A 144,179-nucleotide genomic window follows, 5' to 3' on the forward strand; every position below is an offset into this window, starting at 1 on the left:
ATGCAATACGAAAATGTGATAATAAAACATAACTTTAAAATAGGCAACCTCCATCAAAAAAGTAACATTCAGCAATCATTAGAACAGTATAAAATAAGAATAACATATAAAAGTTAAACAGAAATCCACTCAACAGTTACAATAATATCTAAACTATAATCAATAAAACAACGGCAAGCCACAGTAGATAAAACAATACAATACTCATTGAGAAGCAGAGGGTGGAGGAAGGCAGGTGGAAGGAGGCCTTGCCTGATGGAGTCTCTCCCCTCCAGGGGACATTCCTAGCCCTACGAGATGCCAGCAGCCATTGAAGCTGGGTACCGTTCACATTTCATATTGTGACCTCCAATCTACTGTGGCCTTTATGCCGTAATGTCAGGGACTGGACTGAGGGGGAATGTTGGGGGTCGCCCCCCCTCCCAACCTTCCAAAGAAGCGGAGGACAGTATTGATATAGCTCAGAGGCGGCAGAGGGGAGAATCTGGGGGATATTGGGAGAGGAGCAGGAGGGAGAAAAAACACAAGGGAGAAACAGCTGACAGACTCAGTGTCTCTAGAAAGCATTCTTGACCCCACCCCTCTCCCAGGACCAGGCGTGCATTGAGGGTAGGAGAACAGAAAGCTCAGAGGCAGAAAGCTCAAATCAGCCAACGCAGGGATGGCGTAGAATAGGAGGGAAGGAGGAGGTGGGACTTGGAGCAATGCCATTATCTGTGATGGCCTGGGAATCGGATTCAGAGGCTGAACCCGAGGAATCCCAGCCTGCACAGAGTTCCCCGCCTCCAGAACCAGCTGAGCCGGGGCTGGGGCTTGAGCCTGAAGGGTCCTCACCTGTGCTGGGTCCTCAGGTGCAGGCACCAGCTGAGTCTGCTCTGGCCCCTGAGGGGATGGAGGACCCATTGCCTGCAGGTGCTCCACTCTCAGCCCCGTCAGGGGAAAGTGAGGTTGCCTCTGGGTCCAGTAACCCTCCAGCCTCTCCTGAGCTGCAGAGGCTCAGGGCAGAGAGGCAGAGGGAACCAATTTCCCGCAGGAGGAGTGCTCACCTCCAGGCCTGTGGACCGGGGCCGCCCTATGCCTCGGGGCAGATAAAAGCCGGCCAGCCCCAGTCCCAGGTTGCAGGAGCAACATTGTTGGTAACCTGTTCCTGCTGGCACCCTGGCCTGCTCTTCTGCCAGAGTTCTTGACCTCGCCTGACTCCTTGCCTTGGACCCCGCTTCAGCCTTGACGGACAGCCTCCATACCACACCCTCGACCTCAGACTGGACTTGGACCACGCCGCATGGTAACCCCCCAGGACCAGCACATTATTTAAGAGAGACGGCTCTCTCTGTGAATACTGAATAAAAGGCTTGGTAAGAATGCTTCTTGTTTATTGAAATACTTTGTCACTTGTACAACTTTTATACAGTGAGATTACATGAGCACCCCCCACTCAGCTCTCTTAGTCTTAATTCCCCTCCACCCAGACCCACCAAACCCAAAAGTCAGTTGCCCTGTTGTTATCTTTTCATTCAGCAGCCTAACAGCCCACGGATAGAAGCCGTTCTTTACCCTGTTGGCGCGACTAATCAAGCTTCTATATCTTCTGCCTGAGGGCAGGAGATCAAGAAAGTGCCGGCCAGGGTGTGAATCATCCCTGAGAATTTCCCTCACTCTCCTGAGGCAACGTTCTTCCCCAATGTCATCCAGCGGACTCACGGGACAGCCCATAATATCTCATGCTGTATTCACCACCCTCTGTAGGCACTTCCTATCGGTTGATGTCAAACCAGCGTCCCACACCGTGTTGCAGTATGAAAGGACACTTTCTGTTGTGGACCGGTAGAAGGAGGTCATCAAATGTTGGTTGACATCGTTCTTCTGCAATACTCTGAGGAGATGGAGTCTCTGTTGGGCTTTCTTAACCACCTGGGTTGTATTGATTTTCCAAGTAAGGTCTTCTGCTTCTTGGTTGCCACTGTGGGAGGGATTGGATTCCCTGAAGCACAACACGTAAAAACATCAGAAGATGTCCTGCATCTTCTGTTCTCTTCTCCAATCTTCTTTTATAGCCATCCAAGTTGGTGGCCGGCTCCGTAATTTATGCACACGCTGCGTGAACTCTCCCAAATCTTCCAAAATTCAACTTCCCCGGATATCCAAGACTTCTAGCGTCACAAGAGAGGGAAAACATCTTTGCTCCATCCATGTCGAACCCAGGCAAGGCCCTAAACGCACCTCAAGAGAATTCCTCAGCCGCTGCGTTAAAGACAAGTCTTTTTACCTCCTTAACTGTCATTGATCTGGATTTTGAAGGACGCCGGAGTGTCCTTTATTATAGAATTACGAAGTGCAAGGAAGCCACGCTCCCCGCCATTCAGTCTGGATGTGGGTAGAACGCTTGCTTTGATTTCAGAGCAAATATGCCCTGGGTGGGCTTGCTTCACAGTAGCAGCCGGCCACGGCAGCTCACGCAGGGGACCGCCTTTCGAATCTGAGGGCAACCCCATACTGCGGTTAAATCAAAGCCTTGGGAGGTTGACCTCAGCTTTATCCCTGCCAGGCCCCCGTCACTGTCAACTACAATCAGCCTCGCAGCCTCGCCATCGAGTAATCTGTTCCCTGGGGGTGGTCCTGAGCAAAGCAGCGCTTGTGTGGCTGGAAATGGGCAGCGGGAGGTCCATCGTTTTTGGAAGTTGTTGCCATGACAAAACGGTGGGGGGGGGGCGCCTCTCATCTTGTTCGAGAGGGAGGGGCTCCCTGCACCCAGACGACACACATGGAGGTTCCAGAAGCCTCGTTGCCCCTCCTCTGCAATCGAAGGTTTTGTGAGCGTTCAAACTATAGGGCCGTGCCAGAAATTTATCCCACGTCTTGCCCCTGACGATGCTCTGTGAATGAATGAGGGGGGAAAGAGGCTGCGTTTGAAAACCAAAGGGCAGAGGAAATGCCGGTGAAATTCTCACAGGCAGCAGTGAAGGGCAGGCATAGGCAAACTCGGCCCTCCAGATGTTTTGAGACTACAATTCCCATCATCCCTGACTACTGGTCCTGTTAGCTAGGAATGATGGGAGTTGTAGTCCCCAAACAGTTGGAGGGCCAAGTTTGCCTATGCCTGGTGTAGTGTTTTTAGGTGGACTCTCCTTCCTTGGAGGTTGCTGTTGTTTTTTTCAGATCAGGAAGTGCGGGCAGCCAGGGAGGCTGCGGCAGGCTGGGAAAGTGTTGCACCTTGCTGCTACGTTTTCCTCCGCTACAAATGAAGCGAGATTCCAGTCCAAATAAAGGGCTGGTTTAAATCGGGACGTAGGTACCACAATACTGGAGCCAGTGTGGTGTAGCGGTTAAGAGCAGTGGACTCGTAATCTGGTGAACTAGGTTCGCTTCCCCGCTCCTCCACCTGCAGCTGCTGGGTGACCTTGGGCCAGTCACACTTCTCTGAAGTCTCTCAGCCCCACTCACCTCACAGAGTGTTTGTTGTGGGGGAGGAAGGGAAAGGAGAATGTTAGCCGCTTTGAGACTCCTTCGGGTGGGATATCAAATCCAATACTGTCTACACTGATAATATTGACGGGGCTTCAGACAGGGGGCATTTACAGTCCTACCTGGAGACACTGGGGATTTGAACCTGCATGCAAAGCAGATTGTCTAACCCATGGGTAGGCAAACTAAGGCCTGGGGGCCGGATCCAGCCCAATCGCCTTCTAAATCTGACCTGTGGATGGTCCGGGAATCAGTGTGTTTTTACATGAGTAGAATGTGTCCTTTTATTTAAAATGCATCTCTGGGTTATTTGTGGGCCATAGGAATTCATTCATTTTTCTTTTCTTTTTTCAAAATATAGTCCGCCCCCCCCCCACAAGGTCTGAGGGACAGTGGACTGGCCCTCTGCTGAAAAGGTTTGCTGACCCCTGCCTAACCTCTGTGCCATGACCCTTTCCCCTTTGGAAACAGAAGGCAGAAGCACATCATGCATCGTAAACACATTCAGCGCACATTTAATGCACATGACTCCCCACCCCCAAAAAATCCTGTGAACTATACATTCCTGAGGGTGCTGGGAATTCTAGCTCTGTGAGAGTGAAACAAGGATTATTGGGAGGAAGTTTGTTGTTGTTGTTGTTTAGTCGTTTAGTCGCGTCCACCTCTTCGTGACCCGCTGGACCAGAGCACGCCAGACACTCCTGTCTTCCACTGCCTCCTGCAGTTGGGTCAAACTCATGCTGGTAGCTTCGAGAACACTGTCCCACCATCTCGTCCTCTGTCGCCCCCTTCTCCTTGCGCCCTCCATCTTTCCCAACATCAGGGTCTTTTCCAGGGAGTCTTCTCTTCTCATGAGGTGGCCAAAGTCTTGGAGCCTCAGCTTCAGGATCTGTCCTTCCCGTGAGCACTCAGGGCTGATTTCCTTCAGAATGGAGAGGTTTGATCTTCTTGCAGTCCATGGGACTCTCAAGAGTCTCCTCCAACACCAGAATTCAAAAGCATCCATTCTTCTGCGATCAGCCTTCTTTACGGCCCAGCTCTTACTTCCATACATCACTACTGGGAAAACCATAGCTTTTACTATATGGACCTTTGTTGGCAAGGTGATGTCTCTACTTTTTAAGATGCTGTCTAGATTTGTCATGGGTTTTCTCCCAAGAAGCAGGCGTCTTTTAATTTCGTGACTGCTGTCACCATCTGCAGTGATCATGGAGCCCAAGAAAGTGAAACCTCTCGCTGCCTCCATTTCTTCCCCTTCTATTTGCCAGGAGGTGATGGGACCAGTGGCCATGATCTTCTTCTTTTTGATGTTGAGCTTCAGACCATATTTTGCGCTCTCCTCTTTCACCCTCATTAAAATGTTCTTTAGTTCCTCCTCACTTTCTGCCATCAAGGTTGTTATGTGCTTTCAAAGTGCTTTAAATTATGGTTGGGTTCCGCCCAGAAAGGGAACGGATTGAGCAGACGTCCTTCTTGCACCTCTAGCTCAGCTTACCTTGCCTGCTGCATCCCATAAAACACCTCTCTCTTAGCAAACTTGGAGGCTGCACCTGGAGCCTTGAAATATTTGCCTGCATGCAACCCACTCGAGGTGAAAGGCTCCACGCATACCAAGCTGTTGGCTGTCTGTCGTTACACAGGTTGAATTAAGCATTTACATTTAACACCTTGCCGTAGGATCTAGCGAGATGCCTATTTTTATCTCCTGCGCCCACTCAGGTGTGTGGTGAATAATACAACGGTTCCCGGCATGGATACAAAGGCTACCTCTGAGGAATCCTCCCCCACCCAACTCTGCATTTTGTCTTTAGCCCCCTTCCGAAAATAAATCTGCAAAAGACAATTTATCCTTTGTTGTTGCCGCGTTCCAGCGAAGGCAAGAGAAATCTCGCTGCGTCGGGAAGCACAACACACAGCAACAGCTTGCAGAAGTTAGGCAGCAATATGAGATGGAGGCTTGGGGAGGGGGGTTTTAAGCAGCGAGTGGAGGGTGTTTTCTGACCATGAGACACAGGCCCTCTAAGTGTCCCAATTTTCCAGGGACGGTCCAGGAATTACAAAAGCTTTCCCAGCTTTTGATCGGATCCCAGAATGTCCCAATTTCCTCTGCCAGTGCTGCCACTACTGAGCATGGGATGAGCTGGTGTTTGCGTGGCGAGTCTCCCCGCCCCCAAGTGGAAATAAAGACACATGACACAATTATTAATGGGTTAATAAGGCCATAACTTCACTGGTTACAGGTGATGAGCGGTATTAGCTTAAGCATTGGTTCTAACTGAATATATCTGGCTTCAGCCCGTCCGCTTGAAGTCCGGGAAGGGTTAACCACCAGTAGGGGGAGTCCTGCTGATGCACATCAACTAGAAACTCCCCCAGGGTCTCCGATAGGGGGCGTGCCTTAGGCCCTCACCTCCCTAGACTTTGGACAGGGCCACGCCCCCCTGGAATCCTTTATCAGACTACACTTCAATATGTGGGGCAGGTGATGGCGCTACCTCCCCTCTTCCATCTACAGAACAATACCAATGCCTAACCGCCAATAGCCAGAAAGTTGTGACGATTTGCTATGAGGTAGGCGAAAACCAAGTGGCTGGTGCCAATTTGCCAAGTGGAAAAATTCCTACCAGGCCCCTCGACGGCGACCGACCAAGGTCCATAGCAAGGTCAAGAAATGAAAACCTTATAGGGCGGGAGGGTGGGAAACAGGAACTTCTGGTAGGTGGCAAAAGAGGGAGATCCCCGGCCGCGCCTTCCTTAAATAGGGCAGGCCACATCCCCAGAGCCAGCCGATTGGCTGGCCAGGGGGTGATGCGGCCGGGGATTCCCCCAATCATGCAGGGGCTGGGGCCGTGACACCAGCAACTCCACCTCCTCTGCAGGGGGGAAGTGGCTTTGTCCCAGCCGATGGCAGAGAGGGAGAATCCTGTGTCCTCTCCATGGCCACTGCTGCTGGCCTCCCCCCTTAAAAAGGTAAAGGGAGCCCTGACCATTAGGTCCAGTCATGACCGACTCTGGGGTTGCGGCGCTCATCTCACTTTACTGGCCGAGGGAGCCGGAGTACAGCTTCTGAGTCATGTGGCCAGCAGGACTAAGCCGCTTCTGGCAAACCAGAGCAGCACACAGAAATGCCGTTTACCTTCCCACCGGAGCGGTACCTGTTTATCTACTTGCACTTTGACGTGCTTTCGAATTGCTACGTTGGCAGAAGCAGGGACCGAGCAAGGGGAGCTCACCCCATCGCGGGGATTAGAACCGCCGACCTTCTGACTGGCAAGTCCTAGGCTCTGTGGTTTAACCCACAGCGCCACCCACGTCCCGGGTCCCGCCACCCGCCTCCCCCCTTAGGCAACTTGTATTCATAGACTCATAGAGTTGGAAGAGACCACAAGGGCCATTGAGTCCAACCCCCTGCCAAGCAGGAAACACCATCAGAGCACTCCTGACATATGGTTGTCAAGCCTCTGCTTAAAGACCTCCAAAGCAGGAGACTCCACCACACTCCTTGGCAGCAAATTCCACTGTCAAACAGCTCTTACTGTCAGGAAGTTCTTCCTAATGTTTAGGTGGAATCTTCTTTCTTGTAGTTTGGATCCATTGCTCCGTGTCCGCTTCTCTGGAGCAGCAGAAAACAACCTTTCTCCCTCCTCTATGTGACATCCTTTTATATATTTGAACATGGCTATCATATCACCCCTTAACCTCCTCTTCCCCAGGCTAAACATGCCCAGCTCCCTTAGCCGTTCCTCATAAGGCATTGTTTCCAGGCCTTGGACCATTTTGGTTGCCCTCCTCTGGACACGTTCCAGTTTGTCAGTGTCCTTCTTGAACTGTGGTGCCCAGAACTGGACACAGTACTCCAGGTGTGGTCTGACCAGAGCAGAATACAGTGGCACTATTACTTCCCTTGATCTAGATATTGGCTGCTGGAGAGCAGGAAAGAGGAGAGGCTGCAGCCACTGAGGTCCAGCCCTGTGTGACATGCAGTTGCCCTGGGCAGGAAGAAGGGGGGAGCAGAAGGAGTCTTGTGCATCCGTGTCTCACCTTGCCCCTTTCTCATCATGATGGATGAGTGCTGAAACAGGGTATCATCCTGTCCTGATATGACACAGACCCTGATAGAGTGTAAAGTCCGAGGGGCTGACCTGGAACCGAGAAGACCGACGTGTGCTAGGAAAGGAGCAGAGAAGAGATTTGGGTGGCAAGTAAAAAAGGTAAAGGGACCCCTGACCGTTAGGTCCAGTCATGGCCGACTCTGGGGTTGTGGCGCTCATCTCGCTTTATTGGCTGAGGGAGCCGGCGTACAGCTTCCGGGTCATGTGGCCAGCAGGACTAAGCCGCTTCTGGTGAACCAGAGCAGTGCACGGAAATGCCGTTTACCTTCCCGCTGGAGTGGTACCTATTTATCTACTTGCACTTTGACATGCTTTCGAACTGCTAGGTTGGCAGGATCAGGGACTGACCAACGGGAGCTCACCCCGTCGCAGGGATTCGAACCACCGACCTTCTGATTGGCAAGTCCTAGGCTCTGTGGTTTAACCCACAGCGCCACCCACATCCCTTAGGTGGCAGGTAAAGGTAAAGGTAAAGGTACCCCTGCCCGAACGGGCCAGTCTTGCCAGACTCTGGGGTTTGTGCGCCCATCTCACATCTATAGGCCGGGGGCCAGCGCTGTCCGGAGACACTTCCGGGTCACGTGGCCAGCGTGACAACGCTGCTCTGGCGAGCCAGAGCCGCACACGGAACGCCGTTTACCTTCCCGCTGGTAAGCGGTACCTATTTATCTACTTGCACCCGGGGGTGCTTTCGAACTGCTAGGTTGGCAGGCGCTGGGACCGAGCAGCGGGAGCGCACCCCGCCGCGGGGATTCGAACCGCCGACCTTTCGATCGGCAAGCCCTAGGCGCTGAGGCTTTAGCCCACAGCGCCACCCGCGTCCCTGCCTAGGTGGCAGGTAGGCAGTTTCAAAAACTGATCTGAAGGAAAGAGAGTTGATCCAAATAATCTCTTCTCCTGGAAAAGAAAAAAGAAAAAAAGAATTGAACTGGGGAATTAGAATGAAGCAAAACAGTCATGAAAACTTCCTCCAAGTTGGCCCGGTTACATGCAAGTTACAAGCCCCAATTTATTTGCTCTAACAACCTGTTAATTAAGCCCTTGGTTTTAATTAGTTCCATTATTTGCTTATTTCGCCTCTTATTTTATTTAGGCAAAATGGTCCCACAGCTGCCTTTTAATGGGATTCCCCCCCCCCCGCCCCCAGATTCAGCTGTTGCACTTCTAGGGCAAACCTCCCTCGTCGTCTTTTGTAGATGAGGAACAATCTCGACCGTTACCTGCAAAGGGAGAGTGGGGGGGTGACCTCATCCGAAGGCCATAAAATTGCAGAGATGGGACCTTATGACGTCAACAAGTCCAGTTCCCTGCTCAGGGCAGGGATCTTGCAACCGATAAATGACCATCCAGTAGCTGGGGAAGGAGAGTCCACCACCTACTAACACAGTTTGTTCCACCGTTAAACCAATAATAATAATAATAATTAATAAAAAATGCCACTCTGGGCAGCTCCAAACAGAATATAAAAACATGATAGAACATCAAACATTAAAAACTTCCCTAAACAGGGCTGCCTTCAGATGTCTTCTAAAAGACAGATAGAGTTCTTTATTTCCTTGACATCTGATGGGAGGACGTTCCACAGGGCGGGCGCCACCACCGAGAAGGCCCTCTGGGCAGCTCCCAAAAGAATAATAAAAACACAATAATACATTCAAAAAAACCTTCCCTAAATAGGGCTGCCTTCAGATGTCTTCTAAAAGTCAGATACTTGTTTATCTCCTTGACATCTGATGGGAGGGTGTTCCACAGGGCGGGTGCCACTACCAAGAAGGCCCTCTGCCTGGGACCCTGTAATCTCACTTCTCGCAATGCGGGAACTGCCAGAAGACCCTCATAAGGTCCCATCTCTGCAATTTTATGGCCTTCGGATGAGGTCATTTTTGGGTGTGTGTGTGTGTGTGTTCCGCTTCAGCCCTGGCACCTTTAAAAATTAAAACAAGCATCTTTCTCTTTCCAACTTTACAGAAAGAGGAGGGACACCCCCCACTCTCCCTGTGCAGGTACCGGTCGAGATTGTTCCTCACAGACACTCTGTCAGGGTCTGTGTCATATCAGGACAGGATGATACCCTGTTTCAGCACTCATCCATCATGATGAGAAAGGGGCAAGGTGAGACACGGATGCACAAGACTCCTTCTGCTCCCCCCTTCTTCCTGCCCAGGGCAACTCTGCCCTCTGCCTGCTCCTCAGAGCCAGCATGTCACACAGGGCTGGACCTCAGTGGCTGCAGCCTCTCCTCTTTCCTGCTCTCCAGCAGCCAATACAGGTTGCCTAAGGGGGGAGGCGGGTTCGAATCCCCGCGATGGGGTGAGCTCCCGTTGCTCGGTCCCTGCTCCTGCCCACCTAGCAGTTTGAAAGCAAGCCAGTGCAAGTAGATAAATAGGTACTGCTCCAGCGGGAAGGTAAACGGCGTTCCCGTGCGCTGCTCTGATTTGCCATGCTGGCAGGACCCGGGACGTGGGTGGCGCTGTGGGTTAAACCACAGAGCCTAAGACTTGCTGATCAGAAGGTTGGCGGTTCGAATCCCCGCAACGGGGTGAGCTCCCGTTGCTCGGTCCCTGCTCCTGCCAACCTAGCAGTTCAAAAGCAAGCCAGTGCAAGTAGATAAATAGGTACTGCTCCAGCGGGAAGGTGAACGGCGTTCCCGTGCGCTGCTCTGGTTTCCCATGCTGGCCACATGGAAGCTGTACGCCGGCTCCCTCGGCTAATAAAGCAAGATGAGCGCCGCAACCCCAGAGTCGGCCATGACTGGACCTAATGGTCAGGGGGTCCCTTTACCTTTACTGCCATTAATTATTATTGCTTGTGTGTTCCCCTCTTTATTTGGAATTCAGGATTTTTTTTGCAAAAGAACAAGAAGCAAAACGTGTGTCACGCGTTCTTCAAAATGGCTTTTGCAACTGGTGACGCTTGTGGCGAAGGAGGTGTGTGGAAAGCAGGAAATGTGGGAGAAAACTTAGTGTTGCTATTTACTATTTTGCTAAAAAAAAAATCTGCTATCAAAACAAAAGCAAAAGAACACAAGGGTTGGGCAGGGCTACAATGGCGTGAAACCAACTGTTGTTTTATTGTGTTGTAAAGGGCATGTAAAATGCAGGCTTAAAGGAGAAGAGAGATGAGGACTCCGCTCCTCCTGTCATAGCCCCCTTTGGAAAAGAGGCATCTCTCACTCCTGCCCCCTCCTCACACCCCCACTTCGCACCCAACAAACAACCTGCTTCTCCCACCCTCAGCTTGATTTGTCCTTTGACACTCAAGCCGGCTCCGAAGATGAAAAACAAATTAATAAGGACGCAAAGCTGCTCAGATTCCATCCTGCCCCTCTCCCCCCTTTAAAAAACAAACAAGGAAAATATAGCAAAGTGTCAGGTTCACCGTGCAAATGCAGCAAAGCTAATGTCCCGATGCTCTTCAGATTGAGTGTAAAACAGGGGCAGGCAACCTAAGTCCCAGGGGCTGGATGCGGCCCAATCGCCGCCTCAATGCGACCTGCGGACGGTCCGGGAATCAGCGTGTTTTTACATGAGTAGAATGTGTGCTTTTATTTAACACGCATCTCTGGGTTATTTGTGGGGCTTACCTGGTGTTTTTACATGAATAGAATATGTGCTTTTACAGTGGTACATCGGGTTAAGTACTTAATTCGTTCCGGAGGTCCGTACTTAACCTGAAACTGTTCTTAACCTGAAGCACCACTTTAGCTAATGGGGCCTCCTGCTGCTTCCCACGCCGCCGGAGCACGATTTCTGCTCTCAACCTGAAGCAAAGTTCTTAACCTGAAGCACTGTTTCTGCGTTAGCGGAGTCTGTAACCTGAAGCGTATGTAACCCGAGGTACCACTGTATTTAAAATGCATCTCTGGGTTATTTGTGGGGCCTGCCTGGTGTTTTCACATAAGTAGAATGTGTGCTTTTATTTAAAATGCATCTCTGGGTTATTTGTGGGGCATAGAAATTTGTACATTTTTTTCCCTTCCAAAATGTAGTCCGGCCCCCCACAAGGTCTGAGGGACAGTGGACCGGCCCCCTGCTGAAAAAGGTTGCTGACCCCTGGCATAAATGCTTCATGGAGATGTGTTTGTGACTCTAAAGGAGGGCGCAAGCGTGGCGAGGTGCTTAGAGCACTGGACTAGAACCTGGGAAAGCACAGGGTTCGAATCCCCACTCCTCCATGAAGCTCAGTGGAGGTGACCCTGTGCCAGTCTCTGCCTCTCAACCTGTGCCAACTCACGGGGAGTTAGGAACAACTTTGTGCCCCATCATTAACTCACTGAAGAATTGTCAACAATTTCCATTGATTCCAGCAGATGAAAGTGATGGAGTACATGGACATAGGTGCCGACTCCATGGGGCTTGAGGGGGCCCGAGCCCCCTCAAAAATTCGTTTGGGGGGGCTCAGCCCCCCCAATAATCTCGGGCGGCGGTGGGCGCGTCCGCGGCTTTTATAGGGCGCCCGGCGCGCACCAGCTCGATAACGGGCACCGGCGCGGCGGGGGGCGCCGGGCCGGGGGAGGGGGGTGGCCGGCCTGTCTCCTTGGCAACCCCATTGAGCAGCGCCGGCTCCCCCGGGAGGGCCATCCCCCCGCGCCGCCGATCGCCAACACCGCCGACGCTGTGGCTGCCCGAGCCCGAGCCTGAGCCTGAGCCCGAGCCGAAGCCCGAGCCTGAGCCGAAGCCCGAACCCGAGCCCGTCAGGAAGGAAGGAAGGAAGGAAGGAGAAATGGGGAGGGAGACGAGGGAGGAAAATTGCGCGCAGGGTGAAGAAAGGAGAAGGGCGAACGAGACGAGCTTCCAACCCAAAAAAGGGCTGGAAGACTGGGAGGATGAAGGATCTGGAAAGAAAGCGACGCCTTCCCCGCTTGTCATTGGCAGCGCAGCGGGCGCCCAGAGGAGCTGGGCACTGGTGCAGGGCTGCTCCGCAGCCGCGGAGGACAGCTGCGCGGCTAGCAAGGTGCGCCGCGTAGAGCGCGGCCCTTGTGTGGCCCGGTGGCCAGGCAAGCTCGGGCGGGGACCCCCATGCGAATCTAAGACGGGAGAAGAGGGCAGAGCAAAGGGGGTCCCTTCCCCAACCTCCGGCTCTGAGACTTCCCTGCGCCCCAGAAAAGCGAAAGGATTTTCTCTTCTTCTTTTTTTATAAATATTTTATTAAGTTTTCAAATACAAAGTTAGAAACATACACTGAAGAAAAAAGTAAAAGAACAAGAAAAAGAAAAAAAGAAAAAGAAGAAAAGAAAACCAACCATTCAACACATTTTTTATATAACTAACTGGACTTCCTCGCATCTCCCTTACCCTGCATTCTTTATAATAAAGATATCAGCAAATTATTACCTTGTTTCGTACCTTATTTTGTACTTTTCAAATACTATACCTCTAAATTTAACATACTTTTCATCAGTTACTTATATCTTAAATTAAACATAGTATTACCTTAGATTTTGACCTTTTCTTACTTAAAATATAATTTCCTGTTTCCCAAATCTAATTGCTGAAGCTATAGTTTCCGAATCGTGTAAATTTTTAACATTCATACAACTTATATTGTTTTTGTAAATAGTCCTTAAATTTTTTCCAGTCCTCTTCCGTTGTTTCTTCTCCCAAATCTCGGATTCTGCCAGTCATTTCAGCCAGTTCCATGTAGTTCATCAATTGCGTCTGCCACTCTTCCAGTGTGGGCAAATCTTGTGTCTTTCAATATTTTGCGATAAGTATTCTTGCTGCTGTAGTTGCATACATAAAGAAAGTTCTATCCTTCTTTAACACTTTCTGGCCAACAATGCCCAAGAGGAAGGCCTCTGGTTTCTTGGGAAAGGTATACTTAAATACCTTTTTTAACTCATTATAGATCATTTCCCAGAAGGCCTTCACTTTTGGAAAAGTCCACCAGAGGTGAAAGAATGTCCCTTCAGCCTCCTTACATTTCCAACATTTATTATCAGACAGGTGATATATTTTTGCAAGCTTGACTGGGGTCATGTACCACCTATTAATCATTTTCATAATATTTTCCTTCAAGGCATTACATGCCGTGAATTTCATACCGATGGTCCATAACCTTTCCCAGTCCTCAAACATGATGTTATACCCAATATCCTGAGCCCATTTTATCATGGCTGATTTGACTGTCTCATCCTGAGTGATTTTCTCTTCAACCTGCCCTCCATCCTCTTGCAGAAAACTCTTTGCCTGCCCTGCCCGTATCTCGTTTTTGCTTTTTAATTCCACACACGCACCCTTCGGACTTCGTGGCAATCGGGCGCGCGGGTGCGTTTCCTAAGAGAGTGAGGACCCCCGCCTCCTCCCCACCTGCTCCCTCGCCAGCCAGCCAGCCGCGCGCCCTAGCCGGAGAGCCCCGGCCGTCCCCGTCGCGCAATCGGCTGGATCTCCCTTCAGCAGGCCGTGCTCACAACTCGGCCCAGGGACCCCCAGCAGCGGATCTCCGGCTCAGCTGAAGAATCCGGCAACAAGCCCCCTCCTCCCCAATCGCTCCGCCGAAATACGCTCCAAAACCCCCCAGATAGGCCGCCGGCCGCCAAGTCTAGTGGCGCCCTGAGCGAGGGTCTCTCCCCAACACCGCCACCTCGAACTGCGTTCTCCCGGCTACCCGAGCGAACCAGCGGCAGGACCCCGGTATGGGCCCCCCCAATATTTTTTATAAGTCGGCGCCCCTGTACATGGAATTGGCGGAAATGACTGGTAGAATCTGAGACCAGGGAGAAGAGTCGGTGGAAGAAGATTGGAAGAAATTTAAAGACTACTTACAGAAGTATTGTAAAATTAATGAATGTTAGAAGGATGTTTGAATGAAGTTAAGCGGTTTCTAGCTGTAATGATATAAAGGAATATGGAAAATTGGGTTTTAAAATAGGTAAAAAGTTAATGTTATAATATATTAAGATCAAAGATTAGGATAATAAGGAGGGAAAGAAATTGCTGAATTAATTAATTGAATTGGAATACAAAAAAGGGAGGTATGAGGAGGTCAGGGAAACAAGGATATGAATGTATACTATGGAAAGGTTGATCTTTTATTTTTATTTTTTTATCTGTGTACTTATTTTGTATTTTTCTTGTATTTTTATTTTTGTTTTTTTATTCTTGTATTTTATTCTTGTATTTTTTGTTTTTATGCAATTCTTTTTTCTGAAACTTCAATAAATATATATATATAAAACAACAACAATTTCCATTGATTCCTATGGAGAAATAGCAGCTGGTTCCATCTTCTCTGTGACAGCCCTTCCGATATTTGAAGGTGGTAGTCATTAAAATCATTAGTTAAGGAAGTCAAGAGACCTGACTGTTCTTGCTATTCGTCACTGCTTGTTAGTGACTTGTTATGTGCCTTTATGTGGATAGTTAGCCTTGGTGAAGACTTGACGTTTTCATCCCCCAAAAAGTTTGAGTTTCTGCTGAAATGAGGCTGCATTTTAATGTTGTATTTTAATCTTGTTTTTAAGTTGTATTTCAATCAATTTGTTTTATATTTGGTGTTAGCCAGTCTTGGCTGGGGAGGGCGGGGTATAAATATTTTATTGTTATTATTATAATTATAATTTTATTTTAAAGAGGTTTTTTAATGGATTCTTATCTGTTTGCTTTGCTGCGACGCTGTCGTGTTGCGCAGAGGGCTGTATATAAATCACCCCTAGCTAAATTGTAATAAACGGGGGGTTAGTTCTAGCTCCTTTTAGATTCAGACATCGTTCAGCTCGGACACTGAGATCCAGCGCCGAGGGCCTTCTGGTGGTTCCCTCACTGCGAGAAGTGAGGTTACAGGGAACCAGGCAGAGGGCCTTCTTGGTGGTGGCGCCCGCCCTGTGGAACGCTCTCCCTTCAGATGTGAAGGCAATAAGCAGCTATCTTCTCTTTAAAAGACATCTGAAGGCAGCCCTGTTTAGGGAGGTTTTTTAATATTTAACGCTGTATTGTTTTTCATACTTGACTGGGAGCCGCCCAGGGAAACTCAGCCAGATGGGCGGGGTATAAATAATACTAAATTATTATTATTATTATTATTATTATTATTATTATTATTATTATTGAATCATCGAGTTGGAAGAGACCACAAGGGCCATCGAGTCCAACCCCCTGCCAAGCAGGAAACACCATCAGAGCACTCCTGACATATGGTTGTCAAGCCTCTGCTTAAAGACCTCCAAAGGAGGAGACTCCACCACACTCCTTGGCAGCAAATTCCACTGTCAAACAGCTCTTACTGTCAGGAAGTTCTTCCTAATGTTTAGGTGGAATCTTCTTTCTTGTAGTTTGGATCCATTGCTCCGTGTCCGCTTCTCTGGAGCAGCAGAAAACAACCTTTCTCCCTCCTCTATGTGACCTCCTTTTATATATTTGAACATGGCTATCATATCACCCCTTAACCTCCTCTTCTCCAGGCTAAACATGCCCAGCTCCCTTAGCCGTTCCTCATAAGGCATCGTTTCCAGGCCTTTGACCATTTTGGTTGCCCTCCTCTGGACACGTTCCAGTTTGTCAGTGTCCTTCTTGAACTGTGGTGCCCAGAACTGGACACAGTACTCCAGGTGAGGTCCGACCAGAGCAGAATACAGTGGCACTATTACTTCCCTTGATCTAGATGCTACACTCCTATTGATGCAGCCCAGAATTGCATTGGCTTTTTTAGCTGCAGCGTCACACTGTTGGCTCATGTCAAGTTTGTGGTCAACCAAGACTCCTAGATCCTTTTCACATGTACTGCTCTCAAGCCAGGTGTCACCCATCTTGTATTTGTGCCTCTTGGTTTTTTTGCCCAAGTGCAATACTTTACATTTCTCCCTGTTAAAATTCATCTTGTTTATTTGTTTTTTATTATTATTATTATCATAGATTCCACGTTATGGTGAATGAGGAACACAGAGCTTCCTTTCTTACATCTCAGACCCAGAATCACAGATCAAAGTGACACAGGGTGTCTCAGAAATAGATCCGATATATTTATTTTTTAAATGCACGTTTACAAGGCAAACTCTGGGGCTTGTGTACACTCCTACAAAGTAAAGGTTCTTGAATATCATTCTGTCTTCCTTTGGGCATGAAATTGCTTAAGATGTGATGTGTACATCGATGCATGAGAGTGTGGCAGCGAATTTTGTTTTCAGGGATGACTTCCCCACCTACCCCAGTGTGCAGGCTTGGGGAAATTGCTCCCTCCAGTGCTAAACCTCAGGTTCCCTTCCAACTCTACAATTCTATGATTCTATAAACATGGGTGGATTGCGCTGATAGAAAGGAATAATAGAACAGCAAAGTTGGAAGGGGAACGTGAGGGTCATCTAGCCCAGGGGTCAGCAAACTTTTTCAGCAGGGGGCCAGTCTACTGTCCCTCAGACCTTATGGGGGGCCAGACTATATTTTTTTGGGGGAAAATATGAACGAATTCCTATGCCCCACAAATAACCCAGAGATGCATTTTAAATAAAAGCACACATTCTACTCATGTAAAAACACCAGGCAGAATTCTGGTGCTGGAGGAGACTCTTGAGAGTCCCATGGACTGCAAGAAGATCAAACCTCTCCATTCTGAAGGAAATCAGCCCTGAGTGCTGACTGGAAGGACAGATCCTGAAGCTGAGGCTCCAAGACTTTGGCCACCTCAGGAGAAGAGAAGACTCCCTGGAAAAGACCCTGATGTTGGGAAAGATGGAGGGCACAAGGAGAAGGGGATGGTGGAGGATGAAATGGTGGGACAGTGTTCTCGAAGTTACCAGCATGAGTTTGACCCAACTGTGGGAGGCAGTGGAAGACAGGAGTGCCTGGCCTGCTTTGGTCCAGGGGGTCACGAAGAGTCAGACACGACTAAACAACTAAATGGGTCGCCAAGAAGTAGGAGGCAGAGCAAGCGATTAGAGCAGAGATGGGCCAGCAGGAGGCAGGGGAGGACGTGGCGTATATCTGGCCTTGGGCAGGGTCAGAAGCCAGTCGAGTCAACTGACTCAGACAGCGAAGGATGAGTTGTGGAAGCTTGGACTGCTGTAAGCCTGTTGTTGAGAAATAAACCTCAGCTATTTAAACTGCCAGGGGGACGTGGGTGGTGCTGTGGTCTAAACCACAGAGCCTAGGGCTTGCTGATCAGAATGTTGGCGGTTCAAATCCCCGCGATGGGGTGAGCTCCCATTGCTCGGTCCCTGCTCCTGCCAACCTAGCAGTTCGAAAGCACCTCAAAGTGCAAGTAGATAAATAGGTATCACTCCGGTGGGAAGGTAAACGGCGTTTCTGTGCACTGCTCTGGTTCGCCAGAAGCAGCTTAGTCCTGCTGGCCACATGACTCAGAAGCTGCACGCCAGCTCCCTCGGCCAATAAGGAGAGATGGTCACCGCAACCCCAGAGTCGTCCGCGACTGAACCTAATGGTCAGGGGTCTCTTTACCTTTACTTAAACTGCCAGTCTTGTGTGGGAGAAGCACTAAACCCGATATTCCATGTGGCATCTCTTGAAAGAAAGAAGTTGAGAGACTTGCCCATACCTAACTGCAAAGCAAGGATGCAGTCAATCTGTCCTTGGATTACCATAATGTCCAATGTTCGAGTTTAACAAAAGTGTACCATAATAACCCTCTGATAAACAAACCCCCCAAAAAATCCTGTGAATTACTTCCATTGGTTCCAAAACCAATCAGTCAAAGAGATGCAGGAACAAAAGAATCTTTTATAAAACCATATTTAAATGACATTATTTAAACATTATTTAAATGACAAATGAAGGCTGGGAGCAGCGTCCCTCCCCCGTCGCCTCTGCCCCCTCCCCCCCAAAAAAACCCACCTCGTCACAACAACCTTGTTTTCTATCAATCTCATCAGCTAGTCTGAAAAGTAAACATCCAAATTACAATATAGCTCTTGACTTCTGTTAATTAAAAGGCTTTTTTTCTGTGTGTGTGTTGGTGCGTGTGTGATGAGAGGCTTGATTAAGACGAGATCATCCATTCAGAATGAGCATTTCGGACGGGTGGGGAGGAGGGAGTGGAAATAGCTTTTGTTGCACCGATTACTCTATTTTAAAACTCCTGGCTGCGATCACGCTAATAAAAAGCTGTCACTTCCCCTGTCATGTAATTTAGAGTGCCAGCTACTTTGCATAGCTGTGCGACTCCTGTTTATTTCGGTAATTACAAATGGATTTGGTGCCTACATAATGCAGCCCCCCTCCTACCCCCCCCCCAAATCTGGATAGTGACAAGGCCGCTAAGGGATGTGCAAAACTCGGGGAAACTTGGATGATCTTCCCAAAACTGGGGCTGAGCCGAAATAAGTGAGGAAGAGTTGAGGAAATTGGGCATGTTTAGCCTGGAGAGGAGAAGACTGAGAGGTGATAGAATTTTGAGGTCTTAGATATATGTTAAATGTGCATAAGTGTACCAACCAAGCATGTACATAGATCAGCACAGGAAGACCGACCTGGAACCATCTTGATTCCCAAACTGAGCAAATTATTTCTCTGCAAGGTCAAAGTGGGAAACCTCCCCATTGTCTCTTTCCTCACAAATCCTGTCTTAAGGGCACATTTAAGATATGAATGGGACGCGGGTGGCGCTGTGGGTTAAACCACAGAGCCTAGGGCTTGCCGACCCGAAGGTCGGCGGTTCGAATTCCCACGATGCGATCAGCGTCTGTTGCTTGGTCCCTGCTCCTGCCAACCTAGCAGTTCGAAAGCACGTCAAAGTGCAAGTAGATAAATAGGTACCACTCCGGCGGGAAGGTAAACGGCGTTTCCGTGCGCTGCTCTGGTTCGCCAGAAGCGGCTTAGTCATGCTGGCCACATGACCCGGAAGCTGTACGTCGGCTCCCTCAGCCAGTAAAGCAAGATGAGCGCCGCAACCCGAAAGTCATCCGCGACTGGACCTAACGGTCAGGGGTCCCTTTACCTTTACCTTTACCTTAAGATATGAACAGGGTGTGAGGCTGTGACCTGGCCCAGTATTTATCATTACAAAAGACTGGCCAGGCTCCCCAGGCAATCCAATTAAGTAACCATTAAACAGGTAACCTGGCAGACAGCAGGTAAACAAAGCACTCAGATTTCAGCCCTTCTGTGATGTAGGTATTGTGTATCTACAGGGTGGCAAATTCAAAAGTCAAAAAAGGCCTTGCGCGCCGTTGTTCTGGGTTCCTCCTTTCCTGCAGGTGAGGGGAGCACCCTGTTGCAACAGATCAATAAAGATCAAGCTTACTAGCTGCTTTGCTTCTCAATATTCTCTGCTTGGCCTCTGCTATTCTCTCCTACCAATAGGGAACCCATGTAAGGACTCTATATGGGCACTTGGATACCCCATAAGGGAAAAAGGGCAGATTTTGTTTACAACATATGAGAGCCATCTTCAAATATCTCAAGGGCTGCCCCATGGATGATGGAGCAAGCTTGTTTTCTGCTGCTCCAGAAAGCAGGACCTGAAGCAATTTCACAAATACCAAAACCTGTGTATGGTTGTAGCACCCTGCTTGTGGTTAACGCTTAGCTGGAATGAAATATTCAACGCAGCAATAGAGAAATTAAAATAATAATTTATTTGTCAGACAAATAAATGAGAGACACAGTGGTATATGGTTACCAAAGCTCTGCCCACTCCAGCCCTGATGGCCAGCACTTATATTTCCTCAGCCCAGCCCCCTTGCTCCTCCTTTGGCTGCCTCTGTCCAATCAGCCTGGTTGAAATTCCTATTGGCTGTTTGCTAGAACCAATCATAAAAGATACACCCATTTCCTATTACCTTTTATGGGAGACAAAGAGCTATATTTCCTTCTATCCATAAATGGCAAACAAGTAGCCATATATCTTACATTTGCTTTCGTAGATTTTCACGGGTACAGGAATGCAGGTTTTGGTGTCTTCGGGTGTCTTCCCGTGTAAGAGTCGGGGTGTCTGTGCGACGTTTCGACGAGGTCTCACTCGTCATCTTCAGGCTGGTGCTTTCGGCTTCTTGTTACTGGAACAGAGCTCTGTTCCAGTAACAAGAAGCCGAAAGCACCATATCTTACATTTGCCTCCACCAGGCACCTTAATTACCAGATAACCTTTGGCCCCTGTTGCCCTATTCACTGCAAAACAGATGGCTAAAGCAGATGGTGCATGGTTTTTAATTTTTATCTTAAACAGAGATCTTGGGTTCACCTTCTCACACACCATCTATGAAATAAGAATCTAACATAAGAATCTAACATTTCTTACTTTCTAAATCTTTTGCATAATTACATTTAAGCTAATATATTTCATACATAACATAGATAGATTTTTAGAAGGAAAGACCTTTTCAAAGAGAAGCCTCTTCAGTTTTCCCATTCTATGATTCTATGATTCTATATTTGTGATCTGATAAAAAGCAGCCATTCAGGAGATGCAGACCTGGTCCACTCCTATTGAATAACAGGATCGTGGAAATGTAGACGTGGAAGGGACCCCAGGGTCATCTAGTCCAACCCCCTGCAATGCAGGGATCTCAGGTAGATCACACATGACAGGTGGCCTTCCCACCTTTGCTTAAAAACCTTCAAGGAAGAACAGTCCACCACCAGTCACGGGAGTCGGACAGGAAAAACCGAAACTGATTCCACAAACACCCCTGCCTCAAAAAAAGCCATTTAATTGAGAGCCTCAAGAACTGGGGTTTAAAAAAATACCATTCTGTGTCAATTCCTGATTGGCGAGGATCACCTATGCGTTGCTATTCTAGGAAAGAAAGGAGAAGCTGTAATTGGGAGAGGCAGAGAAGATGTTGGCATAAATAGCAATGGAAAAGGTGTGTATTGCCACAATGTAAGGGAATCAGGGAGATATATATATGCCCCCACCCACCCCAGGAACAGCCTCAACCTGAAAATTGGAGATCATTCTTCACAGACCTTTTTTCTCAAACACCTCCAATCACAGGGCAGAGACCTGGTGTGGCAGCGGCAGTTTCCTCTGCAAACTTTTGCCCCTTCCTACATTCATCTGTATCCGCCACGTCAGCCCAGGGTCTTCTCAGGTGTTTGCATAAATTTGAATTCTGCTCCACGGCAATTATCTTGTCTGCGGAGAGGGGAGGAGAGAAGAAAGGAAGGAAAAAAACCTGCACGCTTCTTCTTGTGTTATTTTTAGAAGAGGGGAACTGAAAACAGTCGCGAGGGCCAAGGCATTGGAAGAAAACGGCAGCATCGATTTTTCTCTGGCAGGAGATAAGTAATCGGAGGAGGAGGAGACATTGCAGAGCTGGAAAGGGGGAAGAAAGGGGCATCAGGAGTTGGGACAAAAGGGCAAAACTCTGGGTGGTTTTAGGTTAGCAGTTGTCAGGGGTTCAGGAGCAGAGGCGAGGGCAAGGGAGGAAACAGAGAGCGAGGGGGAGGAGGCAGAAGAAAGGATGAGTGACGACGACGACCCGAGATCTCCGAGTCTGTCCAGTGAATCAGAAGATTCACAAAGAGGAGCACCAGTGGCAAGGGCAAGGAGGGAGACTAGGGGGACACCCCAGGAAGAAAGAGCCAGAGGGGACTCAGAGGGGAGCAGTTGGAGATCGGGACCTACGTCACCGCCAGAGAGTAGGGAAGAGGAAGAGCGCCTGGGAACTAGCGCTGGCAGCTCACAACAGGAGGGAGGGCACGAGTCAGGAGTGGCCACACCTTCATCGGGGAGCGAAGTGACGGTTAGACGGAAAGTGGAAGGTTGGGCGCGCGCGCCAAGTTCAAATGCACAGGAAGGTGGCGCAGTAGGCAGCCCGGAAAGAGAGCCAGGTCCTAAAGCCCGGCGCAAGGAGACAGGGGAGTCAGGGGGGTCAGCGTCAGAAGAATCCCGGAAGGGAGAGACCCAGGGGGGCAGAGGGACCCAGAGGAGAACTGTCAGGCGGAAAAGGTGGAGCAGGGCTAGGATATTAAGTTGGTGCGCAAGGGGCGGAGACTCAGAAGGAGCTTCGCCGACCTAAGCATAAGGCGTAGGGTTGCACGCAGCAGCTCAAGAATGGAGACTGTAACTCAATAAAGACTTTTAATCAACAACCGCTGGCTAGCGTGATCCTCTGTGAGCTAGGATCTGGAAGTAACCCTGACAGTAAGCTCCTTCTCTTCAAATTGTGGACATCCACGACCTCGCGGAGAGGAGGGAAAGCGGGTGCCTACAAGAAAGCTCACGAACGGTAGACAATATGACGGCCGAACAGCAAATAACGGAACTCAGAGACGCGGTTTCACGACTGACTGCCGAGGCGGTGGCGTCCAGGAAGAGAGAGGAGGACGCAGCGGCCGCCTACAGGGATCTCCAGGTCAGGTTGGACGTGCTTACGAAGCAGGGGCAACAGACACCCAAATCAGAGGGGATTGGGTTGGGGAGACGCACAGGCAGTCTGGTCTCGCACTTCGATGGGAATTTGCAACAGTACCCCAATTTTAGAGCAGACGTAATGTGTGCACTACAACTACTGCACAAAGATTTTAGAGATGAACAAGAGAAAGTGGGGTTCATCATGTCCCATTTGCATGGAGACGCTAAAGCATGGCTGCGCAATTTGTGGAGGGATAAGGATCCTGCGCTCCAAAATGCGGACGCCTTTATTAAAGCGATGGATGGCTGTTTTTTATCAAGCATTGACGTGGATCTTGCCCGAAGGGAGGTGCACGGACTAAGACAAGGGAGGGCCAGCGTACGGCAATATCATGCCCGCTTTTTCGCTTTGGTCAGTGCCCTGGAATGGGACAGAGATTCGGCTCCCGTCAGAGACCTTTTTTGGGAGGGCTTGAACAGCTCGGTGAAAGATGAGATTGCGAGGGGGGAGAGACCCCGGACCACGCAGGAGATCGTTCAGAGGGCGCTGGCGGTGGGAGTGCGGCTGGAAGAACGTCCGTGGAGCAGGGACGAAGGGCGCAGCGGGCGCGAACCAGCCAGGGGCTCCTCCTTCCTTCCCAGAGAAGCAGCGCGTGCGCAATCCACGCCCCCAACAGGGGGAGGGGTGGAACCGATGGAGGTTGGGAGTGCAAGGGCTCAGTCAGCAGCCAGAGCCCTAGCACCGGCAGCAGTGAAAGCGAAGCCTCCTAGAGGGAACAGGAAGTGTTACATCTGCGAGGATCCAGGCCATTTGGCGAAAGAGTGTCCCCGGAGGCTCCACAAGCACACTGCAGCCTCAGCAATGGTGACTGCAGCAACGCAGCAAGGAGAACCACAGCAGGGAAACGACGATGTCTGGCTGGAAGAGGAGGCACTGGGGCCCAGCCAGACGTGTCAGTGAAGCAGTCCCCAGAGATTTTACCGCCCATGGACCCCCTCCCGCCCAAGCCAGTAGTGAGGCTCACCGCATCGCTCCAGCTACCCAATGGAATCACCATGGACGTGCCAATCACCGTCGACTCGGGAAGCAATGCAGACTTCATAGGGCAGGACTTTGTCGACCGGCACGCTATACAGTTGCTGCCTGCCGCGCTGCCACTGCAGGTTGTCACGGTGGATGGCAGGGAGCTGTTAGGGGGGCAAGTGGTGAAGCAGACGCCACCTATGGTGCTGCGGCTTGGAAATCACAAGGAGATTATCAGCTTCAACGTCACTCAACTCTCAGACACGCCTATCGTATTGGGCATGAGTTGGCTGGACAGGCACAGCCCGACGCTGGCTTGGTACCAGAGGCAGCTGACCTTCGGTTCTTCCTTTTGTGCTGAACACTGCATCATGCCCCAGCAAGAAGGGGAGCAAGAGGAGTCACAGCTGCTGCTCGGCACGCTGCAAGCGATTCCCCACAAGTACGCAGAATTTTTGGAGGTTTTCTGCGAGAAGGAGGCAGACAAGCTACCCCCCCACAGACCATATGACTGCAAGATTGACCTGCTGCCGGGGGCGGCGCTGCCCAAAGGGAAGCTGTATTCCATGTCTGAAGACGAACTGCAGGAACTCAAGGAGTTCATTGATCATAATTTGAAACGCGGTTTCATCCGAGAGTCCCAGGCAGCGGGGGGCAGTCCTGTATTCTTTGTGAAGAAGCGAGACACGCCCCAGAAAAGGCTCGTGGTGGACTACCGCATTTTGAACAGTGTCACCAAGCCGTCGGACTTCCCCATGCCCCGAATCGACGACCTCCTCGCGAAAGTACGCAAGGGCAGCGTGTTCACCAAGTTGGACCTGCGAGGGGCGTACAACCTGATTCGCATGCGGGAAGGAGATGAGTGGAAGACAGCCATGTTCACACCCCTGGGCACCTACGAATATAGAGTTATGCCTTTTGGATTGCAAAATGGCTCCCACGTTTTTCAAGCTTTCATGCATCACGTGTTGGCGGGGCTCCTCTACAAGACGTGCGTCTGTTTCTTGGATGACATCCTGATCTTTTCGGAATCGCAGCAGGAGCATGACAGACACGTCAGGGAAGTGCTGAGCAGGCTCCAGCAACATAGGCTTTACGCCAAGCTGGAGAAGTGCCAATTCGACGTGACGGAGGTGGATTTCCTGGGATACAGGTTGTCTGACAAGGGGCTCGCCATGGACAGCGCCAAGGTTCGAGCGGTGTTGGATTGGAAAAGCCCACGCAACCGGAAGGAGGTCCAACGATTTGTCGGCTTCGCGAACTTCTATCGCAAGTTCATCAAAGGCTTCGCTATGCAGACTGCAGCCATTACAGACACGCTCAGTTCCAAGAAAAAGAAGTTCATCTGGACAGCGCAGGCGGAGCAGTCCTTTCAGGCACTCAAGCGTCTTTTCGCCTCGGAGGAACAGCTGCTTCATGTCGATCCTAGCAGGCCGATGAGAGTTGAAACAGACACCTCGGACAGGGCCGTCGGAGCAGTCCTGCTGCAGAAGGACCCGCAGGGGGTTTGGAGGCCCGGAGCGTTTTACTCCAGGAAGCTCAGCAAGTCCGAACAGAATTACACCATCTGGGACAGGGAGTTGCTGGCTATTCATGCAGCGTTCAAAGCATGGAGGCACTTCCTGATTGGAGCCAAGCACACGGTGCAGGTCTGCACGGACCACAAGAATCTGGAGCACTGGCGCACGGCACAGTTCCTGAACCAGAGGCAGATACGTTGGGCTGAGTTCTTTGCGAATTTCGACTTCCGAATAGAGTATGTCCCGGGGGACACCAACATCATGGCGGACGCGCTATCCCGTAAGCCACAGTATCTGGAGGACGCCACACCAGCGGCCGCCATGCACATCTTCGCGCCAACAGTGTGGGCGTGCGCTGCGGCGACAGTGGACCTGGAGGCGGTGCGACAAGCGTTGCAGAATGACTCTTTCGCGCAAGCAAAGATGGCTGAGATGCGAAGGGGCACGGCAGCGACCAACGGGTTCCAGCTGAGAGATGGATTGCTCATCCGCAAAGGGGCCATCTACGTGCCGGGAGACGAACTTCGCGCCAAGGTACTGCATCAGCTGCACGACGCGCCCACTGCCGGGCACTTTGGCAAGGAGAAGACGGTGGAATTAGTCGCCAGGGATTTCTGGTGGCCCGGAATGAGAGGGGAGGTCGCGGACTACGTGGCGAGGTGCGACACCTGCCAGAGGGCCAAACCAGTGCACAGACCGCCGGCCGGACTGTTGGAACCGCTGCAAACTCCGGTCGAGCCATGGGAGAGAGTCGCCCTGGACTTCGTCACGGATCTGCCCAGCTCGAGGGGCAAGACGGCCGTGCTGGTGGTGGTGGACTTGTTCTCCAAGATGGCGCATTTCATCCCGTGTGCGAAGGTGGCCACGGCGGAACAAACCGCCAAACTGTTCATAGACCACGTGTTCAAGGTTCACGGTCTGCCACGGTCTATTCTGTCCGACCGCGGGCGGCAGTTCATCTCGAACTTCTGGCAGAAGCTGATGGGCTTCCTAAACGTCAAGATCAACCTGGCGTCGGCGAGACACCCGCAGACCAACGGGCAAGCGGAGCGGGTCAATGCCATCATGCAGCAGTACCTGAGATGCTATGCGAATCAACAGCCTGCGACGTGGGTGGATTACCTGCCGCTCGCCGAGTTCGCCTACAACAACACGAAGCACGTGTCCACGGGGGTCACGCCGTTCTTCGCCAACAACGGGAGGCACCCCAGAACCTTCCCGGGACTGGAAAGACTGGTGGAGGGGGAGCCGCAGACAGCAGATGCGTTCGCGTCGGAGTTGCAAGAGGTTCACGATCAGCTGCGGCGGCACCTGGAGCTGGCCAAACACGCATACAAGGTGCAGGCAGACAAACACAGAAGGGTTGGCGAAGAGATCCAGGTGGGAGACTGGGTCTGGTTAGCAGCCCACGCAGTGCCGGCCAGGTCGTTGGCCAAGAAGAAACTAGGGCATAAGCAACTGGGGCCCTACCAAGTCGAAGAGCAGGTCAACCCGGTGGCTTTCAGGCTGGCGCTTCCGGAGGGTTCCAGAATGCATCCGGTGTTCCACAGATCGGTGCTCACTCCCTACAAGGCACCGCACAGGTTTCAGGAACCCGGCACGGTGCCGAGTCCGCTCCGAGAGGGAACCAGGCAACGGGGAGTGGCACAGGAGGTGCGCCTCAACGAAGTCACGGAGATTTTGGACTCCAGATGGGGGGAAGAGGGGGTAGAATACCTACTCGCTAAGGAGGGCACCCCGGCCAATGCCAACAGCTGGGTGCCGGGCTACGCTCTAGATGAACCTCTGCTCAAGGAAGAGTTTCATGCCCTCTTTCCCCATAGGCCAATGCCGGCGGACTTTTTCGACGACTGGCTTTTCACGCCCACGCTTTCAGCCAGCACGTTCCGGGGGTTCGACTCGGATGAGGAACCGACACGAGACGCCCGTTCCCCGGAGGGGTCACCCTCGGGATCTGCCTCAGAACCCTCGTATTGGTGGGATGATCGACCAGAGGAGCAGTGGCGCAGGAAGTGGCTGGAGGGTCCAGGACGAGCTACGCCTACAGAAGGAAGCGAGGGAGAGACCGACATGGACTTTTTCGGGGACAACCAGGGTCTCGAGCACGGCGGCACGGAGATGGAAGCAGAGGTGACCGTCGTTGACGAGAGCAGGGAGGAAGAACCGGGAGTCTGCGGATGGAGGCCGGCCACGGGAAGCGAACTGTACCCGACATTCGTCCCTTTGACACTGCAGCACCCAGTTCCCGCACCGGAGGGAGGGGAGGGGGGAAGGGGGGGCTTTGAGGGGGGGATGGATGTCAGGGGTTCAGGAGCAGAGGCGAGGGCAAGGGAGGAAACAGAGAGCGAGGGGGAGGAGGCAGAAGAAAGGATGAGTGACGACGACGACCCGAGATCTCCGAGTCTGTCCAGTGAATCAGAAGATTCACAAAGAGGAGCACCAGTGGCAAGGGCAAGGGGGGAGACTAGGGGGACACCCCAGGAAGAAAGAGCCAGAGGGGACTCAGAGGGGAGCAGTTGGAGATCGGGACCTACGTCACCGCCAGAGAGTAGGGAAGAGGAAGAGCGCCTGGGAACTAGCGCTGGCAGCTCACAACAGGAGGGAGGGCACGAGTCAGGAGTGGCCACACCTTCATCGGGGAGCGAAGTGACGGTTAGACGGAAAGTGGAAGGTTGGGCGCGCGCGCCAAGTTCAAATGCACAGGAAGGTGGCGCAGTAGGCAGCCCGGAAAGAGAGCCAGGTCCTAAAGCCCGGCGCAAGGAGACAGGGGAGTCAGGGGGGTCAGCGTCAGAAGAATCCCGGAAGGGAGAGACCCAGGGGGGCAGAGGGACCCAGAGGAGAACTGTCAGGCGGAAAAGGTGGAGCAGGGCTAGGATATTAAGTTGGTGCGCAAGGGGCGGAGACTCAGAAGGAGCTTCGCCGACCTAAGCATAAGGCGTAGGGTTGCACGCAGCAGCTCAAGAATGGAGACTGTAACTCAATAAAGACTTTTAATCAACAACCGCTGGCTAGCGTGATCCTCTGTGAGCTAGGATCTGGAAGTAACCCTGACAGCAGTGATTCCTGCATTGCAGGCTGTTGGACTAAATACCGTATTTTTTGCTGTATAAGACTCACTTTCCCCTCCTAAAAAGTAAGGGGAAAATGTGTGTGCGTCTTATGGAGCGAATGCAGGCTGTGCAGCTATCCCAGAAGCCAGAACAGCAAGAGGGATTGCTGCTTTTGCTGCGCAGCGATCCCTCTTGCTGTTCTGGCTTTTGAGATTCAGAATATTTTTCTTCTTCTTTTCCTCCTCCAAAAACTAGGTGCGTCTTGTGGTCTGGTGCATCTTACAGAGCGAAAAATACGGTAACTATTCCTTCCAACTCTATTGAGGAAGGAACCAATTAAAGGGTTGTGGAATAGGATAACCAGGAAGACGCCTTTCAGGATCTTGCCCCTAAAAATGGGCAGGCTGAAGAAGAGAAAACCAGTAGCAACCTCCCCACCCAGACGGGGAGGCAGAAACTGGTCATTGTTTCCAAAGGCGCAGGACCAACTTTTCCAGCATCACCCGCTTCCCTTATAGAGGAGGGTTCTGGGTAGTGGAAACCTGGTGGCCAATCCCTCCTCGAGACTTACAGTACAGTGGTGCCCCGCAAGACGAATGCCTCGCAAGACGGAAAACTCGCTAGACGAAAGAGTTTTCCGTTTTGGAGGTGCTTCGCAAAACGAATCTCCTATGGGCTTGCTTCGCAAGACGAAAATGTCTTGTGAGTTCCTGCGGGGTTTTTTTCCTCCCCCCCCTTTTTCTAAGCCGCTAAGCCGCTTATCAGCTGATCCGATAAGCCGATAAGCCGCTAAAAGCCGCTAATAGCGCTAATCCGCTAATCCGTCAACGGGCTTGCTTTGCAAGACGAAAAAACCGCTAGACGAAGAGAATCACAGAACGGATTCTTTTCGTCTTGCGAGGCACCACTGTACTATCAGTTTGAGACATTCAACAAAATTCATGAACTTTTCATCAGCTTTTCAAAGGCTGGTTCTCATTTATACTTTCAGCACCCCCAGCCATCCACTCGTCTCTGAGGCAAAAAGGTTCAACCACCTCGTCCTCTGTCGTCCCCTTCTCCTTGTGCCCTCCATCTTTCCCAACATCAGGGTCTTTTCCAGGGAGTCTTCTCTTTTCATGAGGTGGCCAAAGTCTTGGAGCCTCAGTTTCAGGATCTGTCCTTCCAGTGAGCACTCAGGGCTGATTTCCTTCAGAATGGAGAGGTTTGATCTTCTTGCAGTCCATGGGAATCTCATTAACAGAATCTAAACAGGGGCGTCAGGCCCAATGAGCACAGGTAAAGGTAAAGGACCCCTGGATGGTTAAGTCCCATCAAAGGCAACTCTGGGGTTGCGGCGCCCATCTTGCTTTCAGGCTGAGGGAGCTGGCATTTGCCCACAGACAGCTTTCCAGGTCATGTGGCCAGCAGGACTGAACCGCTTCTGGTGCAACAGAACACCGTGATGGAAACCAAAGTGCCCGGAAACGCCGTTTACCTTCCCACCACAGTGGTGCCTATTTATCTACTTGCACTTTGACGTGCTTTTGAACTACTAGGTTGGCAGGAGCAGGGACTGAGCAACAGGAGCTCACCCCGTCGTGGGGATTTGAACTGCTGACCTTCTGATCAGCAAGCCCAAGAGGCTCAGTGGTTTAGACCACAGCTCCACCTGTGTCCCACTGCCTGTGAGCACCCGCCCCAAGTAATTCCACTGCCCTCCATGGGGCTGCATAGTCCACCATTGATCTGCACCACTGTAAGCTTTTTGCAGGCAGGCAGGCAGGCAGGCAGGCAGGCAGGAAGGAAGGAAGGAAGTATACAGCTAAGGCAGAGATGTTTCCATTTCCTCAGTTCTTGATGAAAGCTTTTATACAGTCCTCTATGGTTTCCACGTCCCAGTTGCCTTGTGTCTGCAGTGAGGTTAATACGCCGTACTTAAATCCTCCTAGCGCTATGGCAAATCACCCAGCAACCGGTCTCTTGTAGTGCCCTCTAAATTGATAGGAAGGAGCACAGATATAGAATAGGTGATTTGCAATCCTGCTACCCTGTGATACCTTTCTAACTGTGGCTTAAGTGGCTCGGGGGCTGTTTTGGGATCCTGCAGAAATAAGAGGGTGTCACCTGCAAACATATTCACTTTGTGTACCACATCCTGCACGGTAATGGTTATTGTATTTGGTTTTAAAAAAAGATTTGGGGTGTTGCGACCAGAGTTCAGAGATGTGCATCTTTCCAGAGTGGTACCCAGATGTTGCCATTTCTTCCCTGGAGATGCTAATGTGGCGCACACTCTGAATGATTTTCATTTGCCGGGTTAGAACTGTTTTGTTTTCCCAGACGTCAAATGGTGCAATAATCTCAGCCAGCTTCCTTCTTCCCCGCTGCTTCCAATTCTGTTTTATCAGCTATTTTTATTGACTATATTTTGTGGTGTGGTGTTTTTTTTCCTTGTGTGAGGGTGTGATCTTTTTTTCCCCTTTCCTTTTTTTCTTTTAAAAAAGAAGAATCCATTGTTGTTTTCCTTTATTTCGATTATAAGCTGCTTTAAAAAAAAAAGATGAAAAGGGGAGGTTAAAATTGTGTGTGTGTGTGTGTAGCTTAAGTGAGCTGCCTGGTTGTTCATGAAACGACAAAAATGAAAGCTTGCTCTGTTGCCTCCCTCGAGAGATGTCTGTGCTCAAACCCGAGTATAGATTATGTACCTCTCAGCAGGACAAATGGACAAGAAGAAGAAGAAGAAGAGTTTGGATTTGATATCCCGCTTTATCACCACCCGAAGGAGTCTCCAAGCGGCTAACATTCTCCTTTGCCCTTCCTCCCCCACAACAAACACTCTGTGAGGTGAGTGGGGCTGAGAGACTTCAGAGAAGTGTGACTGGCCCAAGGTCACCCAGCAGCTGCATGGGGAGGAGCGGAGACACGAACCCGGTTCACCAGATTACGAGTCCACCGCTCTTAACCACTACACCACACTGGACAAGCTCCAGTTTCACAGATAATACACACAAGCTAGAAGGGAACTTTACAAAATCATCTGCAGTCACCCTTTGGAGCAAACCTCTTTTTAGTTTAAAATTTAAAAATATATAGATTCTGCATTCGACTTTTCCAAAGTATCACACACACACACACACCTTCCTTTCTCTTGTCTTTTCCTCCCCTTTGTATTGCGGTTTGCCGACCTTTTTTTGCAGACTGGGGGAGTTGTTGAGGGTGCCACGCACACAATTGGATCATTTATTGTTGTGGGGGGGCTGAGGGCCCCCAAAATATGTTTTGTGTGAGAAACCTGTAAATAAACCCCAACTGAATGAGATATTGGAGTCCGGTTAAAATCCTTGGTTCATAATAGTTTCCTTTTGTTCATTAAAGACACATAGCCCAGTTGCTGCTCTGTTGTTGGAAATACAGTCATACCTCAGGTTACAGACACTTCAGGTTGCATTTTCCCAGGTTACAGACCACCGAAACCCAGAAGTACAGGAACAGGTTACTTCCGGGTTTCAGCGGACGTGCATGTGGCAGAAACACCAAATCGCAACCCGCGCATGTGCAGACGCGGGTTGCGAACGCTGCAGGTTGCGAACGTGCATCCCGCACGGATCACGTTCGCAACCCGAGCATCCACTGTACCAAATCTCAGGCTACAATTCTCCTTTCTTTAATATGTAGGCTTGTATCTATGTAGGCTTCAAAACCTTAGAAGCGAGGAGCCCTAGAAGGGCTGGACACATGTCAAGTTGCAGAAAGTCATATCCAATGAGTATTCTGCCAGCTACCCTCTGCAAATGTCTGCAGAGCTCTGATTGGATTTTATATTAATTCTTTGTCTGTAAACCCTATAAAAGGTCCAAGGTGGTAACACACCCAGTGGTGGAGAGCAGGTGGGGGCGTGGTTGGCGTGCATCCCGGGGGTGTGGTGCACGTCCGGGGGGGGCATGGTGTGCCACCTGTGGGGGCGTGGTGCCCAGCGCGGGGAGGGGGCAGCCGTGATGGCACCCCACTGGGATCGTGGTGCAGGGGGCGGTGCGCTCCCCCACCCCCCTCTTCCTCCGCCAGTGAACACATTCAGCCTTTGTGGAAGTGAGCCTATTTACTGAACCTATATAATAATAATAATAATTTTTTATTTATACCCCGCCCTTCCCGGTTCAGAAAACCGGGCTCAGGGTGGCTAACAACAAATTTAAAACACTTTATTGATGCAACAAAAAACCAGCGTAAAATACAGTATAACGTACTTTAAAACACATGGTGTTTTTTGAAAATGAAAATGCCAATAAATATTATGATATAGACTAGGTGACCATTGGGGTCCCTTCCAATTCAACAATTCCATGACCCCTGACCAATATGCAGTTGAAGAAGAGCTATGGTGTGGGGTTCTTCGAGCAGATTAGACTCAGAGCAGATTAGTAGCAGCCTCAACAAAACGATGCACCGCGAATGCATTCAGCCAGGCAGCCAAGCCCTCTTCCCGGATATTCCATTCCATTTGCCCCTTCCCCTGCAGCGCTCAGAGGGCATTTCCTGCCCACTGAGCATGCTCAGTCCTTACTGCACTGTTTTGGGGAGGTTTCATCCAGCCTGACGTCTTCCCCTACTGAAGGCTTTGTGTGCTTCTGCACACCTTGCCGTGTGCGTGCGAGAAACAGAGGGAATTGTTTGTTTGATTAGGCTAGACCGTACTTTAATTTCCATGCCTGTCTTCCTGCAGCTCAGTTTACCCGGAAGATTTCAGCGGAGAGCTTCGTTGAGAAATGCGCAATCACTGTTTCTCATGCGTGGGTGGGAAAACAACGCTTTCTTTGTCTGTAGGAATCCCTTGGCTCAGTCCCAGCACTTCTAAGACGATTTTGGGTGTGGTTCCTTTTATTCCTTTTATATTATTCCTTTTGCATAGGTGAAACTGGGAAATGCAGGGCCCGTGCCTTGCGCCTGTCAGATAGGACTGAGGAGTTCCACTGCCAGTCAGTAAAGCAATAGTAAACTAGATGGACAAGTGGTCTAATTCAGTATAGTACTGGAAGACACAAGATCTACCCACCTTGGAAGAATAGCAGATGAAGGTGATAGACTACATGGGACTGGCAGAAATGACTGGCAGAATCCGGGACCAGAGGAAAGAGACGGCGGAAGAAGATTGGAAGAAATTTAAAGACTATCTTGGGAAATATTATAAAATTAGTGAATGTTAGATTGATGTTGGACTGAATAAGGGGTTATCAGCTGTAATGATTAAGATAATTGGGGGGGAAAGAAGAAAGAAAGGTGTAAAGTTAAGTGAAAATTAAGGGTGAGGATTTGCTGAATGAGTAATTTGAATTGGAATACAAAAAGGGGAGGTATGAGGAGGTCTGAGAAATAAGTTAAAATGAAAATAAGTGAATGAAATTATATGTGTTTTTAATTTTTGTATTTTTGTTTTTTGTCTTTTTTGTATAAACTTTGAAAAGTTAATATATATATATATATTTTTAAAAGCAGTCTAATTCAGTATAAGGCAGCTCCCTATTTAAAACCAGCCATTTCTTCAGAACAATGAGGACTGGTACCTTACTTGATTTTTAAGGGATTAGATTAGAATGATTAGAACGGAGAATCAAATTTCTGGAATTCGTGGAGATGGCAAAATTAAGAGCATCAATTAGAGGCAACTCTAATCAAAAAAATAATAAAGAGTCGGAATGCGTTAAAAAAGTTGGTGCTGGAGCTTAAAAATTAATATGTAAAAGTTTAAAAGGCACAAGGAGATAGGATAATAATATATTAAAGGACGGAATAACAAATAAAGTGAATAACACAACAATAACAAAAATAATAACTGGGCTGTGGGGGAGGGGAAGTGAAGAAAATAATTGAAACTGTTAAAGATTGGTATAGGATTTAAGAGATTTAAATTTTCATAAAGCATAAGCAGCGGTGGGAAGGCAGAGACCTTCCGTCCTCTCAACAGCCTCATAGGGGCAAGATCTACCAGGAAGAGTTGCTGTGCTCACTAGGCCTGGCACTACTGTGCAGCCTTGCTTCTTCTAAAACAGAGTTGACTCACATTGGCACACTCCTGACACTGGGTTCTGACACATTGCTGTCAATATCCATGGAGTTGTGTGACGCGGCAGCTAAAAAAGCCAATGGAGCTAAAAAAGCCAATGCAATTCTGGGCCGCATCAATAGGAGTATAGCATCTAGATCAAGGGAAGTAATAGTGCCACTGTATTCTGCTCTGGTCAGACCACACCTGGAGTACTGTGTCCAGTTCTGGGCACCACAGTTCAAGAAGGACACTGACCAACTGGAACGTGTCCAGAGGAGGGCAACCAAAATGGTCAAAGGCCTGGAAACGATGCCTTATGAGGAACGGCTAAGGGAGCTGGGCATGTTTAGCCTGGAGAAGAGGAGGTTAAGGGGTGATATGATAGCCATGTTCAAATATATAAAAGGATGTCACATAGAGGAGGGAGAAAGGTTGTTTTCTGCTGCTCCAGAGAAGCGGACACAGAGCAATGGATCCAAACTACAAGAAAGAAGATTCCACCTAACCATTAGGAAGAACTTCCTGACCGTAAGAGCCGTTTGACAGTGGAATTTGCTGCCAAGGAGTGTGGTGGAGTCTCCTCCTTTGGAGGTCTTTAAGCAGAAGCTTGACAACCATATGTCAGGAGTGCTCTGATGGTGTTTCCTGCTTGGCAGGGGGTTGGACTCGATGGCCCTTGTGGTCTCTTCCAACTCTACGATTCTATGATTCTATGATTCTATGAGTTATCAGCGACTACCAGGCACAAGGGCTCAGCTCTGCCACCACAGTTGGAAGCAGCAATGTTTCTGTGTAGGAATGTTCAGGGATGCAGGAGAGGATATATTGTTTGATTATAGCCTTTCCAACTTGTGTTAACAACTTCACAATTTAGCAGAGTAACATTCCCCTTTTAAAACTTGCAGCGGATGCATTCATAGAATCATAGAATCATAGAATCATAGAGTTGGAAGAGACCACAAGGGCCATCGAGTCCAACCCCCTGCCAAGCAGGAAACACCATCAGAGCACTCCTGACCTATGGTTGTCAAGCCTCTGCTTAAAGACCTCCAAAGAAGGAGGCTCGCTAAAGCCTCTATAATAACTGTTCTGGTATTTCCCCCCTTATTCCCTCATAAAAGATGAGACTTGACACAGTCTTCTATAAAAGTATAAAAAGAGTTTACTCACATTCTGTTCACAATCGGATCCCAGAAGACAGACTTAGCTTAGAAAAGTAACATACACCTGGAAACTATCCCATAAAGAGACAGTCCCTCTGAGCATCTTTGGCTAAGCAGACGTTGCTTCTTCAATGCATGTAGACAAAAAGAGAGAGATGGCTGCCCTGCCCTGTGCTTTTGTCGTTACCTGCACAGGTGAGGCCACGCCCACCTCTAGTCACATGCAGAGGAAGTCTGCCCCAGGCCAGAAGGAAACAGGAAGTTGACCTGCTGGCTGGACAAAAAAATCCTTCCCGTGTGTAAACATGTTCACTTGACATGTTGTACTTGACTGCTCTTGTGTTTCCTATCCCACATTCTGCAAACCAATTGTGAGAAACCACAGGAGGCGAGGGGGCTCATGTGTTCAGATCTTGCCTGCTGGTCTCCCACAGGGATCTGGTCGGCCACAATGAGAACGGGATCCTGGGCTCGATGGTCCCCTGGCCTGATCCAACAGACACTTCTTTATGTACTGCAATGCGCTCTACGTGGGGCTACCTTTGAAGGTGACCCGGAAACTTCAACTAATCCAGAATGCGGCAGCTAGACTGGTGACTGGGAGCAGCTGCCGAGACCACATAGCACTGGTCTTGAAAGACCTACATTGGCTCCCAGTACGTTTCCGAGCACAATTCAAAGTGTTGGTGCTGACCTTGAAAGCCCTAAACGGCCTCAAAGGCCCAGTAGACTTGAAGGAGCGTCTCCACCCCCATCGTTCTACCCGGACACTGAGGTCCAGCGCCGAAGGCCTTCTGGCGGTTCCCTCACTGCGAGAAGCGAGGTTACAGGGAACCAGGCAGAGGGCCTTCTCGGTGGTGGCACCTGCCCTGTGGAATGCCCTCCCACCAGCTTCCGGGTCATGTGGCCAGCATGATTAAGCCACTTCTGGCGAACCAGAGCAGCGCACGAAAATGCTGTTTACCTTCCCACCGGAGTGGTACCTATTTATCTACTTGTACTGGCGTGCTTTCGAACTGCTAGGTGGGCAGGAGGCTGGCTTTGCTTTAGTGCATCTGGTCAGTGGCTGTGAGAACAGGACGCTAGATTAGGCTGACTGTTGGTCTGATCCAGCCAGCTTTTCTTTTGTTCTCAGTGATGGCCAGCGCAGTCAACGACAAGGAAGACTTGTTTACTGTCTCCAATGATTGTCGTAAAACAGAATATCGAGAGGAAATTAGGTTTACTGTGATCGAGTTAAGCGCCACCGATTCCTAGACATCGCCTGACTCGTAAAATTAATGGCCGAAACAAGGCAATGTGCGCATGGCTTGTGGGTGGGTGCGCCACACACCTCTCAATCAATGGCTCTAATGGGGAGGAGGACTTGGACAGTTTGATCGGGAGTTTTATCGCCCTCCAGGAGGGTGCGGGATGACAGGGACATGGAATGCTTCAAGGCTGGTCAAGGAAAGAGGCAGACCGCTTCCAAGCGGAAGTCTCTGTTCACTTTCTAGCAAGTGAAAAATGGAACTGCCAGCTGTTCACATGCTACTCACCGAATGCAAAAAGCAATGGCAAACTTTGCTTCAGGATGAGAATAGAAATCGTGTTTAGTGAGAAGGGAGTGTCTGTGGCAGAGAGAATATTATTATTATTATTATTATTATTATTATTATTATTATTATTAATTATACATCGCCCATCTGGCTGGGCTTCCCCAGCCACTCTGGGCGGCTTCCAAAAAAATATTGAAATACTGTAATACATCAAACATTAAAAGCTTCCCTAAACAGAGCTGCCTTCAGATGTCTTCTAAAAGTCTGGTAGTTGTTGTTCTCTTTGACATCTGGTGGGAGGGCGTTCCACAGGGCGGGCGCCACCACCAAGAAGGCCCTTGAAGCTGGACCTCAGTGTCCAGGCAGTTAAATACAGTTGTCTGTTAAACATTAAAAGCTTCCCTAAACAGGGCTGCCTTCAGATGTCTTCTAAAAGTCAGATAGTTGTTTATTTCCTTGATATCTGATAGGAGGGTGTTCCACAGGGCGGGTGCCACTACCGAGAAGGCCCTCTGCCTGGTTCCCTGTAACTTGGTTTCTCGCAGTGAGGGAACTGCCAGAAGGACCTCAGTGTCTGGGTAAAACAATGGGTGTGGAGACGCTCCTTCAGGTATAGTACCGATTTGGGGGAGACACTTTTGGCGACAAGGCAGGCTATAAAATGCACTCCATAAAATCAAAAGTGGCAAAGCAGACTGAAGGAAAAATGGGCACTCCTACCATTTAGATTTATTGAGGGACAGGGACACAGGAAATAATACAATTGCCCAATTGCTCCCTTCCTCTTATGATTGGAAATGCAACTTCTGAAGGGCGTGTCAACCCTACTGCCTGTTCCGAACCTATTTCAAGACAAGCGGTTGTTTGCAACTCTAGTTATACTCCGAGTAGAACCATTAAAATTAAAATTAAATAATGTTAAAGAGCGAGGGGGAGGCAGTCAAGGGTCCCTGTCCCGGCGAAGGGAAGTTTGTGTCCTCTCCCCTTTCCCGACCTTGTGGATTTAAAGGTATGAGCACCTTCCCCCTAAATCCAGCGATAAGCCCTGCTCTAAAGAAAACCATTTTCAGATGTCTTCAAGGGGTTCACAAAAGGTTAATTAACAAGGAATCAATTAATGGCTTCCTTGCCTCTCCCTTTCTCTTTTCATTTAGGGAGAGTCCTCCTTTCAGAGATGAATCGAAAGCTCAATACAAAGAATTGGGCAGGAAGTCTGGGCTTAAGGCCCTCTACTGCCCCCTGTCTGTCACCAGATAACACCTCACCGTCACTCTGTATATGACCTTGAGAGCAACCAAATGGCCCAGCCAGATTTTTGATGCGAATTAAGGCATGTTTGGTTGGGATGCGGGTGGTGCTGCGGGTTAAACCACAGAGCGTAGGACTTGCCGATCAGAAGGTCGGTGGTTCGAATCCCCGCAATGACGGGGTGAGCTCCCGTTGCTCAGTCCCTGCTCCTGCCAACCTAGCAGTTTGAAAGCACATAAAAGTGCAAGTAGATAAGTAGGTACCACTCTGGCGGGAACGTCAACGGCATTTCCGTGCGCTGCTCTGGTTCGCCAGAAGCGGCTTAGTCCTGCTGGCCACATGACCCGGAAGCTGTATGCCGGCTCCCTCAGCCAGTAAAGCGAGATGAGTGCTGCAACCCCAGAGTCGGCCACGACTGGACCTAACGGTCAGGGGTCCCTTTACCGTTACCTAAGGCATGTCTACATGCCACAGCTAAACCAGTTTAACCAACACTGCTGTCTCCCAAGGGCCCCTGGTCTCTCCACAAGAGGATTTCCACCGCCCTCACAATCCTAACATTTCCTAGAGGGGTGGGGGGAGCCCTGAAAGCGAATCTGGTTTCAAACCGCTTTCAGAATCTGCTTTAAAACAAAGCGAGATGGCAAGGGTGGGTGGCACAAAACCATAAGCCCCGAGCCAAGTCGAAAAGCCCTACAGAATATGTGGCAAAAATTTTAGGGTTGCTGTGAAATACCATGCCCCCTATATTTTCCACTGACCTGTTTGAAGATAGCAAAATTTCATAGATTTTCAGGCTGATGTGAAAATCTCATTGGCCTTTCTTAACAGTGGTGGTCGCTCCCATCACTGTCTGCCATTTTTCAACCCCTTTGTGTGACTCTTATCCCTCCAGGTGCCATAGGACTGCAACTCCCATCATTCCTGACCACTCCCCATGCTTGCTAGGGCTGGAGGGAACAGGAGTCCGCCAACATCTGGACGGCCACAGATCACCCCCTGCCATTATCCTAGCATCATGCTATCCCACATTCCTCCAAAGAGTTCAAGGAGGAGTACACGTTCTCCCTTGCCTTATTTCTTAATGTTAAGTAAAACAATTATACTTACACTGAAATGGAAAATAACTCTGTATATACCTATATTTGTATTGCTAACATGGAAAATTCCACTGAAATTATGAAGAGCTCTCAGGGTGCCTGGTGGATCGATGATTAATTGTTAACTGCTCTGCTCTCTCACATGGTGTTTAACTTTAGGTAACATGAGAGGTTATTCAGTTGCAAGTCGCCATCTTGGGGAGTTTGTCTTCTGAGTCTTTCTCTAGAAGCCAGAGAGAGCAAAAGATGTGATATTGAGGTCTCTCCTTGAGAGGAAACAGCTCCAAACTAATGGGAGTCTGATTTTAGGTCTGTTTGGAGTTATTTCAAGTTTATAAGAAGGTGAACCTGTGCTGTACATGCACATGATATTATTCAGCTATTTGGATGTATCGTTGGTTGGTTTTTGTATCTGTTCTGAAGAAAGTTCTGTGAGTTAAGCTTTTGAATCATATTTCTGGGTCTTGACCATTTTTATTCCAATACCTAATCCTCACAAGGTGTCTTAGGATGAGTGAGCTTCATGGCTGAGTGGCTATTTGAACCCTGGTCTCCTAGGTCCAGAGGTACAGTGGGTAGCAGTATCCACCAAGCTATTTTGGGGGACAAATGGTAGTTCCCATTGGTGATAGTCACTTGTGCATGCACAGAGAGTTTTTGCGAGGGGCAGAAACAGAGGTTGCCACAACCAATTGTGAACCACACATTCAGCCCCCCCAAAATCACCACCATCATGCACCACAAGACAACCACCAACAACTGCCACCACAAAACAACGCAATCACAGCAAACACATTGCACGATATGATCAAAACTGCAAACAAACCACAAAAACACAGACCGTGGCAGTCAAAGTCAAAAGCAATTCAGCAACCTTTTCCTCCACTCCCCTCCTTGTGTGGGGCAGACTCTGGAGTTTGCAGCTTTGGGGTCCAATAGCTGAGGAGACAAGATTAGGGCAAGGGGGGTGGCAGGTTAGGTCATGCTCGCACTCCAAAGAAAATTCACACAATGTGACATATTCCCTATGACTCCAAAAGACGCCTAGGTAAAGGTAAAGGTACCCCTGCCCGTACGGGCCAGTCGTGTCCGACTCTAGGGTTGTGCGCCCATCTCACTTAAGAGGCCGGGGGCCAGCGCTGTCCGGAGACACTTCCGGGTCACGTGGCCAGCGTGATGAAGCTGCTCTGGCGAGCCAGCACCAGCGCAGCACACGGAAACGCCGTTTACCTTCCCGCTATAAAGCGGTCCCTATTTATCTACTTGCACTTAGGGGTGCTTTCAAACTGCTAGGTGGGCAGAAGCTGGGACTGAACAGCGGGAGCTCACCCCACCGCGGGGATTCAAACCGCCGACCATGCGATCGGCAAGTCCTAGGCACTGAGGTTTAACCCACAGCGCCACCCACGTCCCTTAACAGATGCCCAGTTCTGTTTTATTCTTTAAAATAAAGAAAGGATTGCGTCCAATGTCAGTCTTTCTAGGAGCAAACCAATTGCCATTCATGGGCACCACTAACTTCAGCCCATTCATTTCAACGTCTCCACTGCGAGTAGAATTTGGTTGGGCACAGCCAACATTGTTATTGTTTGAAAAGGAAGAGTTGTGAATAGGGAGGGGGTTTGGGAGGGGGGCAGTGAGTTGGGGGAGATGGGCACAGAGAAACCTGCCATTCGCTGCCCCAACCATTGCCCCTGTGCCAGAGCAAACTCTCAGCTTGACAGCGCAAAAGCCTTTATTGTTTATCTCTTGCCCTGAGATAATGAGCCTGGAGGAGGGTTAATAAGTGTCAACTGACAAAGGATGGTAAGAAGTTGTAAAGATAAATGTGATGTGCAGAATATATTCTCCCTCCCCCTCGCTTGTAAGTGCGTGTTTTCCAAAGAATATATATATAATCTATTTTTACACACGATATATCACAAACCCTACGCAGGGTTGGAACTGGAGGCTGTGTGGGTGTTGGAGATCGGGGGGGGGGGGAACCAGAGCAAAATTCTTGGAAGAAAAATATCTGCTGGTGAGCATTAATTCTCCTTTGAGGATGTGAGTGGCCGGATGGTGCTGTACAGAATTATTTCCTTGCTGTTTGTTTATTTGGCAAAAATTATATACTGCTTTTTTTTAAGCCGCCTTTAAACGATTTGCAGGGACGTGGGTGGCGCTGTGGGTTAAACCACAGAGCCTAGGACTTGCCGATCAGAAGGTCGGTGGTTCGAATCCCTGCAATGACGGGGTGAGCTCCCGTTGCTCGGTCCCTGCTCCTGCCAACCTAGCAGTTCGAAAGCACCTCAAAGTGCAAGTAGATAAATAGGTACCGCTCCAGTGGGAAGGTAAACGGTGTTTCCGTGCTCTGCTCTGGTTCGCCAGAAGCGGCTTAGTCATGCTGGCCACATGACCCGGAAGCTGTACGCTGGCTCCCTCAGCCAATAAAGCGAGATGAGCGCCACAACCCCAGAGATGTCCGCGACTGGACCTAATGGTCAGGGGTCCCTTTACCTTTACCTAGAAAGACTTCAAGTAAACATAGGCCTACCACAGAATCAGGCTAGATCACAGCTTGGGAGACGGGTGAGACAGGGAGGTGAGTCACCAGGGGATCAGGACCGGCCTCTACCCCGACAAAGATAAAAGGCTGTCGGACCCTGTCCCGGGTTGCGGGAGCCACGCTGCTGTTTGCCAGAACCTGCCTGTGATCCTGTGCCTGACCTTGCCTGGTTTCCTGCCTCGTGTCCTGCCTTGGCCCTGTTGGACTGACTCCTAGCAGAAGCTACATATTCTGGACCGCTCCTGGGCCATGTTTCACACGTTACCCCCAGGCCCAGCACAGTCTCTCACCCCCTGAAGGAATTACTGGAATAAAAAAACAGGGGATGGGTGACTCTGCCCCTTTCAGTTTCTCTCCATTTCTCGTTTCCCTCGCCTCCTCAGTTCTCTGTATTTCCACATCAGTTTTTGATCTCTCCTAATAGATGCAATTTGGCGAAACAAATCCCCCAGATATGATGCCTTTCACGCGCATTTTCTCCTAGCAGACGCATTTTTATTTATTTTTTGGTAGCTGAAGGAACTTCAGCTGGTACTGGTAGCTGGACGCGGGTCCAGGAACTGGTAGCTGGACGCGGGTAGCGCTGTGGGTTAAACCACAGAGCCTAGGACTTGCCGATCAGGTCGGCGGTTCAAATCCCTGCGACGGGGTGAGCTCCCGTTGCTCGGTCCCTGCTCCTGCCAACCTAGCAGTTTGAAAGCACATCTGTCAGGGGTTCAGGAGCAGAGACGCAGAGAAGGGAGGAGACAGAGAGCGAGGGGGAGGAATACGAAGGAAGGATGAGTGGGGATGACGACCCGAGATCACCGAGCCTGTCCAGTGAATCCGAGGATTCCCAGAAGGGAGCGCCAGCGGTCAGAGCAAGGGGGGAAAGCAGGGGGACACCCCAGGAAGAAGGGGCCAGAGAGGGATCAGAGAGCAGCAGCTGGAGATCGGGCCCCACGTGCCCAGCTGGGAGCAGCGGGGAGAAAGGGGACCAGACATCGGGTTCCGGAGGCTTTCAGCAGGAGGGAGGGCATGAGTCAGGAGTAGTCACGCCCACCTCAGGGAGCGACGAAACGGTCAAGAGGAAGGTAGAAAGTTGGGCGCGCGCGCCAAGTTCAAATGCAGCGGAAGCTGGCGCAGTGAGCAGCCCGGAGAGTGAGCCAGGTCCCAAAGCCCACCGCAAGGAGGCGGAAGGGTCCGGGGGGTCCGCGTCAGAAGAGAGTAGGAAAGAAGAGACCCCAGGGGGCAGAAGGACCCAGAGACGGAGGGAAAGGCACAGGAGGTGGAGCAAGGCTAGGGTATTAAGCTGGTGTGCAAGAGGCGGAGACTCAGACGGGTCTTCGCCGGTCTGACATAGAAGACGTAGGGCTGCACATTGCAGTTCGGAAATGGAACCTGTAACCCAATAAAGACTCTTATAACGTGAACGCTGGCTAGCGTGGTCCTATGTGAGCTGGGACTGGGTGGCAGCCCTGACAACATCAAAGTCCAAGTAGATAAACAGGTACCGCTCTGGCGGGAAGGTAAACGGCATTTCCATGCGCTGCTCTGGTTGGCCAGAAGCGACTTATGCTGGCCACATGACCTGGAAGCTGTACGCCGGCTCCCTCAGCCAATAAAGCGAGATGAGTGCTGCAACCCCAGAGTCGGCCACGACTGGACCTAATGGTCAGGGGTCCCTTTTACCTTTACCTCAGCTGAAGAGATGCATTGCAAAATTCTGAGAGGTGCAAATTTGGAACGGCGTCTACATTTGGGTTTGCTTCAGAAATACAAATGAGAGAGGTTTGCCTTTCAACACAAACTGAATTGAATGGATCCCCTTGTACCTAATTTGGGACTAAGCTCGCCTCTCTTCCTCACAATGTGCCGCCCCACCCCTGCTTTGCAATACTCTCTCCCAAATTTTTTAAGTCTGGGGCTGTCGCTGCTGGGGTGCCACAGAGAGAGGGGTCAAGTGGGACAGAAGAAAGTCTTTGCATCGCAGCCTCCCCTCTATGGCTGGAGTGAGCTACATCACAGCCTAAGAAAAACCAGCACAGGCTGCCTTTACAAAAAGCCCCCATTCCCCCCCCCAAAAAAAAAGAAGGGAGGGGAGGGTGGAAAAATACATTCTCAGCTGCTACTGAGTTTGTTATAACAAAGGAAGCATTTAAACCCAATGGATTGTCCGCTGGGTGCCAATTTTGTCTCGGGGAAACTTTGCACGGCAACGGCGTTTGTGTGTCTAAGCCAGCGAGAAAAATGCTCTATTCTAGCAAGTGGGTATTGTGTCGGCGAGAGGGAAGCAGAGGCTCTGTGAAGGTGCCATTCATTTCCCTCTCTCCTGGATCTCCCCCTCTCTCCCCTCATCCAACATTTATGTTATCACTAGGACCAAAAGAAATTTAAGTTTAAAAGAGGCAGAGAAAAGAGGAAGATAGACTTTGCAGGCGAGGGGATTTTCAGCTGCGACGCTACAATAGACTGAGTAAATTGGGAGCAGAGTTTGGCGCGTGTGTTTTCGCGGTTGTAAAAGCAAAACAAAGATGTGTTCTGGGCTTTAGACCCCACCAACATGGGATCAGCCTTGAAAACATGAACGTCCTAGATATATATAGAGAGAGAGATAGAGAGGTGCATTTGGAAACCAGCAAAAGTCTGTTTTGGCATCCCATCAGCTTTCAAAGACTGCTTTCAACCCTTGACCTGAGTCCGCTGTGTTTCTAGCGGGATTATCCGATTGCATCGTGTTTCAGGTGAGACCCCATCAGCATCAGGGGTGGCCCATCCACAAGCAATATTTTTGGCAAGCGCCTTCCGTGGCGGGATCCATGGGGGAGCAGCCTCTGAAGGAATGGGTTTCTGTGCAGTCAGTTTGAAATGGGACCCAAAATCCATTTTTCCTTCTCCAAGGGTGCATTAGCTAAAAACCATTAACTTGAGCTCTTGAGCAAATGCATAACAAGAACACAGCTGTATAAAAAAAGCTCTCTCCTTTATCAGTCTGTGACACCTAAAGAATGGCCTTGTCCATTCCAAAGTGGAGCAGGGATGGCACGTCTGGGTCTTATCTTACATCCTGACCACAAAGACGCACAGACCTTGTCAGGTCTGACAAGAGACCCAGGAACGGCGCCAGGAGTGTTCTTAGAGTCGGTGACCTCCTGCCCCAAGAGTATAGGAACAGGAACAACCTTATATGGTCAAGAGTACAGGAAGAGGAAACCCTTTTATGGTTAAGAGTACTGGAGCAGGAACATCTGTGATGTCAACCTGTGTGTACAAGCTGACATGGCTGGATTCCTGGGGAAGGGGGGAGAGGGTGCCTGGAGGATATATACACTGCATGAAATTTCTCATTTCTTTGGACTTGCTGTGAGCTGACCACGCAAGTGCCTTCTGCTATCCGGAGCGCAGAATAAACTCTTTCTCTGAATCAACCTCAGTGTCATTTGACTTCCTTTCTCCCTCCCGGGAGCAACGCAGACCCCACCAGTCAGTAAAGTCTAATAAGGCTACACCTCAAGGAATACATCACCTACTGCTGCTGTTGTGGTTGGAGCAATGGCTATGGTGTACTCCTTTGGAGGCCGGGTCTGCTACCTCCAGTCAGGAGCAGGAGTCAGGAGCAGCTTGGCAAGAAACCACACGGCATCACTGAAGTTAACTCTTTATTCAAGGGGACATGGTTGACTCAGGAGACCAGGCCTAGCGAGCACAGCAACTTTTCCTGGTAAGCCTTGCCCCTGCGAGGCAGTTGTGGCTGCTGAAGGTTCCCGCCGTCCCACAGTTGCCTAATTCCCTTCCTCTCCAGGATATTTTCCAAGCAATTGGAGACTGCATCTGGCCCCAGCAGGAGTGGGAGACTCCCTGGCTTCTTCAGCAGCCTGCCTCATCTCTGTCTCCTCTCCTGGCTCTGAGTCTGGACTGCTCTCTGCCACACACTCTTCCTGCTCACTAAGGCCTGTTGCCGCTTCAGCTTCCGATACCTTCTCCTCCTCCCCCCAGTCCGCTTCTTCTCTTCCCTCTGAGTACACATTGTCATCCCACCCCTGATTCTGAGCCTTCTTCCCTAAGGAGTCCCCAACTAGTGCCTCCCACCACTCCTCAGCATCCAGCCGTCCCACAACTGTCAGGAGTGTGTGCAGGAGCCAGGCCCTGTGACCAGTAGGACTTTGCAGGACTGGGACCTTCCTAAGTTTGTTCTGGAGAGGCAAGGTGCGGCCGCACAGGTGAGGCCAATTGGTAACTCACAGCACCTGGTGGCAAGAGCTGGGAAGGGATATAAGGTCAGCATTTCCCTTTCGGTTTTTTGCTACAGCAACACGCTTCCTGCCTTGCTGCATTTGACTCCTTGACTCCTTGATCCTTGGTCCTCGGACCCTAGACTTCATAACTCCTTGCTTCTTGATCCCCAAACCCCTGACTTTTTTATGATAAATATTTTATTAAATTTTCACAATAGAAAAGCACTCAAGAAAATACACCAAGACAAAGAAAACACAAAATCACCAAAAAACAATACAATACCAAAATACAAACATTAAACACATCAAAAGAAAAAGAAAAGAGAGATAAAAACACATATAATAACAAACAAGAAAAATTCCCTCTTTCTTAATTTCTCATCTTCAATTAACTTATTTTCCCGACTTCCTCACGTCTCCCTTTCTTGTATCCCTTTTAGAAATTAATTCAGCAAATTCATATCCTATTTAATTTATCTGTTATTAATCCAATCTTACATTTTACTTTGTTGCTAAAGCCCCTGCGACTCATTTCAATGTCCTCAACATTCAAAATTTTTACAATATTTCTGCAAATAAATTTTAAATTTCTTCCAATCTTCCTCCACCGACTCCTCTCCCTGGTCTCGGATTCTGCCAGTCATTTCTGCCCTTAAACTTTGTGACTCCTCGCTTCTTGATCCTTGGACCCTTGATTACTTGCTTCTTGATCCTCGGACCCCTGACTTTGTGACTCCTGACCCTTGGCTTCCTGGCTTCTGGACTCCCGTTCCTGCTCCCACCCCACCATCTTGCCCCCGGTCCTGACGCCCTCAGCGGTGACTTCGCCCATGAACCGGACCGTGACAACAACAATCACTGTTTGGGGATGGCCTTAACTTAAGTTTGTTTCCCCCCCCCCGCTAAGGATCCATCCCCATCCCCTCTGTCCCCCCCCCCCCCCGCCTCTGCAAACACTCTTATGACAAACTCTCCTACCCCCTTTTAAGCATTCAGGATCGATGCAGCACTGAGCGAAATCCATACACCTGTTTTATTTACACATGGACAGATACAGATCCCCAAAGCTCAGCGGAGGAAATAAGGTTCCGGCACGCCTGCATTGCAGCCCCTATCAGCAGAAATTATCGCCGAGGGATGAGCGGCAGAGCGGCCCAGTGAAACCTCCTTATCTCTCTTCCACTTTCCGTAAACGCCAAAGCAACCTTTAATAGCACCCCATCACAATGCGGCTTCGTGCTCCATTCCAGTCCATTTTCAACGCTCGCCGCTCAATCAGGTTCTCCCCCCTCCCCCCCCCACTGCCTTTTCCAGGTTTAATTCCTGCAAGGCTGCACTTAATCCTAGGCACACTTGCCCACGAGCAAGCCCCATTAAATCTCGTGGGGCTTACTTCTGAGAAGGCATGCATCAATTGCTCTGTAAGAATCAGTTGCATTATCTTCCCCTTTGAGAGCCAGCGTGGCATAGTGGTTAGAGCATCACAGGAGGACCTGAGGGACCAGGGTTCGAATCTCCGCTTGACCATCTTGGCCTAACCTTCCTCACAGCCTAACCTTCCTCACAGGGTTGATGTGGGGGGGGGGGTTAAATGAGGAGGAGGACAACCCATGCACACCACCTTGAGCTCCTTAGAGAAAAAGGCAGCAAAAAAAAAAAATACATACCGTGTTTTTCGCTCTATAAGACACACCTTTTCCCCTTCAAAAATTAAGGGGAAATGTGTGTGCATCCTATGGAGCGAATGCAGGCTCCTTGGCTTCAGCGATAGCAACACGAAGCCTCCGAAGCGCAGAGGGAGAGCTCCCCCCACACTCCGGATGCTTCGCGTTGCTTTCACTGAAGCCGCCTGAAGACCCCAGAGCGCAGCAGGAACTCCCACTGCGCTCCAGAGGTTTCAGGCGGCTATCCGCAAGCCTTCGGAGCGCAGCAGGAGTTCCCGCTGCGCTCCGAAGGCTTGCGGATAGCTGCCTGAAGCCTGGAGAGCGAGAGGGGTCGGTGCACTCCGGTGCACTTCGCTGGAGAGGCGCTGCACAGTTTTCCCTCTCTGCGCAGCGCCCCTTCAGCGAAGCGGGAGGAGAAATGGAAGGGGCTCCGTTTCTCCTACCACTTCCCTGAAGGGGCACTGAGCAGAGAGGGGGAGAATTTTTTTTCCTGTTCTCCCCCTCTAAAACAAGGTGCTTCCTATGGTCTGGTGTGTCCTATAGAGCGAAAAATACGGTAAATAAAACAAAATCAAGGGGGGGGAACCCCACCTCTTTGACAGGGGTTATACCTGGGGAAATTATGAGCGATCTGTGACACCCAACATGTCCCTCTGGGACAATAAATCCAGAATAATGCATTCAATTTCGTTTTAATTTGTTTTCAATATCCATAAGCCACTTTTCCTGAACTCAGAAGCAGCGAAGAGAAACATCAACCAGAATGTAAGAAGATCTTGGTGGCTGGATCAGGCCAGTATCCTGTTGTCACAGTGGCCAGCCAGATGCCCCACTGGGAAACAGACATGAACCTGACTGCATGTTTTGCCTCCCCGCTGTCTTGCAATGGGAACATACACTTTCCAACACGCCCTTGTGGCTCCATATTGCAAGGAAGGATGGACCATGCCACTTCATTCTGTTCAGGCCTTGCCTGGAAGCTGACAGGGCAAAGCAGGACCATGGACAGCTCTGAGTGAGCAGCCAGGCAAGGCAGCCCAGTGGCTTCAGCACCAAGGACACTTCCAGCCTTGTCCAACCATTTGTTGTTTAGTCGTGTCCGACTCTTCGTGACGCCCTGGACCAGAGCACGCCAGGCCCTCCTGTCTTCCACTGCCTTCTGCAGTTTGGTCAAACTCATGCTGGTCGCTTCGAGAACACTGTCCAACCATCTCGTCCTCTGTCGTCCCCTTCTCCTTGTGCCCTCCATCTTTCCCAGCATCAGGGTCTTTGCCAGGGAATCATAGAATCATAGAATCATAGAATCATAGAATCATAGAGTTGGAAGAGACCACAAGGGCCATCGAGTCCAACCCCCTGCCAAGCAGGAAACACCATCAGAGCACTCCTGACATATGGTTGTCAAGCCTCTGCTTAAAGACCTCCAAAGTAGGAGACTCCACCACACTCCTTGGCAGCAAATTCCACTGTCGAACAGCTCTTACTGTCAGGAAGTTCTTCCTGACAGTCTTCTCTTCTCATGAGGTGGCCAAAGTATTGGAGCCTCAGCTTCAGGATCTGTCCTTCCAGTGAGCACTCAGGGCTAAAGGTAAAGGACCCCTGACAGTTAAATCCAGTCGCGAACAACTCTGGGGTTGCGGTGCTCATCTCGCTTTACAGGCCAAGGGAGACGGCGTTTGTCCGCAGACAGTTTTTCCAGGTCATGTGGCCAGCATGACTAAGCCGCTTCTGGCAAAGCCAGAGCAGCACACGGAAACACTGTTTACCTTCCCGCCAGAGCGGTACCTATTTATCTACTTTCACTTTGACATGCTTTCGAACTGCTAGGTTGGCAGCAGCAGGGATCGAGCAACGGGAGCTCACCCTGTCATGGGGATTCGAACCACCAACCTTCTTATTGGCAAACCCAAGGCTCAGTGGTTTAGACCACAGCGCCACCCGCGTTCCTAGGACTGAACTAAGAGCTCATCCACACTTCCGCTTTCTGGGCAAGAATCTCAGTGGTGATGTCTTCCCCCCTCTCTCGCCACTTCTGCTTGAAAATCCCGGAACAAACTTCTATGGAAAACCCAGTTGCCATTTGCTCTGATTCAGCGCTAAACCGGTGGTTTTCTCAGGGCGGAAGCTGTGGAGCAAATGGAAATGCAGGCGATGCCTGAAGCTCTTTATGCTCCCAGATCCAGATCACCCCTCCTAGGCTCTGCCCCTTCTGTGGCCTTAAAAGAGTAGGCCTCTTTGCTTCCAGTCCTCCTCATCCCTGCAGAATCCCCTCCAGGCTGAGTTAACAGGGGTGCAGGTTCCTGGCGTGGATCTGTTCAGTTCCTCAGTGCCTACAGACTCTGGAGTCCCAAGTCTGGGGTCCCTGGTTCATGGACTCCCAAGCCATTGGGAGCTCGGAGTTTTATAGCTGGTTGATTTCCAACCCCTCTACCTCTGGTCTCAATGGACCTTCAAGTCCTTCCTCACACAGGTCAGAGGCCAAGTCCAGGTTGCTGCTCTAAGCAGGTGTCCTGGTGTTCACAAGGAAACTTGACACTTGCTATTAATATTTGTCAGGAATCTCTGCTAAATATCCAAGGAATCTTGGGGTTGCCCCAAAACACAATGTGTTTTGGGACGGACCACATTGCAATGTAAAATGATAAAGATAAACACATACATTAGCAGCAGCTATCCGCACTGGGCCCAAATCAATTACTGTCTCTATCCCACCACTCAAGCTGCAGAGAATGATATAGTTTCAGGAGACTAAAAGACCATCTAGCCTACCCATCTCTGCCCCAATTAGAGTCTTTTATCCCATCAAATCAGCGCCTGAAGTTGACGGTTATTTACACATAAGCCGCAGGATAAGAGCCCTAATCTGTTTGGCTAGGCAAGGCTCGAATTAAAGCCCCAGAATTTATCGCTTTGCATTGTCAAACTTAATAGTAGTTTCGGAGATAAACCTCATTTGAAACTACGGCTTCCCCGCTGAGCTAATTAACACCCGTTTAGGCTCTTAAACCTTTGATGGGTGTTTCGGTTCCGGAGCGTTGGCAACTGGCACAACCTCTCTAATAAATCAGACACGAAAGAGATATGTAGGCCAAGCAAAGCAATTGCGGCCGGCAGGTGTGGAACAGGCTCCCAACGCAGGACGTGAAATGGGAAAAGCCTCTTGGTTGCTGCAGTGCAGACGATGGTGGCATCTCACTTGTCAACAACGGTCAAGAACTCAGACCGACCAAAGCCGTGCCACCTTTGTGCCAACGAGAAGTTGGAAGAGTGCTAGACTCGCTTCTGTGTTGTGCTCTTCCTTCCCCATCCCAGTTGCCTTCAGCCTAGGTCAGGCTGTTGCTCTATCTAGCTAGGTGTCAGGGAACTGCCATCAGTTCAGAGGCGAGAGATAGAGGGGCAGTTGTGTTACAGGGAGCCTCTGAAAATCTTGCGAAGCCGTTCTGTTAAGTTGTGGGTGAACTTATCAGATAACACAGCGATTCTTCAAACAGCTCTTGTTTATTCAGAGGCCAGAACAGAACTGAACTGAAGGGTTCAGTCAGCCTGCTTATATAGAGCTCTAGTACAACGTAACTGTAACCATTTTCTAAAACTATCCAATCACTGAACGTCACTTTTGATCCCTTATTTGCATAACTCTCTACAGGGGTTTGCAAGAATCTGGGAGCCTGTGTGGGGTTTTTTTTTGTTTTTTTTTTATTTTCTGTGACCATTGGGCCATGTTGGTATTTTTTTTGGGGGGGGGGAATCTGGGTTTGAATTTCTGTGTGCTGGGTGGCTGGGGAAACAGTTGGGGAGGGGTTTGCAAGAATCTGGGAGCTTGTGTAGGGTTTTTTTTTGATTTTTTATGATTTTCTGTGGCCATTGGGCCATGTTGTTGTTTTTTTGGGGGGGGAATCTGAGTTTGAATTTCTGTGTGCTGGGTGGCTGGGGGAGCAGTTGGGGAGGGGTTTGCAATTTCTGTGTGGTGGGTGGGTGGCTGGGGGAACAGTTGAGGTTTTTGAAGACATTTCATAAGTTAAACTTTTAAAACTTTTTTTGGGGGGGTTGGATTTTGGGTTGGGTGTTTGGAATTCAAGGACTTGGTTCTGGGTTTGAATTGCTGGTTTTTCTTTTTTTCTTTTTCTGAGTTTACGAAGGTAAGAGCTGTGCTGCCATGGGACCCAAGAAGACTGCTGCTGCTGCGGAGGCCGGCGAGAGGAAGAAGGAGAAGGTGATGCTGGAAATGAAGAAGGAGATCATCCGGAAGCATGACGGCGGAATGCGTGTGACGGACCTCGCCAGGGAGTACGGCAGTAACCCATCGACCATCGGCACCATCCTGAAGATGAGGGAGAAGATCCTTGCGACTGATGCAGCCAAGGGAGTCACCAGGATCGTGAAGAACCGCCCTGCTGTTCTGGAGGAGGTCGAGAAGTTGCTGCTCATCTCGTTAGAAGAGAAGCAGCGTGCAGGGGACACAGTGACTGAGGCCGTCATTTGTGAGAAGGCCAAGGCCTTGCACGCAGACCTCGTCCGGCAACAGCCAGGAACCTCAGGCGAGCCAGAAGTCTTCAAGGCATGCAGAGGCTGGTTTGACCGGTTCAAGACAAGATCTGGAATCCACAGCGTGGTCAGGCATGGAGAGGCTGCCAGTTCTGATGTTCCTGCGGCTGAAGACTTTGCAGCGGAGTTCCTGGAGGTTGTGAAGACGGAGGGCTACGTTCCACAGCAGGTCTTCAACTGCGACGAGACCAGGCTGTTTTGGAAGAGGATGCCCAAAAGGACTTTCATCACACAGGAGGAGGCCAAGTTGCCTGGCCACAAGCCCATGAAGGACCGTCTGACCCTGCTCTTCTGTGCCAACGCAAGCGGCGACCTGAAGATCAAGCCCCTGCTGGTGTACCACTCGGAGAACCCACGGGCCTTCAAGAAACACAAGGTCAACAAGGAGCAGCTGCGTGTCATGTGGCGATCCAACAGTAAGGCTTGGGTCACACGTGTGCTGTTTGTGGACTGGGTCAATCTTGCTTTTGGCCCTGCTGTCAAACAGTACCTGCTGGACAACAACCTGCCGCTGAAGGCTTTGCTTCTGATGGACAATGCTCCTGCTCATCCTAAAGGCCTTGAGGTGGACTTGTTGGAGGAGTTCAGCTTCATCAGAATCAAGTTCCTGCCGCGTAACACCACGCCACTGCTCCAGCCGATGGATCAGCAGGTCATCACCAATTTCAAAAAACTCTACACCAAGGAGCTTTTCAGGCGATGCTTCGAGGTGACAGATTGCACCACCATCACCCTGCGGGAATTCTGGAAGGACCACTTCGACATCGTCACCAGCTTGAAGATGATCACCACAGCCTGGAACGGGATCAGCCAGAGAAATTTGAATTGCGCTTGGCGCAGCCTGTGGCCGGACTGTGTCGCACCAAGTGACTCTGATGCACCAGAGTCAACAGTGGTGCAGGACATTGTTGCCTTGGGGAGGACCATGGGCCTGGAGGTCACGGAGGAGGACGTCTGCGAGCTGGTGGAGGAGCACGACCACGAGTTGACCACCCAGGAGCTGGTCGAACTGCAGGCAGAGGCTGCGCAGGAGCAGGCCTGTCTGGAAGAGGAGGAAGCACCCGAGGAACGTCTGTCCTCCAAAGAACTGAGGGACATTTGCCTGAAGTGGAAGGATGTGCAGGCTTTTGCAGAGCGGCACCACCCAGACAAGCACGTGGCACATGACCTTGCGAACACTTTTGATACGAGGGTCATGTCGCCTTTCAGGGAGCTGCTGAAAAGGCGGATGAAGCAGCAGACCATGGACAGGTTCTTCAGCAAGAAGCAAAGAGAGGAAGAGGAAGAAGCAAAGAGTGGAAGAGGAACAGGAACCTTCTTCGAGTGGTCCCCCAGAGTCTTAGAAAATGTATGTACAGTACACTTTGTTGATTTTTAAATGTTTTTCTGTCATGTTTAGAAACTTAATTTATTGTTCCTTCAATTTTTGAAATGCTCTTTACAGTATGTGTGACTTTAAAGAGCAGTTAATAAACTCTTGTTGTACCAAATTTGGCTTTGTTTCAACTTTTTTTGACCATAGGAACGCATTAATTGATTTTCAATGCATTCCTATGGGAAACCGTGCTTCGCAAGACGAAAAATTCGCTAGACGAAAAAACTCGCAGAACGAATTAATTTCGTCTTGCGAGGCACCACTGTATTGGCATGTGATTTGATCTGTTTATCACTGGTTTTAGTTTTTCTTAACATTTCAAATAGTTAAATACCATTTTCTCTTTTTTTTCCTTTTAAATATATTTTATTAAGTTTTACATAACAAATTTAAATTCAGACAAATCATCCACATCATCATTTAGGGTTCCCTGAATCCAATGACTTCCCTCTGGCCTTCCAAGGTTACCATTATCGGTCTTTTCCCCCAACTGCTTCCCTTATTTTGTCTAATTAAGAAAAATAATCCATTTTTCCATAGTTTTCCGTACATCGCAAGCATTACTCAAATCCTACCACTTTCAGTCTTTTTATTTCCTTATTCCCTCTGCAAACCTTTTGGGTTTTTCTTTTAAAAAATTGCAGCCAAGTAGTGAATAAGTTTTATGAAACAGAAAAAAATAATAATTTTGTCACAAGTGGTACATGAACATGAAATTTATTACAGTCAGAGACCAGCTTGAAAAACAAGGGTGGAACTACAATTCCAGTAGCAAAACAAACATTTAAAACAATATACAACAATAGATTTTAAGTTTAAAGTGTGATAGGCATATAAACACATAAAAACTTTAAAATAGACTACCTTAGAGAAATGACCCAAAGTTGCCCGTGGGTCCAGGTTTGGGAATTTTCTTAACAAACAGTGGTGCCTCGCAAGATGAAAAGAATCCGTTCCACGAGTCTCTTCGTCTTGCGGTTTTTTCGTCTTGCGAAGCAAGCCCATTAGCGGATTAGCGGATTAGCGCTATTAGCGGCTTAGCGGGCTTAGCGGATCAGTTGATAAGCGGTTTAGCGGCTTAGCAGATCAGCTGATAAGCGGCTTAGCGGATCAGCTGTTAAGCGGCTTAGTGGCTTAGGATCAGCTGATAAGCGGCTTAGCGGCTTGGGGAAAGGGGGGAAAAGGGGGGGAACCGCAGGAACTCGCAAGACATTTTTGTCTTGCGAAGCAAGCCCATAGGAAATTTGTTTTGCGAAGCACCTCCAAAACGGAAAACCCTTTCGTCTAGCGGGTTTTCCGTCTTGCGAGGCATTCGTCTTGCGGGGCACCACTGTAGATTGAAACGGGAGGTGGTCTTGCGCCTACAGATCTGTGCGCAGAATCTGGCGACAATCCGGGTCGTCTTGTGGTCTTTGCCTAACAGGAGAAGATCGAATTTTTGCTTTACCGGGAGGTCAGTAAGCCTCACCAGCAGGGGGTCAATGGATTCACTACGTGCCTCATCATAAAAGGGACATCTAAAAAAATATGCGTTCAGGGCTTCCGATATCCCCCAATGGACAGGAGCAAATTCTCTGGTCATATGGGACTTTTTTAAAGGATCCTTCTAAGACCAGCGAGGGCAGAGCTGAGCTTCTGGCAAGTGTAAAAGCCCTTCTTGCATTTCTGGATACAAGAAAAAAGAGAGATGCTGCTGGTCACAAGTGGCATACATTTGGGCAGAAATGACTGGCAGAATCCGAGACCAGGGGGAGGAGTGGGTGGAAGAAGATTGGAAAAAGTTTAAAGAATATTTACAGAAATACTGTAAAATTTATGAATGTTAAACGGACGTTGGATGGAAAATAAGCGGTGTTGGTAAAAAGATTAATAAGAATATGTAAATATAGACTGATAATGAGGAAAAATGTATTGTTAACATAGGTTAAGACGTTGAGTAAGGCTAAGTGATAGAGGGTAAGGATTTGCTGAACTAAATATCTGAACTGGAATACAAAAAGGGAGGTGTGAGGAGGTCAAGAAACTAGTGTATGAAGTATAAGATATGAAAATACTAATCTTTTTTCTGTTTTGTTTTTTGGTGTTCTTTCTTCTTCTTCTTCTATTCTTTTAACTGTTTTTTATTGTGTACCTTTATGTGTTTTGCTTTGTATTTTCTTAATTTTTTTAGGTTTTTTTTAAGGTTTTTTTGGCTTTTGTATTTTATGTTTAAATTTTGAAGCTATTAATTGTTCAATAAATATTATTTTAAAAAAAAAACACAAGTGGCATACATTTGGCCTGCCATGGCAGTGTAGTGGGAGACAGTGCAGCATAGTGCTTGGAGTGTTGGACTAGGGCAGTGTTTCCCAACCTTTTTTGGGCAAAGGCACACTTGTTTCATGAAAAAAATCTCGAGGCACACCACCATGCCAGATGGGGAAAGGTCACTTTTTACTTATGTAAAAAAAAAAAAAAAGTAACAGCATAGAAGGTAATAGTTAGGCTAGCATCCCTCTTCCAAATATGCTAGGTTTTTATATGCAGGGACTGTTCTACATGGGAAAGCATTCAGCACTGTCATTCTCCCATCTGCCATCTGAATTGGTACTATTCTGGGTCAACTTACTCTGCTGCATGTGTAGATGAAAATGGCACCAAGTGTGGGGGAGGGGGCAGAACAGGTTTCAGATACAGGATATTAAGCATACACCTACTTCAGATTGAACTGGTTGCTTGCTTTGCAAGTTTTCATTTCCCAAATGACTGCCTTGGCAAGCGCAATACCTACCAGGCTCAACGCCGGTCTCGCGCTGCCGCTTCCCGCGCTCTCAAGGACCCGGGAGGAGGAAGGCATGAAGGGAATCCCGAAGGCGCGAAAACCTTGCGCATGCGCAGGCTTTCCGCCTGCGACAGCCCAGTAGGCCGGCCGAAGCGAGCGGCGATGGGATGTGGGAGCTCGCTCGCTCGCCGCCCCGCGTGTGCCTATGTGGGGCACATTACAGCCCCGTGACGTCAGCGCCACGCAGGCAGCCAGGCAGGCAGACGGCGAGAGCCCCGCGCTGGGCGGCCTCTCCTCGCCGCCGCCGCCCCGCCTCTCATCGCCCGACTCGCCCACCTCCCTCCCACGGCACACCAGGCAACGTCTCGTGGCACACTAGTGTGCCGCGGAACACGGGTTGGGAAACACTGGACTAGGGCCTGGGTGACCAGGTTTTAAATCCCACCCCCAGCCTTGAAGCTCACTGGGTGACTTTGGCCCGGTCACAGTCTTCTCGCAGCTGTGACAGGAATTTTGAGGTCTTCGATATATGGTAATGTTCATAAGCGTACCAACCAAGCACGTACATGGAACAGCACAGGAAGACCGACCTGGAACCATTTTGATTCCTAAACTGAGCCAATGTTTCCTCTGCAAGGTCAAAGTGGGGAACCTCCCATTGTCTCTTTTCCTTCACAAATCCTGTCTTAAGGACACATTTAAGATATGAATAGGGTGTGAGCCTGTGACCTGGCCCGGGAACTAAGTATTTATCATTACAAAAGACTGGCCAGGCTCCCCAGGCAATCCAATCAAGTAACCTGCCAGACAGGAGATAAACAACAACAGGAGAAAAACAACATTCAAATTTCTGTTTAGACCGCCTTTTCTGTGATGTAGGTGGGATGTATCTGAGGGGTGGTCTTAAGTTACACCCCTTCTGTGATGTATGTATGATGTTTCTGGGGGTGGTCTTGATCTACAGGGTGGCAATTTCAAAAGTCTATATAAGGCCTTGCATGCCATTTTTGTGGGTCCTCTTCCTCTCCTGCAGGCGAGGGGAAGACCCTGTTGCAACAGATCAATAAAGATCAGGCTTACTAGCTGCTTTGCTTCTCAATATTCTCTGGTTGGCCTCTGTTATTCTCTCCTACCAACAGGGAACCTATGTAAGGACTCTACACGGGCTCTTGGATACCCCATAAGGGAAAAGGGCAATTTTTGTTTACAACACAGCCTGACTTACCTCACAGGGTTGGTGTTGTGGGGATTAAATGAGGAGCAAGAGAACCATGTTTAGGCCAGTTTGAGCTGTTTGGAGGAAAAAGTAGGCAATAAATGCAGTTACTAAACAAATGAGTCCAGGTTGTGGATTCCACTCTGCTGCCTTCTTTAATAACAGAAAGGGAAGAAGCTGAGGAGAGCCGACTGGAAAGGACACGGGGAGGCAGGCACTGGTATCTTCGTGCCCGGGAGCTGCGCCACATCCGACGTGGCTCCCTGTCAGATGTTCCTCCCTGTCAGCAGTCGTCTTTGTTTCCTCGAGACCCGGCGAGCAAACTGGCTGTCCCAGAAGCCTCTGGAGCCAGCAGGGATGTCAGGAGTGGAACATCTCTTTCCTGCTGATTAGCCTTGCTGACAGCTGTCCCGAGAGCGGTTGATGGATGGCGCCGCCTGGGCGATTCGAGTCTATCGTGCGCCTGACGGTCCCCGCCGGGCGAAAGGGCTCCTGGAAGATTAGGAAGGATGCCTGCCTGCCGTGTCTGGGCAAAGAGGACGGGAACTCGGGGGAGCGATGGGAATCATAGCCATCACAACACAGGAAGGTGGCAAGCGGATCCCACCAGAAAGAAAGCCCTGTTTGTGAAGGAAGATCTGCTAAGGAGCTTGTACTCCAGCATCTGAAGGGTGGGACATGAGAGATGACTGCCTTGGCATTCGTGCCAAGGCTTTGTGGTGCTCCCTGCCTAAGCAGGTCCACCTTGTCCCTTCCCTGATGCCCTCGCCAATGCCATTTTGTTCCAACCAGCCATTGTTGAGCTTCCTTCGCTTTAGGAGTAGTACAGTCCCAAGTATTTCACCACCAAGTCATTGGGTCTCAGGCAAGAGCACCTCATCAGAGAAAACCAATTTTTCACCAGCTTTGTATCAATAGGGGATGCGGGTGGCACTGTGGCTTAAACCACAGAGCCTAGGACTTGCCAATCAGAAGGTTGGCGGTTCGAATCCCCGTGACGGGGTGAGCTCCCATTGCTCGGTCCCTGCTCCTGCCCACCTAGCAGTTCAAAAGCATGTCAAAGTGCAAATAGATAAATAGGTACTGCTCCGGCGGGAAGGTAAACGGCGTTTCCGTGCGCAGCTCTGGTTCTCCAGAAGCGGCTTAGTCATGCTGGCCACATGATCTGGAAGCTGAATGCCAGCTCCGTTGGCCAATAAAGCGAGATGAGCGCCGCAACCTCAGAGTCGGCCACGACTCCACCTAATGGTCAGGGGTCCCTTTACCTTTTACCTTTGTATCAATATCATTTATTGTTCTATCTTTGCCTTTCAAAAGAAGGAGATATAATAATAATAATAATAATAATAATAATAATAATAATAATACATAAAAAACAATTTATTTATACCGCACCCTCCCCAGCCAAGACCGGGCTCAGGGCGGCTAACACCAGGTATAAAAACAATTGATTAAAATACAACTTAAAAAACAAGATTAAAATACAACATTAAAATGCAGCCTCATTTCAGCAGAAACTCAAATCAAAAACTTTTTTGGGGATGAAAACGTCAAGTCTTCACCAAGGCTAACTATCCAGACTGGTCCTACGTGGGCCAAAAAAAAGCCAGGGAATTCCCCAAATAGGAGTTCCATCACAGAAAGAGAAAGGAAAGAGGGAAAAGGAGAAAAGAGGGAAAGGGGATCAAGTTGATTCTAAGGCAAAGGCCAGGCAGAACAACTCTGACTTACAGGCCCTGCGGAAAGAAATCCGATCCCGCAGGGCCCTGGTCTCATGAGGCAGAGCGTTCCACCAGGCCGGGGCCAGTGTTGAAAAGGCCCTGGCTCTGGTTGAGGCTAATCTGACTTCCTTGGGGCCCGGGACCTCTAGGGTCATGCTATTTATGGACCTTAAGGTCCTCCGTGGGGCAAACCGGGAGAGGCAGTCCCGTAGGTACGAGGGTCCAAGGCCGTGATATTAGTGGTGTCTTCTCCAGATCCTGGTCTTTTTGTTCCTCAGGGGCTCCTCCATCCTGGAAAGGAGAAGGAGAACTCAGATCCTAAAGCTCCGCTGCCTTGAGTGACATCTTTGGGAGGAGAAAGTACTCAGGGGTAAAATACTCTGGGCAAATCCAGAGTGGAGTCCCTAAAACACTTGGGTGGTGCCTTCTTCTGCCAACCCCTGCAGCCAAGGGGGCGCCAATGCCGGAAGAAAATGCCTTTCTGTTGTTTGTGGGTGTTACGTACTGAGTTGAATAGGATCCAAAAGGCAGCAGTCTGATTGGTCCTAGAACAATAGGGTCCAGAATGCAGCAGTCTGATTGGTCCTAGAACAATGCAGCAGTATGATTGGTCCGCAGGAGCCACCCAATCCGGCTCCAGGTGGAAGTGAATCCGCAACCTGATTGGCCTACAGGAGAATCCCGGAATGAGCCAATCACATGGGGGCCATTGTGTAAATAATGTATATATAAAGCAGACATTCTGGGGGAACTTCCATTCCTCACTACTATGAACTGAATAAAGAGCATGAAATCCACTCTTGACTCCGAGTATATTTCAGGGTGCCTAGAGGTTTAGGGAAGCTTTTGAGGCATTACAGTGGTACCTCAGGTTTCATACACTTCAGGTTACAGACTTCGCTAACCCAGAAATATTACCTCGGGTTAAGAACTTCAGGATGAGAACAGAAATCGTGCTCCGGCAGCGGGAGGCCCCATTAGCTAAAGTGGTGCTTCAGGTTAAGAACAGTTTCAGGTTAAGAACGGACCTCCAGAACGAATTAAGTACAGTGGTACCTCGGGTTACATACACTTCAGGTTACATATGCTTCAGGTTACAGACTCCGCTAACCCAGAAATATTACCTCGGGTTAAGAACTTCAGGATGAGAACAGAAATCTTGCTCCGGCAGCGGGAGGCCCCATTAGCTAAAGTGGTGCTTCAGGTTAAGAACAGTTTCAGGTTAAGAATGGGCCTCTGGAACGAATTAAGTACTTAACCCGAGGTACCACTGTACTGTTTTTAATATTGTGTTGGAAGCCGCCTAGAGTGGATGGGGAAACCCAGCCAGATGGACGGGGTATAAATAAGTTGTTGTTGTTGTTGTTGTTGTTGTTGTTGTTGTTGTTGTTGTTGTTGTTGTATCATCCAGGTGTTTTTCAACACTGCATCTCTCCCCACCGCCTCTATACACACACACACACCACAGGCTGCTGCCTCCTGCGCGGCTTGCTTGTTGTCCCTCCATCCCTCTCCGCAGGTTAATTGGCTTCTGGCTTTTCCCGGAAAAAGACTCACCTTTGGTTGTCAGCTGAGGCCTCCACTTAGCAGACCTGCCAAAAAGCTCCTGGTGAAAAGGAGGCGGTGGGAGACTCTTAACCTGTCAGGAAAGCAGCTGCGATGGCAGAAGGAAGGTGCGCCAGGCAGGCGGGCGGCGGCAGTGGGGAGGCATGTTGGGGGACGAGGCTACGGTTGACACCTCCCTATTTGCTCCCCACAACAAGCCGTCTTGCTTCCTTTGCTTGTCAAATCCTCAACCGGGCAAGAGGAGGAGAAAGCTCAGGGAGGAAGCAGAGCTCCCTTGTCAGGGCTTTCCCTTTGTCAGGGGTCATTGGCAGGGTTGTGCAGTGGTTAGAGCTGGGAGTCCAGGGTTCAAGGAAGCTCACGGGTGACTTGGGGTCTGTCGCCACATCTCAGCTGAACCTTCTTCACAGAGTTGTTGTGGGGATAAAGTTGGGGAGGGCAAGAGCCACGTGCATCAACTTGGAGGAAGCCCAGGGTGTAGGCGTAGCAAATGAAGAAGAAATAATAAGAAATAAACAAGTGTCAAGAAGATCCAAGCCAGAGGGGTTAGCTAAAGAGGGGGTTGGTTAAAAGGAAATTAAAAGTGAATGCCAGAGCGGGTTAAATCTTTCCAGAATATTGGGAATCAACAGTAATGGAAGCTCAAGTACAACGTATACCTACCTCAAAGGGTTATTGTGATGATGACAAGCTAGGGGGTGTTGACAAGCTGGAACAGGTGCAGAGGAGGAAGTTAGAATTCCTGCTCCATGACTGCAGTCATGGGATTGTTGTCTTTCACATGACGGTATATGTTTTAACTCCACAGAGTGAGAAGTGACGGATGTTTGTGTTACTGTGTTCCGTGAAGTGGGTCTGTTGTCCTTTCTTTTTTCTCTTTGCTGTCTGATGCTAGAAGGAGAGGGAGCCATGTTGCAGTGCTCCGTGTGTGTTAATAAAGTAGATTAGCCAAAATGCTGAGTTGCTGTTACGCATGATGGGCAAACTCTGCGGATCCTTAAGTGTTGGCGTCGGTCGCTGTGATGTTTGGGCAGAAGAAAGCTTTTGAAGCTCCTGAATGAATGACCAGGAGGGAGAGAACATGCCAGTCGGGCATGTGTCTCTGCCAGGGTCCTACTCGAGTGTAGGCTGAGCTCCTGACAGAGGATGGCCAAGATGGTGAAGGGTCTGGAAACCAAGCCTGATGAGGAACGCTTGAAGGAGCTGGGTATGTTTAGCCTGGAAAAGAGGAGACTGAGAGGAGATATGAGAGCCATCTTCCGATATATCAAGGGCTTCCACACGGAAGAGGAAACAAGCTTGTTTTCTCCCGCTCTGGAGGGTAGGACTTGAATGAATGGATTCAAGTTACAAGAAAGGAGATTCTGACTCAACCCCAAGAAGAACTTTCTGACAGGAAGAGCTATTCGACGGCGGAACAGTCTCCCTTAAGAGCTCGTGGGCTCTCCTTCCTTGGAGGTTTTTAAGCAGAGGTTGGATGGCAGAGGTCTGTTGGGATTTCGGGGGGTGGGGTGGGCTAGATGAGCCTTAGAGCCCCTTCCAACTCTGATGCCATGAAACAGGAAGTGGGCTGAACCGTGTATGTCACCCCAAGCTCCTTGGAAGAGTGGAAGGGAGGAAGTCTAAAAGAGAAAGGTAAATAAATAAATAAATGCACAGGATTGCTTCCTCTCCCCTTCGTTTCTGGAGACAACTGAACAACGCTGTCAGGGAACTGACATCGGAGGGAGAGGCGAAGGGGAGGCTCCCAGATGATGCTGGCGAAGGACCCAGCAGCAGGGGGAGAAACAGCTCAGTAGAGGGGGAAGCCGATCAGCGCAACACCAGGGATAAAGCGGGCAGACGGGGGAATTGGAGAGAGGGCTCCAGGACTCCTCCGCTACCCACGTCTTCCCTGCGCAGAAGACTCCCGCGCAGTGAGAGGAGGAGGAGACTGGGTGTCAAACAACTTTTATGTTGGAAGAGGTTCAAGAAACGCCCACTGACGGATTCTGCCAGTGACTGAGGCAGCCACCATGAGAAGGGGCTGTGCAGTCAGAAAGGTTTAACAAGGCAAATTAACCAAGAAAGGCACCAGTTTACACACGAGTAACTCATACCTATTACAAACGCCTTTTGTAAACTTCAGGAAAACTAACACAAGACTCCCCCCACATTTGAAAGCTCGGTATTGTTCACACTGATGGATAGTGGCTTTCCGGGGTTTCAGGCCGAGGGTCTCTCTCCCAGCCCTAACTGGAGACGCTGGGGATTGGGACCTTCTTCATGCAAAGAAGATGTTCTAATGCTGAGCTACAGCCTTTCTTGGTCAGGGCCATCTTAAGCATGTCTGGCGCCGTGGTGCAAAGATCCCTCCAGCGCCCGCCCGCCCCCGACAACTCCAAAACAAGAGAGGGGGCAGTGGAAAATGTCCTCTGCCTCCCCCACCGCCCCGATCCCCGGCGTGGCGGTGGCAATCAAGCAGGAAAATGTCCTGGCGGACATGCTCTCTGCCGTCATACCAATAACAAACTTGGTTGGTCTCTAAGGGGCTACTGGGATGCGGGTGGCGCTGTGGGTTAAACCATCAGACTTGCTGATCAGAAGGTCGGCTGTTCGAATCCCCGTGACGGGGTGAGCTCCCATTGCTCAGTTCCTGCTCCTGCCAACCTGGCAGTTCGAAAGCACATCAAAGTGCAAGTAGATAAATAGATACCACTCTGGCGGGAAGGTAAACGGTGTTTCCGTGCCCTGCTCTGGTTTGCCAGAAGCGGCTTAGTCCTGCTGGCTACATGACCCGGAAGCTGTACGCCGGCTCCCTTGGCCAGTAAAGCGAGATGAGCGCCGCAACCCCAGAGTCATCCGCGACTGGACCTAATGGTCAGGGGTCCCTTTGCCTTTAAGGTGCTACTGGAAGGATATATATTTTTTTTAAAAAAATCAACTACGGCAGGCCAACACGGCTACCTACCTGTGACTATAAATTTTCATTCTATAATTATTATTTGTTGCTCGTAAACTGCTTCAGGATTCGGTCGGCAGAGCATGAGGCTCTTAAGCTCAAGGTCATGGGTTCGAGATTCCTGCATTGCGGAGGGCTGGACTACATGACCCTCGTGGTCCCTTCCAACCCTATAATTCTGTGAAATGCGGCATAGAAATACAATAAATCAAGTCAAATTTCCATTCATCTAGGAAAGAGACTGAAAATTACCCGAGTCGAACTTTGGAGACAAGACAGGGGAGAGAGATGGCCGTGTATTTAATTCATGATCTTCCATCTCTATTTCTGGCCAAACCCATCAGACATCTCGGCTGCTTACCCTCTTTTCCTGTTCTTTTTATTCCAGGGACTTTTAGAAGGCATCCCTTCCCTCCTGCCCCATTCAAAGACTGGAAAGTGGTTTGTTCGATATTCCTTTTACCTTATTATTATTATTATTTATTATTTCTATCCCGCCCATTTGGCTGCGTTTCCCCAGCCGCTCTGGGCGGCTTCCACAGAAACCAAAAATACACTAAAATATCACATATTATAAACTTCCCTGAATAGGGTTGCCTTAAGATGTCTTCTGAATGTCAGGTAGTTGTTTATCGCTTTGACATCTGACGGGAGGGCATTCCACAGGGCGGGCGCCACCACCAAGAAGGCCCTCTGCCTGGTTCCCTGTAGCTTTGCTTCTCACAATGAGGGAACCGCCAGAAGGCCCTCGGCGCTGGACCTCAGTGTCCCGGCAGAACGATGGGGGTGGAGACGCTCCTTCAGGTATACTGGACCGAGGCCTTTTAGGGCCTTAAAGGTCAGCACCAACACTTTGAATTGTGCTCGGAAGCGTACTGGGAGCCAGTGTAGGCCTTTCGAGACGGGTGTTATATGGTCCCGGCAGCCGCCCCCAGTCACCAGTCTAGCTGCCGCATTCTGGATTAGTTGTAGTTTCTGGGTCACCTTCTAAGGTAGCCCCACGTAGAGCGCATTGCAGTAGTCCAAGCGGGAGATAACTAGAGCATGCACCACTCTGGCAAGACAGTCTGTGGGCAGGGAAGGTCTCATCCTGCATACCAGATGGAGCTGGTAGACAGCTGCCCTGCATACAGAATTGACCTGCGCCTCCATGGACAGCTGTGAGTCCAAAATGACTCCCAGGCTGCGCACCTGGTCCTTCAGGGGCACAGTTACCCCATTCAGGACCAGGGAATCCTCCACACCTGCCCGCCCCCTGTCCCCCCCCCAAAACAGTACTTCTGTCTTATAATTATAATTTTAAAATTCTTTTCACACTTCTCTTGCATTCTCCAGATTTTCCCACTTCCTATAATGCCCTTGGGATTTGCGAAGGCTTCTTGAAAGACGAAGGCTACCTGCCTAATATTTAAAGGGAGGGAGTTCCAACAGGTAAAGGCCCGATAGCTCACTTGGTTAGGGTGTGGTGCTGGTAAAGCCAAGGCTGCAGGTTCAATCCCTGTTTAGGGCAGCTGCACATTCCTGCCTATCAGGGGGTTGGACTAGATTATCCTTCAGGTCCCCATTTTTGAGAATTCCAATCCTCCCGAGCTGCAGGTGTGTGGGGGGTATTGTTACATGTCACATGTCTGTTTATATTCCAGCACTGATTGTTGGAGTCTTGTGAGAGGAAATTGAGATACACTGATTTTGCTCTTGCAGTCTCTCTCCGAGGAAGAAAGACAGAGAGAGGACATGTTTTCTTTGCCCTGCTTGCAAGGTTGTCCTCTTCCATCTTTCTTCCTCGGAGAGAGACTGCAAAGACTGATTGATCGGTTTTTACTTTTATGATGAAGGAATGGGTTTCCCAAACCCAAAACTGACTGTGCAGGCAGTTTGAAATAGGCACCAAAATCCCTATTTTTCCTTAGCTAAAATCCATTAACTTGAGCTCTGAGTCAATGTATAAACAAAAACCCGGCTGTATAGACAAGTGCTCAGAGCCCTCTCCTTTATCAGTTTGTGACGGCAAGGATGGCCTTGACTGTACCAGTAGAACAGGGAAGACACATCTGTGCCTTATCTTATGTCCTGGCCACAAAGACGCACAGACCTAGTCTGGGAACAGTGCCAGAGGGTGTTCTTAGAGATGGTGACCTCTTGCTCCAAGATAAGAGTAGGAGCAGGAAGATCCTTTTATGGTCAGAAGTACAGGAAGGAATATCCTTTTATGGTTAAGAATACCAGAACAGGAACATATGTGATGTCAACCTGCGTGTATAGGCTGACGTGGTTGGATTCCAGGGGAAGGAGGGAGAGGGTGCCTGGAGGATATATATACTGTATGAAATTTCTCATTTCTCTGGACTTGCTGTGGACTGACCACGCAAGTGCCTTTCTGCTGTTCCGGAGAGCAGAAATAAAGAACTCTTTCTCTGAACCAGCCCTCGGTGTCATTTGACTTCCTTCCTCCTGTCCGAGAGCAACGCAGACCCAATCGGTGAACTCCAATAAGGCTACAATGCCACTTTCCCACAAACTGTGTCCGAAGCTGCTTAAAAGCAATAAATCAAAACATTAAAACAGAGAACACTGGAAATACAAATATAGACAACATGCACAGCAGGTCCGTAAATTCAGAATGGCAAAAAACCCCAACCATTTATCAAACACGGAATGATTTCAGTATTGCCGAAAAACATCTAGCTCTTTGCACATAACGGCAAAGCAGAAATGAAAGTTAACTGACAGCAAAGTATGCTTCAAACGAAGGCAGCTTTACCAAGGCAGATGAATACATTTGGGGCTGATGAGTGAGATGAAATAGCTGCACTTCAGGAAGGCAGCCCCCCCCCAAAAAAATTTTTTTTTTCATAAAACAATAGCAGAGAGTGCATTTGCTTCCCTTCCTCTTGCCAAGAATCAACCGCTTTCCTGACCCACCCGGTGAAGACCCTCACAGTGTTAAAATGCAGGCATCCTCAAGGTGAGCGACAATGTCTCCCTATTCTGTCTCCTCCCCCCCCCCCGCTCTCTGTTTTTTTGTTTCTTTAAAAAGCATAATTACAAAACTACGCTGTTAACGTATTTTGATGCACACAGACTTTGAAAGCATGTTCAGGTGAAGACTTGATTGCCTCCCTGATGAGACACAGTTTGTGTGTGTGTGTGTGTGTGAGAGAGAGAGAGAGAGAGAGAGAGAGAGAGAGAGAGAGAGAGAGGCGTGGGGAGTCCTCCCCTCCCTTTGGTAACTTCACAGATAAGAATTAACAAGCAGTTGATAGATTTATAGTCCCTTTATTACAGCATCATGTTGCGAGCAGAAATACACAGCTCTCCGCAAGGAGAGCAGTTGGCTACTCTAAATTCTCCATTTTCCTCCCTCCCTCTGACTCCTTTGCTCTCTGATACGTTCGGACCTCTGAGTCCGTGGTTGGGGGGGGGGTCCCCCACTCTCTCAAGTGAGGTGTCAACTGGCTGCCCCCTCCCTTCCTGTTCTCTTGTCATTATCTCGTAACTGGGTAACTCCACCCTAAGCTGTTCAGATTCTCTCTCTCTCCCTCTGCTTCTGAACATGCTGTGGACAATGGCGGCTGGTCAGCCATAAAGTGCCTTCCCCAGTCCTCATCTTCAGACAATTCCCTGACCGTGTGTGCACACGCAAACCCGACAGTAGGAAGTGAATGTTGTGATGACATCACAAATCCAGGACAAAGAACAGTGCCGAGCTCTCCACACAAGCGGGCAGGTGTCTGTCAGATTGCGCAGCCAGGCCATAGGGGTCTGACAGAGATCCTGAAGGCTCTCCTTCAGCGGTCAGTACTGTTGGGATACTGTCACGGAGACGGAGACATCAGTCAGGCCTCCATGTCGACTCCAGACGATCTCCAGTCTCCCGTAAACCAGCATCAGTCAATTAGTGACATGAGCCTCAGACACATTCCAAGACTCATGCGCACCCTTTCTGCAAAGTTTCCACAAAGGAAGATTCAGCCAGGAGAGCATATTTACAGCTTTATTCAACGTAGATCAAAACAAAGGGAAAACATGACTGCATGCATCCGTGTCCAGGAAAAAGCAGCCAGAACAAAAGCTATATAGAAAAACAGAAACTCCCAGTGTTGTTGTTGTTTAGTCGTTTAGTCGTGTCTGACTCTTCATGACCCCCCTGGACGAGAGCACGCCAGGCACTTCTGTCTTCCACTGCCTCCCGCAGTTTGGTCAAACTCATGCTGGTAGCTTCAAGAACACTGTCCAACCATCTCGTCCTCTGTCGTCCCCTTCTCCTTGTGCCCTCAATCTTTCCCAACATCAGGGTCTTTTCCAGAGAGTCTTCTCTTCCTATGAGGTGGCCAACGTCTTGGAGCCTCAGCTTCAGGATCTGTCCTTCCAGTGAGCACTCAGGGCTGATTTCCTTCAGAATGGAGAGGTTTGATCTTCTTACAGTCCATGGGACTCTCAAGAGTCTCCTCCAGCACCAGAATTCAAAAGCATCAATTCTTTGGCGATCAGCCTTCTTTATGGTCCAGCTCTCACTTCCATACATCACTACTGGGAAAACCATAGCTTTTACTATACGGACCTTTGTTAGCAAGGTGATGTCTCTACTTTTTAAGATGCTGTCTTACTCCCAGTGAGCAGGAAGTAAACAGGCATGTGACACACAACAATCATGCCTGACCATTTAAGGTGGAACAGAACTATATCCTAACAAGTACAAGTTATGTCAGGGATGGGGAGCCAATCAGGTCCAGGGAAGGTGTCAAATGTGCCCCCATGCCTTTCCACTTGGGCCTTGGGACTCTCCCCAAGCCAAACTCCCTCCTATGCCCTGCCTTGGATTTCCACCTTGTGCAATTTCTGCTTCCCCAGAACAAGACCTTGATAATATTTATTGCTTGCATGGATGAAGAATAGAGACAGGGGTGTGCAGTGTGCAGAAACCAGCTGTCATGGACCAGTGGGATGCAGAGGAATAGTGGAAGTAACCAGCTGGGGAACCCCCAAGGGAAGAAGGCTCACAGCCTGGGGAGGGATGGTGGGATGGCAATGAGTGGTCAGAGGGAGAAGACTGGGAGGAGGAGGTGTCAGAAGCTGAGGGGCAACAGGGCTTAGTGAGCGGGGAGAGTCTGTGTCAGAGAAAGTTCAGAAACAGAAGCAGAAATAGGAGAGGAGGGAGGCCAAGAAGCAGAGATGGGTCAAACTGATGAAGAGTGTCTCCCCTCCTGCAGCAACAAGCCCCCCTCCCCCTGGTCTTCAAGTACCAGGAGAGGTGTGAAGCGGGTGGAGCAAAGGCAGACAAGCAGGCACAGTCTCCGACTGCATGGAAAACACCCTGGAGAGGAGGAGACATAGTCAGCTATGGGGAGGCAGGGACCTTTACAACTGCTTCATGGGAGCAAGATCTGATGAAGATGGGTTGCTGTGCTCATTGGGCCTGACGCCCCTGTTTAGATCCTGTTATTGAGAGTCCCATGGACTGCAAGAAGCTCAAACCTCTCCATTCTGAAGGAAATCAGCCTTGAGTGCTCACTGCAAGGACAGATCCTGAAGCTGAGGCTCCAAGACTTTGGCCACCTCATGAGAAGAGAAGACTCCCTGGAAAAGACCCTGATGTTGGGAAAGATAGAGGGCACATGGAGAAGGGGATGACAGAGGAGGATGAGATGGTGGGACAGTGTTCTCGAAGCTACAAACATGAGTCTGACCAAGCTGTGGGAGGCAGTGGAAGACAGGAGTGTCTGGTGTGCTCTGGTCCATGGGGTCATGAAGAGTCGGACAACTAAACAACAGCAACAATTGCTAGTAAAGAGTTAACTCCAGCTTCCTTGGTGTCATTTCCTGCTGACTCACTCCTGTCACCAGCCTATTCTACTTCTTCACACAGCACATAAATAAACTGTGGAACTCAGCCCTGCAGCAATGGATGCCACCAACCTCAATGGCTTTAAAAGAGGGTGAGACAAATTTGTGGAAGTGAAGGTTCTCCAAGGCTGCTAGCCATGAAGGCTCTCTGTTCTGTCTCCACAGTGAGAGGCAGAGATGCTTCAAAGACCAGTTGATGGAAGCCGCATAAAGGGAGAGGTCTCTTGTGTTTTGGTTCTACTTGCCAGTTTCCCACTGGGGGAACAGGATGCTAGACTAAAACCCTAGAATCCTGGAACGGAAGAGTTGGAAGGGACCACATCTGGTCCAACCCCCTGCCATCTTTTGCCCAATCTGTGGCGTGAACCCACAACCCTAAGATGAAGAGTCTCATGGTAACCTCAAGGTTAGATTACTGCAATCTGTTATATGTAGGGCCGTCTCTGAAGACGGTTTGGAAATTCAGTGGCCAGGTTGCTCACTGGAGCAAGACAATTTGAGCGTATTACACCAGTCCTTGTCCAACTGCACTGGCTACCAATTAGTTTCTGGGCCCAATTCAAAGTGCTGGTTTTGACCTATAAAGCCTTAAATGGCTCAGGATCGCAGTACCTCAAAGACCACCTCTTTCCATATGAGCCTACCCGGACCCTGAGATCATCTTCTGAGGCCCTCCTTCATGTGCCTCCTCCTCAAGAGGTGCGGAGGGTGGCAACGCGACGAGAACAGGGCCTTCTCTGCAGTGGCTCCCCATCTGTGGAATGGCTCTAACCCAGGGAAGTTCACCTGGTGCCTTCATTATATACCTTTAGGTGCCAGGCAAAAACGTTGCTTTTCAACCAGGCCTTCCCTTGACCTGGTCAATATACTATACCAGGCATGTCCAAAGTCCTTAAGTCCTTTTGGGGGGGCCTAATATTCGGCTCGCTGGTCGATTTAAAAAAATCTTAACAAATTTGGAGTAAAATTGTAAAAAAAAATCCTTTACAAAATTCAACAACTTTGATCTTTGGTTGGCCCTCAGGCATGTTCACTTCATCAAATCTAGCACTCTTTGGAAAAAAATGTGGGCACCCCTGTATACTCTTTAAAATGTGGCTCTTTGGGTGGGGGGTGTTATTTTGTTGTTATATATTGTGATGCCAACAAAGGTCCGTATAGTAAAAGCTATGGTTTTCCCAGTAGTGATGTATGGAAGTGAGAGCTGGACCATAAAGAAGGCTGATCGCCAAAGAATTGATGCTTTTGAATTCTGGTGCTGGAGGAGACTCTTGAGAGTCCCATGGACTGCAAGAAGATCAAACCTCTCCATTCTGAAGGAAATCAGCCCGGAGTGCTCACTGGAAGGACAGATCCTGAAGCTGAGGCTCCAAGACTTTGGCCACCTCAGGAGAAGAGAAGACTCCCGGGAAAAGACATTGATGTTGGGAAAGATGGAGGGCACAAGGAGAAGGGGACGACAGAGGACGAGGTGGTGGGACAGTGTTCTCGAAGCCAACATGAGTTTGACCAAACTGCGGGAGGCAGTGGAAGACAGGAGTGCCTGGCGTGCTCTGGTCCATGGGGTCACGAAGAGTCGGACACGACTAAACAACTAAACAACAACAATTGTGACCTTTCTTTGTGAACCGCCCTGATGCGCCTGGTCCAGAAGAGCTCTTCTTATGCTCTTATCCTGCAGAAAATCAGAAGCGCATCCCTCTATCTGTAGCATTCCCCTTGGGCCTCAGATCTCTTAGGCCTCATGCACAGAAGTTACAGTATTTAAAGCACAGGACTAGTCCCCAAAGAATCCTGAGGCCTGCTGTTGGCCAAGGGTTCCTGGAACTCCAGTACCATGACGGATGCCAACGAAGGTCCCCACAATTTTTTTTGGGGGGGGGCTTTGTGCGCTTCAAGTGTGCAAGGCAGTTCCCGACTGCAGCGCTGAGCCTCGCCTCTCCTTCCTCCTTTGCAGAAAGTTAACTTTCTTCGCCTCCCCTTCTCCAGTTGTCGCTGGAAGCTTTGGTTCTTCGGTGACCTAATTTCCGCCTCCGAGGGTTAAGCGCTCCCTGTGGTACGCCCAGGCCCCTCCAGCGCCTTGCAGCCAGACGACGCCATTTAAGCAAATGTTCTCAGCCTGCGGAAACCCTGGTGGCAGGCTCCATCTCCCGCACAGTAGGGGCTGCATTTTAGCAGCTCAAACCATATTCCACTAAATTAGAGCTGCGCTGATTTAGACAATTACTGGGTCAATCGTGCCTCCAATTTCCAGTTTCATGCCGAGATAACAGCAGCCGGTTTGGGGGGGGGGAGAGAATGGGGCGGTGGACGGAGAGCGTTTTCCTCACTTATTAGGGGGTTAGCTGCAATCTCCGAGGCTGTGATTTTGTCAGAGGAGACAAATAAATGGACCAAAACATAAGAAGGCACTCTCTCCCCCCCCCCCGACCGCCCCCTACTCCAAAGTTAAAATGATGCAGTAGTTTTGTGCAGATTTATCAGGAGGGGGGTAGTGGTTAACAATGGTCCTCGGGCAACACCCCCAAAATGGATTTATCTCACACCGGTGGGGGGACTAAAGATCAGTGCCATCCGCTGGCGTGGGGGGGGAGCCACATGCCCTTCATCCCTACGCACTGCAGGCGTTTGTTTCATAACGCCAGAACGTTACGTCATCCGGTGACGTGGGCTAGCTGTAGGAAGCAAATCTCGAACTGTTGACTGGAGGTACAGCATCTTAAAAAGCAGAGACATTACCTTGCCAACAAAGGCCCGTATAGGTAAAGCTATGGTTTTCCCAGTAGTGATGTATGGAAGTGAGAGCTGGACCATAAAGAAGGCTGATCGCCGAAGAATTGATGCTTTTGAATTCTGGTGCTGGAGGAGACTCTGGAGAGTCCCATGGACTGCAAGAAGATCAAACCTCTGCATTCTGAAGGAAATCAGCCCTGAGTGCTCACTGGAAGGACAGATCCTGAAGCTGAGGCTCCAGTACTTTGGCCACCTCATGAGAAGAGAAGACTCCCTGGAAAAGACCCTGATGTTGGGAAAGATGGAGGGCACAAGGAGAAGGGGACAACAGAGGACGAGATGGTGGGACAGTGTTCTTGAAGAAACCAACATGAGTTTGACTCAACTGTGGGAGGCAGTGGAAGACAGGAGTGCCTGGTGGGGTCCAGGGGGGTCACGAAGAGTCGGACAGGACTAAATGACTAAACAACAACAGAAGGCCATGCACTCCCAGCAGGAGCAACATGTCCAGTTTTGCTACCCGAGGCAAAACAGGGAGGTGCCACTCTGCCCCGCTGCCCAAGCATCCCTGCCAGAGCAGCAGCAGCGCTGGTGGATTCTGCCAAGATCTCACCAGATTTGTTGTGAGATTTTGCAGGGCACCTGTTTCTCGTTGGCAAGGTGGGCATGGCTCCCAGAGTGTTCTGGCTAAAGGAGGAGATGGGAGGAAGATCAGCTAAAGAAGGCAAGAGGCCTTGCTCCAGAACCCCAGAGTCCTAGAATAGAAGAGCTGTGCTATAGAAGCCTTTAGATGTTGCATCAATGTCATAGACCGGCTGCATGCAAAGGAGCAGTGGGAGGCATCAGTTGGAGAACCCAGAAGGGAACCCGCAAGGGAAGAAGGCTCACAGCCCAGGGGTTGGTGGTGGGTGAGGATCAGTGATCACAAGGGAGAAGACTGGGAGGAGGAGATGTTTGAAGCTGAAGAAGCAACAGGGTTTAGTGAGCAGGAAGAGGCTGGGGCAGAGAGCAGTCCAGAATCAGATGTTGAAGCAGGAGAGGCGGGTTTGGGGTGGGGCAGAAGGCAGGGATGAGTCAGGCTGGTGAAGAGTTGTAGGGGTCTCCCCATCCTGCTGCAACAAGCTCCCCTCCCTCTGGTCTCCCAAGATCTCAGAGAGGAATGAAGAGCGCAGAGCAGAGAGAGACAAGACGATGGAGCCTCAGCTTGCCAGGGAAGGAACTGCAGGGGAGTCTTACAGAGCAGTGGGAAGACCTTCAGTCTACACAACTGCCTCATTGGGGCAAGCCCTACTGGGAAGGGTTGCTGGGATCAGTAAGCCTGAGCTGTTTCAGTTACTTTGAATAAAGAGTTTAACTTCGTTGGCATCTTGAGAATGGTTGTTGGCCTATTCCTGACTCCAGGAGCTGACAGCGGGTGGCGATGTGGTCTACCCCACTGAACCTCTTGGGCTTGCCAATCAGAAGGTCGGCGGTTCGAATCCCCGCGACGGGGTGAGCTCCCATTGCTCTGTCCCAGCTCCTGCAAACCTAGCAGTTTGAAAGCATGCCAGTGCAAGTAGATAAACAGGTACCACTGTGGCGGGAAGGTAAGTGGCGTTTCTGTGTGCTCTTGGTTTCCATCACAGTGTCCCGTTGCGCCCGAAGCAATTTAGTCCTGCTGGCCACATGACCCGGAAAGCTGTCTATGGACAAACGCCAGCTTCCCTCGGCCTGAAAGCGAGTTGAGCACCGCAACTCCGTAGTTGCCTTTGACTGGACTTAACTGTCCAGGTGTCATTTAGTCAACTGAGCTCATGCCATCAGCTTCTGAAGAGGCCCCCTGTGGACTGATAGAACTACTTTAACAGCCTCCAAGGGCTGTAGGTCAATGGGAGGACACCTGCTATGCATGCAGAAGGACCCACGTTCAAATACCTGCCTCTCCAGCAGGGAATGTGCCCTGCATGAAACCCTGAGTCAGTGTAATAAAGAATAATAATAAATTTTATTTATACCCCGCCCTCCCCGGCCAGACCCAGGCTCAGGGTGGCTAACACCAATAAAAATATCACAGTAAAAACATAATGGGGGGGAGAAAGGGGGGAACAATTTAAAATACAGGTTAAATTGCAATTTAAAATGCTTCCTCATTTTAAAATAGCCAACAAATGAAGACCATAAGGGGAGGGAAACATAAGGCTCAGACCGAGTCCAAACCAAAAGCCTGGTGGAACAGCTCTGTCTTGCAGACCCTGCAGAAAGATGTCAAGTCCCGCAGGGCCCTAATCTCTTGTGACAGAGCGTTCCACCAAGTCGGGTCCAGTGCTGAAAAGGCCCTGGCCCTAGTTGAAACTAATCTAACCACCTTGCGACTTGGGACCTCCAAAGTGTTGTCATTTGTGGACCTTAAGGTCCTCCGCAGGGCAAAACCAGGAGAGGCGGTCCCATAGGTACAAGGGTCCTAGGCCGCATAGGGCTTTAAAGGTCAAAACCAGCACCTTAAACCTGACCCTGTACTCCACCGGGAGCCAGTGCAGTTGGTAAAGCACTGGATGAATGTGATCCCGCGGCAAGGACCCCGTAAGGAGCCTCGCTGCAGCAATCCTGAGTTCGATGGACAACTGGCCTGACTCAGTTTCCTGCCTTTCCTGCCTTTCTCTATTTGTGAGCCCCGGCTCCCTCAGCTCCTTTGCACCTCTTCTTCCTTTGCCTCCTCCTCCCTTTCACACAGCAATGAGATTTGTGCTGAGGACACCACCAACAGTGCTGCTTGCAGCTCATCCTTCAGAGTCACTTTCTGCTCATTGGGCACGCAGCCTCAGGGCAGGGCCTGTCACTGACACAATGGCCCCTTTCGGGGAGAAAGACACTTCCTCCAACTCAAAGAGAAAGCTCTGGCTGCGGGTGTGATTTTTGGAGGCAGGGTGGCGAAAGCAAGTAATAAGGAGACACTTGGCCCTGTCAGAGAGATTCAGGGGGGAACGGTGCTCATCGGAGATGCCATAATTGCAATCTGCAACTCAGTGTGGCTTGTTTTAGACCTATCCGGCAGCTTGCTTGTTTGGGGGAGCGCTGTAGCCCAACAGGAGAGCATCCATGCTTTGCAGGGACATAAGAACAGCCTGTTTGGTCAGATGGCCTTGGGAAACCAGCAAGCAGCCCTTGACCACAAGAGCTCCTCCTGGGGTTTCCAGCAGCTGCTAATTCAGAACCATTGCTACCTCCAGCTGTGGAGGTTGGAACAGGAAGAAGAAGAAGTACAGTGGTGCCTCGCAAGACAAAAAGAATCCGTTCTGTGATTCTCTTCGTCTAGCGGTTTTTTCGTCTTGCGAAGCAAGCCCATTGACGGATTAGCGGATTAGCGCTATTAGTGCTATTAGCGGCTTTTAGCTGCTTTTAGCGTCTTATCGGCTTATCGGATCAGCTGATAAGCGGCTTAGCGGCTTAGAAAAAGGGGGGAACCCCGCAGGAACTCACAAGACATTTTCGTCTTGCAAAGCAAGCCCATAGGAGATTCGTTTCTTTCGTCTAGCGAGTTTTCCGTCTTGCGAGGCATTTGTCTTGCGGGGCACCACTGTATGTGGGAATGTTCAGGGATGCAAGAGAGGATATATTGTTTGATTATAGCCTTTCCAACTTGTGTTAACAAGTTCGCAATTTTAGCAGAGTAACATTCCCCTTTTTAAACTTGCAGCGGATGCGTTTGGTCAGGCTCGCTAAAGCCTCTATAATAACTGTTCTGGTATTTTCCCCTTATTCCCTCATAAAAGATAAGACTTGACACAGTCTTCTATAAAAGTATAAAAAAAGTTTACTCACATTCTGTTCACAATCGGATCCCAGAAGACAGACTTAGCTTAGAAAAGTAACATATACCTGGAAACTATCCCATAAAGAGACAGTCCCTCTGTCCTCCCTTGGCTGGAAGCCAATTGTGAACAGAATGTGAGTGAGTAAACTCTTTTTATACTCTTATAGAAGTATAAAAAGAAGCCAAGAGAGCATCTTTGGCTAAGCAGATGTTGCTTCTTCGATGCATGTAGTCATAGAGAGAGAGGTGGCTGCCCTGCCCTGTGCTTTTTTCGTTACCTGCACAGGTGAGGCCACACCCACCTCTAGTCACATGCAGAAGAAGTCTGTCCCAGCCCAGAAGGAAACAAGTTTACCTGCTGGCTGGAAAAACATTTCTCCCCATGTATAAACATGTTCACTCTAGGAATGTTGTACTTGACTGCTCTTGTGTTTCACATCCCACAAAGAAGAAGAAGAAGAAGAAGAAGAAGAAGAAGAAGAAGAAGAAGGGGAGGAGGAGGAGGAGGAGGAGGAGGAGGAGGAGTTTGGACTTGATATCCCGCTTTATCACTACCCGAAGGAGTCTCAAGGCGGCTAACAATCTCCTTTCCCTTCCTCCCCCACAACAAACACTCTGTGAGGTGAGTGGGGCTGAGAGACTTCAGAGAAGGGTGACTGGCCCAAGGTCACCCAGCAGAATGATGGGGGTGGAGACGCTCCTTCAGATATACAGGACCGAGGCCGTTTAGGGCTTTAAAGGTCAGCACCAACACTTTGAATTGTGCTCAGAAATGTAATGGGAGTCAATGTAGGTCTTTCAGGACTGGTGATATGTGGTCTCGGCGGCCACCCCCAGTCACCAGCCTAGCCTCTTTGCTTCTCAATATTCTCTAGTTGGCCTCTGCTATTTTCTCCTACCGATAGGACTCTTACTGTCAGGAAGTTCTTCCTAATGTTTAGGTGGAATCTTCTTTCTTGTAGTTTGGATCCATTGCTCCGTGTCCGCTTCTCTGGAGCAGCAGAAAACAACCTTTCTCCCTCCTCTATGTGACATCCTTTTATATATTTGAACATGGCTATCATATCACCCCTTAACCTCCTCTTCTCCAGGCTAAACATGCCCAGCTCCCTTAGCCGTTCCTCATAAGGCATCGTTTCCAGGCCTTTGACCATTTTGGTTGCCCTCCTCTGGACACGTTCCAGTTTGTCAGTGTCCTTCTTGAACTGTGGTGCCCAGAACTGGACACAGTACTCCAGGTGAGGTCTGACCAGAGCAGAATACAGTGGCACTATTACTTCCCTTGATCTAGATGCTATACTCCTATTGATGCAGCCCAGAATTGCATCGGCTTTTTTAGCTGCCGCGTCACACTGTTGGCTCATGTCAAGTTTGTGGTCAACCAAGACTCCTAGATCCTTTTCACATGTACTGCTCTCAAGCCAGGTGTCACCCATCTTGTATTTGTGCCTCTCATTTTTTTTGCCCAAGTGCAATACTTTACTTTTCTCCCTGTTAAAATTCATCTTGTTTGTTTTGGCCCAGTTCTCTAATCTGTCAAGGTCGTTTTGAAGTGTGATCCTGTCCTCTGGGGTGTTAGCCACCCCTCCCAGTTTGGTGTCATCTGCAGATTTGATCAGGATGCCCTTGAGTCCATCATCCAAGTCGATGTTAAAGATGTTGAATAAGACCGGGCCCAAGACAGAACCATGTGGCACCCCACTAGTCACTCTTCTATTACGTGGTGAGCTGCCAAGAGGCGAGGGGGCAGCCAGGGGGTACTGGAGGAGTCAATGACTATTAGACTTTGAAATCAAGTTTGGATCAAGTTGATCTATTTTGTTGAATTCATGAAGCCAAATACAGTGGTACCTGGGGTTAAGTACTTAATTCGTTCTGGAGGTCTGTTCTTAACCTGAAACTGTTCTTAACCCGAAGCACCACTTTAGCTAATGGGGCATCCTGCTGCCACCGTGCCGCCAGAGCACAATTTCTGTTCTCATCCTGAAGCAAAGTTCTTAACCCGAGATACTATTTCTGGGTTAGCGGAGTCTGTAACCTGAAGCGTATGTAACCTGACGCTTATGTAACCCAGGTACCTCTGTAGTTTTAATTGGACTTTGAATAAATGTGCAATTAACTGTTACTGTTTTGAGCATGGGTAGGCAAACTAAGTTCCGGGGGCTGGATCTGGCCCAATCGCCTTCTAAATCTGGCCCGTGGACGGTCCAGGAATCAGCGTGTTTTTGCATGAGTAGAATGTGTCCTTTTATTTAAAATGCATCTCTGGGTTATTTGTGGGTCATAGGAATTCGTTCATTTATTTTTTCATAATATAGTCCAGCCCCCCATAAGATCTGAGGGACAGTGGACTGGCCCCCTGCTGAAAAAGTTTACTGACCCTACGCGGGTGGCGCTGTGGGCTAAAGCCTCAACGCCTAGGGCTTGCCGATCGAAAGGTCGGCGGTTCGAATCCCCGCGGCGGGGTGCGCTCCCGCTGCTCGGTCCCAGCGCCTGCCCACCTAGCAGTTCGAAAGCACCCCCGGGGGCAAGTAGATAAATAGGTACCGCTTACCAGCGGGAAGGTAAACGGCGTTCCGTGTGCGGCTCTGGCTCGCCAGAGCAGCGATGTCACGCTGGCCACGTGACCCGGAAGTGTCCCCGGACAGCGCTGGCCCCCGGCCAATAGATGTGAGATGGGCGCACAAACCCCACAGTCTGTCAAGACTGGCCCGTTCGGGCAGGGGTACCTTTACCTTTACCTTAGTTTTGAGTCTTATTGTGCTATTATCTTCCTAGCGGATCTCACAAACCACTATTCTGAATAATGATCTTTGTAGGGCAGGGTAAGGGGTGCTGGCCATCAGAGGACATGGGCTCCCCCAAAAAAATCTGGGAACCATCACCCTAAGGGTTTTTCGGAGGCATTTGGGTGCGTTACATCCAAGACCATGGTGTAAAAATTCCATTTTGAGCTGATCTACCAATGGGGTTTCCTCCCCGCACCCTCACGATATCCTTAAAACTTTCTTGCTTCCTTTCAGAATTCCTCAGATCTTCTTTCTGTAGTCTTCAAATGTTCCCATTTCAGATGGAATTTGGTGGCAAAAACTCTCTGTCTCCCTCTCACACACACAAAACTCCAGGCAATGAAAAAAAATCAGCATCCATGCTTATTAAATCTCCCATCTGGTATCTCCTTTAGGAGGGGATGGTGTTTTCATGTATCCAACAGTGGGGAAATCTGTTCCGAGCACAGAGAAACAGAACATTTTGTGTGAGACAAGGGTTGTACTAGGTTTAGCAGTAATAGGAAATTCAGACTTTCTTTTTTTAAGGCGAAGTGGGGGGGGGGAGATCCTTATGTAACAGTAACCAGGTGTATTTTTTATATGATTTCCTTTAAAAATGATTCTCTTTTATTCGAGAGGAGAGGAAGAAGCGCCAGCAAGCCAGCCTGGTGCAGAGGGATTCTGCATGACATTTCAGAGATTTAAAAATCAGGTCCAGTGTTCTGAACTGAGAGACACTTACAAATGATTTATTATTCCCCTTTTCCCCGGATCTATACGTGTGCGCTCTCTCTCGCACACACACAAAATCACAGTAAGAATTTAAAGCGAAGGGTCTGCAAAATATTCATATTCAATTGAGAAATATTTGCAAATGAATCCCTTTTCAGATTTATAAGCACACACGTGCACACAAAAGCCCTCGAGCAAATGCTAATAATTGCCGTATTTTTTGCTCTATAAGACTCACTTTTTCCCTCCTAAAAAGCAAGGGGAAATGTGTGTGCGTCTTATGGAGCGAATGCAGGCTGTGCAGCTATCACAGAAGCCAGAACAGCAAGAGGGATTGCTGCTTTCGCTGCGCAGCAATCCCTCTTGCTGTTCTGGCTTCTGAGATTCAGAATTTTTTTTTCTTGTTTTCCTCCTCCAAAAACTAGGTGCGTCTTGTGGTCTGGTGCATCTTATAGAGCGAAAAATATGGTACACAATAAAATAAAATACAAAATGTTGGTTAACTGGAAGGGAAAGGGAGAAAAGGGTGGACTCAAATCCTACTCACCGCAGACCCAGTGAAAATAATGGGTCTAAGTTTGTCCATTTCAGTGGGTCCTGAGGGTTAATTCAGTCTACTGAATAAGACTCTGAATCTCTCTTTTTTATAATAATTTTTATTGAGTTTTCCATATTTAACATAAACACATTTTTTTTACCTACAACAATAACCTTAAACATTGCTCAACTGAGCACCGACCTCCTTTGTTCCCTCTTTCTGACTTCCAAACATCTTTACTTCTTAGCATCTCTATAATCCCCTTTTTACTTTCTATCTTCCTTTAACATTTCACCTCATTATATGTAAATCAGCTCCTTATATTCACATTAAAAAACATTTCAACTCAAACCTACAGACGTTTTCAAACGTTTGCAATTTTCTTTCATATAAGATATAAATTTGCTCCAGTCCTTTTGAAACAGTTCGTCACGCCGATTCCTGATCTTCCCCGTCAGCTTTGCCAATTCTACATATTCCACCATCTTTACCTGCCATTCTTCCAATGTTGGAAGTTCCTGCTGTTTCCATAAGACTCTTAATCTCAGGGTTGTGGGTGAAACATTGCCGGGGGCTGGACTAGATGATTCTTGTGGTCCCTCTAAAATTCCACGTCTCTACTCAGAGTAGGACTCATATTCAACGCAACCCCTCAAAAAGAGGGAGATACCACTTCAGGCTGCATAATCAGGAAAGACATGGGGGGGTTGCTCATAAAGGGTTATCATATGACAACAACAACAACAACAACAATTTATTATTTATACCCCGCCCATCTGGCTGGGCTTCCCCGGCCACTCTGGGCGGCTTCCAAAAGAATATTAAAATACTATAATACATCAAACATTAAAAGCTTCCCGAAACAGGGCTGCCTTCAGATGTCTTCTAAAAGCCTGATAGTTGTTGTTCTCTTTGACATCTGGTGGGAGGGCGTTCCACAGGGAGGGCGCCACCACCGAGAAGGCCCTCTGCCTGGTTCCCTGTAACCTCGCTTCTCGCAGTGAGGCAACCGCCAGAAGGCCCTCAGTGCTGGACATCAGTGTCAGGGCAGAACGATGGGGGTGGAGACGCTCCTTCAGATATACTGAACCAAGGCTGTTTAGGGCTTTAAAGGTCAGCACCAACACTTTGAATTGTGCTCGGAAACGTACTGAGAGCCAATGTAGGTCTTTCAAGACCGGTGTTATATGGTCTCGGCAGCCGCTCCCAGTCACCAGTCTAGCTGCCGCGTTCTGGACTAGTTGTAGTTTCCGGGTCACCTTCAAAGGTAGCCCCACGTAGAGCGCATTGCAGTAATTCAAGCGGGAGATAACCAGAGCATGCACCACTCTGGTGAGGCAGTCCACAGGCAGGGAGGGTCTCAGCCTGCGTACCAGATGGAGCTGGTAAACAGCTGCCCTGGACACAGATTTGACCTGTGCCTCCATGGACAGCTGTGAGTCCAAAATGACTGAACATATAGCTCAAGTTCAGAAGCAGAGGGACAGCTTTGGAATGGTCACAGGCCTTGCCTGAATGCAGAAAGTCCCAAATTAGATCCCCATCATCTCCAACCCTGTCATGCCCACTGCCTTCTCTGCATCAGGTTGCCCTCCCCCTGCAGGAGCAGCTCCCCAGTTTGGGGGTGTTTCTGGATCCAGTCACTGACAGCTCTGGTGGCCTCCGTGGCTGGAAGTCAACTGCAACTGCCTCAGCAGCTATAGCCGTTCCTGGACCGAGAGAGCCTTGCCCGAGTCATTCATGGGCTGATTCCTGCATTGCAGAGGGTTCGACTTGATGATTCTATGACCTAGGACTCATCTACACAGCTGCAAATAAAACGTTTTAAATGTGTTGTAAAGTGCAAAATACAAATGTGACACTAGGTGGCGACAGAAAGTCTTCTTCTTTCTTTGGCGATCATTGTCTTCCATGAACATGGTCTTAACAAAAAAAAAAAATCCTTCCAGTAGCACCTTAAAGACCAACTAAGTTATTTTGACTATGGCAGACCAACACGGCTACCTATCTGTAAATGGTCTTAACAGTGAGTCCATAAGTGACTGTGGAGGCCAATTCTGGATCCACATGTCCTTCCACAGTGGGGACATAGGTTTCCGGGTGGGAGTTGATCCTGGTGAGGGTTTGCCAAGCGTGCCTTCCTCTTAGCATGTTTCTCCCTTGCGTCCTGAGTTCGAGTGTCTTCAAAGCCCAGGATGCCTTTGGTAAAGGCTGCTCTCCAATTGGAGCACTCGGAGACCAGTGTTTCCCAGTTGTCGGTGTTCATAGTACATTTTTTTAAGATTTCCTTTGAGAGAGTCTTCAAACCTCTTTTGTTGACCATCAGCATTACACTTTCCATTTTTAAGTTCGGAATAGAGGAGTTGATTTGGAAGACAATAATCAGGGGCATCCAAACAACATGACCAGTCCAACGAAGCTGATGTTGAAGAATCATGGCTTCCACACTGGTCCAAGGAATGACACTGCTTCTGCGACAGGAAGTATTGCCCTTGAGCAGGTATCCCCAAACTCGGCCCTCCAGATGTTTTGGGACTACAATTCCCATAATCCCTAGCTAACAGGACCAGTGGTCAGGGATGATGGGAATTGTAGTTCCCAAACATCTGGAAGGATGAGTTTGGAGATGCCTGCCCTTGGGGATACCCAAATGTTATCAAGAGGGCCACTAGAAACATACCCTCCCTCCAAGATTTCTCAAGTGAAATAGGGAAACCTTGAGCCAATCGCAACCTCCCCACCTCACCTAACTCGCAGGATTGTTGCAAAGGGAAAGGATCAACATTTTCCACATATAAATGGAACGAAATGAAATTTTAGCTGTAGTCAGGGGAAAAGGTGAAGAAGGAGGAGAATGGAAACTGTGAGAATGATCAGGGACATACCAGAGTAAATCCTATTGAACTCAATGGGACTTACTTCTGAGTAGGCAGTGTAAGGCTCACTTGCAGAGTATGCAGAAGCTGCTTCAGGATGAATGAGGCCTATTGGCTCTGGCTGGCAGCAGCTGTATGGGACTCCTCTCTTCCTTAGGTCCCAATCCCTCTTGCCCACAAAAGACTCCCCGTGATAACCTCCTGCATCTTATATGTTTATATAGAAAACAGATTTCTTCTTTTCTTAAGTGATGCCACATTGTTCCACAGCCCTTCTTTAAATTTTTTAACAACCCAAACGCCAATTTCGAGTGTTCAAAGTGGTGGTGGTGGGAAAAGTCGCATTTAGCATGCAAAGTGGTGAAATTAGGAAATTCCAAATGTTTGCAAATACGTTCACTCTGGCTCTGTGAAATGTAAAGAAATTAGACTGCATAGCAAGGTTCCATCTGGCTCCGGGAAGAAGGATGACTAAACTACAGCTGTCAAAAATATTTCCCTTTCCTTTTTTAAAAGAATCCATACAATTATCCTGCAAATTCTGACGCTCTCTCGCTCTGCTCTGATCCTTTGTTGGATTCTTTGTGTCCCGTCCCCGTCCCCCCCCCCCATGCCAGGGGAATGTGGCCACAGATCATAGGGAGATGATCAATTCATTTGCAGGTTCAGCCCATAATGGCTTATCTCTCAGCAGTCAGACAGCTAACCCAAAATCTAGCAGAGAGGGAGGAGAGCGAGGTTCAAGGCTATCCCAGCATCGAAAACAGCCAGAGTGCGACTGATTGGGGCTGTTTCAGTCTGCGTCCAATTCCAGCCGACACTTATTTCCCAAAGCAATGGGAAAGTTGGACAGCCTTTCTGACAAAAACAGCATTGGGGGAGAACCGATTTGACTCGCTGTTTGCGGAAGCATTTTACAGCGGAATCCGAGGTCAAAAAAGCAAAACACCGCCTCCTCTCTTTTTCTGGACAAATTCTCAGCAGTGCTTGCAGATACTTTTTGCTCATGTTGTGTGTGAGCATTTATATTATATGTGAGTGTTTATATATATAGTTGTTGGCATTTGTCTGTTACTAAAGACAAACCTAGACAGCATCTTAAAAAGCAGAGACATCACCTTGAAGACAAATTCCGTATAGTAAAAGCTATGGTTTTCCCAGTAGTGATGTATGGAAGTGAAAGCAAGACCATAAAGAAGGCTGATCGCCGAAGAATGGATGCTTTTGAATTCTGGTGCTGGAGGAGACCCTTGAGAGTCCCATAGACTGCAAGAAGATCAAACCTCTCCATTCTGAAGGAAATCAGCCCTGAGTGCTCACTGGAAGGACAGATCCTGAAGCTGAGGCTCCAAGACTTTGGCCACCTCAGGAGAAGAGAAGACTCCCTGGAAAAGACCCTGATGCTGGGAAAGATGGAGGGCACAAGGAGAAGGGGACGACAGAGGACGAGATGGTGGGACAGTGTTCTCAAAGCTACCAGCATGAGTTTGACCAAACTGCGGGAGGCAGTGGAAGACAGGAATGCCTGGCGTGCTCTGGTCCAGGGGGTCACGAAGAGTCGGACATGACTGAACAACTAAACAACAACAAAGAGAATATGGCTTGGGCAGTGTGTCTGGGGTCCTGGTTGCCCAGACATTGAGACTCCCCTCTCGGCCCCACTGAGGTTGTCCGAAGGAAAGCAGAGCAAGACATCTGGCACCGGCTTGAATCATAGAATCATAGAATCATAGAGTTGGAAGAGACCACAAGGGCCATCGAGTCCAACCCCCTGCCAAGCAGGAAACACCATCAGAGCACTCCTGACATATGGTTGTCAAGCCTCTGCTTAAAGACCTCCAAAGAAGGAGACTCCACCACACTCCTTGGCAGCAAATTCCACTGTCAAACAGCTCTTACTGTCAGGAAGTTCTTCCTAATGTTTAGGTGGAATCTTGGCTACAGGAGTTGCCAGAAGGAGGTTTACAAGGCGCCATCGAACTGTTTTAGGGGACTTCAATCTGGATTTGTTTACAACTTAGCCTTTTCTTCTCCTGGGAATTTACCTTAGTGGGCCTTTTTGCTTTTGTCTCTCTCTCTCTGTCGAAGACACTGTCGCAGGCAGTCGTGTCTTTCTTTGTTCTGATCAACGCTGAATAAAAGCTTGTAAATAATGCTCTCCTGAGTGCGACTTCTGGCTGTGCATTATCTGCTGATAAGAGTGTGCACGAGCCCTGGAATGTGGCATGGTATTTTCAGGAAACTCGTGTCGCTAATCGCTCATACTGCGTGACTACGGGAGATCGATGGATCGTCCAGCAGGAGCTTGGGGGCCATGATGGACTTTATCTCCCTGGCAGTATCCCAACACTCACTTGAAAAATCAGCATAGCTCAGGTGGTCAGAAAGGCCCAACAGAGACTTCATTTCCTCGGGGTCTTGCGAAAGAATAATGTTAAACAACAACTGATGAACTCCTTTTACCTGTCCACAATAGAAAGTGTCCTTTCATATTGTATCACAGTGTGGTATGTTGGCCTGACAGCCACGGACAGAAAGTCCCTACATAGGGTGGTGAATACAGCACAGGATATTGTGGGCTGTCCTTTGAGTCGGCTAGATGACATCGCAAGGGATCGGTGCCTTAGGAGAGCGTGAAAAAATTCTCAGGGATGACTCACACCCCGGCCAGCACCTCTTTAATCTTCTACCCTCGGGCAGGAGATATAGAAGTATAATCAGCCATACCAACAGCCTAAAAAATAGCTTCTATCCGTGGGCTGTTAGGCTGTTGAACAGAAAATAACATAGCGCAACTGACTTGTGAGGTAGTGTGTGGTGTGATAAGCACAGAGTGCAATGAGATTGAGTGTTTGGCTTGTTTAATTTCATTGTACACAGGTTGTACATTGACAATAAAGGCATTACTATTATTATTATTATTATTATTATTATTATTATTATTATTATCTTGAAGATGTCTTGCAAGGCAGCGGACGTTTGGGATCACAGTTTTCCATCACCTAGATGGGCTCCTTTCCCAGGTGGACGAGCCACACTTGCCCTCTCTACAGCACATGCAGAAACTGTTTTCTCGACGGTCGGACCAACTTCTGCCACTTTCAAAGATCTGAAGGGCCATCACACAGAAGATGGACCTGAACCAATGGATTCGAATGACAAGAAAAGAGACACTTTAACGAAATATCAGGAAGAACTTTCTGGTGGGAAGAGGTGTTTGACAGTGGAACAGACTTCCCTGGGAGGTAGTGGGATCTCCTTCTTTGGATGTTTCCAAACAGAGGTCACATGGCCTTTTATTAGCTGTGGTCCTTTCCAACTCCAATGTTTTATGATCTCATGATTCTACCATCCTACAGCTGAAGCCCCGGGACAAACCCACAAGCAGCGTTAGAAGCTTTTAAAGACCTAAAGGTAAAGGTAAAGGTACCCCTGCCCGTACGGGCTAGTCGTGACCGACTCTAGGGTTGCGCGCTCATCTCGCTCAAGAGGCCGGGAGCCGGCACCGTCCGAAGACACTTCCGGGTCACGTGGGCAGCGTGACGAAGCTGCTCTGGCGAGCCAGCACCAGCGCAGCACACAGAAACGCCGTTTACCTTCCCGCTATAAAGCGGTCCCTATTTTATCTACTTGCACTTAGGGGTGCTTTCGAACTGCTAGGTGGGCAGGAGCTGGGACCGAACGACGGGAGCTCACCCCGCCGCGGGGATTCGAACCACCGACCATACGATCGGCAAGTCCTAGGCACTGAGGTTTTACCCACAGCGCCACCCGTGTCCCATTTTTAAGACCTGCAGGAGTCTAAAACTGAGTCAGAGATGAGAGGCATAAATCTCTCCCGCCCGCCCCCAGCCCTGGGCTCCTTTCCTTCCTCCCTGAGCCGACGGCTTTTTACAGCGAGCGAAACAGACCCAGAGCGGGTGCCGAGATGCCTGGTCCTGGCTGCTCCTCGGATGATCTTGCAATGTTATGACAAAACCGAGAGCCATTATTCCAGATGCCTGCCAGTCACCAGGCCTCTGCCCTTCTGTCTCAAATGAAGCGTCTCCGCGTCTGTCAGATTAAATCCTGGAGCTCCTTCATTCAGGGCAGAGCAGTTTGTTTATTTATTTCTGGCACAGGCAGGTTTCATCCTCCCTCCCTCCTGCCCAGCCCTATACTGAGGCTGCTGAGGCTGCCACACTTCAAAAAAATATGATACAGAGCTGCGGGTTTTCACCACCCAGTGAGCAGAGGGGTAGCCAACGTCTCCACTACAGAAATGTTGGGGGAAACTTGTGGGGAAAAAGAGACCTGGAATTCTGCCTAGCCCAAAGCAGTCACTGCAGCCACACAAGGACCTTTATGGTTCCATCCAGCGTCTCATTGACCTATGCAATAAAGGTAAAGGTAAAGGGACCCCTGACCATTAGGTCCAGTCATGACCGACTCTGGGGTTGCAGCGCTCATCTCGCTTTACAGGCCGAGGGAGACAGCGTACAGCTTCCGGGTCATGTGGCCAGCATGACTACGCCGCTTCTGGCGAACCAGAGCAGCGCACGGAAACGCTGTTTACCTTCCTGCTGAAGCAATACCTATTTATCTACTTGCACTTTGACGTGCTTTCGAACTGCTAGGTTGGCAGGAGCAGGGACCGAGCAACGGGAGCTCACCCCGTCGCGGGGATTCGAACCGCCGACCTTCTGATCAGCAAGTCCTAGGCTCTGTGGTTTAACCCACAGCGCCACCCACGTCCTCTCTCCTGCGGGTGAGGGAAGCACCCTGTTGCAACAGTTCAGTAAAGATCAAGCTTACTAGCTGCTTTGCTTCTCAATATTCTCTGGTTGGCCTCTGTTATTCTCTCCTACCAATAGGGAACCTATGTAAGGACTCTATATGGGCTCTTGGATACCCCATAAGGGAAAAGGGCAATTTTTGTTTACAACAGATGGTGTGCATACATACTTCTTCAGATACCTTCAGATATCTGAAGATACCTTCAGATATCTGAAGAACTGTGCGTGCACACGAAAGCTCATACCAATAACAAACTTAGTTGGTCTCTAAGGTGCTACTGGAAGGATTTTTTAATATATTTTTTTGACTACAGCAGACCAGCACTGCTACCTACCTGTAACTAGAACCTTGATCTAAAGGCCCTGCCCCGAGGAGCTTGCAATCTTTAGTATGACACAGGGAGGGAACAGAGAATGGTTGAGGTTCAGGGTAGATCCTGAGTCCTCCTGCGAGACATAAGCCAGAGTCTCTGAGTTTAGACTTTGGGATTCCTGGACATTTCCCCATCAGCCCCCTCTTCCCCTGTTTCTGCAATATGGCAATGGAGGTGATGCTATTACAATTCCAAAGGGAATGTCAAGCAGGGAGGGAGGGGGAAGAGAGAGAGAGAGAGAGAGAGGTATTCTGGTGGAGACGGAAGATGGAAGGAGGCTTGGAAAGGGAGTTTGAAGGGGGGGCAGGTGAGAGTCGGTTGAGAGCGGTGGGTTCTAGAAGGCGGCATGGGGGGGCTGAAGCTGAGCTGGACTTAGAAGCAGTAGCACAGCCGCCATCGCTCTCAGGATGTGGCCATTCAGTGATGAAAGAAGGGGGTCTCTCCCAACTTGGTGGCAGGAGGATTCCCTTGGTTCAGGCAAGCCATGGACCCAGGGCTTGGCTTCAACAGAAATAGTACCTCAGGTTAAGAACTTTGCTTCAGGATGAGGACAGAAATCGTGCTCTGGCGGTGCGGCGGCAGCGGGAGGCCCCATTAGCTAAAGTGGTACCTCAGGATAAGACCAGTTTCAGGTTAAGAACGGACCTCCAGAACGAATTAAGTTCTTAACCCGAGGTACCACTGTACTGCTAAAGCCCAGATGCCTCACACCCCACCTCCAAGCTTCACAGAACTGGGCTATGCCTGATTGTCGTCTCCCAAAGCAACTTGTTGTTTAGTCGTTTAGTTATGTCTGCCTCTTCGTGACCCCAGTGAGCAGTGAGAAAAGGTGCAGGCCTCGGCAAAGGGTTAGAACCATGGAATTGCAGAGTTGGAAGGGATCCCAAGGGTCATAGAATCATAGAATCCTAGAGTTGGAAGAGACCCCAAGGGCCATCGAGTCCAACCCCCTGCCAAGCAGGAAACACCATCAGAGCACTCCTGACATATGGTTGTCAAGCCTCTGCTTAAAGACCTCCAAAGTAGGAGACTCCACCACACTCCTTGGCAGCAAATCCCACTGTCAAACAGCTCTTACTGTCAGGAAGAGACCGACCCCCTGCAAGGCAGGGATTTCAGCTGAAGCTGCTTTAAAACTTCCAAAGAAGGCACCTTTTATCATATGTGGTGGACGTGTAAGGTAACAAAAGCATTCTGGGAAATGATATATAATGAATTGGAAAAAAATCTTTAAAATAACTTTTGTTAAAAAAAACCAGAAGCTTCTTTACTAGGAATTCAAGTTACCAAGATCCCAAAGAAGCAGAAAAGACTTTTTATGTATGCAGCGACACCCAGACGGATGTTACTAGCCCAGAGATGGAAAGAAGACAAAGTCCCTACAAGAGAAGAATGGCAAACTAAGCTGTTGGACTAAGCTGAAATGGCAAAACTGACTGGAAAACTCAGGAACCAAGAAGACCAAAACATCAATAGAGTGGTAGCTCTGGATGCGAATGGTATCCGTTCCGGAGCCCCGTTTGTGTCCTGAAGCGAACGTAACACGCGACTGCATGTCTGCACATGCGCGGGTCGCGGGTCGCCGCTTCCACGCATGCGTGTGATGTCATTCTGAGCATCTGCGCATGCGCAAGCGACGAAGCCTGGAAGTAATGCGTTCCGTTACTTCCGTGTCGCCGCAGAACACAACCCGAAAATGCTTAACCTGAAGCGTCTTCGTCCCGAGGTATGACTGTAAAGAATCGGAAAAAATTATAACTTACTTGAGAGACCACTGTAAGAAGATGAAAACACCAGGAGGGTTGCAGTAACACTTGTAACGTAGAAGATACTACGGATAAAATGGAGAGACGTAAAATTTGGGTGATGAAATAATATGCAGTAGAAAAAGTTTATAATAGGACCCATGGAGGGGAAGGTGTGAAGTCTAGAGATTCGGAGAAATCTCCAAATATGGATATGCATTTTGCATTTGTTATAACTCTACACTTGCAAAACCAAATACAAATTATTTCCCCAAAAAAGGACTTCCACGGAAGGAGACTACACCGCCTCTCGTGGGAGTCCATTCCCCTGTCAAACAGCTCTTGCTGCCAGAAAGTTCTTCTTGGCATTGAGTTGGAATCTCCTTTCTTGAAGCTTGAAGAGCGTGAGGATTCTGGCCTCAAGACAGGCCCTTCCAAGAGATCAGACTGGCAGCATTGACGAAGAAGAGCGATGCCAATCTGCCCGGGGAATGGGCATTCTGTCATTACTGCAGGGACCAAATCGGACTCCTCTGAGCTGTGTGACAGTAAGTGGAAACTCGAGACAAATTCGCTTGTCTCCATGGAGACCGCACACTTACAAAACTGAGTGCGATCAAACAGCTGCTACCCAGACAGCCTTGCAGGAGGAAGCGAAAAGTTTCAAACTGCGTGTGTGTTGCTTGAGAAGACTCCACTGGGCATTGCGAAAGTCTCTCGCCTTCCCAGAAACGAACACCCATTTCATTTTCTTAAAACCAAGCAAAATCCCCGATACACTGATTAAGTTTGCTTGAGAAAATGGAATTGTTGTTAATTTTTAAGACAGGGTGCCTAGAAATATCTTTAAATATTCTTCCATCCTTTATGGGGGGGGAGTTCTAGGTTCAGACTGAAACCCAATCCATCTAGGGCATATCATCAAGTTAGCATTTGTAAACACAGCAAATTAGACGTTTGCATTAGGAGGCGTGAAGCCAGCTTTCAGAGCAAAGCAGTGCAATCGTGCACTGAGCCAACCTGGTAGAATTAAGGGTTTTATTTACAGATTTTAGGTCCGTATAGTTAAAACCATGGTTTTCCCAGTAGTGATGTATGGAAGTGAGAGCTGGACCATAAAGAAGGCTGATCGCCAAAGAATGGATGCTTTTGAAATATGGTGTTGGAGGAGACTCTGGAGAGTCCCATGGACTGCAAGAAGATCCAACCTATCCATTCTGAAGGAAATCAGCCCTGAGTGCTCACTGGAAGGACAGATCCTGAAGCTGAGGCTCCAATACTTTGGCCACCTCATGAGAAGAGAAGACTCCCTGGAAAAGACCCTGATGTTGGGAAAGATGGAGGGCACAAGGAGAAGGGGACGACGGAGGACGAGATGGTTGGATAGTGTTCTCGAAGCTACAAACATGAGTCTGACCAAACTGCGGGAGGCAGTGGAAGATAGGAGGGCCTGGCGTGCTCTGGTCCAGGGGTCACGAAGAGTCGGACACGACTAAACGATTAAACAACAACAATTTACAGATTTATGTCAAGAACAGAATTGTACAGTCAGGAAGGGACCCCGAGGTTCATCAAGTCCATCCCTCTGCAAGTCCCAAGATCGCAACACTCTTCGCGAAATCCTGCATTAAGAAAATGCCGCCGTTTATTTGAATTGGTGTCAAAATGGAACAGACTGATTGACAGCCTCTGTGGCTATGGTCAAGTGATTTCCCAAGAGCCAGAAATAAATGTAAAGATGGCATGTTGATTGAAATAAGGCCCTTCTAGTATCTTCCTCATCTCTCTCCGTTCTTGCCTATAATCCGATTAAAAATATTCATGCTTGTTCCCTTATGGTGCTACTCCGTGCTAGCTTACTCAAGAGCAAGTCCCATCAAGTTCAAGCGAGCTTTTTCTTGTGTGAGTCTGTACAGATTTGCAGCCGAACAGCCCAGGAACTCTGGCCCTCCAGGTGCTGTTGAAATACAACGCCCATCATACTTTTTACAAAGCAGTTTTACAATCAATTTAACATTTCGAAGTTTGACTTCCTTCTGCAGTTCCTTAAATTTACTTTTTAATATCTTCTGTATATCCAAATTCATTTAATTTGCTCATTTAATTAGCCACTTTAAATATATACTCTCGTTAAACTGCAGGTTATTACAATAATCCTGCCAATGTTTTTACAATTTATCTGTCAATATTCAAGAAACCATTTCCATTCTTTTATAAAAAGTTTGTTATCATGATTTCTTATTCTTCCGGGAAGTTTTGCCATTTCTGCATCATCCATAAGTTTTTGTATCCATTCTTCCTTTGCTGGGACTTCTTCTTCTTTCCAATTTGGGGCAAGTAGCATTCTTGCCGCTGTAGTAGCATGTTGTTGTTTAGTCGCTTAGTCGTGTCCGACTCTTCGTGACCCCCTGGACCAGAGCACGCCAGGCAATTCTGTCTTCCACTGCCTCCCGCAGTTTGGTCAAACTCATGCTGGTAGCTTCGAGAACACTGTCCAGCCATCTCGTCCTCCATCGTCCCCTTCTCCTTGTGCCCTCCATCTTTCCCAACATCAGGGTCTTTTCCAGGGAGTCTTCTCTTCTCGTGAGGTGGCCAAAGTCTTGGAGCCTCAGCTTCAGGATCTGTCCTTCCAGTGAGCACTCTGGGCTGATTTCCTTCAGAATGGATTGGTTTGATCTTCTTGCAGTCCATGGGACTCTCCAGAGTCTCCTCCAGCACCAGAATTCAAAATCATCCATTCTTTGGCGATCAGCCTTCTTTATGGTCCAGCTCTCACTTCCATACATCACTACTGGGAAAACCATAGCTGTAACCAGCGGCGTAGTGTGGGTTGTCAGCACCCGGGGCAAGGCAAGTAATTTGTGCCCCCTAACCCCTAACCTGCCGCCGCTGCCAGCTTCTTCTTGCTGCTGCCTGGTCTGGTCTGGTGTGGTTCTCTCCCGCGCTCAGCGCTGCGCTGGGCGGCCACTGCACTGTCCCTCCCCCAGATAGTCCCTCGCTCTCTCTCCACACCGCACCCCTGGCACCCACCCCCTCCACAGTGGGCGGGGACCCAGCGTCTCGGATCAGATTTGCACAGCCAGCACTGCAGTGAGAGAGAGAGAGTGAGCCAGGTAGGGGCAGAGAGCTGTGAGTGCGAGCGCCCCCCCCCCCCAGATGTTGTGCCCGGTGCGGCCGGCACCCCCTGCACCCCCCACGCTACGCCACTGGCTGTAACTATACGGACCTTTGTTGGCAAGGTGATGTCTCTACTTTTTAAGATGCTGTCTAAAAAAGTAGAGACATCACCTTGCCAACATGAATAAATTTCCATACAATTTAGTTAGTTCTGTCCTTGTAATTCCCAAAAGAAAAGCTTCTGGTTGTTGTTGTTTTACAAAAGTTATTTTGAACATCCTTTTCAATTCATTGCACAGTGCTTAGCACATGTCTGGAGTCAAGACATTTCTTGTAGCCATAGCTGTAGAAGTCAGAATCTGCGAGAAGAATTCGTTAGGATGTGTACAGAAGCTAGGAGGGGATATATTTATTTGATATTATCCTCCCTCCTTCACATTTGTGTATTCAGCAGAGTGCCACCCCTTTGCCGCTTAAAAAGGAAGTTTAGGCTGATTTTAGCCTTTTGGTTTAAGTAATCCAGGATGCTTTAAGGCAGACTGGATTCTCCTGGTGTCACCCCCTTTTCTCCCCCTTCAAACAAGATAAACGCAAAAACAGTCTTGTAAAAGGCAAAAATAACATTTACACACTGGCGAAAGTAACAGATACAGCAGCTCTGTTCCGGAGCAGGCTTAAAAATGCTAATTCAGTGAAAAAGACATGCTTAAGTCTGGAGCTCAGACTTAGCAGGTGATCTGCATTGCTGAATGAGGGCAAACAGGAAAGAGGAGGTGAGGAGATAATATTTGGTTATGCCCTCCCCATGGTGGAATCTAGGTAAAGGTAACGGGACCCCTGACCATTAGGTCCAGTTGTGGCCAACTCTGGGGTTGCAGCGCTCATCTCACTTTATTAACCGAGGTAGCTGGCGTACAGCTTCCGGGTCATGTGGCAAGCATGACTGAGCCGCTTCTGGTGAACCAGAGCAGCACACAGAAACGCCGTTTACCTTCCCGCTGGAGCGGTACCTATTTATCTACTTGCACTTTGATGTGCTTTCGAACTGCTAGGTTGGCAGGAGCAGGGACTGAGTAAAGGCAGCTGACCCCATCACAGGGACTCGAACCACCGACCTTCTGATTGGCAAGTCCTAGGCTATGTGGTTTAACCCACAGCGCCACCCGCGTCCCGCCAATTGCCGCTAGGTTCTCATTAAAAGGAGACCAAACAAATTTCTCTCCTGACTCTACCCAATACCTCTCTCTGCCTGGACAAACACGAGCCTCTCTTTGTAGTGGGGCTGGGCAATCATGAAGCCAAGAGAGAGGATCTTCTTACTGCTCTCAAGGCTGAAATGTTTCCAAGAGACCCCTTTAGGCACAGGCAGAAGCACAGAAAAGGGAGAATATTTCACTCAGAACTGCCCATTTATTTGATTTAGCGCAGCTCCTGAGGTGTCCGCCTCAGACAATATAGCAAAAAGGAGGCGTCCAGAAAGCGGGGGAATACCAAAGTCAGAGAAAGAATAAAAGAGTCTGTCAAGGACCGGTTTCCCCTCCATCCCGACCCCAGAGAAGCAACCTGTCTAATTAACCAGTGGAACTCCTTGGCACATGATAGGCACCAGCTTGCGGGGGCTTTCAAAATGGGCCTGGCAGTCAGTTGTGGAGGTGCACTGACAGCTTTCCGAAGCAATAGCAAAAGGACCCGGCAGAGGTCTGGATCTTATTTTTAGGCTCGTCCAATTCCAGTTCAGACAACCGAGGAGTTGCGGGGGGCAGTGGGAGAGGAAAGGAAAATCCTTGGCTCTTGCAGAAGAACAGCGGGAAAAGCTTGTTGACCTCTGTGTATCATCACCAAACAAAAGCCACAACTCTCCCCAACTGCCTCCGACAGGGGAGGTAGAATTGTGGCTAGGAGCCATTTACAGCCCCAACCTTTTCCAATACCCTGTTTGAGTCGAGGCAACCAGAACTGTACGCAGCCTTCTCCATTGTCTGCTCCTTCACAAATCCCGTCTTAAGGGCATGTCTGTGTATGAATAGTGTGAGCTTGTGACCTGGCTCAGGAACAAAGTATTTGTCATTACAAAAAGACTGGCCAAACTCCCCAGGTATCCAATCAAGTGACAGGTCTGCCAGACAGGAGGTAAATAATGCACTCAGATTTCTGTTGTAGACCACCTTTTCAGTGATGTACATATGATGTATATGGGGGTGGTCTTGAACTCCAGGGTGGGCAATTTAAAATGTCTATATAAGGGCGGGCACACCTTGGTTTGGGGTCCTCCTCCTTCTCCTGCGTGTGAGGGGAACACCCTGTTGCAACAGTTCAATAAAGATCAAGCTTACTAGCTGCTTTGCTTCTGAATATTCTCTGGTTGGCCTCTGTTATTTTCTCCAACTGATGGAGAACCTACAAAGGACTCTATAAGGGCTCTGGTGTTCCTTGTAAGGGAATAAGGGCAGATCTTTGTTTATCACAGGGGCAAGACCTACTGGGAAGAGTTGAATAAAGAGTTAACCTCAGTGTCACCGGGTTTTTTATTGCTGACTTGCTCCAGCTCCTGACATCCATGAGCAATAAAGAGAACCTGCAAGGTTAGGGGCAGTGTACCTCCAAATGGGGCGTGGGTGGCGCTGTGGGTTAAACCACAGAGCCTAGGACTTGCCAATCAGAAGGTTGGCGGTTCGAATCCCCGCAACAGTGTAAGCTCCCATCGCTCGGTCCCAGCTCCTGCCAACCTAGCAGTTCGAAAGCACGTCAAAGTGCAAGTAGATAAATAGGTACCACTCCGGCGGGAAGGTAAACTGCGTTTCCGTGCGCTGCTCTGGTTCGCCAGAAGCGGCTTAGTCATGCTGGCCACATGACCCGGAAGCTGTACGCTGGCTCCCTCGGCCAATAAAGCGAGATGAGCGCCGCAACCCCAGAGTAGGCCACGACTGGACCTAATGGTCAGGGGTCCCTTTACCTTTACCTTTTTACCTCCAAATAGCAGGAGTGGGGCACAAGGAATATGGGAGAATTGCTGCTTCCCGCCTCCCATCTTTGACCTTCCCAGAAAAATCCAGCTGGATACTATTGGAAACCTAGAACTTCTCTTAGGTCCTTGATAATGAGCTGTGATTCGAGGCTGGACTCGATGACCTTTGGGTAACCTTCCAGCACAATGATAACCGAATCTTACAGTTCAACAAATCATGGAATCTTGAACTCAAATCCATCTGGACTGCGGAAGAGGCAACATTTCCCCAGACTCATCACCTCCCCGCAACATAAATCCACACGTTGTTGGGGGGTGGGGTGGGCTTGAGCGAAATCAATTAACCGCCTTGTGTTGTTGGTTATAAATCAACTATTTACATATTTAATGATTACACCTTTAATAAATCCCCAAGAAGGAGAGCCGAGGCGGCTGGTTTCTGAGCTATTCTCATGGTGTCATCAATTATCGTGAAAGCCAGGCAATCATATTAAATCTTCTCTCCTACCGATGACTCTTGTCAAAGCAAAAATTGTTTCCCGCCCCCCCCCAACCCGGCACACTCCCCTCCACATAGCTGCAAAAGCTCTGGAACGGGGCCACCGACATTACATTAGAAAAATTGCTTGAGCAGCATTTTAACTAAGAGGGAGGGGGGAGGCAGCTTTTAATTTTTGCCAGACATGGAAATCAATACGCTGTCCTTCATCTCTTTGGAGCGATTGGGGAAGGCCTGGCTAATACAATCCCCAGGTCTCATTCTGACGGCACAAGAGCCTTCAGAAATGATGGCGGAGGCTTTAAGGACCCATCTGGGACTTTGGCAAGGAATTCCTTTTATTAGATTAGTTCCTCTGTCCCTTTCGGAGAGAAAGAGAGAGGATATGTCTCCCTTTCATTATTTTGTAGTTAGTCCATGATCAATATGCGCGGCTTGTATTTATAGCTACCCTGGTGGTTACAACCTTTTGAATGTAATTTATGGTGACATGGAACCCAATTATTATGGGGGAAATATGCGTGACATTTTGGAGAGGGTTTCCTCCCATGTTCCTCTTTAGACTCGTCAGTTCAAGAACTCACACACAAGAAGAGACGGCAATTCTTTAATAGTTTTGTGCTGGGAGGAGCACTTTGCGGGGGGCGGGTGAGATCACACAAGCAGCTCAGGGAGGTTTTCCAGATCACGGATGGAGAACCATCATGCCTGGGCAGAATGCGGCCCTCCAGGTCTCTCTACGTGGCCCTGGAGATTCTCATGTCCCCACCCCACCCCAAAACACACCCCTCTCTAGAGCACTCTTTGAGTATTTACACCTGGCTGGCAGGTAACCCTAATCTGTTGCACGAGTGGCCATCTGTCAGGGATTCTTTAGCTGTGATTCCTGAATTGCCGGGGTCAGACTAGATGGTGTTTGGGGTCCCTTCCAACTCTAAAATTCTACGATTCTGTGATTTTCTTGCTTGCCTGGATGGAGGATGGAGAGATGAGCATCTCTGTCTCCAACGTTTGCATGGCTAGAATGTACAAAGGTAACAGCTGCAAAAGTAGAGACATCACCTTGCCAACAAAGGTCCGTATAGTTAAAGCTATGGTTTCCCCAGTAGTGATGTATGGAAGTGAGAGCTGGACCATAAAGAAGGCTGATCGCTGAAGAATGGATGCTTTTGAATTCTGGTGCTGGAGGAGACTCTTGAGAGTCCCATGGACTGCAAGAAGATCCAACCTCTCCATTCTGAAGGAAATCAGCCCTGAGTGCTCACTGGAAGGACAGATCCTGAAGCAGAGGCTCCAATACTTTGGCCATCTCATGAGAAGAGAAGACTCCCTGGAAAAGACTCTGATGTTGGGAAAGATGGAGGGCACAAGGAGAAGGTGATGACAGAGGACGAGATGGTGGGACAGTGTTCTCGAAGCTACCAGCATGAGTTTGACCAAACTGCAGGAGGCAGTGGAAGACAGGAGTGCCTGGCGTGCTCTGGTCCAGGGGGTCACAAAGAGTCGGACACGACTAAATGACTAAACAACAACAACAAGAGCTGCATCTATTGACCAGACCTCTTTTGTCTCCCCCATGGTTCGCCATGGGAGACTGTGTCCTGCAAAGGTTTCCCTTCAGTTGTCTCCTTACCTCTCTCGCCCTGACCTAGCCACTGTGATCCACGCAACAGTCACCTCCAGACTGGATTATTGTAACTCGCTCTACGTGGGGCTGCCCTTGAGACTGACCCAGAAACTCCAGCGGGTGCAGAATGCTGCGGCGAGACTCCTTACAGGGTCCTCACTGCGGGATCACATTCACCCAGTGCTATACCAGCTGCACTGGCTCCCGGTGGGGTACAGGATCAGGTTTAAGGTGGTGGTTTCAACCTTTAAAGCCCTATATGGCCTAGGGCCCTCGTACCTACGGGACCTCTCCTGGTATACCCCACAGAGAACCTTACGGTCTTCAGACAAAAACATCTTGAAGGTCCCAGGCCACAGGGAGGTTAGGCTGGCCTCATCCAGAGCCAGGGTTTTTCTGGCCGTGGCCCCGATCTGATGGGACGCTTTGTCACAAGAGACCAGGGCCCTGCGGGACTTGACATCTTTCCGCAGGGCCTGCAAGACGGAGCTGTTCCACCAGGCCTTTGGCCAAGGCACAGTCTGACCCCCTTCTTTGGTAATCCTCACAGAACTCTAGCCCAATAGTTGCCATTAATTTGATTTGAACTGAACTGATTTTATAATGAATTGATTTTAGAATGCTGTATTATTTTATTGTTGTTAGCCGCTCTGAGCCCGGTTTCGGCTGGGGAGGGCGGGATACAAATAAATTTATTATTATTATTATTATTATTATTATTATTATTATTATTATTATTATTCCTCTGCCCTCAATTATATCATGCCTATGATGGAGAAGCCATGAGATCTTGTTGCAGATAGGTAGCCGTGTTGGTCTGCCATAGTCAAAATAAAAAAATTCTTTCCAGTAGCACCTTAAAGACCAACTAAGTTAGTTCTTGGTATGAGCTTTCATGTGCATGCACACTTCTTCAGATACACTGAAACAGAAGTTGCCAGATCCTTCTATATAGTGAGAAGGTGGGGAGGAGTATTAGAAGGGTGGTGGGTATGGGAGATTGGCAGATAGCTGAGATGAGCCTGTTGACGACTCTTAACGACTGCAATAGGTCTTACAGGAAAACAAAGACATTGGATTCTTATCTCATTATACATGACTAAGCCATTTCTCACCTTCTCACCCCTTGCCTTTTCCTGTAAGACCTATTACAGTCGTTAAGAGTCGTCAACAGGCTCATCCCAGCTATCTGCCAATCTCCCATTCCCACCACCCTTCTGAGTAATACCCCTCCCCACCTTCTCTCACTATATAGAAGGATCTGGCAACTTCTGTTTCAGTGTATCTGAAGAAGTGTGCATGCACACGAAAGCTCATACCAAGAACTAACTTAGTTGGTCTTTAAGGTGCTACTGGAAGGAATTTTTTTATTTTGACCATGAGATCTTGTTGACTAGACTGGGTTGTGGCTGCAGAATGTTGATGAATATTTGCAACTGCTCAGGGAACCCCAGCTAGCGGAATGCTTGCAGTTCTCCTCCTGTGAGGGAAGGGAAGAAGATATTTCGACTTGGCAATGCTAAAGGAGAGAGGTGTGGAACTGAAGCAAAGGGGATGCTGGATTGAGGCAGGACCAGTGCTTTTTTTTTCCAGCCGGAGCACAGTTCCGGCACCTCTCAGGTGGGCGCCATTCTGGGCTAGCGCTCCCCGCGCCTGCTTCTTGTGTTCCAAGAAGTCCAAAATGTGCAAGTGTAGACATTTTTTTTTCCAGATCTAAGACTCCACCCAGCTCCTAGCCACAGCTGATCGAGCTACATGGCAGACCAATTCATATTTCCTTTTCTCTAGTCCGTCTCGCATGTAGTGGCAGCGGGCTTTGAGCATTCCAGCCGGGCCTCTATCATTGCACACATGTGCGTTTGCGCAAGGGCGCATTTATTTGACCAGAACCAGGGGTGACCTTTAAGCCAGCTAGGGAGACAACTTGCCATAGTTTTTAGCACCTCTGCAGGCGGTGAACACGGCTGTTGTCCAAACCGGCATCTGTTCGGTGCTGCGCCAAGTCACCCAGCGACTCACTGTAAAAACTTCATAGAGAAGTTCTGGCACCGACTTTTCTTGAAAAAAGCGCTGCTGACAGAACAGTGGAAAAACTCAGGCGGCTTTTGAAGAGGAAATGGACAAAGTCATGTAGGCTATGAGTGGCTTCTAGTCTCTGAAGACGGTTCGGAAACTTCAGCTAGTGTAGAATTCAGCAGCCAAGTGGGGAAATTTGGACATAGTACACCTCTCATCATTCCTTCTATGCAGAGCAGGACATTCACAGAGAAACCAAAATGCTTGTTTACAAAACTATTGTAAGGTTAAAGGTAAAGGGACCCCTGACCGTTAGGTCCAGTTGTGGCCGACTCTGGGGTTGCGGCGCTCATCTCGCTTTATTGGCGAAGGGAGCCGGCGTACAGCTTCTGGGTCATGTGGCCAGCATGACTGAACCGCTTCTGGCGAACCAGAGCAGCGCACGGAAATGCCATTTACCTTCCCGCTAGAGCGGTACATACTTATCTACTTGCGCTGGTGTGCTTTCGAACTGCTAGGTTGGCAGGAGCAGGGACCAAGCAATGGGAGCTCACCCTGTCGCGGAGTTTTGAACTGCCGACCTTCCGATCGGCAAGTCCTAGGCTCTATGGTTTAACCCACAGCGTCACCCACGTCCCACTATTGTACTACCAACCTTATTATACGATTGTGAAACATGGACCACTTATAAACGTCATCTCCAGCTCCTCGAAAGATTCCATCAACAGTGTCTCCGAAAAATTTTACACGTCACTTGGGAAGACAGGCGAACTAATGCCAGTGTCCTGGAAGAAGGAATGATTCTTCAGCATCAACTTTGTTGGACTTGCCATGTTGTGCAGATGCCTGATTATCGTCTTCCAAAGCAATTACAGTGATACCTCGGGTTACATACGCTTCAGGTTACAGACTCTGCTAACCCAGAAATAGTACCTCAGGTTAAGAACTTTGCTTCAGGATGAGGACAGAAATCGTGCAGCAGCGGCGCAGCAGCAGCGGGAGGCCCTATTAGCTAAAGTGGTGCTTTTGGTTAAGAACAATTTCAGGTTAAGAACGCACCTCCGGAACGAATTCAGTTCTTAACCTGAGGTACCACTGTACTCTATTCCAAACTTAAAAATGGAAAGCGTAATGCCGACAAAGGAGGTTTAAGGACTCTCTCAAGGCAAATCTTTTAAAATGTAGTATAAACACCGACAACTGGGAAACACTGGCCTGCGAGTGCTCCAGCTGGAGAACAGCCTTGACCAAAGATGTCATGGGCTTTGAAGACGCTTGAACTCAGGACAAAAGGGAGAAACGTGCTAAGAGGAAGGCAAGTGAAATATACTCGGAGTCGAGTGTGAATTTCATGCTCTTTATTCAGCTCATAGTAGCAATGAATGAAACTTCCCCCAAAACGTCGAGCTATATATACATTATTTACACAATGGGCCCCGCGTGATTGGCTAATTCCGGGCTGCTCCTGTAGGCCAATCAGGTTGCGGATTCACCTCCTCCAGAAGTCTGATTGGCTGCTCCTGCAGGCCAATCAGGTCGCTGATTCACTTCCACCTGGAGCTGGACTGGGTGGCCCCTGCGGACCAATCAGACTGCTGCATTCTGGATCCTATTGTTCTAGGATTCAGCTCAGTACATAACAGTAAGCTTGGCAAATCCTCACTGGGATCAACTCCCGCCTGGAAACCTATGTCCCCACTGTGGAAGGACGTGTGGATCCAGAATTGGCCCCCACAGTCACTTATGGATTCACTGTTAAAACCGTGTTCATCACAAAGGATCCCTTTCAAGAATCCCCAGATGGCAGGCCCCCCCAAAAAAAAAAAAACCCCAACCCCAATCACTTTCAAATGCCACCAAACCACTCGTTTATCGAGGAGAGATTTTGAACGAAATGCAATTGTGCACACTGTCTGTTTTGATCGCCCTCAAAAGGTAGTTTATGAAATTATTAACAACTGAAAGCATCTCTCTCCATATATATCCAATTAAGAGATAAGAACAGAAGCCGCATTTGTGTGTGTGTGTATTGGTGTATGCGAGTGTGTGTGAGAGAGAGGAGATTGCTATCACTCCCGGATTACGGGCGCAATAGCACCGATAATGGGAGCTGCTGTTTTCTAATTTTTCCGCCCCTTGAGAGGCTGCCTCAGATCATTGCTCATCGTGGAAGAAAGCAGAGCGGAGAGCAGTACAAAAGCAGGAATGATCTCAGTGGTGTCTTCGACAAAACACTCTTTAAGGAGCCTTACAAAAGCGCCGCTGATAACTAGGGGAGAGAGAAGATGAAAAGAAGAGAGGATGGCCCTGGAGAAAGATGTCAAGGGGGATTAATTTGAGGCTGAGCTGAGTCCCAGGGAAGATGTTCTGCTCTGGTTTCAGCCCCATCTATCTCTTTCCTTCACAAGAGGGAAATAGGGTGGGAGCTCTGGCCTTGCAGGACTACAAATCCCAGCAGCCTCAGCTTCTGGCATGGCCAAGGGTCAGGGCTGAGACATGCCGTGATAGTTCGGTCGCTAGAGTAGGAGACTCTTGATCTAATGGTCCTGGGTTCAAGTGTCATGTCGGGCAAAAAGATTCCTGCACTGGAGGGGGTTTGGAGCTAGATGACTCTCAATGGTCCCTTCCAACTCTGCGCTTCTGCAAACAGTTGTTGTTGTTGTTTAGTCGTTTAGTTGTGTCCGCCTCTTCGTGACCCCATGGACCAGAGCACGCCAGGCGCTCCTGTCTTCCACTGCCTCCTGCAGTTTGGTCAAACTCACGCTGGTAGCTTCGAGAACACTGTCCCACCATCTAGTCCTCTGTCGTTCCCTTCTCCTTGTGCCCTCCATCTTTCCCAACATCAGGGTCTCTTCCAGGGAGTCTTCTCTTCTCATGAGGTGGCCAAAGTATTGGAGTCTCAACTTCAGGATCTGTCCTTCCAGTGAGCACTCAGGGTTGAATTCCTTCAGAATGGATAGCTTTGATCTTCTTGCAGTCCATGGGACTTTCAAGAGTCTCCTCCAGCACCAGAATTCAAAAGCATCCATTCTTTGGCAATCAGCCTTCTTTATGGTCCAGCTCTCACTTCCATACATCACTACTGGGAAAACCATAGCTTTAACTATACGGAACTTTGTCTTCAAGGTGATGTCTCTGCTTTTTAAGATGCTGTCTAGGTTTGTCATCGCTTTTCTCCCAAGAAGCAGGCGTCTTTTAATTTTGTGACTGCTGTCACCATCTGCGGTGATCATGGAGCCCAAGAAAGTAAAATCTCTCACTGCCTCCATTTCTTCCCCTTCTATTTGCCAGGAGGTGATGGGACTGCAAACAGTAGTCCACAATATCTGGAGAGCTATACCTTCCTGCTTTGCCATGTGTGTACTGCACACATTAACTGAATTTTTTCTGGGCCTGTTCCCAGAGATGAATGGATGGATGGAGATGAACAGAGAAAGAGGAGAGCGAGATTAGAGAACAGGATCAGTGCAAACAGCACTAGAACAGTAAAAACAAAACAAGCAAACCCCATGAATTCTGAATTTATTGTTATTCACGTTTTATACTGTGTTTTATGCTGTTTTTTGTTGTTGCATCAGTTAAGTGTTTTAAATTTGTTGTTGTTAGCCGCCCTGAGCCCGGCTTTCTGAACCGGGAAGGGTGGGGTATAAATAAAAAATTATTGTTATTATGTAAAATGTGTGTCGTTTTAAAAGCACCGGAGGAACCTTGAAAAAGCCTTCACCTGATTCCCAGTAGACTAGGACAGTTGGCTTGCCAGCATGTGAAAAGGGTCTTGGGGTCTTAGTGGACCACAAGCGAAAGGTGAGTCCACAGTGCGAGGCAGCAGCAAAAAAAGAAAAAGGCTAATGCTCTCTCCTCTATGGTGTTTTGCAGCCATTGGTATTCAGAAACACGACTGGCTCCAACAGTGGAGGCCATCATTGGCTAGAATGCTCCAACCCTCTTTTAAACCCATGCAAGTCAGTGGCCATCACTGCCTCCCTTGTGGCAGGGAGTTCCATAGTGTGATGGCCTGGGACTCGGGCTCGGAGCCAGAGGAGACTCACTCCGCACCGGATCCTTTGCCCCAGGCATCATCTGAACCTAGTCTGGGGCCTGATCCTGAAGAGTCCCAGTCTGCACAGGTTCCCCTGCAACAAGCACCAGTTGGGCCGAGTCTGGGGCCTGAGCCTGCCCTGGCTCCAGATGCGGGGATGACCTCGTGGCCTCCAGCTGGGCCATCGCTTACAGCTGCTCCACTGCCGGTTGGGTCAGGGGAGGCTGAGGCGGCCCCTGGGTCTAGTAACCCACCGACGTCTCCCGAGTTGCAGAGACTCAGGTCTGAGAGAAGGAGAGACCTAAGTACTTGCAGGAGGAGTGTTCACCTTCGGGCGAAACAGGGAGGATCAGGACCAGCCGCTACCCCGACATAGGTAAAAGGCTGTCAGACCCCGCCCCAGGTTGCGGGAGCAACGTTGCTGTATGCCAGATCCTGCCTGAGATCCTGTACCTGTCCTTGCCTGGTTTCCTGCCTTGACCCTGTCGGACTGACTCCTAGCGGAACCTTCGGATTCTGGACCAGCCCTGGACCGCGTTGCTCGGGTTACGCCCAGGCCCAGCACACGTAATTTACCGTATTTTTTGCTCTATAAGACTCACTTTTTCCCCTCCTAAAAAGTAAGGGGAAATGTGTGCGCGTCTTATGGAGCGAATGCAGGCTGCGCAGCTATCCCAGAAGCCAGAACAGCAAGAGGGATTGCTGCTTTCGCTGCGCAGCGATCCCTCTTGCTGTTCTGGCTTCTGAGATTCAGAATATATTTTTTTCTTGTTTTCCTCCTCCAAAAACTAGGTGCGTCTTGTGGTCTGGTGCACCTTATAGAGCAAAAAATACGGTACCTACGCCCTGAAAGGAGGCAAATCCACTGCACTGCCACCCACAAATGTTGGAAGGAAGTCGTACTCTGAGCAGGGATCCGTGGGCTGAAGTAAGCTGTGTCCATGGATTCCCTACTCTGGGTTCGACTTGGGATACGGCCAACCGCCTTTCTCCCCAAAGCAGCTGCACTGACCTTCGCAGGCACAGACTCTATTATGCTCACGCCCATTTTGTCCCTTTGATAACTTCTGTGGATTTTGTCCAAGTGTAAATCTCCCTTGGCATGTCCAAGGGCCTTTTGACCTTCAGCGGAGTCTCATCCCAGAGAAGAGCCAGCTGAAGTCTCAGTTATTAATTGGAAATCCAATTTCTGGAGGGTGGCCAATGGAGGAGAGAGAGAGAGAGGCAGCCCGGCAACCACTATGAAGTCTCTTCACTTGGAAGCAGGCACCACTGATTTTGACAGCACTTACATTTGAGTAAGGGACGCGGGTGGTGCTGTGGGTTAAACCACTGAGCCTAGGACTTGCCAATCAGAAGGTCGGCGGTTCGAATCCCTGCGACGGGGTGAGCTCCCGTTGCTCGGTCCCTGCTCCTGTCAACCTAGCAGTTCGAAAGCACGTCAAAAGTGCAAGTAGATAAATAGGTACCACTCCGGTGGGAAGGTAAAGGGCATTTCCGTGCGCTGCTCTGGTTCACCAGATGCGGCTTAGTCCTGCTGGCCACATGACCCGGAAGCTGTCCGCCAGCTCCCACAGCCAGTAAAGCGAGATGAGCTCCGCAACCCCAGAGTCGGTCATGCCTGGACCTAATGGTCAGGGGTCCCTTTACCTTTACCTTACTTTTGAGTAAAGGTATTCAGCTTGCTCATTGAGTAGGCCTTGGTCAATCTATCTAGCTCAGTCAGTTGGAGCATTGTGCTGATAACGCCAAGGTTGCAGGTTCGATCCGCATCATAGCTGCCAACTTTTCCCTTTCCTTGCAAGGAATCCTATTCGGAATAAGGGAATTTCCCTTTAAAAAAGGGAAATGTTGACATCTATGATCCCCATATGACCCCAATTTTGATCCCCTGGGGTGCCATGAATGATGGTCAGGCGTGCTGCGGTGAATAAATTCTGCATAATGGATTCAGATTTACAAAGCTTGCCCAACTTCAGGGACTGGGAGCCCTTGGTCCTCTCAGATGGACTACAACTCCCATCATGCCTGAGTGTTGCGAATGCTGGCTGGGGCCGATGGGAGTTGGAGTCCAAGGACATCCCAGCTGATGACTGCAGCTTGTCACATAATGTTTGGATGGATGGATTTTAGCCCAGCCTGCGCTAATGACCCTGCTGACCTTCCCACAGGAGAGCCAGGTTCCTCGTGCCACGGGTCCATCATCAACGGCCTCTTTGAGGGTGTGATGGCCTGGGATTCGGACTCGGAGGCTGAACCTGAGGAATCCCAGCCTGCACAGGAGTCCCCGCCTCCAGAACCAGCTGAGCCGGGGCTGGGGCATGAACCTGAAGGGTCCTCACCTGTGCTGGATCCTCAGGTGCAGGCACCAACTGAGTCTGCTCTGGCCCCTGAGGTGATGGAGGACCCATTGCCTGCAGGTGCTCCACTCTCAGCCATCAGAGCACGCCAGGACCTCCTGTCTTCCACTGCCTCCCGCAGTTTGGTCAAACTCATGCTGGTAGCTTCGAGACCACCCTCCAACCATCTCATCCTCTGTCGTTCCCTTCTCCTTGTGCCCTCCATCTTTCCCAACTTCAGGGTCTTTTCCAGAGAGTCTTCTCTTCTCATGAGGTGGCCAAAGTATTGGAGCCTCAGCTTCAGGATCTGTCCTTCCAGGGAGCACTCAGGGCTGATTTCCTTCAGAATGGAGAGGTTTGATCTTCTTGTAGTCCATGGGACTCTCAAGAGTCTCCTCCAGCACCAGAATTCAAAAGCATCCATTCTTCAGCGATCAACCTTCTTTATGGTCCAGCTCTGACTTCCATACATCTCTACTGGGAAAACCATAGCTTTTACTGTATGGACCTTTGTTGGCAAGGTGATGTCTCTGCTTTTTAAGATGCTGTCTAGGTTTGTCATTGCTTTTCTCCCAAGAAGCAGGCGTCTTTTAATTTCGTGGCTGCTGTCACCATCTGCAGTGATCATGGAGCCCAAGAAAGCAAAATCTCTCACTGCCTCCATTTCTTCCCCTTCTATTTGCCAGGACGTGATGGGACCAGTGGCCATGATATTCCTTAAAGATAGCCCACTCCTTATTCACTTTTTGTACCATATCTCCTCTTATCCTCCCTGTTAGTTCGGCAATATGGAAGTATTGCATTTTTGCACACAATCAGCAACGATGATTTCCCCCCCCTCCCTCTCCCAGGGACTTGACGTGACCCTGGCACGGTCCGAGGTTTATGGCCACTCCTGCCGTGGTGCCTGCTGAGGCTGCTCTCAATTTGTTTTATTTACAACCCAGTAAAGTGGGGAGAGGATGGGTTCCTTCCTCTCCAACCCCCCCCCCCAAGTTACTCTCTCTCTCTCTCCTCCAGCACCCCTCCCAGGTCTGAGTCAGCAGACCGTTTTCTTAAAAGGAAAACCAGTGAGAGATATTGCGGGCTCTGAGTGCTTAGAGCAAGGGGGGGGGGCAAAAGCATCTCCCACTCCCCACATCCTTTCCTGCTCCATCTCCTCTTCCAGAAAGCATCCTTCTTTGAGGACTGAACAGTGTCCTTGTCTGAAACCTTGGCCTGGCATACTGACTTCTCTTCCTGACCCAAGGCTGAATTGCTGGATGCTGTTGCAGGCAGACCCAAGCAGAGGGGGGGGGCATATGGGCCACTTAGCCTGGCCCTCCGATTCCAAAGGGGGCCTCGGTCAGCATATTCACAACTCAAGCCTTGGAATACCGTATTTTTCACTCTATAAGATGCACCAGACCCAGTGGCGTAGCGTGGGGGTGCAGGGGGGGGCGGCCGCACCGGGCGCAACATCTGGGGGTTAGGGGGCGCAAATCCACGGGTTAGGGTGCGAAAATTCACAGGTTAGGGGGCGCAAATCCACGGGTTAGGGGGCGCAAATTACTTGCCTTGCCCCGGGTGCTGACAACCCACGCTACGCCACTGACCAGACCACAAGACGCACCTAGTTTTTGGAGGAGGAAAAGAAGAAGAAAAATATTCTGAATCCCAGAAGCCAGAAGAGCAAGAGGGATCGCTGCACAGCTTCTGGGATAGCCGTGCAAAGCCTCTTCAGGGCAGTGGGGTGAAGGCTCCCCCTTCCTATTACACTGGTCTGGAGCGTCCTCCCACTGCATGTGACCACAGAGATGGGCACGGCCCTGGCTGCATAAAGCAGCCAAGTCACACAGCCAGTTTCTCTCTCTTGCTTGCTGCTCTCTTGCTGCTATGCTGCTCTCCTGCAGACATTTTCTTCTCTTAATGTAAATTTTGCTGTCTGCTGGCTCTCAGCCAGCCGCACATGAGCTCAGTCTCCATATGAGATAAACTCACTGTTTCTTTGTGTAACTACCAAGTAAAGCCTGCCTTTCAGGGATCTAATCATGAACTGAAATGTGAGTAAACTTCTAGTTATTTTTAAGGAAAGACTCCTGTGTCTTTATTCTTTTAAGAGGGACACCAGGAATAATCCATCTGGGCAAGCCACATTGGATTACTTAACTAAAGAGATTCAAACGAATCTGCAAACTGGCTTCCAGATATATTGTGGGGAATGTGCTCTGCTACATCACTCACTAGCATGAGTGAAGGAAGGATAATTCTTATTCAATATATCCTTTTTTCCAAATAATATTTATTATTTTCAGTAGGTAAACATAATAAAAAAGAAGAGATTAACAATAATAAAGACAAACAAAAAGTAGGAGAAAAAGGGAAAAGAGGGAAAAGATACATACAACATATTGCCACTTAATTAATTAAAATTAAGTACTGTCCATCTTCATAAACATAGTATTTGACTTCCTCCAATCTCTTCCATCCGAATTTCTTAGTAATTATATGTAGCAGTTTCCAATATCAGTGTTTCAAAAGACCATATCACAGTCCTAATCATATTACATAACTTTCCTTATCGTACATTTTCTTATTTATAAATTTAATTCCATTTTAATCCTAGGCCTAATTGTTTCTTTCAAGTGATTACATATCTTTAATATTACAATATTTATTCAGTTACAGATAGGTAGCCGTGTTGGTCTGCCATAGTCAAAATAAAAAAATTCCTTCCAGTAGCACCTTAAAGACCAACTAAGTTAGTTCTTGGTATGAGCTTTCGTGTGAGAAGTGTGCATGCACACGAAAGCTCATACCAAGAACTAACTTAGTTGGTCTTTAAGGTGCTACTGGAAGGAATATTTATTCAAATAGTCTTTAAATTTCTTCCAATCTTCTTGGTGTTCCTCTTCTTTCTGGTCGTGGATTCTCCCGGTGAGGTCAGCCAGCTCCATAAACTCCATCATTATTCAGTATATCCTTTCCTGCTATCCTTAACATTCCCACAAGAATCATGTTGGGAGAGACCTCGAGGTCATCCAGCCCAACCCCCTGCGATGCAAGAATCTCAGCTGGTGGAAACTCAACTAAAGCATCCATGGCAGATGGCAATCCAGCCTTTCCATTGATGAAACCCCACACATAATCATAGAATTACTGAACTGGAAGGGACCACGCAATCCTCTGCGCACTGCAGGAATCTTTGGCTCCATGTGGGGCTTAAACCCATAAGATTGAGAGATTGGGGGTCTCATGCTCTCCTGACTGAGCTATCCCAGAGAACGTATGTACCGTATTTTTTGCACCATAACACTCACTTTTTTCCTCCTAGAAAGTAAGGGGAAATGTCTGTGCGTGTTATGGAGGGAATGCCTACGGGTGGCATGCCTACGATTTTTCCTCCTCTAAAAACTACGTGCGTGTTATGGTCGGGTGCGTGTTATAGAGCGAAAAATACGGTATTTCAGACATTAAGGGGAGAGCCAGGGACCCATTAGTTATAGGGGATCCTAGTCCTATAATTCTGCTTTAAATGGGTTCTCCAGATTCACAGACAGGCTCCTCAAAATAAAATGTTATCCTCTAGGCAGGTACAGAGACAACAGCTCATACGCTTCAGTGGTCCCTGCTTGCCAGAGCGTTGTCCCACTTTACTGGTAAGCAGCTGTCCCCGTTTTTTAGGCAAACGCTTGACTATGAATATGAATGTGTGCATTTGCAATGGGAAACAGCCCTTCAAAATCCATTGCTCCATTTGCAAGGGGTCGAATTTGAGGGGAGGGGCAGCCGGGCAAGGGCCCATGCGGTGTAACGGTTAGCATGTTGGACTAGGAACTGGGAGACCCGGGTTCAAATCCCCCACGGCCACAAAGCTCACTGGATGACCTGGGGGGGGCAGTCACTCCTTCTCAGCCTAACTCTCCCTCACTGGGTTGTTGTAAGGGTAAAATGGGGGGTGTTATGTACTGAAGTTTTCACCCTGGGCCAGCAGGGGGATACTGTAGATAGTTATGCAAATAAAGGATTGAAAGTGACGTTCAGTGATTGGATAGTTTTAGAAAATTGTTACAGTTACGTTGTACTGGAGCTCTATATAAGCAGGCTGACTGAACTCTTCAGTTCAGTTCTGTTCTGGCCTGTGAATAAACAAGAGCTGTTTGAAGAATCACTGTGTCGTCTGATATGTTCACCCACAACTTAACAGGGGGGGCTACTTAACAGGTGGGATGTAAATGTAATTGACAATTAAATATACAGTCATACCTTGGGTTACAGACGCTTCAGGTTGTGTTTTTTCGGGTTACGGACCACCAAAACCCAGAAGTACTGAAATGGGTTACTTCCGGGTTTCAGCACTCACGCATGCGCAGAAGCACTAAACTGTGCTTTGCACATGTGCAGAAGCACCGAATCGCAACTCAGGGTGTGAACGCGCATCCCGCACGGATCACGTTCGCAACCCGAGCATCCCCTGTAATTAAAGCCAAAGCACATCCTCCCCCTACCTCCATTCCTCCCCCTTCCTCTGCTGTTTCCTTGAGCCTGTTTTAGACTGTAAGCCCCTCGGGGCAGAGATTGGTTGTTTTTCAAGGCATGTAGGGCAACGGCAATACCATAGTCAACAAAATAACCACAAATCATCTCATTGCAGTAGCGCAGTAATAAAACCCCTAGCTGCACATTTGCCAAAGCTAAGCAGGGTCTGGTCTGGTTTCAGACAGGGTGGGAGGCTGGGTGTTGTGATCCCTGCATTGCAAAGGGTTGGACTACAGGACCTTTGAGGGGGCCCCCTCCCAGTGGCGTAGCGTGGGGGGTGCCAGGGGTGCCAGGGGTGCCGGCCGCACCGGGCGCAACATCTGGGGGGGCACAAGTCCAGAGGGAAGGGACAAGTTCCTTCCTCCGCCGGGCTCCCCGCCGCCGCCGCCAGCCTTGCGCCCTAGCGCGTGTGCGCCCCCCGCTGCGGCTGCGCTCCACTCACTGCTCGCAGGAGGAGTAGCTGCTGCAGCAGCGCCGACGCCGCTACCGACGCCTGGCCGGGCACGGGCAGCCTCCGCACCCCGACACGGACGCCATCCCCTCGGCCCAGCCACAGGCGGTGGCTGCTTCTGCCGACTGGGAGGGAGGAGAGCTCCGATGGGCCTCGCCGCGCCCTGCGCTCCCCAAAACCCTCCGAGAGGAAGCCGGCGGGTGGGCGAGGGTCTCCCGGCAGAAGGGGGGGCCGCTGGCTCCGGCTCTCAGCGCAAGTCTCAACGGCGGGGGGGGGGCGAGGACGGAGCACGGCTGGAAGCCCCCGGACCCGGCCAGGAGGAGGAGAGGCAGTCGCCAAGCCCGGATCTGGAGCTTCACCTACAGCCCAAGGAGAGGAGGGGGCGGGGAGGCGCCCAAGGGGAGGGGGCTTCGGCTGCCTCGGCCCGCGGGGGCTCTGCAAATAATAAATTTAATAAATTCCTGCTGAGCCTTTGGGGGGGTCCTTGGCTCCTTCGCTCGCCCCCAGCCCCAGTGGCGTAGCGTGGGGGTGCAGGGGGGCCGGGCGCAACATCTGGGGGGGTGCGCTCGCACTCGAGTGCTAAAATCCACGGGTTAGGGGGCGCAAATTACTTGCCTTGCCCCGGGTGCTGACAACCCACGCTACACCACTGCCCCCTCCAACTCTACGATTCTGTGATCTGCTCCACAACTGAACCTTGGTCCCCTGTTAGCAAATAGGCAGGTTTTTACGTCACTCTGGCCCATAACAATCCGTTCCTCGTTCCGCTGTTACAGGGGCTTAGCTTTTCCAAAAGCTCCTGGAGGCTGCCATTTTCCTTTCCCAGAATGCCCTGGGTGCTCTGTTGTCCCACTGCATTTAGTATAGGGGCATGGCAGTCACCCGTGGGTGGGGTGCAATTTCCTTTCCCTACAAAGACCAGGAAAGCCACTTGTGTTGCCGTATTTTTCGCTCTATAGGATGCACTTTCCCCCCTCCAAAAATGAAGGGGAAATGTGTGTGCGTCCTATGGAGCGAATGCAGGCTTTCGCTGAAGCCTGGTGCGCACCTCTCACTCTCCAGGCTTCAGGAAGCTACCTGCAAGCCTTCGGAGCCCGGTGGGAGTTCCCACCGGGCTCCGAAGGCTTGCGGATAGCAGCCTGTTCTGGGGGCTGGGGTCGGTGGAAGCTCGGGCTAAAAACAAAGCCGTGCGCAGCTTCTCCCGGCTGGAGAGGTTGTGCGTGGCGAAAGAGGAAGCCAAGACAGCCAACAGGATGGATCCCGCTGGCTGTCTTGGCTTCTTTGCTCTTTGGGGCTAGGGGGGAATATTTTTTTCTTTATCCCCCCCCCCAAAAAAAAACTAGGTGCGCCCTATGGTCCGGTGCGCCCTATGGAGCGAAAAATACGGTACATCACGAACATAGGTAGTTGCCCTACTCCGAGCCAGGCCATTGCTCCACCTACCTCATCACTGTCCTACACGGGCTGGCAGCAACTCTTTCTGGGATTTAGCCTGGGCTTCCCACCCACCCCAAATGTCCTAATAATGTCAAAGAAAGATAAACACAGACCAAATTTTTGCCGAAATGAACACCATCGCCTCTGTAATGAACAAACAACGAACCGCATGTCATCTTAAAGAACAAATAACCACACGAGAAAGGTCTACGAAAAGGAAGAAAAATGAATGTAATGCTATATAATATTTTTAGAGGGGGGGGGAGAGAAATCTTGCACGCTTGCAAGGCCAAATGTATTCGGGAACGGACTAGTCAGCTTTCTTTGTAACCGAAAGCGTCGGGGAGAGGAGGCGGGGAATCTTCCTCCATCTCGGGAGAAAACTCATTTCCAGTCGGCTGCGGCTGCTTCCCTGGGAGATAAGCGAACGCTCGCCAAGTGCCGTCCCTAATGGACTTTGCTAAATTTCTGATAGACTCTCATTTGTTTTTATTATCTCCCTCTTTGCGGGGAGGGAGGGTGAGAACCAAAATTTGCGCATGGCGACGCATTCCGATCAGACAAGGACCCGAGATCGCAGCAGTAATTTGAAGCTGGTGATGTCCTTGGCTGCTCCGATGGGGACAGGCCTGACCTCTGGGTGAACCTCAGTGACCACGTTGGACAGCCAGCCTTGGTGTGTGAATACTGCTCTTGGGGTCATGGAGCAGTTAGGGTTGCCAAACCTCCAGCTCTGACCTGAAGTCCCCAGGTTTCTCCAGCCCCCTCCAGGTGCCCGTGGGCAGGGGGAGGGCCTGAATAAATATATATGCATATTTAACAAGAAGGCTGCTTGTGCAGATTGCAAGCTTCAACCCGGAAGGAGCTGGCTGCAAATTGTAGCATTCCCACCCTGGGTGACGTCTGCCTTCCTCTGCTCCCCTCTCCCAATTAACCTCCGTCTCCAGGGCTTGGCACATCTTTTGCACGCAGAAGGTCCCAATCTCTGGCATCTCTAGGTAGAGCTGGAAAAGACTCATAGAATCAAAGCTGGAAGGGATCCCAAGGGCCATCTAGTCCAAGCCCCTGCAATGCAGGAATGTTTCGCCCAAGGTGGGTCTCGAACCCAAAACCTGGCCTGAGTTAAGAGTCTCATGCTCTACTGACTGAGGGCTTAACTCAGCAGAAGGCAGCTTCCTATGCTCTTAACTATAACCCACAATCACTTTCTGGATTAAAGGCACCCAGTTCACAACCACCCTCCTCTGCTCCCCTCTCCCAATTAACCTCCGTCTCCGGGGCTTGGCACATCTTTTGCATGAAGAAGGCCCCAACGTGGGGCTTGAACCCAAAACCTGGCCTGAGTTTAAGAGTCTCATGCTCTGCTGACTGAGGGCTTAACTCTGCTCCCCTCTCCCAATTAACCTCCGTCTCCGGGGCTTGGCAAATCCTTTGTATGTAGAAGGTTCCAGTTCCATCTCCTGGCATCTCCAGGTAGAGCTGTGCATGCCCCCTGTCTGAAACCCTCAAGAACCACTGCCAACCTTGAGCTGAACGCGCCAGCGGTCTGACATTGCAGCAAGGCATCTCTCTGCGTTTGGTGCGGGACGGGTCCACGGAGTCACAGAAGACATTAAATCAGTCCCTTCTCCAAAGGCACGAGGCTGTGTGTCAGAGGAGAGCTAAACCGATTGTAAACTCATCAGCAGCGAACAAAAGATCAAAGAAGAGAAAACAATTACAAGGAGATTGAAATGGACAAGCGAGCTGGGCTCCAGGGGAAACAAGGCTTAACGGCCTGGGGTCAGGGGATTGTTTGGGGGTGAGATAAGTGGGCAGAATGAATTAGCATTGGGGGAGAAGTGTGTTACGAGCAGGCTGGCTCTGGAAACATCAGCTTCATTGGGGCTGCAGCCTTTCCCTCAAAGAATTCTGGGCAATTTAACTGGTGCCTTGTTGAGCTATAGTTCCCTGCCATCCTTCACAAACTGCAGTTCCCAGCATTCCTGTAGGGGAAAGAGATGTGCTTCAAATGTACTTTACAGTGTGTGTGCAACCTTAGTTTAAGGCATTCCTCATAGAATCATGGGTGGCGCTGTGGGTTAAACCACAGAGCCTAGGACTTGCTGATCAGAAGGTTGGCGGTTCGGATCCCTGCGACGGGGTGAGCTCCTGTTGCTCGGTCCCTGCTGCTGCCAACCTAGCAGTTCGAAAGCACCTCAAAGTGCAAGTAGATAAATAGGTACCACTCCAGCGGGAAGGTAAATGGCATTTCCGTGCACTGCTCTGGTTCGCCAGAAGCGGCTTAGTCCTGCTGGCCACATGACCCGGAAGCTGTACGCCTGCTCCCTGGGCCAATAAAGCGAGATGAGCGCCGCAACCCCAGAGTCGGTCACAACTGGACCTAATGGTCAGGGGTCCCTTTACATAGAATCATATGGAAGGGACCCCCAGGGTCATCTAGTCCAACCCCCAGAAATGCAGGAATCGCAGCTTGAGAATCCCTGACAGATGGCCACCCAACCTCTCCTTAAAAACCTGAGCCTGGATAGCTCAGTTGGTTAGACCATGGTGCTGATAACACCAAGGTTGCAGGTTCGATCCCTGTATGGACCAGCTGCATATTTCTGCATTGCAAGGGGTTGGACTAGATGATCCCCAGGGTCCCTTCCAACTCTACAGTTCTATGATTCTATGATTCCAAGGAAGGAGAGTCCACCGCCCTCCGAGGGAAACCGTTCTACTTTTGAATGGCTCTTAGCAACAAAAGTTTCTTCCTGGTGTTCAGACAGAATCTCATTTCTTGCGATCTGAATCCACGTATTGGAAGAGTTTGAAACAAGGAGCAACAGTTTTCCCAACATCGCTGTCGTTATCTTTTTTTTTAATCAAGTGCTTTTTATTGAGATTTAAGAACACCAACACCAACCAACAAAAACATCAAATCTTATTACATATTACATATATCCTTGTCAGGGAAGTGACATCAGAGCGAAAGGAGAAGGAGAGGCTCCCCGATTCTGCAGGAGAAGGTACCAGCACCAGGGGGAGATGCAGCTTGGTAGAGGGGGGAGGAAATCGGCGTAACACCAGGGATCCAGGAGGGCAGATGGGGGAAGCGGAGGCAGAGCTCCGGGATTCTTCCCTGGGCATCAGTGAGGAGAGCACTGGTCCTCCACTGCCCACGCCCTCCCTGTGCAGAAGACTCCCGCGCAGTGAGAGGCGGAGACGACTGGGAGTCAAACAGCTTTTATGCTGGAAAAGGTTTAAGAAATGCCCACAGACAGATTCTGCTAGCGACTGAGGCAGCCACCATGAGAAGGGGCTGTGCAGTCAGGACGGTTTAACCCAGGCAATTAGGCTCCCTAACGGGGACAGTTTACGCACGAGTAACTCAAACCCACTACAATCCTACTTTATGCTCCATAGAGCTGTTGACTTCCGTCCTTCCCTTCCGCATGTTTTCTTCTTCCAATCTATAATTCACAGTTTCATTGGTTAAAAATTACTCCGTGACATAAGATATAATTCAATCCTGCCAATGTTTTCATATTTCTACAGTTCTCACTCAAGCCGAAAAGGGTACCTCGCCCTATTCTAGTTTCACAAAAGAGAGAGGAGGATATTCTGTTTCCAGGAATGTCAGGAATGTAGGGGAATCACAGAATTGTAGAGTTCTCCCCCTCATTAAGTCCCCACAACAACCCTGTGAGGTAGGTCAGGCCGAAAGGCAGCGACTTTGCTCCCAAGGTCACATCCGGTGAGTTTCATGGCTGAGTGGGGATTTGAACCCAGGTCTCCTGGCTCTTAGTTTAGCATTCTAACCACTGTACCACACTGGCTCTCTTGGCACCATGGAGCCATGGGGAAGAATGTGGGGGCCTTGTGTTGATGTGAATATTTCCCACTGCAGGAACAATGTGGATGAAGACGCTCCTTCAGATATACTGGACCGAGGCCGTTTAGGGCTTTAAAGGACAGCACCAACACTTTGAATTGTGCTCGGAAACGTACTGGGAGCCAATGTGGGTCTTTTAGGACTGGTGTTATATGGTTTCGGTGGCTGCCCCCAGTCCCCAGTCTAGCTGCTGCATTCTGAATTAGTTGTAGTTTCTGGCTCACCTTCAAAGGTAGCCCCACGTAGAGCGCATTGCAGTAGTCCAAGCGGGAGATAACTAGAGCATGCACCACTCTGGCGAGGCAGTCTGTGGGCAGGGAGGGTCTCATCCTGCATACCAGATGGAGCTGGTAGACAGCCGCCCTGGACACAGAACTGACCTGCACCTCCATGGACAGCTGTGAGTCCAGAATGACTCCCAGGCTGCGCACCTGGTCCTTCAGGGGCACAGTTACCCCATTCATAACCAGAGAGTCCCCCACACTTGTTCACCCCCTGTACCCCCAAAACAGTACTTCTGTCTTGTCAGGATTCAACCTCAATCTGTTAGCCGCCATCCATCCTCCAACCGCCTCCGGACACTCACACAGGACCTTCACCGCCTTCACTGGTTCCGATTTAAAAGAGAGGTAGAGCTGGGTTTCGTATGATACGATACAATAATCTTTATTGTCATTGTTCCATACAGAACAACAAAACGGAAAATTTCGTTCACCACCACCACCGATCCTGTGAGTCTCGACAAAGGTGTCGTCTGCCTTTTCTGTCTTGTTGTGCAGAGAGAGAGAGAGGCAGGCATCTCCCCCCTTTCCCCCCTCCCCCCCTCTGATTAAGCATGCAGGAGACGAGATTGCTCTTCCAATAACATACAAGTTTTCAATCTTTTTTTTATGTACACAAGTAATTCCATCTAAATGGAAGGTTGCCCGAGCTGGACCCCCGTCCATAAATCTGATAATGTTGATTCGCTAATGAATTAGGGAGGCCTCCTCCTTCCTGCCTTCACAGCTCGCAGTACCAAAAAGAAGGAAAGGAAAGGGGAAAACCTCACCCACATTTATTCTTCCCTTCCTCATCAGTTATTTGTACTGTGTTTGTGTGTTCGTGTGTGTGTGTGTGTGTGTGTGTGTGTGTGTGTGTGTGATTGTTGTGACTTTTGCACATCCATGGGGAAAGGTGAGCATTTGGATAAACTGCCAACCGCTATCAGAAAATTAGAACTGCTCGCCTTTCGAGTCACGTAACACCTAAACAATAGGAAGCCCTTCGTTCAAATCTTGACATTTCATATTCATTCCCTGAAGTGGCCCTGGGCAAGAACCCCCCCTCTCTCTCTCTGACTCAGCAACCTGTATCTGAACTAAGAGGCTGCCAATACGCACCTACTTTGCAAGGTTATTGTTAAGTTGTGGGTGAACATACCAGACGACACAGCGATTCTTCAGACAGCTCTTGTTTATTCACAGGCCAGAACAGAACTGAACTGAACTGAAGGGTTCAGCCAGCCTGCTTATATAGAGCTCAACTACAAAGCAACAGCAACAACTTTCTGTAACTACCCAATCACTGAACGTCGCTTTCATTTCCTTATTTGCATATGCGGACCTGAGTGAAAACTATCTACAGTATCCCCCCCTGCTGGCCCAGGGTGAGAACTTCAGTACATAACAGTTACTGTAAGGCAGAGAGCCACTGAATGATGGAAAAGTCAGTTGGAGGAGGCAGCATGCGCCTTTGGGCGGAGCTAGATCTGATGGTGGGTGGAGCCAGAGTCAGAAGTGGGTGGAGCCTGCCTCGCAGAATTGTGTGTGTGTGTGTGTGCGTGCATTCAGGAGGGAATGCACACACGCGCACATGCAATTCCGCAAAACAGCTCATGATGATTTCTAAATGCCGCCCCACATTTCTCTCTCTCATCACCAAGGATCTGAACTGATTCCTTGCAGAGGTCCAGGAACTGCTGTATGTTAAGTCAGGCTCTGACTCTGAATCCGGGGAAGAGGTTGCAGGTTTTACACAGCAGGGATGGCTGTTGTTGTTTAGTCGTTTAGTCGTGTCCGACTCTTCGTGACCCCCTGGACCAGAGCACGCCAGGCACTCCTGTCTTCCACTGCCTCCTACAGTCTGGTCAAACTCATGCTGGTAACTTTGAGAACACTGTCCAACCATCTCGTCCTCTGTTGTCCCCTTCTCCTAGTGCCCTCCTTCTTTCCCAACATCAGGGTCTTTTCCAGGGAGTCTTCTCTTCTCATGAGGTGGCCAAAGTACTGGAGCCTCAGCTTCAGGATTTGTCCTTCCAGTGAGCACTCAGGGCCAATTTCCTTCAGAATGGATAGGGTTGATCTTCTTGCAGTCCATGGGACTCTCAAGAGTCTCCTCCAGCACCAGTTGTTTTTCTCTTTGACATCTGATGGGAGGGCGTTCCACAGGGCGGGTGCCACTACCGAGAAGGCCCTCTGCCTGGTTCCCTGTAACTTGGCTTCTCACAGCGAGGGAACCGCCAGAAGGCCCTCTGCGCTTGACCTCAGTGTCCGGGCTGAACAATGGGGGTGGAGACGCTCCTTCAGGTATCCTGGACCAAGGCCATTTAGGGCTTTAAAGATCATCACCAAAACTTTGAATTGTGCTCGGAAATGTACTGGGAGCCAGTGTTCGCCTATGCGAAACCTGACCTTGATCTGCTGTGACTTTGCTTCTCACCTGACTTCTGCTTAACTGGACTCAGATGAACTTGGGCCAACTCCGGATCCTGGCCCGCCTTGCTGCTCATCTTGATTTTGCAAGTCACATGAGTTACTCAGGGGAACCCATTGAGAACAGGACATTATTATCACAGGAGGAGTTTATCTTCCTCTCTGCCCCCCCTCCCCGCCACAGTCCCTGCTGATGCACGACGGTGTCTAGTTTATAAGGCTCTTGTTTAAATGTCATGGAACGCAGGACTAAAATATGAAAACTTCTTGGCATTTTTCAAGAAATTACAGAAATTCCCAAGTGCTATGGCTACGTGCAATGGAATGGGGGGGAGGGGGACGACATGATCGCTGAAGACTGCTGGTGAGCTGTGGATGGGACACAAGAAGCCAAGGAGGTTCCAGCTGGGCAGAGATCGTAGAATCGTAGAGTTGGAAGGGACCTTGGGGTCATCTAGTCCAACCCCCTGCTATGCAGGAATATCACCTAAAGGAGTCTCTATTGCTTCTTTAAATGTAAAGGTTTTGATATTGCAGTGATAACCAGGAGAACAGAGATCTGAAAGGCGCAGGGACTGCCATATTATTTGTTTTTATTTAAGGAATTTAACTACCGTATTTTTTGCTCTATAAGACTTACTTTTCCCCTCCTAAAAAGTAAGGGGAAATTTGTGTGCATTTTATGGAGCGAATGCTGGCTGCGCAGCTATCCCAGAAGCCAGAGCCGCAAGAGGGATTGCTGCTTTCACTGCGCAGCGATCCCTCTTGCAGTACAGTGGTGCCCCGCAAGTCGAATGCCTCGCAAGACGGAAAACTCGCTAGACGAAAGAGTTTTCCGTTTTGGAGGTGCTTCGCAAAACAAATTTCCTATGGGCTTGCTTCGCAAGACGACAATGTCTTGCGAGTTCCTGCGGGTTTTTTCCCTCCCCCCTTTTTCTAAGCCACTAAGCCGCTTATCAGCTGATCCGATCAGCAATTAAGCCGCTAAAAGCCGCTAAAAGCCGCTAAAAGCCGCTAATAGCGCTAATCCGCTAATCTGTCAATGGGCTTGCTTCGCAAGACGAAAAAACCGCTAGACGAAGAGAATCACAGAACGGATTCTTTTCGTCTTGCGAGGCACCACTGTACTGGCTTCTGAGATTCAGAATATTTTTTTTCTTGTTTTCCTCCTCCAAAAACTAGGTGCATCTTGTGGTCTGGTGCATCTTATAGAGCGAAAAATACGGTATCACTTAACCATTCATAGGGGCCAACTCCCTGGGGCCCTGGGTCATAGGGGCCAACTCCCTGGGGCCCACAAATTTCCCCCTGCAGTGGCCCAGCACCCACAGATTTCCCAAGGCAGGGGCACAGCACCCACAAATTTCCCCCTGCAGGGGCCCTGCACCCACAAATTTCCCCCGCAGCGGCATTAACCTTTCTGCACCCTCTCAGCTCCCAAGAATGCATTGCCCAGGCCATAGATACCTGCCCTCCAGGTTGCAGAGGGTTAGGAGTTGCTGGATCCCAGTTCAGCGTCCTCATGTGGTGAACGACTGACGTTCAGGTGGCTGGTCTGGGTGAAGGACCTTGACTCAGGCTGGCCATTGGATCCTTCTGGACAGGAGCAAGCATAAAAGGACTTCCTGTTGCAGTTGTGTCTCTCTGAGGCAGCGTGGCCCTTCTAGTCCCTGTTGTCTACTTGCATATGTGATCGTTCTTTAGCCTCTGGCTCCCGACTTGCTCTTCATTTCTGCTTCCCCTGCAGCTCTGAGTTGGACTTCTCAGTCCTAAGTACGCTTCTGGCTCTTTGCTCCTGGCTCAGAATATCTCCCAGTCCTTTTTCATCCCCCTCAGGGCGAGATGGCCCTTGCGATGATGGGAGTTGGGATAAGATAAAGGTGCTGCAATGGGAGCTGGAGGATGACTGTCCCTCGCTTTCAAAATTACCATATTTTTTGCTCTATAAGACTCACTTTTTCCCCTCCTAAAAAGTAAGGGGAAATGTGTGTGCGTCTTACGGAGCGAATACAGGCTGCGCAGATATCCCAGAAGCCAGAACAGCAAGAGGGACCGCTGCTTTCGCTGCGCAACGATCCCTCTTGCTGTTCTGGCTTCTGGGATTCAGAATATTTTTGTGTGTGTGTTTTCCTCCTCCAAAAAATAGGTGCATCTTATGGTCTGGTGTGTCTTATAGAGCAAAATATACGGTAAGCGCTGGAGGATGTCAAAGAGAACAACAACTACCAGACTTTTGGAAGACATCTGAAGGCAGCCCTGTTTAGGGATGCTTTTAATGTTTGATGCATTACGGTATTTTAATATTTTGTTGGAAGCCGCCAAGAGTGGCTGGGGCAGCCCAGCCACATGGGCAGGGTATAAATTATTATTATTATTAATTATTATTATTATTTTGTATGCTTTTTGAAATATATTTGGAGTTGAGTGTGAATTTCATGCTCTTTATTCAGCTCACAGTAGCAATGAATGAGACTTTCCCCCAAATGTCTAGTTATATATACGTTATTTACACAATGGGCCCCACATGATTGGCTAATTCCGGGCTGCTCCTGTAGGCCAATCAGGTTGCGGATTCACCTCCTCCAGAAGTCTGATTGGCTGCTCCTGCAGGCCAATCAGGTTGCTGATTCACTTCCACCTGAAGCTGGATTGGGTGGCTCCTGCGGACCAATCACACTGCTGCATTCTGGGTCCTATTGTTTGAGGAGTCAGCTCAGTACATAACACTCGAGAAAAAAGCAAAAAGAAAAACCATACATCTACATCACCCGCCACCTCAAATATAAAATAAACAAAAAAGTAAATTCTTATGTTTTGTCAGTAAGTCTTCTTAGGGAACATCCTTTTGTCCTCTTTCTATATTTGCAAATTTATTGCATAAATCTATATGTTCATTTTACAACACAATATTACTCTTCTGTGTCTTTATTTCTTATTCTTTTTATTTAGTACAACTGCAGAAATTATTCAAAGGCAGTGACCCAATTCATACTGCCACATTTATTTTTAAGATATGTTTTGAAAACTTCCCATTTTGCAATAAATAATTGTTCTTACTTATCTTTCATTTTTTTCAGATAGTCGGGCCAGCTCTGTATATTCAGCTGGTTTTTGTAACCATTCTGATTTGGAAGGAATTTTATCACTTTCCCAGTTAGTCGCTATTAAGATTCTCACTGCGACTGTGGCATATAAAAAAACATCTTTTGCATTTCTAGGAATGTCTGGTGCTGTATTTCCCAGTAGAAAAGCTTCTCTTTTTTGGTTTTTTTTTTTTAATGAGACCCTGAACATTTTCTTAAGTTCACTATAAATGTCGTCCCAGAAAATCTTAATTTTTTACATAGCCACCACATATGAAACATAGTACCAATTTCTACTCCACATCTCCAACAAGTATTAGGTATATTTTTATACATTTTTGAAAGCTTCCATGGGGTCAAATACCAGAATGCCAGCAGTATTACATTTTTTGAAGAAAAAATTCCTTCAGAGTATAACACGCTGTGAATTTCCAATTCACTTTCCGTAGGTTTTCCCATTTCTTTATTTCTATTTTATATCCAAAGTCCTGGGCCGATTTAATCACAGCAGCTTACATTTTTGAAAGAGTTTTTATTGTTGAATTGACCAAATTGACATTTTTGAAAGAGTTCTCATGGCTGAATTGACCAAATTGACATTTTTGAAAGAGTTTTCGTTTTTGAATTGACCAAATCTAGATATCTCTGGTGCATAGCTGTCAACGTACAGATTTGAAAATAAGGGACCAGCAGCCTGGAAAATAAGGGATCAGCAGCCAAAATAAGGGATTTTCAGAGCACAGCTGTGTTCAACTTCTGAGCCCCTCCGAGCCAAAGGCAGAAAGCCCAGCCAGCAGCCAAACAAAGCCTCAAGCGGTGGTTCCCACATCGCAGCAACCCAGCAAAGGGGATGCAGCAAGGAAAACCACCGTCACCTCTCCGCTGGGAAGCGCTGAGCAAAGGCGAGTCCCCAGGCAACGCGGCCGATTTGATTGGCACAAGGCATGCAAGCTCCACCCCCCCAGTCGTTCTTAGACTCCTTATTGGGTGAGCAACGCAGCCAAGCCACACAGTTGGAGCCTCCCTCCTCCCTGGCCGGCAGGGAGGGAGGGAGAGGAGCTGCTTCCTTTGAAACCCGGGAAATTTAAGGGACATCATCAATAAGGGACAGCAGCGGGACATGGCGCTGGGATAAGGGACTGTCCCGCCAAATAAGGGACGGTTGACAGCTATGCTCTGGTGCAAACCCCCTTTTAGAATCATAGAATCATAGAGTTGGAATAGACCACAAGGGCCATCGAGTCCAATCCCCTGCCATGCAGGAAACACCATCAGAGCACTCCTGACATATGGTTGTCAAGCCTCTGCTTAAAGACCTCCAATGAAGGAGACTCCACCACACTCCTTGGCAGCAAATTCCACTGTCGAACAGCTCTTACTGTCAGGAAGTTCTTCCTAATGTTTAGGTGGAATCTTCTTTCTTGTAGTTTGGATCCATTGCTCCGTGTCCGCTTCTCTGGAGTAGCAGAAAACAACCTTTCTCCCTCCTCTATGTGACATCCTTTTATATCTTTGAACATGGCTATCATATCACCCCTTAACCTCCTCTTCTCCAGGCTAAACATGCCCAGCTCCCTTAGCCGTTCCTCATAAGGCATCGTTTCCAGGCCTTTGACCATTTTGGTTGCCCTCCTCTGGACACGTTCCAGTTTGTCAGTGTCCTTCTTGAACTGTGGTGCCCAGAACTGGAAACAGTACTTCAGGTGAGGTCTGACCAGAGCAGAATACAGTGGCACTATTACTTCCCTTGATCTAGATGCTATATTCCTATTGATGAGGCCCAGAATTGCATCGGCTTTTTTAGCTGCCGCGTCACACTGTTGGCTCATGTCAAGTTTGTGGTCCACCAAGACTCCTAGATCCTTTTCACATGTACTGCTCTCAAGCCAGGTGTCACCCATCTTGTATTTGTGCCTCTCATTTTTTTTGCCCAAGTGCAATTTTGTTTGTGTCTGTTTTAAATGTTTCAAACAATTGATAATAATGGAACCAGTCTGCTACCAGTCTTCTTATCTCTTCAAAACTTTTCCATTTTAATTCGCTTTTTTCTTCCTTTACTAGAGTTTTGTATATTGGCCAGTTTCTGCCCATGTTCTTCCTTTTCACCACAGCTGCTTCAAATGGTGATATTTGAACCAGGCTTTTTGCGCTCCAAGAGATCTTTATATTTCTTCCAGACCATATACAGGGATTTTCTTATAATATGATTCAAGAAGCTCTTATGGATTTTAACTTTCCCGTACCACAGGTACGCATGCCACGGAGGAAGGGGTTTTCAAAAGCAGCCCTCCTTCCCCGGGGGAACGAATCTCTTCTTCTCTGCTTGCAAGAACACCTAGATGTTTAATAAGGCAAATCTAATTCCGGGACTGCTCCAATGTTGGCACTGTCCCTGTTATGTTGAATAGGATCCAAAAGGCAGCAGTCTGATTGGTCCTAGGATTCAGAATGCAGCAGTCTGATTGGTCCAAGAACAATAGGGTCCAGAATGCAGCAGTCTGATTGGTCCTAGAACAATAGGGTCCAGAATGCAGCAGTCTGATTGGTCCACAACAGCCACCCAATCCAGCTCCAGGTGGAAGTGAATCCACAACCTGATTGGCCTACAGGAGAATCCCAGAATTAGCCAATCACATTGTGTAAATAATATATATAAAGCAGGCATTCTGGGGGAACTTCCATTCCTCCTCACCACTCTGAGCTGAATATAGAGCATGAAATCCACTCCCGACGCCGAGTATATTTCATTTAATAAGGCAAATCTAATTCCGGGACAGCTCCAATGTTGGCACTGTCCCCTCTTAGCCCTCCTTCCCCAAGATAACATCTCCCAGGAAGGCACCAAATAGAGTCCTCCTCCTCTGAGGGCTCCCTGACACGTTCAAATTAATTACTGCGAGCTTTGAGGCACAGCTCCATTTGCATGAATCTGCATTTGTCAGTACATGTGAATTTAAGACGACCCCAAGAGAATAGGGAACAGCTGGCTGGAATATCCTCCTGCCTGCCTCCCTTTCTCCCTTCTCGTTTATGATTCCGGTTAATGAAGTTATGATGCAGATAACATTATTAAAGCAGGGAAGGGGAGATGTTGCTTCAGCTTTGCGTCTTTGTCTCTTCTGTGGCCATGCATCCTTCCCTCCAAATAGGAGTGCTCCTCCGTGAGCAAGTGAAGACAGTGATGGTTAAACCACAGAGCCTAGGGCTTGCCGATCAGAAGGTCGACAGTTCGAATCCCCGCGACGGGGTGAGCTCCCGTTGCTCGGTCCCTGCTCCTGCCAACCTAGCAGGTCAAAAGCACATCAAAGTGCAAGTAGATAAATAGGTACCACTCTGGCGGGAAGGTAAATGGAGTTTCTGTGCACTGCTCTGGTTCGCCAGAAGTGGCTTAGTCAAGGTGGCCGCATGACCCGGAAGCTGTACTCCGGCTCCCAATAAAGCAAGATGAGCACCACAACCCCAGAGTCGGCCACGACTGGACCTAATGGTCAGGGGTCTCTTTACCTTTACCTTTATTATGATGAGCCAATGGGAACGGCTGTGGAAAAGAGATATCAAATTTACGGCATGCTATAATTTAAGAGCGAATGTAATGAAAATGCAATGAAGATGGTACCTGACCCTGGCCAAACTGGCAAAAATGTGCAAAAACTGTATTGATGTCTGTTGGAGATGCAACAACGGGGCAGGAACGTTTCTACATATGTGGTGGGAGTGCAAAGAGATAGTGGGATTCTGGGAAAATATCTATAATGAACTGAAAAGGATGTTTAGATTTTCATTTGGGGGGGGCAGAATCCTTTCTCCTTGGTATCATGTCAGAGGAAATAAAAAGAACAGTCAGACCAATAGTTATGTATGCAACTACGGCGGCAAGGTTATTGATTGCCAAAAATTGGAAAAGCAGCAACTTCCCAACCAAAACAGACTGGTTATCTAAAATGATGGAATACTTCCATATTGCCGAACTAACAGGGAGGATAAGAGGAGATGTGGTACAAAAAGTGAATAAGGAGTGGGCTATCATTAAGGAATACATCAAAATCTATGTGGAAAAAGCAGAATTTCTGACAAATAGGCAGCCCTGTTCTGGGAAGTTCTTAATGGGTGACATTTTTATGTATTTTTAATCTTTGTTGGAAGCCGCCCAAAGTGGCTGGGGAAGCCCAGCCAGATGGGCGGGTGTCAGGGGATGGTTAGCTGCTTGTGCTTAAAATTGTGCCCCTTCAGAGTTTGTGCGACCCCACAAACCTCTGTGTGTGACAGAGCTCCTCAGACATGTCTGCTCTAGTCACTAGTAGAGTCTGACAGTGGCTGTCTGCGGAAGCGCTTCCAGCAAAGAAGTTCCTTAACGGAAACGCGTCTCCTGGACTCACGACGTGGCAGCTTCCGGCGAAGTATGGGTCTCCCTGCAGTTGCTTCTGACACCTCCCCGCTATTTTCGCTCGAAGTGTCTCTCACCCCTTTCTCTCCCCTGCTGCTTCCTGCCTGGGCTGCTGCGTCTCTCTCAGCATTACTGAGATCCTCCTCCAGAGACCCCGCGCTCCCCCTGCTGGTCCCTGCTTTGGCTGTTGACTCTCTCCCAGTCTCTGGGAGCCTTACCACTTCCCTTTCCTCCGATGTCAGTTCCCTGACATCCACCTCCCCTCCAGGGCCCCCCTCTCCCCCGCCCCTACTTTCTCCTCTGGGCGGTGAGGAGCTGAAACCCCTAAAAGAATCCTCTTCATCTTCAGACGTCTCGAACAATTCCCTCCATCGGTCTTCGTTCCGACTCGCTGAATCCTCCTCCACCTCGGAATCAGCGAACCCCTCCAACTCTTCTTCGTCGTCGGTGGTGGCGAAGTATTCCCTCCGGAACCTCGCCACTGGCTGGGGTTTTCTAGGGAATCTCTGATGAAAAGTTTCAATCAAAACCTCGTCATCTACATCCTCTGCCCTGACCCAGGTGTTTTCCGACTCCGGCTCCCCTTCCCACATTACCAAATACTCTACTTGCTCTCCCCTCCACCTAGAATCGAGAATCTCCGCTACATGGTAGCTGTGTTCTTTTTCCTCCATAGCTGGTCCCCTATTGACCCTCCCCTCTCTGTCCCCTATATACGGTGACAGCAATGATCTGTGGAACACTGGGTGCAACTTCATGTGGTTCGGTAACCGGAGTCTGAAAGCCACTGGGTTGACCTGTTGCGTGACTTCAAATGGGCCCAGTCTTTTGGGTCTTAACTTCTTACAACCTCCTTTAAATGGTAACCCTTGGGTGGACAGCCACACCTGGTCCCCCACCCTAATGCTTTCCCCTTCCCTTCTGGTTTTGTCTGCCTGCCTCTTATATTCCTCCTTCGCCCTGTTTAAATTAAGTTGGAGCTGGCGATGGATCGGTTCCATTTCTTCAACGAACTGTTCTGCGGCAGGAACGCTCCAGTTCTCCCCCTCCCCCCCTGGGAAGGCTCGGGGATGACACCCGTGATTGGCCAAAAAAGGACTCATCCCCGTGGACACGTTCTCTGCATTGTTATAGGCAAATTCTGCCAACGCCAGCTTCTCCACCCAATCATTCTCTCTGTCATTCACATAACACCTCAAATATTGCTGGAGGACACCATTAGCTCTTTCCGCCTGCCCATTGGTTTCTGGATGACGGGCAGTGGAAAAATTCACCTCTACATGCAATAAGCTCATGAGCTTCCTCCAGAACCTGGAAGTAAATTGTTTCCCTCGGTCCGAAACCACCCTCAAGGGGGCACCATGCAACCTAAACACATTTTCCACAAACAATCTAGCGGTTTCTTCTGCTGTGACCGCATGTGAGCAGGCTATAAAGTGGGCCATCTTGGTTAACAGGTCTACCACAACCATAATGGCTGTCTTCCCTTTGGACCTGGGCAGATCAGTCATGAAATCTATTGCCACTGCCTCCCATGGTCTTTCCGGCGTGGGTAGTGGTTCTAATAAACCTGCCGGTGCCCGCCTCTCCCCCTTGGCTCGTTGACATCGGTCACACCCTCTCACATATTCACGCACATCTTCCCTGACCTTGGGCCACCAGAATTCCCTGGTAACCAGCCACATGGTTTTGTGTTGCCCAAAATGCCCTGCTGTGGGGCTATCGTGCAGTTGCTTGAGTACCTTTTCCCTCAATTCCCCTTCAGGTATGTATAACGCTCCCTTGTAATACAACGCCCCGTTTCTCTCCTCAAAACCCCCGGGTTTGTCTCCCTCCCTCCTGAGACCCCTGAGTTTGTCCTGGGCGTATTCATCCTGCACCGTTCCCTCTACCAGTTCCCTTTGCCCCACCAAAGCCGCCCCACACACCCAGCGGTCCTCGGGAATAACATGGGTCTCTTCGGGTGCACCCTCTCCCTCCAAATATTCAGGTTTGCGTGAGAGAGCGTCCGCCCTAACGTTCTCCGGGCCTGGTACGTAACAAATCTCAAAGTTAAATTTGGAGAACTCCTGGGCCCATCTCAACTGCCTTTGGTTGAGCACTCGCGCAGTTCTCCAATACTCTAGATTCTTATGGTCCGTGCACACTTGCACCTTCTGTTGTGCACCAATTAGTAGGTGCCTCCATCTCCGGAAGGCCTCATAAATAGCAAGAAGTTCCCGGTCGTGCACCGTGTAGTTTCTCTCAGATTTGTTCAGCTTTCGCGAAAAGAAGGCACACGGTCGCCACTCTGACCCCTCCTTCCCCGGCTGCAGAAGAAGCACCGCCCCTATGGCTCTGTCAGAAGCGTCTGTTTCGACCCTCAGCTTTTTTTGTAAATCCACATGTAGAAGTTGTTCGTCAGAGGCGAAGGCCCTTTTCAGTTCCTCAAACGCTCGCTCCGCCTCCCCCGTCCAAACAAACTTCTTCTTGCTGCTGAGACAGTCCGTGATGGGCGCCGTCAGGTGGGCGAAGTTTCGGATGAACTTACGATAAAAGTTTCCAAACCCTAGGAACCTCTGCACATCCTTCTTGGTCTTGGGTGTTTTCCATTCCAGCACCGCTTGAACCTTGCCGGGGTCCATGGCCAACCCCTTGTCTGACAAGCGGTACCCCAGGAATTCCACCTCCTTGGTATGAAACTGACACTTTTCCAGTTTCACCCACAGTCTGTTGGCTTGCAGCCTGCTCAACACTTCTCTGACGTCTCTCACATGTTGCTCCTCATTCTCCGAATACACCAACACGTCATCTAAGAAGGCCACGCAATTCTTGTAGAGCAAAGGCCCCAGTACATGGTTCATAAAGGCTTGAAAACACGCGGAGCCTGTTTGTAATCCAAAAGGCATAACGAGGTATTCAAATGCCCCCAAAGGGGTGAACATGGTGGTCTTCCATTCATCCCCTTTCCTTATACGTATCAGGTTGTACGCCCCCCTTAGGCCCAGCTTTGTAAAAATCTTTCCTTTTCGCACCCTGGTCAAAATATCATCAATCCTGGGCATAGGAAAAGCCGCCGGCTCTGTCACTGCATTTAGGGCCCGAAAGTCACATACCAGCCTCGGCTTGTCCGTGTTTTTTTTATCCACAAAAAACACTGGGCTACCCCCCGCTGCCTTGGACTCTCTGATGAAGCCTCTCTTCAGGTTCTTGTCAATGAACGCTCGCAACTCCTGCATCTCCCTGTCTGACATGGCATACAACTTGCCTACAGGAAGCTGTGCTCCAGGGAGTAAATTGATCTGGCAATCAAAGGGCCTATGCGGGGGTAGTTGGTCCGCTTCCTTCTCGCTGAACACGTCGCTGAGATCAGCATACTGTGGTGGCACCTTCCCCTTCTCCATCACTTCCGTCCCTGCTAGGGTTGCTTGGGCCCCTGCTGACCCCTTTTCCGCCCTGCAGTGTTCTAAGCAGTGTGCGGAACCGAAGGAAACCACTCTTTGATGCCAGCCCACCAGCGGATCATGTAGGGCTAGCCAGCTCATTCCCAAAATAATGGGAGCGCCTCCCAAGGTGGCCACATTAAACGCTATCAGTTCTGTGTGCCTTGCCACCCTCATTATCATTGGGACGGTCTGCAAGCTGACGCCTCCTCCCAACAGTTCCCTGCCATCAATCGTGGTCACCTGCAGGGGGTTGCTTAAAGGGATAGTCTGTATCTGGTGCTCAGCAGCAAACTCCTTGCTCATGAAATTGCAGGAGCTGCCTGAGTCCAACAGCGCCTTTATTTTTAGGGGGTGTCCATTTTGCAGCTCTAGCGACACTTCAATCACTAGAGCAGGTCGAGGAGCTTCTGGCACTGGCACTTGGGGAAGGGGCACTTTCACTGCTCTTTGGCCTGGCTGCAGTGCCCTGCTGGCAACCAGGCGTTGGCTTTTACCTGCTCCGTTTCTCCCTGCTCTTCCCCCTCAACAGCTCCCACCATCCCTTGCCATTCCTTCCTCTGGGGGCAGACTCTGGCAAAGTGGCCTGGCTGTTGGCAGAGATAGCATTTCCGGGCTCCCTTTCCCTCCTTCTTCGCCCCCTCACTGGGCTTTGAAACTGCGCGCGCGCGGGCTGTTCCGATTTCCATCGGCTCTGCCGGCGGGAAAGCTGGCTCAGGAATGTCTGGAATGCGTAACTCCTTCCAACGTTCCCCTCTCCCTTCCCGCCTCTCCAAGGCTCTTGCCTCCTGGCGCGCTCCAATGGTCAGCGCAGATTTGGTCAGCTGATCCATAGACCCCGCCCTGGGGCTCCTGGCCAGCTCGTCTTTCACAGCTGAAGAAAGACCTTCTTCAAATAGCATCTGAATGGGTGCCGCCGATAAATCCCACCCCAATCTGTGAATCAGCATGGTAAATTCAGTCCAGTACTCACGGACAGATCTGCTTCCCTGCTTGCAAGCCATTAGCTGTCTGCGTACCGCCCCTTCCTCAATATCGCTGGAAAACATGATATCCATTGCACGAAAGAATTTCATAGTGTCCTTTAGGATATCGTTGTGCGTTGCCATCAGGGGTCGAACCCAGTCCCGCGCCCCCTTCTCAAGATGCCCAATTACGAACGCAACTCGCGATTCCTCATCAGGGAACTCATCAAACTGTACATTCAGAGCATATTGCATCTCAGTCCTAAAGGCATGGTAATCCTTGGGGTCCCCCCCAAACTTCTGCACCAATCCTGGTACCTTTCTGGGGAACTGAGTGGTTCTCCCCTTTTTGTCAGCATCCTGAGCCCTTCTCTCCTCGAGCCTCGCCGTCTGCAGCGCAAGTTGGACCTCCAGAGCTTGATACCTTTCTTCCAAGCTTGGACCAGCTCCAACCCCTGCGTCTCCGGTTCCGACTGGGTTGCTCATGATGCTTTCTCCTGCACAGGCAGCGTACAGAGACTGTCAGACTGCTGTCAGGGGATGGTTAGCTGCTTGTGCTTAAAATTGTGCCCCTTCAGAGTTTGTGCGACCCCACAAACCTCTGTGTGTGACAGAGCTCCTCAGACATGTCTGCTCTAGTCACTAGTAGAGTCTGACAGTGGCTGTCTGCGGAAGCGCTTCCAGCAAAGAAGTTCCTTAACGGAAACGCGTCTCCTGGACTCACGACGTGGCAGCTTCCGGCGAAGTATGGGTCTCCCTGCAGTTGCTTCTGACACCTCCCCGCTATTTTCGCTCGAAGTGTCTCTCACCCCTTTCTCTCCCCTGCTGCTTCCTGCCTGGGCTGCTGCGTCTCTCTCAGCATTACTGAGATCCTCCTCCAGAGACCCCGCGCTCCCCCTGCTGGTCCCTGCTTTGGCTGTTGACTCTCTCCCAGTCTCTGGGAGCCTTACCACTTCCCTTTCCTCCGATGTCAGTTCCCTGACAGCGGGGTACAAATAATAATAATAATAATAATAATAATAATAATAATAATAATAATAATAATAATTATTATTATTATTATTATTACCTTCCCCAAGCCATGCACAATTTTACTTGCTTTTTCTCAGGAATTAAAAAAAAAATGATAGATTTGGAAGGGACCCACAAAGGCCATCAAGCCAACCCCCTGCAATGCAAGGTTCTCGACTAAATAATCCCCAGCTGGTGGCTATCCAGCCTCCCAAGGAAATGTAACCTTTCCTCACTTCCACCCCCTTGATCACTTTGCCTGCCCTTTTCCAAACCTCCACAGCTTCCACAATCACGTTTTCGGAATTGATTTGCCCAGTATTTTGAGTGTGGCCGCGCCATAGATCTGCAGCTTCAGAGGGCCTTTGGTTCTTGGAAGTCACACTCACACAAATGGAAGTGAAAGCTTTAGCCCTAAATCAAACAGAGCAGGGAAGAAGGAAAAGACAACTAAAATTAGTTAAAAGGGAAAGTAAATATAACCACAAAGCGTTGCGTACAGGGCTCTGAGAAAGCCAATAATTCCACAAGGGTGAGCCATTCAAAGTTTCCATGGGAATCAGACAAATCATTCTGCGCGCTGGAAGCAGCAAGCGCCCATATTTCATTGGCTGCAGAATACTCACCTTGAGATTTACGGCGCGCCGTCAATTTCACCAGTAAAAGTGTCTCCTGCCATTTTTTCCCAGGCCTTTCCTGTTAAAAAGTCTTAGCGCAGCATTTCCAACATCTGGCAAACGTAGCAATGCAGCGGCAAAAGCCACTTGGCGTGGTGTGAAATTAAGCAAAGGGATAGTGCAAGCCTGATGCATTTCTTATAATAATAATAATAATTTATTATTTATACCCCGCCCATCTGGCTGAGTTTCCCCAGCCACTCTGGACGGCTTCCAATCAAGTGTTAAAAACAATACAGCATTAAATATTAAAAAATTTCCCTAAACAAGGCTGCCTTCAGATGTCTTTTAAAAAGAAGATAGCTGCTTATTTCCTTCACATCTGAAGGGAGGGAGTTCCACGGGGCGGGCGCCACTACCAAGAAGGCCCTCTGTCTGGTTCCCTGTAGCCTCACTTCTCACAGTGAGGGAACCACCAGAAGGCCCTCGGAGCTGGACCTCAGTGTCCGGGCTGGACGATGGGGGTGGAGACGCTCCTTCAGGTATACAGGACCGAGGCCGTTTAGGGCTTTCAAGGTCAGCACCAACACTTTGAATTGTGCTCAGAAACGTACTGGGAGCCAATGCAGATCTCTCAGGACCGGTGTTATGTGGTCTCGCCGGCCACTCCCAGTCACCAGTCTAGCTGCCGCATTCTGGATTAGTTGTAGTTTCCAGGTCACCTTCAAAGGGAGCCCCACGTAGAGCGCATTGCAGTAGTCCAAGTGGGAGATAACTAGAGCATGCACCACTCTGGTGAGGCAGTCTGTGGGCAGGGAGAGTCTCATCCTGCATACCAGATGGAGCTGATAAACAGCTGCCCTGGACACAGAACTGACCTGCGCCTCCATGGACAGCTGTGAGTCCAAAATGACTCTCAGGCTACACACCTGGTCCTTCAGGGGCACAGTTACCCCATTCAGGACCAGGGAATCCTCCAGACCTTCTCGCCCCCTGTCCCTCAAGAACAGTACTTCTGTCTTGTAGCTTTCATTTCATTTATGAATCGTGTCTCATGAAACATGGAATCATCAAGCCACAGAATTGTAGAGGTGGAAGGGACCCTGCGGGGAAGGAGAGTCCACCATCTCCCAAGGGAGACCGTTCCACTGTACAACAGCTATTGCTGTCAGAAAGTTCTTCCTGATATTGAGTCGGAATCTCCTTCCTCATAACTTGAAGCCATGGGTTCGAGTCCTACCCTCCAGAGCAGGAGAAAACAAGCCTGATCCCTCTTCCATGTGACAGCTCTTCAGATATTTGAAGATGCCTATTACAGTGGTTCCTCGGGTTACAGACGCTTCAGGTTACAGGCGCTTCAGGTTACGGACTCCTCTAACCCAGAAATATTACCTTAGGTTAAGAACTTTGCTTCAGGATGAGAACAGAAATCGTGCTTCGGTGGCACAGGAGTGTCACAGTCCGGTCTATGGGAGATCGAAGTCCCGGCTGAGGACGTCAGGGGCAAGGTGGTGGGGTGGGAGCAGGAACGGGAGTCCAGAAGTCAAGAAGCCAAGAGTCCGAGGGTCAGAGAGCCAGGAGTCACGAAGTCGGGGGTCCAAGGATCAGGAAGCAAGAAGCCAAACACAGCAAGGCAGGGAACATGTTGCTGTGGCAAAGAGCCCAAGGGAAATGCTGACCTTATGTCCCTTCCCGGCTCTTGCCACCAGATGCAGTGAGTTACCAATCGGCCTCACCTGTGCGGCCGCACCTTGCCTCTCCAGAACAATACATTTATGAGAAAACAGATGTACATACAAGTAAACAAACATACAATCAAACAAACAACAGAAAAATCAAACAAGCCACAAATAAGATACAAGAAGATTAATATAATTATTAATTATTAATATAATAATAATTAAGAATTATTAATAATAATTAACACACTGACCAGATGCTTGGAAGCTGTGGCTGGATGGTTTCGTGGGAGCCGATTGAAACTAAATCCTTAGAAGACAGAGGTCCTATGGCTGGGTCAGGATGGCACGGGGATGAGGGACCAACTCCCTTTTCTTGCGGGGGCCCAGTTAGTGCCACTGCCTTCCGTTAAGAGTTTGGGTGTAATCCTTGACGCCTCCCTTTCCATGGAGGCGCAAGATACAGCAACAGCCAAGGCGAAATTTTTCCACCTTCGCCGCATCAACCAGTTGGTCCCTTACCTTTCCCGCCCCGCCCTGGCCACAGTGATCCATGCGACGGTCATCTCTAGGCTTGACTACTGTAATTCACTCTACGCGGGGCTGCCCTTGAAGCTGTCCCAGAAACTCCAGCGGGTACAGAATGCTGCAGCGAGGCTCCTCACAGGGTCTCTGCCATGGGAGCATATTCACCCAGTGCTTTTCCAGCTGCACTGGCTCCCGGGGGAGTACAGGGTCAGATTTAAGGTGCTGGTTTTGACCTTTAAAGCCCTTCACGGCCTAGGACCCTCATACCTATGGGACCGCCTCTCCCGGTATGCCCCACGGAGAGCCTCAAGGTCCATAAATAGCAACACCCTAGTGGTCCCTAAGGAAGTCAGATTAGCCTCAACCAGAGGCAGGGCTTTTTCAACTCTGGCTCCGGACTGGTGGAACTCTCTGCCTCATGAGACCAGGGCCCTGCAGGATCTGATTTCTTTCCGCAGGGTCTGTAAGACAGAGTTGTTCTGCCTGGCCTTTGGCTTGGAGCCAATTTGATTCTCTCCCTTTCTTTCCTTTTTCCTTTCCTTCTCCTCCTGCGATGAGGCTACATTTTACTATTTTAATGTTTCAATATTTTAATGTATTTTAATTTTGTTTTTAAGTTGTAATCATTCAACTTGTTTTTATTGTTGTTTGTAAGCCACTCTGAGCCCGGCCTTGGCTGGGGAGGGTGGGGCGGGGTATAAATAAAAAATATTATTATTATTATTATTATTATTATTATCATCATCATATATACTCCTGATACTGAACACAATTATAAAATTGTGATGAAATTTAAAACTGACTTCCAATTAAACTCACTGTACTTTATCTATCCATTACTTCATACAGTTACATATTTCTTATATAATTTATTTTTACCTCCCTACGAACTTATATTTATACAATACAGGGATCAGCCTAATTCTGCCAAGACGTTTCCTTTTATTCCATAGTTTTCTAAATATTCTTTAAAGATTCCCCAATCCTTATAGACTTTTTGTTTTGATTGGCCTCTTACTCTTCCCATCAGGAAGTTATTCACATAGTCACTGCTTCCTACAAGATCTCCTGGGAGATATAGGAACTTGCCAAGATTACTGAAAGTTGTTGGGAGAAACCTATTCCCCTCACGGAGCTACAATTCCCAGAGTTCTCGGCACCCATAGCAAACTACAGTTTCTCCAGATCTTGGCTGTTTAAAGCCACACAATCCTGCTTTTAACGGATGGTCATACAACCTTGTTATCTCTCTCTCTCTTTTGCAAATAACGCCTTGTAACGTCTCTTAAAGAACCTTTTAATGAGGGTGAAAGAGGAGAGCACAAAATATGGTTTGAAGCTCAACATCAAAAAAACGAAGATCGTGGCCACTGGTCCCATCAGATCCTGGCAAATAGAAGAGGAAGAAATGGAGGCAGTAAGAGATTTTACTTTCTTGGGCTCCATGATCACTGCAGATGGTGACAGCAGTCACAAAATTAAGACGCCTGCTTCTTGCGAGAAGAGCAATGACAAACCTAGACAGCCTCTTAAAAAGTAGAGACATCACCTTGCTCACAAAGGTCCGTATAGCTAAAGCTATGGTTTTCCCAGTAGTGATGTGTGGAAGTGAGAGCTGGACCATAGAGAAGGCTGATGGCCAAAGAATGGATGCTTTTGAATTCTGGTGCTGGAGGAGACTCTTGAGAGTCCCATGGACTGCAAGAAGATCAAATCTCTCCATTCTGAAGGAAATCAGCCCTGAGTGCTCACTGGAAGGACAGATCCTAAAGGTGACTTTGGCCACCTCATGAGAAGAGAAGACTCCCTGGAAAAGACCCTGATGCTGGGAAAGATGGAGGGCACAACGAGAAGGGGATGACAGAGGACGAGATGGTTGGACAGTGTTCTCTAAGCTACTAACATGAGCTTGACCAAACTGTGGGAGGCAGTGGAAGACAGGAGTGCCTGGCGTGCTCTGGTCCAGGGGGTCACGAAGAGTCAGACAGGACTAAACCACTGAACAACAACAACAATGTCTCAATTAGCAACACAATACCTCTATAGTTGAGAAGGGGGAAATAATGAGTTGAGCAATGCAACCATCCTTTAATTCTTCAAACTTCCAGAGGACTGTTTTGGGGGTTTTGGTATTTTTTTTAAAAAAATGAAATTATAGCAACAACCAATTCAAGCACAAACCTGCCAAGATCTATGTTAGAGAAGGTCAGCATTTGTGGGCAGAGGGTGGAAGAGATGAGGGGGCAGCAATTGTCAAGAATTCAGGCATCCTCCAGGGAAGGGAAGAGTTTGCTGCGAGATCCCCGTCTTCGGTGGGAACGGATCCCCCTTGAAGTAACAGCCTTTTGACGGATTCCTTCCTGTTATGTACTGAGCTGAATAGGATCCAAATTGCAGCAGTCTGATTGGTCCTAGAACAATAGGATCCAGAATGCAGCAGTCTGATTGGTCCTAGAACAATAGGATCCAGAATGCAACAGTCTGATTGGTCCGCAGGAGCCACCCAATCCAACTCCAGGTGGAAGTGAATCCGCAACCTGATTGGCCTACAGGAGAATCCCGGAACTAGCCAATCACGTGGGGCCCATTGTGTAAATAATGTATATAAAGCAGACATTTCGGGGGAACTTCCATTCCTCCTCACCACTATGAGCTGAATAAAGAGCATGAAATCCACTCTCGACTCCGGGTATATTTCACTACCTAATCTGGACAATCCATTAAATAACCCGGTTAATTTGTACCATTTAAATCCCATCAGGGCAGCGTGTAATGCTATAAAACTCTAAACATAATCCTGGCTGCATGAATGGGGTTTAGCTCTCACAACAAAGGCGCACAGGGATGAAGGAGGAAGTGGCTTCTCCCCCCGACACGAGTTAGGCTCCATATCAACCTTTGGAGCCGTCAAATGTTGTTTTTCCGACACTTGCATAGAACATTTCGAAATCCGCTTGTGAGAATAATGCCTACAAGCGATAGCTGCATTCTCATGGTATTCTGCATTGCTTCGCACCAAAGCACCCCATTTAAGGCAGTGTGGTGCAGTGGTTAGAGTGCTGGACCCAGGAGACTAGGGTTCAAATTCTGCCCCCTCGGCTGTGACTCTTCGAGGGCCATTTGCTGCCTCCCAGCCCACTGGCGTACGAAGGGGGGGCCGGGAGCACACCACCCCGGGCACCATTTGGGGAAAGGATGCCATCGTGGCCGGCCACCCCCTCCCCGGACACGCGACACGCCCCCACGGGTGACACATCATGCCCCCGGGATACGCGCCAGCCATACTCACACCTGTTTTCCATTCCGGGAGCTGTAGCATGTTGCTCCACCACTGTCTCAACCTAAGCTGCCTCACAAGGTACCGTATTTTTTGCTCTATAAGACTCACTTTTTCCCTCCTAAAAAGTAAGGGGAAATGTGTCTGCGCCTTATGGAGCGAATGCAGGCTGCGCAGCTATCCCAGAATCCAGAACAGCAAGAGGGATTGCTGCTTTCACTGCGAAGCGATCCCTCTTGCTGTTCTGGCTTCTGAGATTCAGATTTTTTTTTTCTTGTTTTCCTCCTCCAAAAACTAGGTGCATCTTGTGGTCTGGTGCGTCTTATAGAGCGAAAAATATGCTGCTTGCTCCTAGGAGCTGACTTCCTTCCTTCCTTCTTTCCTTCTTCTGACTTTTTTATATCACCTCTCAATTTTCCGCGTTGCCTTTGTCCATTTTGTATATTGTTCTGCTTCTGCATTTGCCCGTAAAGTGTCTGCAAACAAATAAATCCATCTATATATGCAATTCTTATTGTTTTCGTAGATTTTCACGGGTACAGGAATGCAGGTTTTGGTGTCTTCGGGTGTCTTCCCGTGTAAGAGTAGGGGTGTCTGGGCGACGTTTCGATGAGGTCTCACTCGTCATCTTCAGGCTGGTGCTTTCGGCTTACAAGAAGCCGAAAGCACCAGCCTGAAGATGACGAGTGAGACCTCGTCGAAACGTCGCCCAGACACCCCTACTCTTACACGGGAAGACACCCGAAGACACCAAAACCTGCAATTCTTATTGTCTATCTATATATCATTTGCAACTACTATTGGTTACATTCATCACATTATACATTTTACTTCTTATTGTTAAAATGCCAAACATTTAGGCGCTGGAGGGGGCGGTCAGCCCTCTGTTACGGAAATTACCGGGGAGGGGCACATCTTTAAAGTTAAATGTTACAAATATTATGCCTGACTGTATCCTTTCAACTTGACAACTCAGGGGAGTTACCTAGCTTTAAAAAATAATATAAAATCATCTCCTTTGCCAGTTTCCTCCATTCCAAAGCTATTTTCCCCTTGAAAAAGGACTCCAGGAAGTTCCCAGAGGTGACAATTTCTGGGCTTATTGTTAGCCAAAGGAAGCCAGATCTCATCACCTGACTCGCCTCAGGCTCCAGACATGCAAAGGAACTTCTATTGTACTTTTGGCTGGTGGGTACTTAAGACGTATTTGTCTAGGCTAATCTTATACCTGAGTCTTGCCCCGCCATGTCTGCTTATGCTAATCTTGTACCAAGGACTTGTCTGGACATGTTTGCCAAGGTTAACCCCTCCCCTTTCGTGACATGTCAGTGATGTAGCAATGATGCTGCACGAACTGTATTCTGGGATATGGTGGGAAAGTTTTGAAAGTCTTTGTCACCCCATCCTCGGGGTTCAAATTTGCTCTTTGAACCTATTGCGCAATCAACTTTGGTCTACAGCTATTTGCTCCGGTTGGTGGCTGGAATCCTTCCTTTATTCTGCAGGGACCCACGGGCTCTGCCCGACGAGCTGGGTGACTGAGCAGCCTCACACCTGGATTTTTCCGTAACACCTCGCAGACCACCCCTCTGCCACAGCTACCTAGTCCTCTGCCCTCAATGTTCTGTTTCACTTTGTCTGGTTTTAAGGCCACCTCTGATCAGGCCATAAGGCTCCCCGTTTATTTTATCGTACACTCAGGAAGTCAACAGAGAGCATTTTCCTCTCTCTGTTTTAAATAAATGACTCGTGGGGGTGTTCAGGGATGGTTTTAGTGTGTGGCGGGTCTTCCCTTGAAACGATTCATTTAAATGTAGAACCACATTAGCCATTATTGCTCCTCTCTGCAGACTCGGTCGGCGTGCTAGAGATCTAAACCTCGACGCGCTATTAATCTTCCGAGCATTTGGCGCGCTTCCTCTGGTGTCCGCGACCTTCAAAGAGAAGTCTTCTCCGCGGCTGCAGGCAGAGGCTCCCGACGCGAAGCCTGTTGCAAAATGTTCGTAGCAGCAGCTGGCTGGGACACATTAATGAACTGGGGAGAAAGAGAATAAAGATCTTCTTTGCCGCATGCTAACAGAGGAAGGCCCTGTCGGATTAATAACCGGCCGTGAATAAAGAAGAGGTGTAGGAAGGACTCTGAGCCGGGATTAAAGGAGGTCAGGTTCAAGGGAAGGAGATGGTCTGCATCGCCTATGGTCTCATATTGAGGAGTTCGGAAGCTGCTGGATGTTTGTGTGTGGCTGCCCCTTGTGGCGAGCTGTTGAAGCACAGGTGGGCAGAATTGCCGAAATTCAGGCTCTGGGCTGGCTTGGCGGTTGGGTCTTCCTGGACAGGAAGGAATATAAGTGTCAGGTGAGCCAGGAGAAGGTCCGCAATAAATCACACGGCGTCCATGAGGCATAGCTGTCAACTTACAAATTTGAAAATAAGGGACCAGGGGCCTCGAAAATAAGGGACCAGCAGCCAAAATAAGGGATTTTCCGGCCACAGGTATGCTCAACTTCTGAGCCCCTCCGAGCCAAAGGCAGAAAGCCCAGCCAGCAGCCAAACGAAGCCTCAAGCGGAGGTTCCCACAGCGCAGCAACCCGGCAAAGGGGATGCAGCAAGGAAAACCACCGTCACCTCTCCGCTGGGAAGCGCTGAGCAAAGGTGAGTCCCCAGGCAACGCGGCCAATTTGATTGGCACGAGGCATGCAAGCTCCAACCCCCAGTCGTTCTTAGACTCCTTATTGGGTGAGCAACGCAGCCAAGCCACACAGTTGGCCGGCAGGGAGGGAGGGAGAGGAGCTGCTTCCTTTGAAACCCGGGAAATTTAAGGGACATCATCAATAAGGGACAGCAGTGGGACACAGGGCTGGGATAAGGGACTTTCCTGCCAAAGAAGGGACAATTGACAGCTATGGAGGTAACGCACACCCCTTGGCTCGCTTTGTCTCCTTCCATCCCAGTTCCTCTGTCACAAATCTCCATCCTCTAGCATGGCAGGATTCAAACAAAACCCATCTATGCTTCGCTGGCTCTTCCCTTCCTTTGCAGAGAGAGTGCGGGTTTCTGTGTATGCACTATAGACAGGCACAGCTGTTCTCATCCGTGACCTCATATGCCACCGGAGTGTTCACAAGTTATCCAGAAGAGCTTCAAAAGCCGTTACTAAGCAACAGCCTCCCTGTAGACGGCAGACTTCCCCCTGCATTTTTCTCGTTCAAGAAGTGGGGGAAAGAGGGAAGAGGAGGTGAGGGGGAAGTGGGGTGGTGGTGGTCCTAGCTCAGTGGGGAAAGGATTGTTTAGCCTGGAGGATACTGAGAAAGGATGTGATAGCCATCTTCAAATACCTAAAGGGCCATCACACGGACGACGCAGCAAGCTTGCTTTTCTCCTGCTCTGGAGGGTAGGACTCAAACCAAAGGCCTCAAGTCACAAGAAAGGTGTTATGTTGTTGTTGTTGTTGTTGTTTAGTCGTTTAGTCGTGTCTGCCTCTTTGTGACCCCCTGGACCAGAGCACGCCAGGCACTCCTGTCTTCCACTGCCTCCCGCAGTTTGGTCAAACTCATTCTGGTAGCTTCGAGAACACTGTCCCACCATCTCGTCCTCTGCCGTCCCCTTCTCCTTGTGCCCTCCATCTTTCCCAGCATCAGGTTCTTTTCCAGGGAGTCTTCTCTTCTCATGAGGTGGCCAAAGTCTTGGAGCCTCAGCTTCAGGATCTGTCCTTCCAGTGAGCACTCAGGGCTGATTTCCTTCAGAATGGATAGGTGTTATGTATTGAGTTGAATAGGATCCAAAATGCAGCAGTCTGATTGGTCCTAGAACAATAGTATCCAGAATGCAGCAGCCTGATTGGTCCGCAGGAGCCACCCAATCCAGCTCCAGGTGGAAGTGAATCCGCAACCTGATTGGCCTACAGGAGAATCCCAGAACTAGCCAATCACATGGGACCCATTGTGTAAATAATGTATATAAAGCAGACAGTTTGGGAGAATTTCCATTCCTCACTACTATGAGCTGAATAAAGAGCATGAAATCCACTCTCGACTCCGAGTATAGTTCAAAAGGAGATTCCAAACTCAACGTCAGGAAGAACTTTCAGAGAGTAAGAGCTGTTCGACAGTGGAACGGACTCCCTCAGGAGGTGGTGGACTTCATTGGAAGTTTTCAAGCAGAGGTTGGATGGCTACCTGCCATATATGATCAAGCTGAAATCCCTGCTTTGGAGGAGGATGGACTAGATGACCCTCAGGGTCCCTTCCAACTCTACAATTCCGTGATTTAGGCAGAAGGTCCCACCATCTCCAGGCTGGTGGTACTGAACGAGGTGGACCAGTTGCTTGGTGTAAGGTAGCTTTCCTGTTTAAAGCAGCCCTTTCTTCGGAAACATGAGGACTAGAATCTTAACTTGATTTGTTGGGGAAGAACCATAGCTTTGTGGTAGAGTCTTCTTTCCATGCAGGTGGTCCCAGGGTTCAGTTCTCAACATCTCCTGTTGGGGCTGAGAAGGCCCCCGCCTGAAAGGCTGGGGAACAGCTGACTGTGTCAACAATACTCAATATAAGGTGGTGCCCTTGGTTTACTGGCAGGGGGTGGGATTAGCTCAGCAGGTGTATTTGGTCTGTTGCCCCTGATAGTCGTTCCTTAATTCAAAAGGAACATTGTAATTATTTGTGTACTATTTTTTTTTAAAAAAGCAAGCAATTAGCATGCAGCCTAGAACCCTCGTACCTATGGGACCGCCTCTCCTGGTATGCCCCGCCAAGGACCTTAAGGTCCACAAATGACAACATTTTGGAGGTCCCAAGTCTCAAGGTGGTTAGATTGGTCTCAACTAGGGCCAGGGCTTTTTCAGTACTGGCCCCGACTTGGTGGAAAGCTCTGTCACAAGAGACCAGGGCCCAGCGGGACTTGACATCTTTCCGCACGGCCTGCAAGACAGAGCTGTTCCGCCTGGCCTTTGGTTTGGACTCAGTCTGACCCTTATGTTTCCCTCCCCTTATGGTTTTGATCTATGGGCTACTATTAAAATGAGGCTGCATTTTAAATTGTACTTTAACCCGTATTTTAAATTGGGTTTTTTTCTTCTCTCCCCCCCCCCCCATTATGTTTTTATTGTAATTTTAATGGTGTTAGCCGCCCTGAGCCCGGCTCTGGCCAGGGAAGGCAGGGTATAAATAAAAATTTAAGAACAGTTTCAGGTTAAGAACGGACCTCCAGAACGAATTAAGGATTTAACCTGAGGTACCACTGTATCGCCTCCCGACCCCACCCCCACCCCCCATGCCCCCCTCCACCTCTTCTCCCCTTTTTTCTTAGTAATGTAACCCTAATGTCTCAACAAATGAAACTGGCCTATGGAAAATGTAACTTGAAAAAAGAGACATTGTGCATACCTTTGTAAACCAAGAAAACTTTAAAAAATATATTTTTTAAAAA

The sequence above is a fragment of the Podarcis vaucheri genome (assembly GCF_965113315.1).
Source record: "Podarcis vaucheri genome assembly, chromosome: 18".
Lineage (NCBI taxonomy): Eukaryota > Metazoa > Chordata > Lepidosauria > Squamata > Lacertidae > Podarcis > Podarcis vaucheri.